At 42.0% G+C, this 144,179-nt stretch overlaps 2 protein-coding genes and 1 long non-coding RNA gene across 6 annotated transcripts; 2 read left to right on the top strand and 1 right to left on the bottom strand.

The window, feature by feature from the left end:
- The first annotated feature begins 24,705 nt into the window (after window positions 1–24,705).
- LOC132404622 (uncharacterized) lies at window positions 24,706–35,490 on the top strand. The gene is made up of 3 exons (XR_009515608.1): window positions 24,706–24,834; window positions 30,164–30,253; window positions 35,205–35,490. It is a non-coding gene; the product is annotated as an uncharacterized LOC132404622 (long non-coding RNA).
- Window positions 35,491–41,928: 6,438 nt separating this feature from the next.
- On the top strand, window positions 41,929–62,993 carry dnajc19 (DnaJ (Hsp40) homolog, subfamily C, member 19). Its single transcript, XM_059944826.1, has 6 exons — window positions 41,929–42,043; window positions 42,791–42,842; window positions 57,222–57,295; window positions 61,687–61,763; window positions 62,170–62,240; window positions 62,822–62,993. The coding sequence occupies exons 1-6, from the start codon at window positions 42,041–42,043 to the stop codon at window positions 62,890–62,892; spliced, it is 348 nt and encodes a 115-aa protein (XP_059800809.1). The 5' UTR covers window positions 41,929–42,040; the 3' UTR covers window positions 62,893–62,993.
- Window positions 62,994–63,137: 144 nt separating this feature from the next.
- On the bottom strand, window positions 63,138–134,877 carry fxr1 (FMR1 autosomal homolog 1). Of its 4 annotated transcripts, none has more exons than XM_059944785.1 (17): window positions 134,718–134,877; window positions 119,632–119,684; window positions 117,436–117,529; window positions 114,137–114,208; window positions 112,751–112,899; window positions 110,512–110,605; window positions 104,640–104,756; window positions 100,841–101,011; window positions 98,073–98,151; window positions 97,163–97,272; window positions 88,456–88,542; window positions 86,330–86,525; window positions 79,495–79,704; window positions 76,415–76,624; window positions 76,186–76,281; window positions 71,944–72,041; window positions 63,138–68,075 (listed from the first exon to the last, which is right to left on the bottom strand). In XM_059944785.1, exons 1-17 carry the CDS (start codon window positions 134,766–134,768, stop codon window positions 67,923–67,925), a joined length of 2,040 nt encoding a protein of 679 aa, XP_059800768.1. In that variant the 5' UTR covers window positions 134,769–134,877; the 3' UTR covers window positions 63,138–67,922. The 4 variants fall into 4 exon arrangements, with proteins under 4 accessions (XP_059800768.1, XP_059800777.1, XP_059800795.1 ...); XM_059944794.1 differs by having other exon boundaries at window positions 71,944–72,011; XM_059944812.1 differs by lacking the exon at window positions 76,186–76,281 and having other exon boundaries at window positions 71,944–72,011; window positions 134,718–134,875.
- Between the last annotated feature and the right edge of the window lie 9,302 nt (window positions 134,878–144,179).

Genomic DNA, 144,179 nt, shown 5'->3' with positions numbered 1-144,179 from the left:
TTAAATATACTTACGACACAGATAGATAAATTTTTGCCTAGTGGGAGAATTGAGGGTTATAAGGAAAAGGCAGGTAGGTAGAACTGAGACCACAGCCAAATCTGCCATGGTCTTATTTGATGATGGAGCAGACTCAATGGGCTCAGTATGGATCATATAAATATTCTAAACAATTATTATTTCAGCATTAATGATATAAATATAGATGAAGAGAATCTTCCATCATTCCAGTTTTCACATTTCAGTTTTTTTCTTCTGCTCAAATGTAAACTCTTATCTTCTATATCATCTCATAAATCTAATAAAGATTTTGTTGATATATATGTATGGCAATCCTATCCAGTAATTACTATTTGGAAATGGACTGTCAACTACTTCCAATAAGTATTACTTCACTCTTCGAAATGATAAAGCCTCATAGAATTGATCATTTATAAATGGTTAAACACAATGTAGTTATAATCCAAATCTTAGAATTATCAAAATAATTAAGAGATACTACTTGGAACCAGCTAGTTTATTTTATGAGATTTTCAAACAATCTTCAAGCTTTCCAATTCATTTTGCAATTTACACACTATAAAAAAAAACCTGGTAGTTCCAAACAAAACCACTGTTGTTTACCTGATTAAATGGAAATTTGAGATCAAGCAAACACTGCCAAATGCTGGTCCCAAATCTACTGATTAATTTGGAATGTTTCTGGATCTATGATTCAGGAATAATTACAGGGCTCTGCTTATAAAGAAAAGGGGAAAGCAAGTTCATTTTTTAATTATTTCAGTTTACTTTAATGAATTTAATTATTTGCTTTAGTTTTAAAAGTTTAAAAACATATCTGGCTCCCCTATAAACAGCAATACACAAGATGTTGGAGGAATTCAATGGGTCAGGCTGCATCTTTGGAGGGAAATGGACATTTGATGAATTATCAGATTTTAATTCCTCTCCAAAGATCTAGCCTGACCCACTGAGTTCCTCCATTGCTCTGGATTCCAGCATCAGCAGTCTCTTGTCTCACCATTGCTCTAATAAGTTCATTTTCTTGCTCCTTACACCATGCATTTTATTTCATTAATTTACTGAGCAAATAAAAACATTAGTCCTTCTTTCTTGTGTTGACCGCCAGTTCAGTTGAAAAAGTTTGGTTTGGATTTTGATTCTCATTTATTTTCTTTGGCTTTTGAATCTGATTCTGTAAGGAAAGATGACCATTCATTATTTTTCTGTCATGTCACTTCTAATTTTCTCTGTTTAGCATTTTCTCCATTTAACATGTTAAATACTGTCCTAAAAATAATAGCAAATGGGAGTCACAAAAATTAAAGACTTGCATTACTGTGGCCTTGTTACTTCAGTAGAACACCATAAATTATCTAAAGATATCTTCCACTATCTTGGTCTCACACTTTTGCAATAGAACAAAGGTTTAATTTGTTGTGTTGTTATCAATCCAACCAGCCAATGCTGAATTAAAAACTTACACCTGATTCTCTTCAAACAGCAGTGTAACATTGCATCTGAGTTATTTTGCATTGGGTTTTTGTTGATTATAGTAGTATCAGTCATGATTAATCAACATCGGACATCACTCTTAAATAGGTTCATAAACATTATTGTAGCGGCTATTCTAACAAACCAATGCCGCTGCTGGCAACCTAGCACAGGCTGTTACCCTTGTACAACATGCCCACCGATTAATCTAATAATAATATTCCAAAAGTCGAAGAAATGTATTTGATCTTTTAGTAGAAACTAGCAAAACATACAATCTTGAATCAATGCAATTAAGTGTAATTAAGTGGTCAACAAAAGATATGACACCCAACTTCCCCAGAACCAAATTGTCCAGAGCAAAGCACGAATATGTAACATATTCCATTCGCTTTTAGTCACTCATGTCACTCATGTGACTAACTCATGTTAGTCACTCATGTGACTAACTACCATAATAAACATAATATACGCACAACAGAGAATAAAATGCAGCTAGAAAACAGATGCATATTCCTATAGTTTTAACTGTGATTTGCAAATAATTAATTTAATTGCACCCATCTTTACGATTTTAAGATAGTTTGACGGAAATAAAACTCCTTCATAAATTCTGAAATTTAAGCTCAATATTTTGTACTATTTATAAATCTATTACTTAAAAATGCAAATAGGTCAAGATCAATGAATGTTCTAAAAAAATAAATATGCATTGAAATAGCCAAGGGACAATTTGTGAAATACAAGCTCAATTTTTCTATTGTGCTTTTATTGTCTATTCTATCATGTGATAGTATTTATTATGATGACATAGATAGTAAACTTCAATGTATAGAAAGAAAATCAGATCAAATTTACTGCAAGTTACTCTGTAATATAAATATCACTAAAAAAATACCCAGGCTGAAGTTACCATGTCCCTAAGGTGCAGATCTCTTGCAGTGTTCATTTCTCTCTATAGCTTCAATGCAAATAATTAAAACTTGCAAAGTGTAATGACAACTTGATGGAAGAATTTTTAAACAAAGTCTTCAAAGCATCCTTCAAAATATTATTGCCAATACATAATGTAGCAATAATGAAGCTCTAAATTTTATTGAAAATGGGAAGTAAAAAATCTTACATCTTTACAATAGTGAACAAATAAAGTAAGTTTGAAGTATAATCCATAGTCACACACAGAAGATAATTTCCTTGCAGTATTGTTCATTAATACCCAAGAGGATCAGTTGATCTAGTTTACTGGTGTTGGCTGAAAGATAAATGTTGGATAGAACAGGAGGAGGCACCGACATGATTTTCTCTGAACTTTATTCTGAATAGGAACTTTTATCATGATACGTGTGTCTGAGTTTCTCATACGAAAGATTTTACTGAGGATTTATAGGGCATCGATCAGACCACATTTGGAGTATTGTGAGTAGCTTTGGGCACTTTATCTAAGAAAGGATGTTCTGGCATTGGAGCGTGTCTAGAGGAGGTTTATGGGAATTATCCAGACTAATAGGGTTGGCGTATGAGGAGCATTTGATGGCTCGGTGCCGGTACTCACAGGAGTTTAGAAGAATGATGGGGAAGTGGGTGATCTCACTGAATTGTATTGAATATTGAAAGACCTAAATGAAGTGGACATGGAGAAGATGTTTCCAGTAGTGGGAAAAATCTAGGACCAGAGCACACTGCTTCGGAATGCAAGGACATTCTTTTAGAGCAAAGGATAAAATTCTTTAGCCAGAGGGTGGTAAATCTGTGGAATTCATTGCCACGCTCAGCTGTAGAGGCCAAGTCATTGGGTATATTTAAAGCGGGGATTGATAAGCTCTTGATGAGTAAGCTCATCAAAGGTTATGAGGAGTAGACAGAAGAATGGGGTTGAGAGGGAAAATAAATCAGCCATGATCAAATGGTGGAGCAGACTCAATGAGCCAAATGGCTTAATTCTGCTCTAATGTCATGGTTTTATGGCCTGAAACATTCACTCAATTGTTCACTGACCTGTCAGCAACTGAAATTTACCTCAAAATTCAAAGTTCAAAGTAAATTTATTACCAAAGTATGTATACGTACAACCCTAGACCATATGATATAGGAGCAGAAATAGGTCATTTGGCCCATCAGGTTTTCTCCACCATTTCATTATGGCTGATTGATCAAGGCAGGTTGGCAATTCCATTGTATCCTAAATAATGGACTACCTGACTGGCAGACCACAGTTTGTCTGTCTTCAGAACTATGCGTCAGATATGGGTATACACAGCACTGGAGCCCCACAGAGGACTGTTTACTCTGTATATTTCACGCTTTAGATACAACACAGAGTCATGTCATCTGCAGAAATTCTCTGATGACTCAGCAATATTTGGGTGTATAAAAGGAGGACAGTAGGATGAATACAGGGCCCTAGTTGAATGGTGCAAGCTGATTGATAGGTTCTTGATTGGCTACTGCATCAAAGATTACGGGGAGAGGGCCAGGGAGCGGGGCTGAGGAGGGGGAAAAGAAAGAATCAGCCATGATTGAATGGCAGAGCAGACTCGATAGGCCAAATGCCATAATTCTCCTTCTATGTCTCATGGTCTTATATGACAAGCCAATCAATCCTGGAATCATTTTTGTTAACCTCTCTTGAAACCTCTCCAGTTTCAGCACACATTTCTAAGATAAGGTGCCCAAACCTGCTCACAAGACTCCAAGTGAGGACCTCGCTGTGCTTTTTAAAGTTTCAACATTACATCCTTGCTCTTATATTCTAGTCCTCTTAAACAGAACGCTAACATTGCATTTGCCTTCCTCACCCCAGACTCAACCTGCAAATTAACTTTTAGGGAATCCTGCAACTGCTTTATCCATGCTAGAATATTTCCTCTAGTACCATGGGCTCGTAACTTGTTAAGCCGCCTCATGTGTGACACCTTATCAAAGAACTTCTGAAAATCCAAGTACACAACATCAAGCGATTCTCCTTTGTCTATTCTGCTTGTTAATTCTTCAAAGAATGCCAAAAGATTTGTCAGGCAAGATTTTTGCTTGCAGAAACCATGCTGACTACGGCCTATTTTATCATGTGCCTCCAAGTACCCTGAGACCCCATCCTTAATAATCACCTCCAACATCTTCCCAACCAATGGCAATTTCTGAAGCAAGTACATGTTCGGCACAGCCTTGTGGACTGAAGGGCCTGTATTGTGTGGTAGGTTTTCTATCTTTCTATGTTTCAATGAGGTCAGACTAACTGGCCTATAATTTCCTTTTTTCTGCCTCTCTCCCTTCTTGGAGTCACATTTGCAATTTTCCAGTCTTACAGAACCATTCCAGAACCTAGTTATTCTTGAAAGATCATTACTAATGCCACCATGATCTCTTCAGCCACCTCTTTCAGAACTCTGGGCTGTACACCATTTGGTCCAGTGCCTTATCTACCTACTGATCTTTCAATTTCCCAAAAACCTTCTCTTTATTTATGGTAACTGCACACACTTCGTGCCCCTGACACCTGGAACTTAGTCCTACCGGAGGGTCTCAGCCTAATATGTTGACTATACTTTTTTCTATAGATGCTGCCTGGCCTGCTGAGTTCTTTCAGCTTTTTGTGAGTGTTGCTTGGATTTCCAGCATCTGCAGATTTTATCTTTTTTACCATACTATTAGTGTCTTCCACAGTGAAGACCAATGACAAAATACTTAATCAGTTCATCTGCTATTTTGTTGTTCCCCCATTACTACCTCTCCAATATTTTCCAGCAGTCCAACATCCACTCTCACCTCTCTTGGTATGTTTTGGTATCTTCTTTAATATTATTGGCTAGCTTACTTTCGTATTTTATCTTTACCTTCTTAATGACTTTTTAGTTGCCTTCCCTTATTTTTTTAAAAGCTTCCCAATCCTCTAACATCCCACATATAATTTTTGCTCTATTATATGCCCTCTCTTTGGCTTTTTTGGTTACTTTGACTTCTCTGGTTAGCCACAGTTGTGTCATCTTTCCTTTAGAATACTTTTTGGGATGTATATATCCTGTGCCTTCCAAGTCACTTCCAGAAATTTGAGCCATTGCTGATCTGCCTCATCCCTGCCAGTGTACTTTTCCAATCAATTCCAACCAACTCCTCTCTCATGCCTCTGGAATTCACTTTACTCCACTGTAATACTGATCCATTTGTCTTTAGCTTCTTCTTTTCAAACTTCAGGGTGAATTTGATAATATTATGATCACTTGCCCCTAAGGGTTCTTTTACCTTAAGCTTTCTAAGCAATTCTGGTTCATTGCACAACACCCAATCTAGAATAATTGATCCTCTAGAGTCTAGTGAGTTCAACCATGAGCTGCTCTAAAAAGCTATCTTGTAGGCACTCTAGAAACTCCTCCTCTTGTAACCCAGCACCAACCTAATTTTCCCAATCTACCTATATGCTGAAGTCACCCATGACTGTGGTAACATTGCCCTTTTGCTATGCATTTTCAATCTCCCATTGTAATTTATAGGCCACATCCTTACCACCATTTGGAGGTCTGTATACAATTCCCATCAAGGTCTTTTTACCCTTTCTTACATTATCCACAATGATTCAACACCATCCGACCCTATGTCACCTCCAACAGAGCAACACCACCCCCCTCTGCCTTCCTGTCTATCCTTTTGATACAATGTATATTGATGGATATTAAGCTATAATCGTTTAGCCATGATTCTGTGATGCCTACAATATCAGATCTCCCAATCTGCAACTATGCAGCAAGTTCATCTACCTTATTCCATATATTGCATGCTTACAGATAACAGATACAATACCTTCAGTCCTGTATTCACCCTTTTCAATTTTGTCTGCATCTTACATTGCAACTCATCATGTTGACAGCAATTTTACCCTGTCAATAGCTTTTATTTATTACACATTGCCTCTATTTGTAAACCAGCTACCTCCTTTTCAACACTATTATCTGCCTTTCCAACAATACTGCTTGCATTTAAACATAGGCAGCTCAGGACACTAGTTGCACCATGCTCAACCTTTTGATTCCAATTTTGTCTGAAGTCTTACCACCATCTGCCTCCACTAACTGTTCTGTCACTCTGGTTTAAACCCCACCATGCAACATTAACAAACCTTCCTGCAAAAATGTTAGTCCCCCTCCTGTTAAGGTGCAAGCTGTCCCTTCTATACAGGTCCAAGCTTCCCTGGAAAATTCAAAAATCTTATGCCCTCCCTCCTACACCAACTCCTTAGCCACATATTAAAATGTAACTGTAAAGCATGGATTGGGACAGGTAGTTCTCTGGCAAGAATGTGATTGGTAAGTGGGAAGCCTTCAAAGGAGAAATTTTGAGAGTGTGGAATTTGTTTGTTCCTGTCAGGATTAAAGGCAAAGTGAATAAGAATAAGGAACCTTGATTCTCAAGGGATATGGGAACTCTGATAAAGAAGAAGAGAGAGATGTATGACATGTATAGGCAACAGGGAGCAAATAAGATGCTTGAGGAGTAAAAAAAGTGCAAAGAAGTACTTAAGAAAGAAAACAGGAGGGCTAAAAGAAGACATGAGGCTGCTTTGGCAGTCAAGGTGAAGGATAATCCTAAGAGCTTCTACAGGTATATTAAGAGCAAAAGGAAAGTAAGGGATAAAATTGGGCCTCTTGAAGATCAGAGTGGTCGGCTATGTATGGAAGCAAAAGAAATGGGGGAGATCTTGAATGGGTTTTTTGCATCTGTATTTACTAAGGAAACTGGCATGGAGTCTATGGAAATAAGGCAAACAAGTGGAGAGGTCATGGAACCTATACAGATTGAAGTGGAGGAGATGCTTGCTGTCTTGAGGCAAATCAGAGTAGATAAATCCCCAGGACCTGATAGGGTATTCCCTCAGACCTTGAAGGAGACTAGTGTTGAAAATGCAGGGGCCCTGGCAGATATATTTAAAATGTCGGTATCTACAGTTCCGTAGGATTGGAGGATAGCTGATGTTGTTCCATTGTTTATAAAAGGCTCTAAAAGTAATCTGGGAAATTGTAGGCCGGTAAGTTTGATGTCAGTAGCAGGTAAATTATTGGAAGGAGTACTAAGAGATAGGATCTACAAGGATTAGGGAGAGTCAACATGGCTTTGTGCATGGTAGGTCATGTTTAACCAATCTATTAGAGTTTTTTGAGGAGGTTACCAGGAAAGTGGATGAAGGGAAGGCAGTGGATGTTGTCTACATAGCCTTTGACAAGGTCCCACATGGGTGGTTAGTTAGGAAGATTCAGTCGCTAGGTATACATGGAGAGGTAGTAATTTGGATTAGACATTGGCTCAATGGGAGAAGCCAGAGAATGGTAGTGGAGGATTGCTTCTCTGAGTGGAGGCCTCTGTCTAGTGGTGTGCCACAGGGATCAGTGCTGGGTCCATTGTTATTTGTCATCTATATCAATGATCTGGATGATGATGTGGTAAATTGGATCCACAAATTTGCTGATGATGCAAAGATTGGAGGTGTAGTGGACAGTGAGGAAGGTTTTCAAAGCTTGCTGAGGGATTTGGACCAGCTGGAAAAATGGACTGAAAAATGGCAGATGGAGTTTAATGCAGACAAGTGTGAGGTATTGCACTTTGGAAGGACAAACCAAGGTAGAACATACAAGGTAAATGGTAGGACACTGAGGAGTGCAGTAGAACAGAGGGATCTGGGAATACAGATACATAATTCACTAAAAGTGATGTCACAGGTAGATAGGGTTATAAAGAGAGCTTTTGGTAAATTAGCCTTTATAAATCAAAGTATTGAGTATAGGAGTTGGATTGTTATGGTGAAGTTGTATAAGACATTGGTGAGGCCAAGTTTAGAGTATTGTGAGCAGTTTTGGTCACCTAATTACAGGAATGATATTAATAAGGTTGAAAGAGTGCAGCGAAGGTTTACAAGGATGTTGCTGGGACTTGAGAGACTGAGATACAGAGAAAGGTTGAACAGGTTAGGACTTCATTCCCTGGAGCGTAGAAGAATGAGGGGAGGTTTGATAGAGGTATATAAAATTATGATGGGTATAGATAGAGTGAATGAAAGCAGGCTTTTCCCACTGAGGCTAGGGGAGTAAAAAAACCAGAGGACATGGGTTAAGGGTAAAGAGAGAAAAGTTTAAAGGGAACATTAGAGGGGGCTTCTTCACACAGTGAGTGGTGGGAGTGTGGAATGAGCTGTCAGATGAAGCGGTAAATGCAAGCTCACTTTTAACATTTAAGAAAAACTTGGACAGATACATGGATGAGAGGGGTATGGAGGGATATGGTCCAGGTGCAGGTCTGTGGGACTAGGCAGAAAAATGGTTCAACACAGCCAAGAAGGGAACAAAGGGCCTGTTTCTGTGCGTGTAATGTTCTATGGTTCTATGGATAATCTTTATAGTTCTCTCCTTACTAGTACATGGCACAGGTAGCAATCCTGAGATCACAGTCCTGGAGGTCCTGACCTTTAACTTAGCACCTAACTCCCTGAACTCCCAATGCAGAACCTTGTCTCTCATCCTACCCATGTCATTGGTACCTCCATGGACCACAACTTCTAGCTGCTCACTTAAGAATGCTGAGATCTCAATCCGAGATATCCTGAACCCTGGCACCTGGGAAGCAACATACCATCTGGGAATCTCATTCTCGCCAACAGAACCTCCTATCTGTTCCCCTAACTAATGGATCCCCTATCACCATAGCGTGTCTCTTCTCCCCCCTTCCCTTCTGAGTCACAGAGGCAGACTCAGTACCAAACCACTGTGAGTTTCCTCTGTTAGGTAATCCACCTTGACAGTATCCAAAGTGATATTCCTGTTGTTGAGGGGGATGGTCGCAGGGGTATTCTGCATTTGCTCCTTATCCCCCTATCCGCTTCCTGACTGTCACCAAGTTTCCTGTGTCCTGTATCTTGGGTGTGACTACCTCTCTGTACATCCTAGCTATCATCCCTTCAGTCTCCCAAATGATCCTGAGTTCATCCAATTCCAGCTCCAACTCCTTAACACGGATTGCTAAAAGCTGAAACTAGATGCGCTTCTTGCAGTTGTAGTCATCAGAAACACTAGAGGTCTCCCTGCCTTCCTACTTCCCACAAGAGGAGCATTTCACTATCCTGCCTGTCATCCGCTACTGTCCTAGCTGAGCAGATAAAAAGAAGAGAAGGAAAAAAAAATTGCTTTTCTTTCCTTTGCTTTCTCTGAGTGAAACTGCTCTTTGCTGAAGCCTTAAAGAGCTAAACCCTTAAGATCAACACTCTGATATGTCCACTCAAACAACGGTCGCTGTGCTTTCCCCTGCCTTCCTTTAATTTGCTCTTACTAATCAATCCCAAACGCCATTTGGTTGCTGGTCAATGCTCATTACTCTGCCTCAATCTTGTGATTTATTTTCTGGCAGGCACCCAAAGGAAAACAAAGAAATACAATAGATTCTGCAAAAGAACACATACAACAAAAGCCAACAAACATCCAATGTGCAAAAAGTAAACAAATAATACATAAAACATTTGCAGCAGAGTCCACCAAATTGAGTCTACAGGCTGCAGAGTCAGTTCAGTGATGTAAATGAGTGAAGCCAGTTCAGGAGCCCAATATCTGCAGGGTAACAACTGCTCTCAAACCTGGCAGTGTGGGCCCTTCTATCTTGCAGAAGAGTCTTGGCCTGAAATGTTTACTATCTATTCATTTCCATAGATGCTGCCTGACCCGCTGAGCTCCTCCAGCACTTTGAGTGTGTTGCTTTCGATTTCCAGCATCTGTAGACTTTCCCATGTTTATAGCGAGGGACACAAGACTCCTACACCTCCCTCTTAATGGTAATAGCGAGACGAGAGGGAGATGGGTCAAATGCAGGCAGAGGGGACGGGCTCAGGTGGGCAATTTTAGCTGGCATGATGTAGTGGGGATGAACACCAGTCCATTGCAGTATTGCATGAACACTATGGGCGGCATGGTAGTGCAGTGGTTAGCACAATGCTTTACAATACAGCCAACCAGGGTTCAATTCCTGCTGTTGCCTGTAAGGAGTTTATATATTCTCTTCTGGGTGCTCTGGTTTCCTCCCAATGTCCAAAGATGTACCAATTGGTAGGTTAATTGGTCATTGAAAATTCATCTCTGCCAACCTTCAACTTGATGCACCATCAATAACTCACACTGAGATGTAAGGCGAGATATCGGCTTTTATTGACTGGAAGAAGGAACCAGGAGTGAGTGTCCATCATACTATGACCTGGAGACTGAGGCCGAGTGTCAGGCCTCAGATCGCCTTTATACAGGGGCCTGTGGGAGGAGCCACAGGAGCAGTCAGCAGGGGGCGTGTCCAGACAGGCACATAGTTCACCACACATCTCCAAGGTGCCGCACTTGCATTCCTGAGAGTCATCTATGCCAAAACTTGCAGGATTTCATAAAATTGCTTATTTGTTTAGACAAATGAACTAAACATTCGTTTTAGGTGAATGTGATTACAATTCAAGTTTCAGACATATCTCTGAAACTGGATTTGAATTTATAAGCAAGTAGATCCAAATGTGAGTAAATTCCTGTCCATGAGAATCTTTTCCAGTAATTTCCCTATCATTGATGTAAAACTCAATCACCAATAATAGTGATTGCCCTTCTTAAATAAAGCAACAATATTGGCTATTCTCTCATCTTCTGAAGCCTCACCCAGCACTAAAGAGAATACAAAGATCTCTGTCAATGCCCCAGCAATTTCATCCCTTGCTTCCTTCAGTAGGCTAGGATAGATCTAATTAGGCCCTATATTCTTATCAATCTCAACATTTTTTAAGATACCCAATACCTCCCCTTCCTTGATATCGATATGCTTCAGAATGTCAACATCCCTCTCGCTAATCACACCATCATCTATATGCTTTTCGTTGAAACATAGAAAAGCTACAGCACAATACAGGCCCTTCGGCCCACAAAGCTGTGCTGAACATGTCCTTACCTGATAAATTACCTAGGGTTACCCATAGCCCTCTATTTTTCAGAGCTCCATATACCTGTCCAGGAGTCTCTTAAAAGACCCTATTGTATCCACCTCCACCACCGTCGCTGGCAGCCAACTCCACGCGCTCACCACTCTGCATAAAAAACTTACCCCTGATATCTCCTCTGTACCTACTTCCAAGTACCCTAAAACTGTGCCCTCTCGTGTTAGTCATTTCCACTCTGGGAAAAAGCCTCTGACTATTCACAAGCCTCTCATCATCTTATACACCTCTATCAGGTCACCTCTCATCCTCCGTCACTCCAAGGAAAAAAGGCCAAGTTCATTCAACTTATTCTCATTAGGCATTCTCCCCAATCCAGGCAATGTCCTTGTAAATCTCCTCTGAAACATTTCTATGGTTTCCACATCCTTCCTATAGTGAGGCAACCAGAACTGAGCACAATACGCCAAGTGGGGTCTGACCAGCATCCTATATAGCTACACACACAAAATGCTGGTGGAACACAGCAGGCCAGGCAGCATCTATAGGAAGAAGTACAGGCAATGTTTCGGGCCGAGACCCTTTGTCAGGACTAAATGGAAGAAAGGATGGTAAGAGATTTGAAAGTAGGAGGGGGAGGGGGAAATCCAAAATGATAGAAGACAGGAGGGGGTGGGGTGAAGCTGAGAGCTGGAAAGGTGATTGGCAAAAGGGATACAGAGCTGGAGAATGGAAAGGATCATGGGATGGGAAGCCTAGGGAGAAAGAAAGGGGGAGGAGAGCACCAGAGGGAGATGCAGAACAGGCAAAGAGTGATGGGCAGAAAGAGAAAAAAAAAGGGGAAATAAATAAATCAAGGATGGGGTAAGAAGGGAAAGGGGGACATTAACGGAAGTTAGAGAGATCAATGTTCATGCCATCAGGTTGGAGGCTACCCAGACAGAATATGACGTGTTGTTCCTCCAACCTAAGTGTGGCTTCATCTTGACAGTAGAGGAGGCCATGAATAGACATATCAGAACGGGAATGGGACGTGGAATTAAAATATGTGGCCACAGGGAGATCCTACTTTCTCTGGCGGACAGAGCATAGGTGTTCAGCGAAACAGTCTCCCAGTCTGCGTCAGGTCTCACCAATATATAAAAGGCCACACCGGGAGCACCGGACGCAGTATACCAAACCAGCCCACTCACAGGTGAAGTGTCACCTCACCTGGAAGGACTGTCTGAGGCCCTGAATGGTGGTGAGGGAGGAAGTGTAAGGGCAGGTGTAGCACTTGTTCCGCTTACAAGGATAAGTGCCAGGAGGGAGATCGATGGGAAGGGATGGGAGGGATGAATGGACAGGGGAGTCATGTAGGGAGCAATCCCTACAGAAAGCAGAAAGGGGGGGGGAGAGGAAGATGTACTTGGTAGTGGGATCCTGTTGGAGGAGGTGGAAGTTACGGAGAATTATATGACGGCTGGTGAGGTGGTAGGTGAGGACAAGGGGAACCCTATCCCGAGTGGGGTGGTGGGTAGATGGAGTGAGAGCAGATGTGCGTGAAATGGGAGAGTTGCGTTTGAGAGCAGAGTTGATGGTGGAGGAAGGGAAGCCCCTTTGTTTAAAAAAGGTAGATATCTCCTTCGTCCTGGAATGAAAAGCTTCATCCTGAGGACAGATGCAGCAGAGATCGAGGAATTGCGAGAAGGGGATAGCATTTTTGCAAGAGACAGGGTGGGAAGAGGAATAGTCCAGTATTATAGTAGATATCAGTAGATAAGCCGTCTCCAGAGATGGAGACAGAAAGATCAAGAAAGGGGAGGGAGGTGTCGGAAATGGACCAGGTAAATTTGAGGGCAGGGTGGCAGTTGGAGGCAAAGTTAATGAGCTCAGCATGCGTGCAGGAGGCAGCACCAATGCAGTCGTCGATGTAGCGAAGGAAAAGAGGGGCATGGATACCCTTATAGACTTGGAACATAGACTGTTTCACAAAGCCAACAAAAATGCAGGCATAGCTGGGACCCATACGGGTACCCATGGCTACACCTTTGGTTTGGAGGAAGTGGGAGGAACCAAAGGAGAAATTATTGAGAGTTAGGACTAATTCTGCTAGATGGAGGAAAGTGGTGGTAGAGGGGAACTGGTTAGGTCTGGAATCCAAAAAGAAGCAAAGAGCTTTGAGACCTTCCTGGTGGGTGATGGAGGTACATAGGGACTGGATGTCCATGGTGAAAATAAGGCAGCGGGGGCCAGGGAACTTAAAATCATTGAAAAAATTCAAAGCCTGAGAAGTGTCACGAACATAGGTGGGAAGGGATTGAACAAGGGCGGATAAAACAGTGTCAAGGTATGCAGAAATGAGTTCAGTGGGGCAGGAGCAAGCTGAGACAATGGGTCTCTCTGGACAGGCAGGTTTGTGGATCTTGGGTAGGAGGTAAAAACGGGAAGTGCGGGGTGTGGGAACTATGAGGTTGGTGGCAGTGGATGGGAGATCCCCAGAGCTGATAAGGTTGGTGATGGTGTGGGAGACAGTGGCCTGGTGCTCCTTAGTGGGGTTATGATCAAGGGGTAAATAAGAGGAGATATCAGCGAGTTGTCACTGTGCCTCGGCCAGGTAGAGGTCAGTACGCCAGAGTACAACAGTGCCCCCTTATCAGTGGGTTTTATAGTAAGGTTGGGATTGGTGCAGAGGGAGTGGAGAGCAGAGCGTTCGGAAGGAGTGAGGTTGGAATTGGAACAAGGTATGGTGAAATCGAGATGATTGATGTTCCATTGGCAGTTAGCAATAAAGAGATCCAGAGCAGGCAGGAGACCACAGCGGGGTATCCATGAAGAGGAGGAGGGCTGAAGACGGGAGAAGGGGTCATCAGTGGGGGTGGGAGAGTCCTTGTCAAAGAAGTAGGCTCGAAGACAGAGCCAGCGGAAGAAGTGTTCAGCGTCGTGGCGTATGCGGAACTCGCTGAGGTGTGGGCAAAGGGGGACAAAGGTGAGACCCATACTGAGGACAGAGCGCTCTGCCTCAGAGAGTTGAAGGTCGGAGGGTATGGTAAAGACAGGGCACAGATGAGAGTTGGGATCAGAGGTGGGGAGGGGGGAGGCTGGTGGTGTTGGGATGAGAGGAAGATGGAGCCTCTGAGGGTCCAGGAGTTGATGGTGGGATCTGAGGGAGAGGGGATTGCAGAGTGGTGGCTGGGGAGGGGGAGCTGGGAGTCACAATCACAGCATGTGAAGAGCCAGCCTGGAGTTCAAGGCTAGAGTCGCAGTTGGAGGCTGAGCAATCGATTTGAAGGTGGCTGTGGTCATTGGAACCCACATTGATGGTGCTGGAGTCTGGGTTTTCAATATGCCCTGGGTTGCTGAGGCAGCCAAGATTGACGGCTGGGGCAGCGATCTGAAAGTCATGCCTGCTAGCGTCGGAGCCGGCATGCTCTGGGGTCCTATATAGCTGCAACATTACCTCTCAGTTCCTAAACTCAGTCCCACGATTGATGATGGCCAATGTACCGTATGTTTTCTTAACCACAGAGTCATCCTGCACAGCAGCCTTGAGTGTCCTATAGACTCTGAACCCAAGATCCCTCTGATCCCCCACACTGCCAAAAATCTTACCATTAATACTATGTTCTGTCATCATATTTGACTTACCAAAATTAACTACTTCACACTTATCTGGGTTGAACTCCATCTGTCACTTCTCAGCCCATTTCTGCATCCTATCAATGTCCCACTGTAACCTCTGCAGCCCTCCACACTATCCACAACACCTCCAACCTTTGTATCATCAGCAAATTTATGAACCCATCCCTCCACTTTGTCATGCAGGTCATATATAAAAATCATTAACAGTAGGAGTCACAGAACAGATCCCTGAGGCACACCACTGCTGACCTATCTCCATGCAGAATATGACCCGTTTACAACCACTCTTTGTCTCTGGGCAAGCCAGTTCTGGATCCACAAAGCAATGTCCCCTTGGATCCCAAGCTTCCTTACTTTCTCAATAAGCCTTGCATGGGGTACTTTGTCAAATGCCTTGCTGAAATTGATGTACACGACATCTACTGCTCTGGCATAATCAATGTGTTTAGTCACATCCTCAAAAAAATTCAATCAGGCTCGTAAGGCATGACCTGCCTTTCACAGAGCCATGCTGACTATTCCTAATCATATTATGCCTCTCCAAATGTTCATAAATCCTGCCTCTCAGGATCTTCTCCATCAACTTACCAACCACTGAAGTAAGACTCACTGGTCTATAATTTCCTGGTCTATCTCTATTCCCTTTCTTGAATACTGGAACAACATCCATAACCCTCCAATTCTCCGGACTCCCCCGTCCCCATTGATGACGCAAAGATCATCGCCAGAGGCTCAGCAATCTCTTCCCTCACCTCCCACAGTAACCTGGGCTACATCTCGTCTGGTCCCGGTGACTTATCCAACTTGATGAATTCCAAAAGCTCTTGCACATCCTCTTTCTTAATATCTTCATGCTCAAGCTTTTCAGTCCACTGTAAATCATCCCTACAATTACCAAGATCCTTTCCCATAGCGAATATTGAAGCAAAGTTCTCATTAGCAACCTCTGCTAACTCCTCCGGTTCCATACACACTTTTCCACTGTTACACTTGATTGGCCCTATTTTCTCACATCTTATCCTCTTGCTCTTCACATACTTGTAGAATGCCGTGGGGTTTTCCTTAATCCTGTCCGCCAAGGCCTTCTCATGGCCCCTACTGGCTCTCCTAATTTCTTTCTTGAGCTCCTTCCTGCTTGCCTTATAATCTACCTCTCTATCATTACCTAGCTTTTTGAACCTTTTGTAAGTTCTTCTTTTCTTCTTGACAAGATTTATAACAGCCTTTTACACCACAGTTTCTGTACCCTGCCATCCTTTCCATCTCATTGGAACGTACCTATTCAGAACTCCACGCAAATATCCCCTGAACATTTGCCACATTTCTTCCATACTTTTTCCTGAGAACATCTGTTTCCAATTTATGCTTCTAAGTTCTTGCCTGATAGCCTCATATTTCCTCTTACTCCAATTAAAGGTCTTCCTAACTTGCCTGTTCCTATCCCTCTCCAATGCTATGGTAAAGGAGATAGAGTTTTGATCATTATCTCCAGAATGCTCTCCCATTCAAATATCTGACACCTGACCAGGTCAATTTCCCAATACCAGATCAAGTACAGCCTCTCCCCTTGTAGGCTTATCTATATATTGTGTCAAGAAACCTTCTTGAACACACCTAACAAACTCCACCCCATCTGAACCTCTCGCTCTAGGGAGATGGCAATCAATATTTGGGAAAATAAAACCTCCTACCACGACAACCCTGTTATTATTACACCTTTCCAGAATCTGTCTCCCTATCTGCTCCTTGATGCCCCTGTTACTATTGGGCAATCTATAAATGTAACATCCATGTCCCCAATTTACCCTCGTTCGCCTAGGGTGAACTGCCGTCGCCCTGCCAATAGTGCAATACCTCAGTCTAAATATGGTGTAATGCCCTCCCAGTACACACTCGCAACACAAATTTCAGACAATACACCAAAGGCGAGTAAATAATTGCAACTTTATGGTTATTTCTTGGTGGTGGGTTAGTAGAAAGATAATCTAAAGGAGCCAAATCAGTAAGTTTATCAGTTTGTGCACATATTATTTTAATACGTTGGAGCTCATGCCTCCGGTTCTATCCACAACGACCTTCTGAGCCTTCAGCCACTGTCCGAACCGCCGCCGTCCAGTATCCGCCACTCTAGAAACACTGTCCACTCCTCACACGTCCATCCTCCTTGCTCATCTCCCGAAAAAGACCATGAACTCACGCTCAGCTCACAGATACAAGATAGCATAACAATTCTCCATTGGTTAGTTTCCCCCTTATCTGCAGTCATAACCCAAATATTCCATACACAGAAACCCATTATAGCATTGAATAACATTTCAGAGAAGCCATTTCATATAACAATACAGAGAAGCCATTTTGTTAGCCTGAACAGTTAACATCATAGTTACTGGCACTGAGAGTCCTACATTCTCCCCCCACCAAATTTAGTCATGCCCTCATGACGCTTAGATAATTTGCCAAACCTTCTTGCAAAACACAAAGCCCAACCCAAGTGCAGAAAGCAGTGGCATAACTCCCCAAAACAGTGGCGATCACACCCTGTTCCCTGGGTGCTACGTAGGCCAACCTATCTGAGGGGGCCCCTACTTCTCTGAGACCTGCACACTCCCTCCTCTAACTCCACCTCGGACACTGCTGGAGATTCATGGAAACTATGAGGCAAACCCTCCTGCAAGCAGTCACCCAAACCCCTCTGCCCCTGAGAACCCTCCATCTCTTGCTCGGGCCCCACATCCTCCCCGCCAACACCCTGTGGTACTCCCAACAGCCCATCACTAGCCCCCCTTACCCCACCTAATCCAGTGGGGGAAGGGCAAGGAGACTCCCCCTCCATCAAGGGGGCATCAGCGAACAGCAGCATGTACCAATCATCCGTCCTCATCCTCCCAGTCAGTATCCCTGACAGGGTCTGGGCCCGGGCCCACCTCTGCCAGTGTGGGCTCTTCTACCCTGTGTGGACGCAAAGTCCTGGTACTAGGTGCAGCCAGCACCTCGGGCTCCTGCTCTACACGTACATCTCATCCCAGAGGCAACAGATGATTCCGGTGGAGAATCTTGACGGGCCCCTTCCCATCCTCGGGCTGCACTCAGAAAACTGGTAGGTTGGGCAATTGACTCTCCACCACATAGGGCCTGCCCGACCAGCGATCAGCCAGCTTGTGCTTCCCAGGCAATCCCAAATTCCTTATGAGAACTCGGTCTCTTGGCAGGAGTTTTCACTTTCTGGTCATACCTCTTCTTATTTCCCCGATTCTGCTTGGTGGCTGTCTCCCCAGCCAACTCATAAGCCCTTTGCAGCTCTTTCTTCATATCAGTCACATACTTCAAGTAAGGCTTCGGTGATACTTCACCCACGGCAGTCCCAAAACAGAGGTCAATGGGCAATCCTGCCTCATGCCCGAACATCAGATAATAGAACGAGTACCCAGTAGCGTCATTGCATGTACAGTTATAACAGTGAACCAGATGTCCAATATGTTGACTCCATTTACTCTTTTTGCTGATCTCCAGAGTCCCGAGCATGTCTAGCATGGTCCGATTAAATCTCTCTGGCTGGGGGTCACCCTGCGGATGATAGGACGTGGTCCTCGATTTCTCAATTCCCAGCATATCCAGTAACTCATAGAAAGCTTACTCTCAAAGTCCTGTCCCTGGTCACTGGGGAAGGCCATAATGCACAAAATACTTCTTCCATAGCACTCTTGGCACTGTAATCGCCCTCTGATCCTTGGTGGGGAATGCTTACCTGGTGTAATCGTCCGTGATGACTAAGACATTCACCATGTTGCTAGTATCGGGTTCTATGGCCAGGAAATCCATACACACCAGATCCAAAGGCCCCGCACTCTGCAAGTGCGACAACAGAGCAGCCTTCACAGGCAGCGTCTTCCAGCGTATGCAACGTATGCAGGACTTGCAATACTCGTCGACCTCCGACCTCATTCGGGGCTAATAAAACCGGTCCTTGAGCAACCCATATGTCTTCTCCACCCCCAGATGTCCAGAGTCATCATGCAGTGATTTCAACACACCCTCTGATACTTCTCAGGCAGGACCAGCTGCCAATGCTGAGGTCAGTCCAGGGGTGATGTTACCCAGTGTAACAGTGGTTCTTTAACCTCAACCAAGGCCATTCTCTCAGTAACAAAGACACTAAGCCGTGTTGTGTCTTCTCCACCCGGGCCACGTCCCCCTTCTCAACTGTATACCAAATAGTACTAATGCCAGGGTCATCTCACTGAGCAGATGCAATTTCTCCAGGACTCAACTCTAGCAGCTGCAGGGCTTTCAGAGCAGTCATGCCACAGTAAACTAGGGGTAGGGCATCATCAGGTGCCCCCAAGGGGTCTACCACATGATCAGGCCTATCCTTTTCCCCGGCCTGCGTGGTGATAGCAAACTGACATATGGCCTTCACCCCAGATGCAGAAACGCTCTCCCGCTCCTTGTCACCCTTCAGGTCTTCATGCTTCCATCGAGACAGAGCATCCGCATCGACATTCCAGCTCCCCAGCCAGTACTTCAGGCTAAAATCATATGCAGACAGGGCAGCCAAGCACTGATGACCGGTGGTGTCCAGTTTTGCTGAGGTCAGGATGTAGGTAAGCGGGTTGTTGTCCGTCCGCACCTCAAACTTGGTCCCATAGAGATAGTCACTCAGCTTATCCACCACCGCCCATTACAACGGCAGAAACTCCAACTTGTGGGTGGGATAGTTCCTCTCGGAGGGTGACAAACTCCGGCTGACAAGCGTTACTGGCCTCAACCCAGTGCCCTGATCCTGATACAAGACCCCTAACCCCTCCCGACTGGCATCAGTATATAGCATATAGGGCAATCAGGGGTCCACAAAAGCCAGCACCGGCACCTGAGTCAGCATCTCCTTCAGTGACTGAAAAGCCGCTTCTTAAGCCAACTCTGTCCGAAGGGCTCTACCAGGTTCAAATATTCTCCAGCCTCCCTTCCTCTTCTCCCTTTCCCTTTCTGTCCTAGAGGAGGGTAGCTACGCAGAAGCTGGTTCAAGGCATGGCTCACCTTGGCGTAGCCCTTCATGAACCTCCAGTAGTATCCACAGAACCCAAGGAACGAGTGCAGAGCACTCACAGTCTGGGGCCTCGGCTGGGTGTTCACCGCTTCGATCTTAGTCGAGTCTGTAGCTACTCCAACACAGCTAACAGATGTCTGACAAAACTGGCACTTGTCCAGGGAAAGTTTTAACCCTTCAACCTTTAGCCGATTGAGCACCTTCATTAGGCTCGCTTCCAAGGTGGATCCAAATACTATCAGGTTGTCCAAATATACCAGCATTTCAAGCAAGTTCATATCCCCCACAGTCTTCTCCATGACCCTCTGGAAGGTGGCAGGGGTGCCCGATATGCCCTGGGACATCCTTCTGAACTGGTAAAATCCCACAGGGCATATAAATGCCGTCTTCTATCTAACTCACTCATCGGGATCTGGTAATATCCACTCCTCAAATCCAACACGCTGAACTATTTTGCCCCACTCAGACAGGCCAGCGTGTCTTCTACCCTGGGGACTGTATACTGGTCAGGGATGGTGCACCTATTCAGGGTCCTATAGTCCACACACATACTAATCTTCCCATTTTTCTTCCTGGCCACAACTATCAGGGACGTATGAGGGCTGTGGGACTCAGTAATGATCCCAGCTTCCTTCAACTTACACAAATGCTGCCGCACATCCTCCAAGTCTGCAGGGGCCAGTCGCCGCGACCTTTCTTGAAACAGGGTGTCTTCAGTCACTCGGATGGTGTGGCGAGTGCTCCTGGAACAGCCCACGTCAAACTCGTCTAGGGAAAAAAAATCTTTCAGCATCAACATCTTCTCCACCATCCTCTACTTCCAAATCTCCGGCACAGGTGAAACCCCAAAGTTAAACTTATGCCTGTTTTCCAATGGCTCTCCCTCAGCGAGCCTCATGGGGGCGCTATGCATCACCATCGCCCGGAACAAATGTGTCAGAGGCATCCCTCGTTTAAAAGTGACTTCCCATTGCATGGTGTTCCTGATGTTCACCACCACCCAGTGTGCTTGTATCACCGAGAGCTTCTTCAGCTTAGGTCTCACCAGCACCCTAGCTGGGAATCTTGATTCCCCCTCGATTTCTTCGAGGGTGTCCACTAAAAAGGCTTCACCCTCAGGCACTCCGGAGTACCTGGGGATCCCCATCACTCTCGCTACTTCACCGGGTCGTACCACCCTGAGCTTCGACTGGGCACACCACACAGTTCCTCTTTGCAATGCCGAGTTCCGCCCGCTGTGACCACACACCTCCTTAAAGGCAGCTTGAAACACTGGGTGCACCGACAGGGTCCCCAGGAAGTCCTCACCCGCCTTCTCCTTGCAGGGCCCCAGGGGTCTCTGCACAGAAGGGGTGTTGGTTCCTACCAGAATTGACACACCTCCAGTTGCAACTGGGTCCAGGCAAACCAACACCAAGGCCTCATGAGCCTCCGACACTCCCACCTCGGCCTCTAGGAACTCCAACCTCACGGACAAATAACCATCGTATGGGTAATCACCAGCATTGATACCCCATGTTTCCAGGGCACCGTAGGACGTCAAGGGTAAATATGACAAATACTGATCGCAGAACGACCCGTACAATAGCGCTACCTGCGACCCAGTGTCGAGTATGGCTTTTGCATCTATTCCCTCTATCCGGATCGACACACTGGATTGGGGTCCCACCAGTCCTTCTGGGTTAGGGTCTTTTCCTATTGGGGGACCCGTGGCACATTGCTGGGAACATGTTTTCCCAGAGACACCAGGCCATTCCCTCACTGGGTCCCCTCTAAGTTTCCCGACCCCCCTTCCTGCTGGGACACCCATGGAGTTTCCCTCCAAAGGATTCCCAGCCGGTCACATTCCTGCCTGAAGTGACCCTCTTCCCCACAGTTATAACACACACCTTGTCTCGTGGGACCTTGGCCTTCCCCCGACCTCTGGGCAGTTCGTCCCTCTCTGCCTGTCCCTCACACGGAGGGACCCCACCTGTCGCAACCCCCCTCACTATCTCCCGATTGGAGCTGGCCTCAGTTACCTCACTACAAGGGGCCACCACGGAGGACTACACTGTACTGACAGAGCCCTCTTCTGACTCCAATGTGTCCTCCTCCTCCCTCACCTCTCTGAGCAACTGAACAAAAGATGGGGGCCCCGCGATCTACAGGACTGCCAGAGACTCGTAGTAATCACATCATGCCTCTGGGCGCCCTGGGCTACCTGGTCTATCCTTATCTGATTCATCTCTGTTTCCGAAATGACCCCCCGTCGCCTCAAACAATTTAGGCTTCACTATACCCAGAAAAGATACTCAGAAAGCTTTTCCCCTTTCTCCTGACGCAGACTCCAAAGCCCCCCTAAAAGCTCCACTGTGCCCCCCATCAGACCAAAAGCCTCCTCCAATACTTCTAGATACTCCTCTCATGTAGCCAAGGGTTTGCTGCCTTTCACACCTTTTACTACCTCAGCTGCCACCCCTCGCAAACTGTCAACCAACCCCTGCCACTTCTCTTCCTCAGAACACTGTCACTCACACAGCAGCCGAGAGACATGTTCTACCCAGGTCTCAAAATCATCCTCCCCTTCAGGGGTGGGAGTCCTCCCTGAGAAAATTCTTAATGTCTGATGAGGACCTGCCGTCTTGTTCACCAAGGAGTTAATGGCTGATGCCAAATCCGAACTCTCCCCCTTCCATGGGAGAGGGGTACTGATTAGATTTTCAAAATCTGACCACTCCCTTCCTTCATCCTTCAAAAACGATAGGATCCACTCTTGAAAATCTCGGCCCCCCCCCCCCCCACCGCCGCGGCTGGCAACTTCTCTGGTGTCCCATCGGACACGTCAAACCTTTCTTCTGTGACAATGTGCACGCGCGATGGCCCCGCTGATGCACCATCAATAACTCACACTGAGACGTAAGGCGAGATATCGGCTTTTATTGACTGGAAGAAGGAACCAGGAGTGAGTGTCCATCATACTATGTCCTGGAGACTGAGGCCGAGCGTCAGGCCTCAGATCGCCTTTATACAGGGGCCTGTGGGAGGAGCCACAGGAGCAGTCAGCAGGGGGCGTGTCCAGACAGGCACATAGTTCACCACACCCGCCTCACCGAGAGACAGTGGCAGTCCTACCGCCGAGACGTCAGCACCAACCTGCACTAACACAAAGCCTAAATCCCCCATTTTACCAATCTTTCTGCCTACAATTTTGACCTTACCGATAGCTCTAACCGTACTCAAACATTGAATTAACACTTCATCTGAGGTACACATGTCCACCCCACTTAATACACAGGCATGGTTAATCGGTATTCACTCAATCTCACACCAGAGTTCAATCTTATCCAACTCCATCTCCCTTTATTTAAACCGGGCTGAATTACATCATATCTGACAAAGTTAAATAATTCAAATCTCGGATGAGAAACCCCACAAATGTAGCATTTGTGCCCCCAATTTACCCCTGTTCGCCTAAGGTGAACCGCTGTCACCCCACCAACAGTGCAATACTTTGGCATAAATACGGTGTAATGCCCCCCCCCCCCCCAGTACACACTTGCAACACAAATTTCAGACAATACACCAAAGGCGAGTAAATAATTGCAACTTTATTGTTATTTCTTGGTGGTGGGTTGGTAGAAACAGATAACCTAAAGGCACCAAATCAGTAAGTTTATCAGTTTGTGCACATAATATTTTAATATGTTGGAGCTCATGCCTCGGGTTCCATCCACAATGACACACCGAGCCTTCGGCCACCATTAGAACCGCTGATGTCCAGTATCTGCCGCCCTGGAACCGCTGTCTGCTCCTCACACGTCCGTCCTCCTCACTCGCCTCCCCAATAAAGACAGCAAACTTCCGCTCAGCTTACACATGCAAGATAGCATAACAATTCTCCAATGGTTAGATTCCCCCCTTATTTGCAGTCATAACCGAAATATTCCAGACACAGAAACCCATTACAGCATTGGATAACATTACAGAGAAGCCATTTCATTATAACAACACAGAGAATCCATTTTGTTAGTCTGAAAAGTTAACACCACAGTTACTGGCACTGAGATCCCTACATAAAAAACACCCAGTAGAGTTATTGACCCCTTCCTATTCCTAACTTCCACCCACAGAGACTCCATAGACAATCCCTCCATGTTGTCCTCCTTTTCTGCAGCCGTGACACTATCTCTGATCAACAGTGCTACACCCCACCTCTTTTGCCTCCCTCCCTGTCCTTTCTGTAACATCTAAAGCCTGGCACTCGCAGTAACCATTCCTGCCCCTTAGCCATCCAAGTCTCTGTAATGGCCACAACATCATAGCTCCAAGTGAGTGGGCCAGTGAAGGAGTGAGATCTGAGGCGTTGACTCGAGAGATTCTGGCAGTTTTGGCAGTTGGACTGTGCAATCAAGATTTGAATAGCTCAACAGAAAGCCGTTGATTAGACAATCAAGATTTGAATAGCTCAGACTCAGCAGAAAGCAGCTGATTGGGCAATCGAGGTCAGGTGACAAAGCAGTTTGAAAAGCTCAAACAAATAAACAGAGGGTTACCTCAAGCAGAGCGGCCTGTGTAAAGTGGCCAGTGAGTGGGCGGGCGGGCTGGCTGGCTGGCTGGCTGGCTGGCTGGCTGGCTGGCTGGCTGGCTGGCTGGCTGGCTGGCTGGCTGGCTGGCTGGCTGGCTGGCTGGCTGGCTGGCTGGCTGGCTATGCTTTGACTCGAGAGGCTTTGACGAGAAGAGGCGGTGGACAAGCTTCACTTCAAGTGAGGTAAGGCCGGGTAAGTTCCTTTCAGAGGAGAAAGTTTCAAAAGTTGAGGCAAGTATTGGGTAGGTCATGGCAGCTGAGATCAGCCCTGTGGTTTGTTCATCCTGCAGCATGTGGGAAATCAGGGATACTTCCAGTGTCCCTGACGACTATGTGTGCAGGAAGTGTGTCCAACTGCAGCTTCTGGCAGACCGCATTGAGCATTTGGAGCTGCGATTGGATCCATACTGGAGCATCCGCGATGCTGAGAAAGTTGTGAATAGTATGTTCAGTGAGTTGGCCACACCGCAGGTAAAGGCTACATGGGCAGAAATGGAAGGGGTGGCCATTGGACAGCGTAGCAGTACGCAGGTAGTGCAGGAGTTCCCTGAGGTCATCTCCCTCCTAAACAGATATACTGTTTTGGATACTGTTGGGGGAGATGTCTCATCAGGGGAAGGCAGCAGCAGCCAAGTTCATTACACTATGGGTGGCTCTGTGGCACCGGAGGGAAGGAAAAGGAGTGGGAGAGCTATAGTGATAGAGGATTCGATTATAAGGGGAATAGATAGGTGTTTCTGCGGCCACAAACGAGACTCCAGGATGGTATGTTGCCTCCCTGGTACAAGGGTCAATGTGTCTCTGAGCGGCCGCAGGACATTCTGGAATGGGAGGTGAACAGCCAGTGGTCGTGGTGACATAGGTACCAATGATGTAGGTAAAAAATGGGATGAGTTCCTACAAGGTGAATTTAGGGAGTTAGGAGATAAACTAAAAAGTAGGACCACAAAGGTAATCTCTGGATTACTACCAGTGCCACGTGCTAGTCAGAGTAGAAATAGGAGGATATTTCAGATGAATATGTGGCTTGAAAAATGGTGCAAGGGGGAGGGATTCAAATTTCTGGGGCATTGGAACCAGTTCTGGGGGAGGTGGGACTGGTATAAACAGGATGGTCTGCACCTGGACTGGACTGGAACCAATGTCCTAGGGGGAGTGTTTGCTACTGCTATTCAGGAGGCTTTAAACTAATGTGGCAGGGGGATGGGAACAAGTGCAGAGAGACTGAGGGGTGTAAACTGAGGGTAGAAGTAAAAAGTAGTAAGGTGAAGAGTAAAAGTGGCAGCCAGTCAAATGCAGGGCAAAAAGCAAAAAGAGCCATTTTTCAACATAATTGTATAAGGGCTAAGAGTGCTGTAAAAACAAGCCTGAAGGCTTTGTGTGTCAATGCAAGGAGCATTCGTAACAAGGTGGATGAATTGAATGTGTAGATAGTTATTAATGAATATGATATAGTTGGGATCACAGAGACATGGCTCCAGGGTGACCAAGGATGGGAGCTCAACATCCAGGGATATTCAATATTCAGGAGGGATAGACAGGAAAGAAAAGGAGGTGGGGTAGCATTGCTAGTTAGAGAGGAGATTAACACAATAGAAAGGAAGGACATTAGCCTGGAGGATGTGGAATCAATATGGGTAGAGCTGCATAACACTAAGGGGCAGTAAACACTGGTGGGAGCTGTATACAGGCCACCTAACAGTAATAGTGAGGTTGGGGATGGCATTAAACAGGAAATTAGAAATGCATACAATAAAGGAACAGTAGATATAATGGGTGACTTCAATCTACGTATAGATTGGGTGAACCAAATTGGTAAGGGTGCTGAGGAAGAGGATTTCTTGGAATGTATGTGGGATGGTTTTCTGAACCAACATGTCGAGGAACCAACTAGAGAGCAGGCCATTCTAGATTGGGTATTGAGCAATGAGGAAGGGTTAGTTAGCAATCTTGTCGTGCAAGGGCCCCTTGGGTAAGAGTGACCATAATATGGTGGAATTCTTCATTAAGATGGAGAGTGACATAGTTAACTCAGAAACAAAGGTTCTGAACTTAAAGAAGGGTAACTTTGAAGGTGAGACGTGAATTAGCTAAGATAGACTGGCAAATGATACTTAAAGGGTTGACGGTGGATATGCAATGGCAAGCAGTTAAAGATCGCATGGAGGAACTACAACAATTGTTCATCCCAATTTGGCAAAAGAATAAACCAGGGAAGGTGGTGCACCCGTGGCTGACAAGGGAAATTGGGGATAGTATCAAGTCCAAAGAAGAAACATATAAATTAGCAAAAAGAAGCGGCACACCTGAGGACTGGGAGAAATTCGGAGACCAGCAGAGAAGGACAAAGGGCTTAATTAGGAAAAGGAAAAAAGATTATTAGAGAAAGGTGACAGGGAACATAAAAACTGACTGTAAAAGCTTTTATAGATACATAAAAAGAAAAAGATTGGTTAAGACAAATGTAGGTCCTTTACAGTCAGAAACAGGTGAATTGATTATAGGGAACAAAGACATGGCCGACCAATTGAATAAATACTTTGGTTCTGTCTTCACTAAGGAGGACATAAATAATCTTCCAGAAATAGAGACCGAGGGTCTAGTGAGATGGAGGAACTGAGGGAAATACATGTTAGTAGGGAAGTGGTGTTAGGTAAATTGAAGGGATTAAAGGCAGATAAATCCCCAGGGCCAGATGGTCTGCATCCCAGAGTGCTTAAGGAAGTAGCCCAAGAAATAGTGGATGCATTAGTGATAATTTTTCAAAACTCCTTAGATTCTGGATTAGTTCCTGAGGATTGGAGAGTGGCTAATGTAACCCCACTTTTTAAAAAAGGAGGGAGAGAGAAACAGGGGACTTATAGACCTGTTAGTCTGACATCGGTGGTGGGGAAAATGCTAGAGTTGGTTATCAAAGATGTGATAACAGGACATTTGGAAAGAGGTGAAATCATCGGACAAAGTCAGCATGGATTTGTGAAAGGAAAATCATGTCTGATGAATCTTCTAGAATTTTTTGAAGATGTAACTAGTAGAGTGGATAGGGGAGAGCCAGTGGATGTGGTATATTTAGATTTTCAAAAGGCTTTTGACAAGGTCCCACATAGGAGGTTAGTGTGGAAACTTGAAGCACTTGGTATTGGGGGTATGGTATTGATGTGGATGGAGAATTGGTTGGCAGACAGGAAGCAAAGTGGGAGTAAACAGGACCTTTTCAGAATGGCAGGCAGTGACTAGTGGGGTACTGCAAGGCTTACAATATATATTAATGATTTAGACGAGGGAATTAAATGCAGCATCTCCAAGTTTGCGGATGACACGAAGCTGGGCGACGGTGTTAGCTGTGAGGAGGATGCTAAGAGGATGCAGGGTGACTTGGATAGGTTAGGTGAGTGGGCAAATTCATGGCAGATGCAATTTAATGTGGATAAATGTGAGGTTATCCACTTTGGTTGCAAGAACAGGAAAACAGATTATTATCTGAACAGTGGCCGATTAGGAAAAGGGGAGATGCAACGAGACCTGGGTATCATTGTACACCAGTCATTGAAGGTGGGCATGCAGGTACAGCAGGCAGTGAAAAAGGCAAATGTTATGTTGGCATTCATAGCAAAAGGATTTGAGTACAGGAGCAGGAAGGTTCTACTGCAGTTGTACAAGGCCTTGGTGAGACCGCACCTAGAATATTGTGTGCAGTTTTGGTCCCTTAATCTGAGGAAAGACATTCTTGCCATAGAGGGAGTACAGAGAAGGTTCACCAGATTGATTCCTGGGATGGCAGGACTTTCATATGAAGAAAGACTGGATCGACTAGGCTTATACTCGCTGGAATTTAGAAGATTGAGGGGGGGATCTTATTGAAACATATAAAATTCTAAAGGGATTGGACAGGCTAGATGCAGGAAGATTGTTTCCGATGTTGGGGAAGCCAGAACTAGGGGTCACAGTTTAAGGATAAAGGAAGCCTTTTAGGACTGACATGAGGAAAAACCACACAGAGTGGTGAATCTGTGGAATTCTCTGCCACAGGAAACAGTTGAGGCCGGTTCATTGGCTATATTTAAGAGGGAGTTAGATATGGCCCTTGTGGCTAAAGGTATCAGGGGGTATGGAGAGAAAGCAAGTACAGGGTTTTGAGTTGGATGATCAGCCATGATCATACTGAATGGCAATGCAGGCTCGAAGGGCTGAATGGCCTACTCCTGCACCTATTTTCTATGTTTCTAAGTACTGATCCACGCTCTAAGCTCATCTACTTTGTTCATAATACTCCTTGCATTAAAATACACATCTCAAACCATCGATCTGAGTGCATCCCTTCTCGATCACCTGCCTATACTCCCTCTCGCACTGTCTCCAAGCTTTCTCTATTTGTGAGCCAACCACCTCTTCCTCTGTCTCTTCTGTTTGGTTCCCACCCCACAGCAATCCTAGTTTAAACTCTCCTCAATAGCCTTAGCAAAGCTCACTGCCAGGATATTGGTCCCCCTGGGATTCAAGTGCAACCCATCCTTTTTGTACAGGTTACTCCTACCCCAAAAGAGGTCCCAATGATCCAGAAATCTGAATCCCTGCCCCCTGCTCCAAACCCTCAGCCATGCATTTATCCTCCACCTCACTCTATCCTTGTACTCACTGTCACATAGCACAGGCAGTAATCCTGAGATAACTGCCTTTGTCATCCTCTTCTCAACTTCCTTCCTAACTCCCTGTAGTCTGCTTTCAGGACTTCCTCACTTTAAACTTTTCCCACTTTTAAACTCCTCTTGCTGTTCTCACTGGCTGATGTCCACGTGCTTGTGCAGTCGTGCCCCAATCAAACTGCTGAAGAAGTAACAGTTTTCCTTGGTGAATACTGATGCAAAGCTTTCTTTACGGTCCTCACCTACTTTCTTTAGCATAAATTCCCTCCTTTTTTATTTGTGTGGACCTATCAATATCCCTTGAGATGCTTCTTAATTCTATTTTCAATGAATACTACTTTAGCCTCTTCTAATTTAAGATCTATTCCTGCTTCCTTTACAGTATGTTCACCAAGGGTTTTGTCTGACTTCAACTTCTTAAATCTGATGCATTTCCTTTCTCTTTTTGAATAAACTCACAATATCTTTTGTCATTGAACATTCTTGAACTTTGCCATCCTTATTTACAAAGTATATACTGTGGACTCCAGTTAATTAGGCCATTGGTTAATTGGGGCGATCACTTATTTGGGACAATTCTTAAAGAACAAAAACTGATCGAGCAAATAGTCAGAACCCCTTCATTTATTTGGGACACTATGTTGTTTAATTAGAATAGGAGATTTGCTGAACTGTTTCTAACTGGTGTCAGTTACGTGCATTGTGTAGCCATTAGACACTATACTGTGCTTAGAGCGAATAGTTTTTAAATAGTGTTAATTGCATGTGCTGTGTTCAAAATCAGTCATTTTTGACACTAATAGTTGGAGAGATATAAGCAGTAAGACAATTTAGAACTGTTCTGCTCACTGCGGTTTCTTGGTTTCAAGTGTTCAGGCTTACATATGAGAGAAACGGCCAGGAATGAAAATGAAATGATTTCACTACTTCAGCAAGTTGACAACTAGAAGAATCTGAAGGTAATAGCAATCATTACAATAAAAATGAAGATTTGGAGGATGCAATGGTCAAAAGCATTGTATGAAGGCAGTTCATTATCTGCACTAAGCATCTGTGCTAATTTTGTTCATTTATAGTCAATCAAAAGAACACACCGGTATATATTGAATGAATTCCTCTGTCAATAACCGTATTGGGAACTAATACAGTTTTATAGTACTTTTGTAGTATTGGTAGTTGTCAAATCTGTTCTGTATTTCACTTAAATGCATAATTTTTACTCAGTTAAACAGTAGTTAGCTTTTTTATAACTTAACTATTTTCATGAAAATTCTGCTAATTAGGGCAGCCACTTAAATGGGCCAAAATGTACTGATCCTGATGTGTCCCAAATAACTGGAATCCACTGTATATCAATATATTATCCTTACAAATCAACTAGACTTGTAGTGATTCACAGGGCAGATATATAAATGTAGATTTCCCATCCACAATCAACTTTCTCAAGGTTTCTGCCTCAATAGTCAGATCTTTATTTACTTCAACAAATAACACATTCAAAGTGCCGGAGAAATGCACAAAATGCTAGAGAAATGCTCTAAATACTGCGTTGCTTCAGATTTCCAGTATCTGTCATCTCGTGTCTCCACTCTGAATTTGCTTGTCTGCTTTGTTTTAAAATTATCCATCCAATACAAATTTCCATATAAAAATTAACTTGCAACCTTTCAAGCATGTGCAAATATAGTGATTATTTTATATTTCGTATTCCAAACAAAATACCAACATTTACGCATATCAATACTCCATAAGAGATTTGAAAAGCCCAAGAGATTGCTTCTCATACCCACAACAAAAATTTTACACCCCTTTTAAGAAAGGATCATATCACAACAGTGCAATAGTAATATTAAAGTTTAGCAAGCAAACTTTTTTCTGCTAACCAGCACAGTAGGCAGTGCAGTCTAAATTAGATTCCTAGATATTTTTGGTTACTATATCAGATTTATCATCAGACTGCAGTACATCAGAACCCAAAAGCAGCAGTTTGTTAGCTAATTCGAGGGCAAAGTCAATATTTTAAATTGGAATCATTAAAGGAAGCAGCAGTCTGACTTTATCTACAATTTAAACTACTGAAAAAAGACTCCAAATCATGATAGTCCAATGCATCCATTTGTATCCTTGGAGCTTATCCTGCACTGCCTAGTAAGATCTTCAATATTATGCTGTCATGGTACAGAGCTGAAAGGCAGGAATTATGCCACGACAGATAACATCATGCTGTAAGATGATGACACACAGAAATTTGATAGACAATTGTGCTAATAGACAGTATTTGAGATGGCAGAAACAGGCTAGGGCCTTTTCAGTGAGTTATGTAAATGAAAATTAGTAGCAAGTATGGGCCTTTCCACTCTTCAAGAATGCTCTGCCACGTATTGCCATCATGGATGATCTTCTAACACAATATCAATTTCCTACTCCGTACTCACAGTAATCAATGATTTTTTTGTAGTTAGAAATCAATTTATCTCCTTAAACAAATTCAGCAAAGAAAAATCTCCCCAGTCCAATGATTGTGGTAAACTATGGGTATACCTGTCTGGACACGCCCCTCTGCTGACTGCTCCTGTGGCTCCTCCCGCAGACCCCTGTATAAAGGCGACTGGAGGCACTGTTCCTCCCTCAGTCTCCAAGATGTCGTGGTCATGTTTGCAGCTAATAAAAGCCTGTCGTTTGCCTCCCGTCTCTGAGAGTTATTGATGGTGCATCAATTTTATTAGCTGCAATTTTAAACCATGGAGAGCATTTTACAACCGGACCGGTTGGACATTGATCCTCAAGATCCCAAAGCAGCCATTGCCTTTGAACTCTGGTTTGCATGCTTCCAATCATACCTGGAAGAGATTCCCGTGACTGAGCCTGCTATCGTGCACAGAGTTCCCCTCTCCAGAGTCAGTCCCCGGATGTACTCCCTCATCAGAGACTGTCCAACCGACCAAGGGGCACTGGACGCCCTCAAAAGACAGTACCTGCGGCCAGTGTACACCGTCTATGCTTAGCAACACAGCGACAGCGGGCCAGAGAGTCGAGCGCTGAGTTTGTCCGGGCCCTACACACTCCTGCGGGCCTGCGACTTCAGGGGACTGACGGCGGAACAGCATGCGGAGCTCCTGCTATGAGACGCCTTCGTTACGGGGATCGGGTCAGTGTACATGCACCAGCGGCTGCTGGAAAACGCTGATCTTGCCTTACAGTCGGTGATCGAGCTGGCCGACACGCTGGAGGCTGACGCTGTCCAGCCGCGCAATCTCCTGCCAGCCCCGTGGACGTCACAGACCCCGCCACCCGCCAGCAAATCGACCTCCACTGCTGCCAGTCGCAAGTCCGCGCAGTGTTACCTCTGTAGACTCTAAAAACACCCCCGAAAACGCTGCCTGGCCCGAGAAGCTACCTGCTCCAGCCGGGGAAAGAAGGGCCACTTTGCCAAGGTCTGTAAGTCCAAACCATGAGCGGGGTCGAGCAGTGCCGCGTGCGAGGCATGGGGCGGCCATCTTTGTTGGCTCCACCTCGCCCCGCCTCCGACCCATGGGTACTTACCGGACACCAAGATGGCGGTTCAACTTTGGCCTCTGTAACCCTCGACTAAAGTGCTCCACACCAGCTTGCAAAGTCGATGTTGGACATCCCAGTGGAGGGGCACAGGACTAGCTGCCTGTTTGACATGGACAGCACTGAGAGTTTTATTCACCCGGACATGGTGCAACGCTGTGGACTCGTGACACAGCCGGTAAGCCAGAGGGTCACCGTGGCTTCTGGATCGCATTCCACAGACATCCGGGGGGGTTGTGTAGTGACATTGGTGGTGCAGGGCACAGAATATCAGGACTTTGCATTACTGGTCATGCCTCAACTGTGTGCCCCTGTGCTATTGGGGCTCGACTTCCAGAGCCACCTGAAAAGTGTGACAATGGAGTATGACGGGCCCCTCCCACCAATCACTGTCAGCAATCCTCAGTTTTGTGGGGTTTCGTCATATACCCTGCTACTGACCACACACACACCGACCCGCACATCCAACCCAGCACCATGCCAACAGCCGCGCTACTGACACCACTTGCATCCTCTCCACCCTCAAAATCCCTCCCCCACTGCTGTTCGCCAACCTGACCCCTGACTGTAAACCTGTGGCAACTAAAACCAGGAGGTACAGTGTGGGGGACAGGGCCTTCATTAAGTCGGAGGTGCAGTGGCTGCTCAGGGAGGGGATCATTGAGCCAAGCACAAGTCCTTGGAGGGCCCAGGTGGTCATTGTTCGGACAGGGCAGAAAAATAGGATGGTGGTGGACTATAGCCAGACCATCAATAGGTTCACGCAGCTTGACGCGTACCCCCACCCCGCATTGCGGATATGGTCAACCAGATAGCTCAGTACAAGGTGTATTCGACCATAGACCTGAAATCCGCTTACCATCAGCTCCCCATCCGCCTGGAGGACTGCCCCCACACCGCCATTGAGGCGGGAGGTAGGCTCTATCACTTCCTGCACGTCCCCTTCGGTGTCACGAATGGTGTCTCCATCTTCCAGAGGGAAATGGACTGGATGGTGGACCAGTGCCAACTGAAGGCCACATTTCCCTATCTGGATAATATTACCATCTGTGGTCACGACTGGTCGGATCACGACACTAACCTCCAACGATTTTTCCAAGCAGCCAAAGCTCTTGTCCCTGTTATAGGTAAGGTTAAGTGTGTGTTTGGAACCACCCGACTTGCACTTCTTGGGTATGTCATGGAGAACGGGGTCATTGGCCCTGACCCCGACCGTATGAGCCCCCTGTTGGAACTCCCCCTTCTCACCACCCTCAGAGTCCTCAAAAGGTGCCTGGGCTTTTCCTATTATGCCCAATGAGTCCCTAACTATGCAGACAAGGCCTGCCCCCAAGTCCACCACATTTCCCCTCTCAGCTGAGGCTCGCGCGGCCTTCAGCCGCATTAAAGGGGACAATGCCAAAGCAACGATGCATGCAGTGGACGAGACCATTCCCTTCCAAGTACAGAGTGACGCCTCCGACTTTGGGCTGGCTGCTACCCTCAATCAGGCAGGAAGGCCAGTAGCATTCTTCTCTCATACCCTTCATGGCCCTGAAATTCAGCACTCCGCGGTAGAGAAAGCCCAGGCCATAGTGCAAGCTATTAGGCACTGCAGGCACTATCTCGCCAGCAATAGATTCACCTGCCTGGAAGGCTCAATGAGCCCCCTGATGCCCTATCCCAGGGAGCGTGTGCCAGCGTGCAGCTCGACCGGATATACGCCCTCCATGTAGATCTTTGCCACCCAGGGGTCACCAGATTTTACCATTTCATGAAAGCCCGGAACCTGCCTTACTCCCTTGAGGACATCAGGACAATGACCAGGGACTGCCAAGTCTGTGCTGAGTGCAAACCGCACTTCTACCGTCCTGAAAAGGCACAACTTGTCAAGGTCACCCGCCCCTTTGAGCGACTGAGTATTGACCTTAAGGGCCCCCTTCCCTCCACCGACCGCAATGTCTACTTTCTCAACATAATCGGCGAGTACTCGCAGTTCCCTTTTGCCATCCCCTGCCCCGATACCACTGCCACATCCGTCATAAAAGCCCTGCACCAGCTCTTCGCTCTGTTCTGTTATCCCTGCTACATCCACAGTGATAGAGGGTCCTCCTTTAAGAGTGACGAGCTACGCCAGTACCTGCTGGCTAGGGGTATTGCTACTAATAGGGCCACAAGCTATAATCCCCGGGGAAATGGACAGGTGGAGAGGGAGAATGCCACTGTGTGGAAGGTCACACTCTTAGCCCTTAGGTCAAAGGGATTGCTGGTCTCTCACTGGCAGGAGGTCCTCCCCAAGGCACACCACTCCATCCGCTCTCTGTTATGCACATCCACCAATGCCACCCCTCACGAGCGACTCTTTTCTTTTCCCAGGAAGTCTGCTTCTGGGACCACCCTACCGGTTTGGCTGATGTCCCCAGGGCCAGTGCTGCTCCAGAAACATGTGAGGAGCAATAAGTACTCCCCGATCGTCGAGAAGATTCACCTACTTCATGCAAACCCCCAGTATGCCTACGTGGTCTTACTTGATGGGCGGGAGGACACGGTCTCTGTCCGCGACCTGGCACCCGCAGGAGCACCAGACCCCTAACCCAAACACTCCGCGGTGACTATGAACCCCATACCCACAAGACACCGCGCACACCATGCCCTACACAGACTCCACACGACACTCCCATACTGGGCGTCAGGCACATGCATGAGGGATTACTGACGCCTAATGGGCTGGCACCTCAAGTCAGGCCGGAGCCAGCACAACCACCGGCACTAGTGCAATCAGCACCAGTGCTACATAGATCGCAGCAACAGACTCGACCACCTGATAGACTTAACCTGTAAATATACTTGTGAAAAACTTCACCCGTGGGGACTCTCTTTTTAAAAACAAAAGGGGGTTGAATGTGGTAAACTATGGGTATACCTGTCTGGACACTCCCCTCTGCTGACTGCTCCTGTGGCTCCTCCCACAGACCCCTGTATAAAGGCGATTGGAGGCACTGCTCCTCCCTCAGTCTCCAAGATGTCGTGGTCACATTTGCAGCTAATAAAAGCCTATCTTTTGCCTCCCATCTCCGAGAGTTATTGATGGTGCATCAATGATTTTGCTCGAAAATTTAACCTCTGGTTAAGGGAGAATAGCCTATCTGCATCCAGCCTAATAAGCCTGATCAGAATTTTGGATGATTCAATAAAAAAGTGGTGAAGGCGGAATATACCATGCTTGCCTTCATTGGACAGGACATTGAGTATAAGAGTTGAGATGTCAGGTTATAGCTGTCATTTGAGACTGCATATGGAATTTTGCATGCTGTTCTGGTCACTATCATTAAGCTAGAGAGGGTGCAAAAAAGGTTCACATGGATATTGCTGGGAGTGTAGGAGTTTGAGTTATAAGGAGGGACCAGATAGTATGTGTTTGCTTTCCCTGGAGAGAAGAAAGCAAAGAGTCAGCATTCTACTACAGTTGCATGTCCTTTCAGAATCCTGTGTAATATCACAGGCATATTGTGGAATTTGTTGTTTTGTGGCAGCAGTACATTGCAATACACAATAATAAAAACTAATACTTACAAAAGGTAGTATTTATAAACAAGAAAAGTTAAATTAGGTAAGTAGTACAAAAAGGGATGAAAAAAGTAGTGAGGTAATGTTCAAAGTTTCATTGTCCATTCAGAAGTTTTATGGCGGAGGGGAAGACACAGTTTCTGAAATGTTGAATGTCTGTCTTCAAGCTCTTGTAACTTCACCTTGTGGTAGCAGTGAGAAGAGGGCATGTCCTGGATGATGGTTGAGGAGTGGGGGGTGTCCTTAATGAGGATACTGCCTTTTGAGGCATCACATTTTGAAGGTGTGCCAGGGAGATTAGTGTCCATGACAGAACTGGCTGAGTTTACAACTTTCTGAAGCTTTTTGTGATCCTGTGCAGTGGCCTCACTGTATCAAATGGTTTTGCAACCAGTAGAATGCTGTTTTTGCAACCAGTTAGAATAAGTATGCATTCTTGAGGTGTGTCAGTGTTGATTGTCAGTTGAGGAGGAGATGTTATTTCCAATCCACATAAAGTGTGCTTTTCTGGTGAGGAATCAAGGATCCAGTTGCAGAGGGATGTACAGAGTCCAGATTTTGGAATTTGTTAATTAGAACTGAGGGTATGATTGTGTTGAACGCTAAGCTATAATCAATAAACAGTGGCCTGATGTAGGTATTACTATTGTCCAGGTGATCTGAAGCCAGTGAAATTGCATGTGCTATAGACCTATTGTGACAATAGGGAAATTGCAGCAGATCCAGGTCCTTGCTTAGGCATGAGTTGATTGTAGCCATGACTCAATAGACAATAGGTACAGGAGTAGGCCATTAGGCCCTTCGAGCCAGCACCGCCATTCAATGTGATCATAGCTGATCATCCACAATCAGTACCCCGTTCCTGCCTTCTCCCCATACCCCTTGACTCTGCTATCTTTAAGAGCTCTATCTAACTTCCTTGAAAGCATCCAGAGAATTGGCCTTCACTGCCTTTTGAGGCAGAGCATTCCATAGAACCACAACTGTCTGGGTGAAAAAGTTTTTCCTCAACTCTGTTCTAAATGGCCTACCCCTTATTCTTAAACTGTGGTCTCTGGTTCTGGATTCCCCCAACATCGGGAACATGTTTCCTGCCTCTAGCGTGTCCAATCCCTTAAAAATCTTGTATGTTTCAATCCGATCTCCTCTCATCCTTCTAAATTCCAGTGTATACAAGCCCAGTCGCTCCAACTTTTCAACATATGACAGTCCCACCATCCCGGGAATCGACCTCATGAACCTACACTGTACTCCCTCAATAGCAAGAATGTGTCCTTCCTCAAATTTGGAGATCAAAACTGAACACAATACTTCAGGTGTGGTCTCACCAGGGCCCTGTACAACTGCAGAAGGACTTCTTTGCTCCTATACTCAACTCCACTTGTTATGAAGGCCAAAATGCCATTAGCTTTCTTCACTGCCTGCTGTACCTGCATGCTTACTTTCAGTGACTGATGAACAAGGAGACCTAGATCTGGTTGTAATTCCCCTTTTCCTAACTTGACACCATTCAGATAATAATCTGCCTTCCTGTTCTTGCCACCAAAGTGGATAACCTCACACTTATCCACATTAAACTGTATCTGCCATGCATCTGCCCACTCACCCAATCTGTCCAAGTCACCCTGCATTCTCCTAACATCCTGCTCATATTTCACACTGCTACCCAGCTTTGTCATCTGCAAATTTGCTAATGTTACTTCTAATCCCTTCATCTAAATCATTAATGTATATTGTAAATAGCTGCGGTTGCAGCACCAAGCCTTGCGGTACCCCACTAGTCACTGCCTGCCATTCTGAAAATGACCTGTTAATCCTTACTCTTTGTTTCCTGTCTGTCAACCAATTTTCTATCCATGTTAGTACCCTACCCCCAATACCATGTGCTCTAATTTTGCCCACTAATCTCCTATGTGGGACCTTATAAAAGGCTTTCTGAATGTCCAGGTACACTACATCCCTTGCCTCTCCCTTGTCTATTTTCATAGCTACATCCTCAAAAAAAATCTAGAAGATTAGTCAAGCATGATTTCCCCTTAAATCCATGCTGACTCGGACTGATCTTGTTACTGCTATCCAAATGTGCCGTTATTTCATCCTTTATAATTGACTCCAGCATCTTCCCCACCACTGATGTCATGCTAACTGGTCTATAATTCCCTGTTTTCTCTCTCCCTCCTTTCTTAAAAAGTGGGATAACATTAGCTATCCTCCAATCTTCAGGAACTGATCCTGAATCTATAGGACATTGGAAAATGATTACCAATGCATCCACGATTTCTAGAGCCACCTCAAGTACCCTGGGATGCAGACCATCAGGCCCTGGGGATTTATCAGCCTTCAGTCTATCCAACACCATTTTCTGCCCAATGTGAATTTCCTTCAGTTCCTCCATTATCCTAGGTCCTCTGGCCACTATTACACCTGGGAGATTGTCTGTGTCTTCCCTAGTGAAGACAGATCCAAAGTACCTGTTCAACTCGTCTGCCATTTCCTTGTTCCCCATAATAGATTCGCCCGTTTCTGCCTTTAAGGGCCCAACTTTGGTCTTTACTGATTTTTTTCCTCTTCACATACCTAAAGAAGCTTTTACTATCTTCCTTTATATTCTTGGCTAGCTTACCTTCGTACCTCTTTTCTCCCTGTACTGCCTTTTTAGTAATCTTCTGTTGCTCTTTAAAAGTTTCCCAATCCTCTGACTTCCTGCTCACCTTTGCAATGTTATACTTCTTTTATTTTTATACTGTCCTTGACTTCCCTTGTCAGCCATGGTCATCCCCTACTCCCCTTAGAATCTTTCTTCCTCTTTGGAATGAACTGATCCTGCACCTTCTGTATTATTCCCAGAAATACCTGCCATTGTTGTTCCACTGTCATCCCTGCTAGGGTATCCTTCAGTCAACTTTGGCTAGTTCCTCCCTCATGGCTCCATAGTCCCCTTTGTTCAACTGTAATGCTGACACTTCCGATTTTCCTTTCTCCCTCTCAAATTGTAGATTAAAACTTATCATATTATGGTCACTACCTCCTAATGGTTCCAAAGGGTTCGAGTTGTTTGTGACGAAGTTAAACTTCTAACCAATATTCATTGCTCAGCTTCTAGTTGTAAATTGGAACCAGTCTTCGGTTCTTGATATAAATTGCAAGCGGTAATCTGTTTCAAGTTACAAGGATACCTGGACTGTCTGCTAAAGGACATGGTTTGCAAAGTGAAGTAACTATGAGGTTTCTTGTCTGCATCAGCCAAATACAAGACACTGGGGCTATGTTAAATAGCCTAAATTAAATGAGGCAATTACAGCTAAGTTACTTCTACCATTGTCCACAGAATCTTTCAGACTATCTGTATAAATTACATTGTCCCAGCAAAGGTATCTGGAAAACATCACATACAAATGACATTATCTATTAGCACAACAGTATGAATTTTAGAAAGCATTGGAGATTGTTAGGAATGACAGAGTGATGGGGTGACATAAACGAAGAACTAGAATTCATTCCTCAGCCTTTGGTTTCTGTGATGGAGAACTCATTTGCATCGTTGGTGTGTTCTTTTAGTTTGTAACAATTGTAACTGTTTAGAAATCCTTTGCAATTTATAAATCTTTTATAATTCAGAAATTTACTATAAATCAAAAATCCTGAGTTTTAAGTGTGTTAAGAACTATTTGTCTAAATTTAAATGTGTATCATTAACATAAAATAAACTGTTTAAGCTACTTCATTAGCAGGAAGTATCTCTTCCTGGTGGTGGGGGGGTTGGAATCCACCAGTCAAGCAGTGGGTACTAATCCTTGAAGAGTTGGATGATACAGTATAATCTCTCTGTCGTGAGGGTACCTGTAGATGCCTATATTGGATAGAGTTTAAAATCTTTTGAGTTTAGTGCTTTGCAAATAGGGAATCCAATATAATCACAACTTCCTCTATGGCAAATATATCTCTTCAGGTAAGGTGTACTTCTACTCTTCAGCAGAGTAGTAAAGATCAAATTGTAAAATCCATTCATCAAAAAGTCTCCGGCCATTTTCCAGCAGGAAATGTGCAGATTTTAGTAAAGACACCATTCACTCTGAACTAATTCCTGCAATAAAGTCAAAGCTTCCAAAATATTTCTGCAAACGTAGCTGAGTGTCAGATCTTTCAGATGTCATTCATAGTCAAAAGTTACCTTGTAATAGTAAGTATAACATTCATTTCATTTTTTCCAGAGGTAACAATCCTTAATTTCCTGCTATCCTGAGTATCTAAATAAGGACAGCCTTCACTTCCACCCACGCTGAGAAAGTGTCACATCCCCACCCCCATCTCGGTCTTTGGGTTCCTCAGGTTCTTATAGTAACAGGATATCCTCTGAGGCATACATAAATGTCAAGTATCATGGTGGAATTGACACAAATACATGGTCTCATCATCCTTTTAGAATTAATCATGCTTAAGATTATGTACAGACCAAATTCAAGATGCTAAGTTAGAGGTCCCATAAACATTGTGCATAGTGCAAATTATTTTCTAAATATTTCTAAGAAAATGAATATACTCTGCATAAAATGGCAAAGGTATGGTGTTGAATTTGTAATCTTGCCTCCTCTTGGGTTCTCTGGGTGAGACTGCTGGCAGAGAATCTAAGTGGCTCCCTGGCCAGGACATCCAGAAATGTCAATTTCAATTTCCACTAGAGGTGTTTATAAATATGAATCAATTGAGTGCCTGGAATATGACAAAAGACAATAACATTCATGTTACTGCATCTTTCTGGAAATCTGACTAATTAATTTTATTTTTTTGTCGGTTCATGGAATCTACCAAAAACCCAAAAAACGTGCTGGGCTCCTTATGTAAATTGTCTCTTTGAGTATGGCATCCAGAATCCCATTTCCTTTCATCAGGACCATACAAAAAGAAGCCTGGAATATGTATGTACCAGAAAAATCATCTCAACTTAGAAACTGGTCACTAAAAACACTTTTCATCTCTGCTGATGCTGATCTCTAGTCATCTTCGTGGAAAGTCTTTTTCCCACTAAAAACCGCAAAGATAATTGATATTATCATATACATTTGCCTGGAATATTTTGAAAATAAAAAGAACCATACAACAAAAATATTGCATACTTTAAATAATGCTTAAAAGGCACATTAGCAAATACCTATGAGTTTATTCGGGTTCATAAGTTTTCTCTTAACGGACAAAAACGATCTTATATTAAAATAATTTATTTTTACGCCTCACATTAAAACTAGTAAATTCATTACTAAGGAAGCAAACTCCAGTAAAGTAGAATGAGAAAAAAAAACTTTTATTTTGCGAACGTCGTTACCTTGAGATAGTACGTGTGATAAAATAGCCTGCATAAGCACCGTTTTTGAATGGGAGATAAGTCCTTACCCTGCTCCGTTCACCCCGGGTGCGAGCCCGACAGCTGATTGTCAAAGGTGAGAGGCGGGGCTGCCTCGGAGGAACGCACCAATCACGGGAGCGGAAGGCGAAGGAGGGCGGGAACTCCCACGGCCGTCACAAAATTTCACGACAGTAATCCACTGCACGGCAAAGTCTCGGGCGAACTTGAGGTGGGGGGGGGGCGTTGCTCGGAACAGTTGGGAGAGGATGTCACGGGCCTGTGTGTATTTTTACTAAAGTTAAAAATGGTAAGTGTAATACTTTAATGTTATCTTTCTTTTCTGTCATAGTGGAGTCGATTTCAAATGATTAGCTGTTGGGAAGTTTCCCGGGATAGTGTACCATTAGTTTGTCATGTTTGGAGGTGTTCACGCGTGTGCCAAGCTCACGCCGCCGACTCCAGTTGCAGATAGCGTGATCGGTGCCCCTGACATTACTTGAGATAATAAAGACTTTAGGATCCCGCTTTTACTCAAGTTTATGACATTATTACTTATTTCTTCCTTCAGTACCTCGCTGGTATAGTTAGGGTAATATCAAACTATTTCAGAAGCAATTTGGGAAGCCTGAATGCTTCTCAACATTACACTTGTATTAGTTAAATTTGAAGTTCAAGGTAAATCTGTAATCAAAGTCATAATTCGAATCAGGTTTATTATCACTGACGTCATGAAATTCGTAGTTTTGCGGCAGCAGCGCATAAAAACGATAAATTACAGTATGAATTTACTCAATACACGTGGACTGGAAGAGAGGATGAAGAGTCGATAATAGTTGATTTGGAGTTATAACTGGAAGAAGACCTGCTGTATTAGAGGAATTTGAAATGACGAAGGCAGACTGCTTTTGTGCAAAGCTTGTTTAAAGATAGCTCTTTAGGGCACATTTTAAAGAAATTACTGCTATGTAATGGCAGTGACTTGTTTCAAAAGTAAATAAATTCAAAGCCATGTGTTTTCTAAAGATGTGTAATATTACTGTAATTCTACTTCTAGGCTAGCACCATGGTAGCAGTTGGCCTGACAGTTGCAGCCGCAGCATTTGCAGGTTTGTGTGGAATACTGTTCTTTTCTGTTTTATTCCTGTGACTAATATGTTTACAGATGTGCTTATTATTTTATCCATACCAAAAAATGTGATTTACACTCAGTGGCGGCTCTGTTAGGTACACCTCCTTAATTCAAATGTCTAAATCAGCCAATCATTTGGCAGCAACTCAATGCATAAAAGCACGCAGAGATGATCAAGAGGTTCAGTTGTTGTTCAGGCCAAACATCAGAATGAGAAAGAATTGTGATCTAAATAACTTTGACTATGGAATGATTGTTGGTGTCAGATAGGGTGGTTTGAGTATCTCAGAAAATGCTGATCTCCTTGGATTTTATTGCACAACAGTTTCTAGAGTTTACAGAGAATAATGCAAAAAACAAAAATCTGGTGAGTAGCATTTCTGTGGGCAAAAGCAGCTTAGAGAGAGAGGTTAGAGGAGAATGGCCAGACTGAATCAAGCTGACAGGAGGGCAACAGTAACTCAAATAACCATGCTTTACAACAGTGGTTGGTATTGGATAGCCAACATGTCAAACCTCGAGGTGGATGGGCTATAGCAGCAGACGACCATGAACGCACACTTAGTGACCACCTTATTAGGTACAGGGGGTACCGATTAGTGGCCACTGTGCGTATTTCTCACATTTATACTTTATTTTTTTGAAAAGTACATGACATGCGTTAATATGTTAACGTTCGGCATGAAAAATCAGAGAATAAATTGTATTTCCTTATTTGGCTTAAAAAATTAAAAGTGCTCTCCAGTGTTTTACAGCTTACAGCTAGATCAAACAAGGAGAGGAGATCAAGGGATGATGATGGGGCAAAATGGCAGTCAACAGGATGAGTTGCAAAGGCAGACAAAATCGAAAAGGGTGAATACAGTACTGAAGATGTTATATTTGAATGCACGCAGTATACAGAATAAGGTAGATAAATGTACCACAGTTACAGATTGGCATGTATGTTATTGTAGGCATCACTGAATCATGGCTGAAAGATTATATGCTAGGAGCTAGGAGCTTAATGTCCAAGGATACACATGGTATGGCAAGGACAGGCAGGAAGGCAGAGGGGAGTTGCATTACTCTGTTGGTAAAAAATGAAATTAAATCATTAGAAAGAGGTGACATAGGGTCAGAAGGTGTTGAATCATTTAAGATAGAGTTCAGGAATTTTAAAGGTAAAATGACCCTATTGGTAGGTGTAAACAGACCTCCAAACAGTAGTAAGGATGTGGTCTGCAAATTACAATGAATTAGCAAATGCATGCCAAAAAGGCAAAGTTACAATAGTCATGGAAAACTTAAATATGCAAGTAGATTGGGAAAATCAGGTTGGTGCTGGATTCTAAGAAGGGGAATTTCTAGACTGCTTACAAGATAAATTCTTAGAACAGCTCATGGTTGAGCCCACTAAATTTGGTATTGTGCAGTGAACTTGAGTTGATTAAAGAGCTTTAAGGTAAAAGAACCCTTGGGGCATATGATAATAATATGATTGTATTCATCCTGAAATTTGAGAAGGAGAGCTAAAGTCATATGTATCAGTAGTGCAGTGGAGTAAAGGGAATTACAGAGGCATGAGAGAGGAGTTGGCCAGAGTTGCACACTGGCAGGGATGACAGCAGAGCAGCAATGGCTGGGATTTCTGGAAGCAATTCAGAAGGCACTGGATATATACATCCCAAAGAGGAAGAAGTATTCTAAAGGAAAGATGACACAACTGTGGCTAACAAGAGAAGTCAAAGCAATCATAAAAGCCTAAGAGAGGGCATATAATAGACCAAAAATTAGTGGGATGTTAGAGGGTTGGGAAGCTTTTTTTAAAAAAAACAGAAGGCAGCTAAGAAAGTCATTAAAAAAGGAAACACACATAAAATGCTGGAGGAACTCAGCAGGCCAGGCTGCATCTATGGAAAAGAGTACAGTTGATGTTTCGGGCGGAATCCCTTCAGCAGGACAGTACTCTTTTCCAAAAATGCCGCCCGGCCTGCAGAGTTCCTCCAGCATTTTGTGTGTGTTGCTCAGTTTTCTGGCATCTGTAAATTTTCTTTACCTTTTCAAATCACAAAAAAAAATATGAAAGCAACGTAGCCAATAATATTAAAGGGAATAGCAAAAGTTTCTTCGGATACATAAAGTGTAACGGAGAGGTGAAAGTAGAGATTGGACCACTGGAAAAAGACGCTGGAGAGGTGTAATGGGGGACAACAAAATGGTGGATGAACTGAACAAGTATTTTGTATCAGTTTTCACTGTGGAAAACAATAACAATATGGTGGAAATTCCAGCTGTCAAGGGTCATAAAGTGTGTGAAGTTATCATATTCGAGAGAAGGTTCTTGGAAAACTGAAAGGTCTGAAAGTAGATAAGTCACCTGGACCAGATTGTGTATACCACAGGGTTCTGAAAGAGGTAGCTGAAGAGATTGTGGAGGCATTAGTAATGATCTTTCAAGGATCACTAGATTCTGGAGTGGTTCAGGGAGACTGGAAAATTGCAAATGTCATTCCACTCTTCAAGAAGGGAGAGAGGCAGAAGAAAGGAAACTATAGGCCTGTATGTTTGACCTCAGTGGTTAGGAAGATGTTGGAGTCAATTATTAAGGATGAGGTCTCAGGGTACTTGGAGGCACATGATAAAATAGGCCATAGTCAGCATGGTTCCTTCAAGAGAAAATCTTGCCTGACAAATCTATAGGAATGCTTTGAAGAAATAACAAGCAGAATAGACAAAGGAAAATCAGCGGATGTTGTGCACTTGGATTTTCAAAAGGCCTTTGACAAGGTTACACACAAGGCTGCTTAACAATTTGTGAGCCCACGGTATTGCAGGAAAGATTCTATCAATGGATAAATCAGTAGTTGATTGGCAGGAGGTAAAGAGTGGGAATAAAGGGAGCTTTATTTTTCTGGCTGCCGGTGACTAGTGGTGATCCACTGGGGTTGGTGTTGGGATCAACTCTTTTTGTGTTATATGTCAACGATTTGGATGTTGGAATTGATGACTTTGTTGCAAGTTTGCAGGTGATAAGATGATGGGTGGAGGATAGTTAGTTTTGTGTAAGTAGAGGGGAATACAGTGTTAAGAAGTGTCTTGTCATGCACTTTGCTAGAAGAAATGAAAGGTAGACTGTTTTCTAAATGGAGAGAAAATTCTCTCCGAAGGAACTTGGGAGTCTCTGTGCAGGGTTCCCTAAAGGTTAATTTGCAGGTTGAGTCTGTGGTGAGGAAAGTAAATGCAAAGTTGGCACTCATTTCAAGAGGACTAGAATATAAGACAAGGATGTAATGTTGAGACTTTATAAAGCATTGGTTAGGTCTCACTTGGGGTATTGTGAGTAATTTTTGGCCCCTTAGATTGAGCAGCTTGTATGAAGAGCACTTGATGGCTCTGGGCCTGTATTCTCTAGAATTCAGAAGAATGAAGGATGACCTCCTTGAAACCTATCAAATTGTGAAAAGGCCTTGATAGAATGAATGTGGAGAGGATGTTTTCTGTGGTGGGAGAGTCTAAGACCAGAGGACACAGCTTCAGAATTCCTTTTAGAATGAAGGTGAGGAGGAATTTCTTTAGCCAGACAGTGATGAATCTGTGGAATTCATTGCCATGGACAGCAGTGGAGGTCAAGTCTTTATGTATATTTAAGGCAAAGGTTGATAGATTCTTGATTGGTCAGGGCATGAAGGGATTTGTGGGGAAGGCAGGAGATTGAGGCTGAGAGAAAAAGTGGATCAGCCATGATGAAATGGTGGAGCAGACTTGATGGACCAAATGCCTAATTCTGCTCCAATATCTTATGGTCTTGTGGTCAAACATAAGGTAATGAGGGCAATAAGAAAATTCCACAATAAAAACTACAGAGAGTAGTGGCACGAATCCCATGACAAGTTGAAAAGGACCAGCAGAAATGGAACACACCTGGAGTCTGGTTTACTATAAATTAAGATTATATTTATTACTACTACAAATTAATATCATTAAAACCAGATAATAGGATACAGGTTATAAACTATTATTTATATATATCTCTGTAAATGTGTGTGTGTGTGGATACAAAGATAATAGTCCTAGACGTAGATATCAGTCTTACAGTGACAGGTAAGTTTAAGCAGTTCAGTTCACTTTGTGTTGCATTGAGTTGAATTGATGGGGGGAGAGAGAGTTAATTGAGTTGTTGTTTAAGTTGGCAGCTTTAGTTGTTCTTGCTTCTGAAGTCTTTAGAGTCACTTTGTGTGAACCCCACACAGACACAGACGGACAGAGCCCCTTCTAGGGAACGGTCTACTAATGCACGGCATGGGTTCACCACCAGCAGACCCCCACAGGCAAGCTCTTACCCACACTGGTAATCATGGGTCAAAATTAATCGGTCTGTGGCTTCCACCCTCGTGGTGGTCATAAACTCCACCAGTGGTTTCTTGGGTAGCTTCCACACTTCTCCCATGTCATGTCTCCTCTGCCGTTATCAGACCAAAAGCCTCAACTTTTTATAGTCCTTTCAAAATTCCAGCCATCAGCTCAACAGTTCTGAGCTGTTACCATGGTGACTTCCCAGCTCGTGTCTCAGCTGGCGCCGTACTCTCTCTCTCTCTCTCTCTCTCAAGGTTACAATTAAAAGTGTTAATCAAACATTTGTCTTAGTGTATAGTATATATTTTACCTTTCTATGCATATAAAACACAAGAACGTATGTTTCAGCGCCAGGCTTGGGAAGTTCCCGAGTTTGATCCAGTGACAGACCACTTCCAAGCGCGCTCTCCTTCCATCCTGGTTGATATGAAGGATAAAAAACCCAAAACCCAATATTAAACCACTGTGTTGCTTAGTAATATTTGTAGCTTTCATCGGGGCAGGGCCTTTCTCACTTTATCCTTTAAAATTGTTCGATCGTTGACTGACTGTAGCCTAACACTTTTCCAATGACCGATGGCCTTTCACCTCTTTCCAATCGCTTTATTATTTCCACTTTATTTTCAATCGTGATCGTAATTATTTTCGCGAATAGAAACACTGCGGATTCAGAGCTCGGCCGCTGGGTCCTAATGTCCACCACACTGAGACAGGTTAAATCAGGTCTGGGGTTCCACTGGGTCCTAAGAGCCACTGTATTTAGACAGGTTGAATAAGGGACTTGAGCATCTGTGTTTTTTGGTATCCTCGAGGGGTCCCGGAACCAATCCGTCACGGATAAGGAAGGCCAACTGAAATCATAATGTGATAGAATATACACTTCAATTTGAGAGAAAGCAGATAAAGTCAGATGTCAACACACACAAAATGCTGGTGGAACACAGCAGGCCAGGCAGCATCTATAGGAGAAGCGCTGTCGACGTTTTGGGCCGAAACCCTTCGTCAGGACTAACCGAAAGGAAAGATAGTAAGAGATTTGAAAGTAGTGGGGGGAGGGGGAAATGCGAAATGATAGGAGAAGATAGGAGGTGGGATGAAGCTGAGAGCTGGAAAGGTGATTGGCGAAAGTGATACAGAGCTGGAGAAGGGAAAGGATCATGGGACGGGAGGCCTCAGGAAAAAGAAAGGAGGGGGCAGGTGTAGCACTTGTAGCACTTGCTTCCTCACCACCATTCAGGGCCCCAGACAGTCCTTCCAGGTGAGGCGACACTTCACCTGTGAGTCGGCTGGTGTGGTATACTGTGTCTGGTGCTCCCGGTGTGGCCTTTTATGAGACCGGACGCAGACTCGGAGACCGTTTCGCTCGGTCCGCCAGAAAAAGCAGGATCTCCCAGTGGCCACACATTTTAATTCCACATCCCACTCACATTCTGATATGTCTATCCATGGCCTCCTCTATTGTCAAAATGAATCCAAACTCCGGTTGGAGGAACAACACCTTGTATACCGGCTGGGTAGCTTCCAAACTGATGGCATGAACATTGACTTGTCTAACTTCCGTTAATGCCTCTCCTCCCCTTCTTACCCCATCCCTGACATATTTAGTTGTTTGTCTGTTCTCCATCTCCCTCTGGTGCTCCCCCCACCTTTCTCCTAAGGCCTCTCGTCCCATGATCATTTCCCTTCTCCAGCTCTGTATCACTTTCGCCAATCACCTTTCCAGCTCTTAGCTTCATCCCACCCCCTCTGGTCTTCTATCATTTTGCATTTCCCCTTCCCCCCCCCCCCCCCCCCACTACTTTCAAATCTCTTACTATCTTTCCTTTCGGTTAGTCCTGACGAAGGGTCTCAGCCCGAAACGTCGACAGCACTTCTCCTATAGATGCTGCCTGGCCTGCTGTGTTCCACCAGCATTTTGTGTGTGTTGTTGTTTGAATTTCCAGCATCTGCAGATTTCCTCGTGTTTGCTCTTTAAAGTCAGATGTATCACTTTTGCTGTGGAGTGAAGGGAATTATAGCAGAGTGGGAGAGAGGCTGGCCAAAGTGCAGTGGTGGTAGAAAGTTTGTGATTCCTGTAGAATTTTCTCTATTTCTGCATAAGTATGACCTAAAATGTGATCAGATCTTCACATGTCCTAAAACTAAAGAGAACCCAATTAAATAAATAACAGAAAAACATAATACTTTTTCATTTATTTATTGAGAATGATCCAATTTTACATATATTTGTTGGGAAAAGTATGTGAACTTCTGGGGTAATGCTTTCAGCAAAAGCTATTTGGAGTCAGGTGTTCCAATCACTGAGATGAGACTGGAGGAAATTCAGTACTGTTGCTACTTTCTCTACAAGTGGGCATCCTGCAAAGATCACACCAAGAGCATAATGGGCAATGCTGAAGGAGGTGGAAAGACCCAAAGGTAAAAGGGTAAAAGACCTGCTGAAATCTCTAGAACTTGCTGAAGTCTCTGTTCATGTACCTGCTATAAGAAAAACACTGAACAAGAATGGTGTTCATGGAAGGACGCCAAGGAGGAAACCACTGTTCTCCAAAAAAAAAACACATTGCTGCACATCTCAGGCTTACAAAAGAGTGCCTGGATGTTCTACAAAGCTTTTGGGACAATGTTGTGTGGACAGATGAGGCAAATTAAACTTTTGGACAAAAATGCATGTTGCTATGTTTGGAGGAAAAAGGGAACCAATACCAAATCCTCAACCCAATTGTGAAGCATGGTGGAAGTAGCATCATGGTTTGGGGCTAGTTTGCTACCTCAAGGCCTGGACAGCTTGCAATCTTTAAGGGAATTCAAATTGTATCAAGACATTTTTCAGGAGAATGTCAGGGTTGGAATATCTGTCACCCTAAGCTTAATAGAAGTGGGATAAAGCAACTAAACAATGATCTGAAAGAAGAGTAAATCAACAACAGAATAGTTTAAAAAGAAGAAAATTTGTGAATTTGAATGGCAGAGTCAAAGTCTTGACCTTAATCCTATAGAAATGTTGTGGAAGGACCTGAAGCAAGCAGTTCATGCAAAGAAGCCAACATCCCAGAGTTGAAGCAGTTTTGTAAGTAGGATTGGCCTAAAGTTCCTCCAAGCCGATGTGCAGGACTGATCAACAGTTACCGGAAATGTTTGGTTGAAGTTATTGCTTTCCAAGTGGTTGTCCAGTTACTGAAAGCAAAGGTTCACATACTTTCTCCAACTAATACATGTAATATTGGATCATTTTTCTCAAAAAAAATGAACAAGTATACAGTTTTTGTGTTATTTAATTGGGTTCTCTTTATCTAGTTTCAGAACTTGCGTGAATATCTGGTCACATTTTAGGTCATATTTATGCAGAACCAGAGAAAATTCTACAAGGTTCACATACTTCTTAGCACCACTGTAAATTGGAAGGGGATACTAGCAAAGATGACAGAACAGCAATGGCTGGAGTTTCTGAAGGCACAGGATAGATACGTTCTAATGATGAAGTATTCTAAAAGAGGATAATGCAACTGTAGCTGACAGGGAAGTCAAAGACAGTATAAAAGGAAAAGAGGGCATATAAAATAGCAAAAATTAGAGGATTAGAAGTTAAAGAATTGGGAAGCTTTTAAATACTAACAAGGCAACTAAAAAGCCATGAAGAGAGAAAAGATTAAATATGAAGATAAGCTAAGCAATAATATAAAAGAGGATTCCAAAAGTTTTTCAGATGAATAAGAGAGGCAAGAGTGGATATGGGACTGCTTGAAAATGATGCCAGAAACGTAGTAATGGGGTGGGGGAAGCAAAGAAATGGTGGATGAACTGAAGAAATGTTTTGTATCAGTCTTCCCTGTGGAAGACATAAGTAGTGTGTCAGGGGATAGAAATGAGTGTACTTGCTATTACCATGGAGAAGGTGCTTGGGAAGCTGAAAGGTCTGAAGTGGATAAGTCACCTAACCAGATGGATTACATCCCAGGATTCTGAAAGGGATAGCCGAATAGATTGTTGAGGCACTAATATTTCAAGAATCGCTAGATTTTGAAATGTTCCAGAGGTCTAAAACTGCAAATATCACTCCACTTTTTAAGAAAAGAGGAAGGCAGAAGAAAAAAAAATTATAAGCCAATTACCCTGACTGTAGTGGTTGGGAAGATGTTTGACTCCATTATTAAGGATGATGTTTCAGGGTACAGGGAGGCACATGATAAAATAGGCCAAAGTCAACATGGTTTCCTTAAGGGGAAATTTTGCCTGACATATCTTGAATTGCTTGTGGAAATATCAGGCAGGATAGACAAAGGAGAGTCAGTGGATGTTGTTTACTGGGATTTTTGAAGGCCTTTGACAAGGTGCAGTATATGAGGCTGCTTAACAAGTAGGAGCCCATGCTAACAATACCAGCGTGGATAGAAGATGGGCAGGAGGCTAAGAGTAGGAATAAGAGGGGCCTTTTATGTTTGGCTGCTAGTGGTGTTCTGCGGGGGTTGGTGTTGGGACTGCTTCATGTCATGTTATATATCAGTGATTTAGATGAGGGAATTGATGGCTTTGTGGCCAGGTTTACAGATGATATAAAGATAGGTGGAGGGGCAGATTCAGATTCAGTTTGTTGTCATTTATAAACCACAAATACAATACAGTTTAAAAAAATGAGACAATGTTCTCCGGAATGATATCACGAAAAAGCACAAAACAGACCACACAAGAAAAACTACAAACCCAACAGATAAAGCTAAAGCTACAAGACGTGCACAAAACCACATAGTTACATATAGTTATAGTTAACGTATAGTTTCAACAGTGCAGACAATACCATAATTGATAAAAGGCTAACTGACAAAGACCACATAATTATAACACTTAGTTTCAACAGGGCAAAGCAATGCCATAATCTTTATAAAGAGCAGTCCATGCACGGTTTAAAAGAAAGTCTCCTCCCGACAGCCCATCATCTCACACAGATGGTAGAAGGAAGAAAAACTCTTCTTGCCATGAACCTCCAGCGCCGCAGCTTGCCCATACAGCACTGTGGGAGCTCCGACCACAACCAACTTCGAGCCTCTGACCAGCCCTCGGACACCGAGCACCATTTCTGCCGAGCACTTCGACCCCGGCACCAGCCGCCAAGCAACAGGCAAAGCCGAGGATTTGGGGCCTTCCTCCCGGAGATTTCTCCGATCGCACAGTAGCAGCAGCAGCGAAACAGGCATTTCAAAAGTTCCACCAGATGTTCCTCCGTGCTTCACACGTCCATCTCCATCAAATCAGGATTGTACACGGCCTGTACTTACAGATAACAGATATTCATTCCTGGAGTGGCTGCTGCGCGCTGCGTCACACCGCCATCTTTGATAATGTTGAAGATGCAGGGAATCTGTGGTAGAACTTAGATTGGGAGAATGGGCAAAGAAGAGGTCGATGGAATATAGTGTGGGAAATTGTATGGGAATGCACTTTAGTAGAAAGAATAAAGGTGTAGATCATCTTAAGAACAGAGAAACTTCAAAAAGCAGAGGTGCATAGTGACTTGTGAAGGATTCCCTAAAGGTTAACTTGCAGGTCAAGTTGGTGTTCAGGAAGGCAAATGCAATGTTAATATTCATTTCGAGAGGATGAGAGTACAAGGGCAAGGAGTTAATGCTGAGGCTTTATAAAGCAATGGTCAGATTGCAGTTTTGGGCCCCTTACCCAAGAAAAGATATGCTAGCATTGTAGAGGGTCCAGATGAGGTTCATGAGAATGATTGCAGGAATGAAAGAGTTAACATACAGTGCCTTGAAAAGGCATTCAACCCCCACAACTATTTTTATATTTCACACTGCCTGATTTTCTAAATTTAAAATATATTGAAGTAGGATTTTTTTGAGCTAATCTACAAATCAAAAGAAAAATTCCAAAACCTGTGAACAATTTACTAAAAATTAAAAACAAACTTTGTGAGGCTGAGGAAAATTCATCTGCCCTGTAATTACTCTGCCAACTTTCCTCAAGAGCCATACTGTATATTACCTTACCAACTCACCCAATTTGCTGATGTAGAAAATTGGAGGATCACCTGAGCAAATATCCCCTCTCTTTGTAAGGTCCAAGAGTTTGGTAGGTTTTTAACAGACCAAACAGAATGAAGATAGAAGAGCATCAAAGGAAATCAGGGAAGTTATAATAGAGAAACATAAATCTTGGGGAGAGTACAAGACCATCTCAGCGGCGCTAAACATGTCTTGGAGCTCAGTGCAGTCCATTGAGGAAAACATGAAACAACAGCCACTGATTAGTATCCACTGCTGCTCCCAACTAACCTGGCACAGCTTGATCAACTTTGCAAGGAGGAATAGAAACATTTTGCTCCATCACATTGTGCAAAGCTAATAGAGACTTATCCAAAAAGGCTAACGGCTGTAATAACTATAAGAGGTGGTTCAGCTAAGTACTGAGCAAAGGGATTGAATAGTTTTGAACTGCTGACATTTCAGCTTCTGAATTTTTAGTTTTCCATGCTTTACAATTTTCTCTGTCTTGGGGCTCTGTGAAAATAAAAGCACAAAGATTTCCAAATAAAAATTCTCACTTAATTTGATTGAAATCCCTGGTGGTAATAATCATTTACGTGAACAGGGTTGAGGAACATTTAATGGCTCTGTGCCTGTACTCAGTGGGGTTTAGAAGAATGAGGTGGGATCTCATTGAAATCTATCAAATACTGAACAGATAGAGTGGATGTGGAGAGGATGTTTACTATTATGGGGAAGTCCTAAGACCAGAGGGCACAGCCTCAGAATAGAGGGATATCCATTTAGAAAGGAGATGCGGAGTTTCTTTAGCCAGAGAGTAGTGAATCTGTGGAATTCTTCACCACAGACAGCTGTGGAGGCCAAGTTATTGGGAATAATTATAAAACAGATAGATTCTTGATCAGTCAGGACATCAAAGGTTGTTGAAGAAAGCAGGGGAATAGGGTTGAGAGGGATAATAAATCAGCCATGATGGAATGGCAGTGCAGACTAGATGGGCCACGTGGCCTAATTCTGCTCTTGTGTCTTACAGTCTTACGGAAAGAAGAGGTATTTACTTGACCAAAAAGTCTAGGACAACTTTTAAAGCAGATTAACTATGCAGGACAGCATGAAAAGAAACTTGTTCACTCAATGGACAGTTAACATGGAAACATACAGCTAGAAGCATCAAATGATAAGGGAACAATGGTGGAAAATGGTACTGAGGTAATCAGCCATGACCATGATGAACGCTGGGGTGTGTTTGAAGAGCTGAATGGGTTTCACTTGGCTCCTGCTTTTTTATCAGTCCCATTTGCCCACATTTCTTCCTATTCTCTCCCATTCATTAACTCTCCCTGATTCTCCTGTCACCCACCTACTCTCAAGCAATCTTCAGGGCTAACTAACCCATCTTGATTGTCTGGTTTTGTCAGTGTGAGCTTTAATCCTTGCACCCCAGTAAAAACAATCTGTAGAGTACAGTGCAGCAACAAGGTTCATCGTGCAATCAATTCATCTTCTTCCTCTCTTTTAAATGGTATTGTAAGGTCAAGCCTGGAGGCAAAAAGCACAACTGCAGTGAGCACCCCTTACCATGACAACATTCTGACATAGAGTGACATGGCTTAGACTCTGATGCCTCCTCTTATCTTAGTCATTGATTTTCTACACTACCACTGAAATTTTTCTGGCCCCAGATTCCTCCTTATGATTATTCCTTCCCCTCCTGCATGCATTGAATTAAGTTTTAAAGCTACATTGCCAAAATCTGGAGCTTTTTGAAGTTGGGTTGGTATATCTGAAGCAAAACTTCTCGTGGCTATGCTCTGCTGGCTGGATGCAGCTCCACAAGTCGCAATCACTAGCAGTATCATATCCAATAAAAAATTACCACTGGTTTAGCAGTGAGCAGTGTATAATCAAGCTACTTGATAAAGGACTATGCAGACATTCACAATAAATTAAGGGAATTTGCAAAAAATGCTGGTATTTGAAGAGTGCTAAATTCTGAGGTTCATGGAGTGAGGTTTTAGGCATTGAGGGCAAACCCAGAGAAGAATTTGAATAGAAGATGAGTATTTTAAATGGCATTGTTTCGGTTATAAAAGTAAATGATTTTACATTGAACCATTCAATGGTATTGATATTCAAATATGGTTTTTCCAGAAGCCCTGTGTGGCTTCTTCTGGACATCCCCATCATTCTCATACAATTGAGACCAGATAACATCCTAGGATGTGGTACTGAATATCAGCTTGCCATGCCAAAACAAGCCACATTTTTAACCAGGCTACACTGGGGGTAATTTCAAAGATGTGAGGGGCAAGTTTTTTAGTGTTGGATGCCTGGAATGCACTGCCTGGGGTGGTGGTAAAGAAAGAAACATTAGAGACTCTTAAGAGCCGTTTAGATAGGTATATGGGGAAAATGTAAGGATGTGGACATTGTGTGTAGGCAGAAGAGATTAGTTTAATTAGCCTTTAATCGGTTCAGCACAAAATTGTGGGCCAAATGGCTAGGTCCTGTGCTGTACTGTTCTATGATCTATATACCACTGGCCTCAGCCAGCCAATGTGGAAAATTACCCAGGTACCCCCTTTTCACAGAAAGTAAGACAAATTTAATCAATCTGATCTCAATCTAGAATATTGATGGAACATGGACCAAAAGAGTTTAGTCGCAGATGTAAGAGCAAAATTGATTCCTTGTTATCAAGGTGGTATTTGGTCAAATGCTACAGGCAGAAGTTCGAGTAAAACTAAATTGGGGCATCCCGTAGTAAACAATTTAGTGTCTGTTGTTACACCAAGCAAAAAGATGTGATCACACACAAAATGCTGGTGGAACGCAGCAGGCCATTCAGCATCTATAGGGAGAAGCACTGTTGACGTATCGGCCCAAGACCCTTCGTCAGGAATAACTGAAAGGAAAGATAGTAAGAGATTTGAAAGTAGGAGGGGGAGGGGAAATGCGAAATGATAGAAGACCGGATGGGGTGGGGTGAAGCTGAGAGCCGGAAAGGTGATCGGCAAAAGGGATACAGAGCTGAAGAAGGGAAAGTTGTTCCTGATAGGTGTCAGTCATTCCAATCCAAAAGCATCATTGCTGTAACACTTTGGGTTAGAGAAAGTTGACTATTTTCAGCTACTACACTCACCTGTCAAGGTCAGAACTGAGGATGATTATTCAACTGTTCAATATTCAGTTCCAAAGGAGACTTACAAGGATATTGCCAGAATTACAAATTTATAAGTCAGTGTTGTTTCCCTTTAACAGGAGATTGGAAAGAGGTTTAGGGTGGACAATATTATAAGAGAACTAGACAGTGATTAAAGAAGCAACTATTTCCCTTTAGAGAGGGAACAATATATTTTTAAAATTAATAGAAAGATGAGAAGGGACAAGGAATTATCCTTTTCAGTCAAAGGGTAGAGGAGTGCAGAACTTCCAGTCAAAAAGATGGTAGAGGCAGATACCAGAAGCAGGAAGATGGGAATAGGTTAGTTACATCTTTTCTATGAGCTGAATGGCCATCTATATCATTAATTTATTTATTGAGATACAGCGTGTAATACATCCTTCTGGCTCTTCAAGTTGTGTTGCCCAGAGATCCCCCGATTTAATCCTAGCCTAATGACGGGACAGTTTGCAGTGATCAGTTAGCCTACCAACCAGTACGTTTTTGTACTGTGGGAGGAAACAGGAGCATCCAGAGGAAATCCACGCCATCGGTGGAGAGAATGTACTACCTAAAGGCAACAGCTGGAGTCGAACCCGGGTTGCTGGTACTGTAAAGTGTTTTGCTGGCCATACCATTTATCAAATAATTTAATAAAAGAAAATTCTTAGTGATTTACAGTGTCATTAAAATATCAATTCACAATTCAACTTTTTTCAGTCTTGCTGTTGATTTTTTTTTGTCATTCAACAGTTCTGGAAGGAATATCAATTTTCTTTCTCAAGAAAACAATCTAAGTTTGTATTCTTTTCCATTAAGTCATTCAATTTTTATGCAGGCTGGGATTTTTGTTTTTCCTTTTCAGGACGGTATGTTGTGCACGCTATGAAGCATGTAGAACCTGCTTTGAAAAAAACCATTCAGAATCTACCAAAATCGGTTAGTTTTTATACTGCTTGGTTTATTAAGGACTTTGTACATGGTATAAAATGTCTTCACACCAATAAATCTTAAACTCTGCCTGGATGTATATTCATCTGCCAACAACTAATGTAAATCTTTCCAATACTATTTACCTGCTCTAATCTATTCCCCTCTCCCCCCAAACACCTTGCTGTATTAGGTTTGTTAAACATTGAAACACCTACAGCACAATACAGGCTCTTCAGCTCGCAAAGTTGTGCCAAACATATTCCTACCTTAGAAATTACTATACTTACCCATAGCCCTCTATTATTCTAAGCATCATGTACCTATCTAAAAGTCTCTTAAAAGACCCTATCGTATCTGCCTTCACCACTGTTGCCGGCAGCCCATTCCACGCTCTCACCACTCTCTGCGTTTTTAAAAAAAAACACCTACCCCTGACATCTCCTCTGTACCTACTCCCCAGCATCTTAAACCTGTGTCCACTTGTGGCAACCATTTCAGCACTGGGCAAAAGCCTCTGACTATCCACACAATCAATGCCTCTCATCGTCTTGTACACCTCTATCAGGTCACTTCTCATCCTCCGTTCTCCAAGGAGAAAAGCCCAAGGTCGCTCAACCTGTTTTCATAAGGCATGCGCCCTAATCCAGGCAACATCCTTGTAAATCTCCTCTGCACGCTCTCCATGTTTTCCACATTCTTCCTGTTGTGGGGCAACCACAACTGAGCACAGTACTCCAAGTGGGGTCTGACCAGGGTCATTATTCTCATAAGTGTGCGGCTCTTAAACTCAATCCCACGATTGATGAAAAGGACGTATTAATTGTCTTCACCAAACTTGCAAACAAGGAAAATGCTGCTGTTCTGTAAACAATTACCGTGCAGAGTTAAAACACCTTGTTAAGAGTTTTCTTGGGACCATGATGTGCTGAAGGTAAATAAGCCATTATTTTCCCATCACTAACCCTCTTGAATTCGTTACAGTACTTGATCCAACCGTATTGTACCCTAATTATGTTTCTTTGTAGTTCCCAAGATCCACAAGCAAGATTTACTAAGACAGTCTAGTCATTACAATCAGAGCTCCTTATCCGTGGGTTCCACATGCACGGATTCAACCAACCGTGAATCAGAAAAACACGGAAGTTCTCTTTCCAGCACTTGTTGTTTGAGCATGTACAGACTTTTTTTCTTGTCATTATTTCCTAAACAATACAGTATATCTATTTACATTGTATTAGGTATTATAAGTAATCTAGAGATGATTTAAAGTATATGGGAGGATGTACATAGGTTACCGCGGATTGGAAATTGAAAAAACCCAGAAGTTCTCTAAGTGGGAACAGGTACATCTGGTATTATTTAGTGTTAGTTAGTCAAACATTTGTCTTAGTATATAGTATATATTTTACCATTCTATGCATATAAAACACTTAAACTTATGTATTTCAATAATTAAACCACTTAGTAATAATTGCTTAGTGCTTAGTCATAATTGTAGCTTTCATCGGGGCAGGGCCTTCACATGCTCCATTATTCTCACCTTATCCTTTAAAATTGTTCCGATCTTTGACCAACTGTAGCCTGATGCTTTTCCAATGACCAATGGTGTTTCATCTCTTTCCAGTTGCTTTATTATTTCCACTTTATTTTCAATTGTGATCACTTTCTGTCAACGGAACAGAAACAGCAGCAGCCACAGATGGCAGGTCCCGAGTTCTGCCGGGTCCTAAAGTCCACTGCACTGAGACAGGTTAAATAAGGGACTTGAGCATCTGTGTTTTTGGTATCCGCGGGGAGTCCTGGAACCAATCTCCCACAGATAAGGAAGGCCGTCTGTACTGCCTGTTTAAAACCCGCTAAGTGAGGGAAACAAATGGTTAAACTTGATATCCATTAACCTTTCTCCAATCAACATTGCTCCCCAAATGCTTACCATCTTAATAGAAAAATAGTTGACTAAACTATTCCATTGCATGATGCCTTTAAAGCACAGCAAGATATATGCTCCAGCAGATTTTAATCTTTTTGATACACTTGAGTTTGAATAATTGTTGTTTAAAAAGTTGGCTGAAGAAGAAGAAAAAAAAACTTGCATTGTTCTGGGGGGTAAAGCAGAACCGTGAGATTCAGTGTTCTGATCTCATTGAACACTGGCTTCGTAAAAATGTGGTATAAATTTGGTATGAATGGGCATATTTTCACCATTGGCACTCAATTTTTATTATACCTTTTATCATTCACTTCATGATCTGATGCCCCTCTCTTTCTACCAGCACCTTCCTTAACCTGGCTGAACACATCCTTGCATTAAACTCTTCATTTTCAATTTGGAGGGAAATATATATGACCAAGACTGTTGCTATGGATAGATGTGTAGATCCAAACTACCATTCACACCTTACCTTCTTATTCTGGCTTCTTCCTCGTTCCTTTCTGTCTAGGAAAGGGCCTCAGTCCAAAATGTAGACTTAATACTCTGAATAGATGCTGCTTTACCTTCTAAATTCCTCCAGCATTTTGTGTGTTACTTTGGATTTCTAGCATCTGCAGAGTCTTATGTATATGATTCCTTTCCCACTCCTACTGGTTAACCAAGGTTCTGTTTCCTTTTGATCATCTTTTTTATTTATTTCTGCCCATTCAGCTGGACTGCCCCCTTGGTCTATTCTTATCCTCTCACCTGGTTCTACTTATCTCCTTCCAACCTCTGTCCTGCACCTGCTCAGAATTTTCCTCAGCTGTTTCCATCTATCAGCCAACAGCACCAGCCTCCCTAAACTTTGCCCCCCCCCACTTTAATAATTCTGCCTATTGCATACTAGCCCTTGTCTCATCCTTTCCTCTCACTTCTATATTCTTGCTTTCTACTGTCCTTTTGCAGGGTCTTGTCCTAAAATGTTAATGACTATGCTTAGATGAACTTATGTAAATGACAGTAAACTCAACTCTGACTGTCCTGTTAACTCCACATATGCTGCTTGGTCCACTGAATTATTCCAGCAGCCCCTTTTCTGCTGTAGATTTCAGCATCTGTAGTCTTTACTCCATGGGGTAAATGTGTTTTCCACTTCCTGAATCTTCTTTCATAGATTGCAATGTATCCCTTTGGCATCCAACTATGTTTTGAACTATGTTTTTTTCCTATTTCTGAGCCCTATAACGCTTCCATTGCCTTTTCCCATTTTTACAGTCTTCGTTAGATCCTTTCTATGTTGCCCTTCAAACCCATGCCTTGCTCTTCCCAACTGCAGTTTATCTTCCACCATAGCTTAAATAATTGCAATCCCATTTGTTTAATTTCCTTCACGTCTGGTGTCACATCCTCTCATTCCATCCAGAAAAAGGTTAGGATTCACCTCATTTTCCCCTTCCACCTCATTGTTTTCCACATTCAAGTGGATCATCCTATGATTTGACACTCAGAAGTGATGCCACTACTAGATACTTTCCAATTGCATCTTTATTTTCAAAGAAATGGCTGCCTTTCAGATGTTTAAGATTACTTCATCTCCTCCAGTACCCTCTCCCTTTTCACACCTTCTGATGCAATTCCAATACTTTAATCATTCTTGCTGTCCAAGGACACAAATACTTTGTATATGAAACTGCAATTTGCTTGCACTGCTTTCAGTTTAATGAATTGCATTCTCCTCTGAAATAATTGGGTCATGGCTTTGCAAAACCTCTCTTCAAAAAGGTAACCTTAACTTACATTTGTCTGAAATTATTTATTCTGCTTCGACTCTCATATGGTTCTAACAAAGTTCAATGTAAGTTAAAGAACTAGCAACTTACCTTCCTGCTTGGCATATTCTACTCTTGTAGACTTAACTGAATGCAGTAATTTCAGAAAATCACTCATTCTAACCTTACATTTAGTATTCAGGTTTTTCCCCTTCCTCTTAAGGTAACCTCTGATTTCTTTTGTTTATTTGCAATACTTCCAAATATCTGGTTTGTTTTCACTGGTCCTTAACACTTCCTTTCACCATCACTTGTATCATTTAATTTCTCCTAGCTTCACCATGCAACAGGTATTTTTCTTTCTGTACCTCCTAGAGCACTATGAACACAGTACAGCAGCCATTCAAAGGAAATAATTATGTGCATCTTGTCAGGGAAAACAGGACGGCAAATGATCCAACCCTTTATAGTATTGGTCACACTTTTTTAAAATCAAGAATTATTGGGACTAGACATGTCAAGCAATGTTGACTTCCTTTAGTTTAAAGGCATTTTGCTGTTTACGATCATGACATCCAGAACCTACTGATAATTCTCCAGGTATACGCTTGAATTTCTACTCATTTTCAAATTTATAATAAAGTATTCACTTTACTAAATATGTACAACAATGTTAACTTTTCAGAGCAGTAATTTAAAAACTTTGATTTCAGGCTTTCAGTGGTTACTACAGGGGAGGATTCGAAGCCAAAATGACAAAGAGAGAGGCAACTCTTATTCTGGGAGTGAGGTGAGACAACATTTCAGCAATAAAATGCCCTTATAGGCATTGATGTTATGTTCAAATGTGTATTTATAAAATTATATTTTGAGATTTTTGTGGTCATGATTAATATGTTGCTGAACAGTCATTTCTCAGGATATTGTTCTCCAGGGCACAAACCTGCCTGCCAAATAATACTTACTTAGTATTTTTGAAGATCAGGTTGCAAATTTGGATCTCCATTCTTGGAATGTGTTCTCATATACACTTTTTTCCAATTGGAACACTTGCATAATAGAAACATATAGATATGTCTTATTGATACATTTTTTAAGCACAACTGACAAGATAGAAAAATTGCTATAGTTCTTATAAGTTGTTTAATTTCATTTTTAGGTTGTTTAAAAATTAAAAGTACCTTATCTATTAAAAGCCCCACAGCTAACAAGGTTAAAATCCGGGAGGCACATAGGAGGATCATGGTACTCAATCACCCAGATAAAGGTGAGATTATCTATTAAAAGCAAACCAAGCTCTTAAATTTTATTTGTATTTTAAACATTCTGCTTCAAGTATGGATTAATAAGCGGATGAACTTAGGGCATGGATCAGCATAGTTTTGGTCACCTGCCTACAGGAAAGATGTAAGGAAGGTTGAAAGAGTGAAGAGAAAATTTACAAGGATGTTGCTACGATTTGAGGATCCAAGTTATGGGGAAAGGTTGAATAGATTAGGACTTTATTCCCAAGAATGTAGAAGACTGAGAGATTTGATAGAGGTATAGGTAGCTTAAATGCAAACGGACTTTTTCCACTGAGATTGAATGAGACTAGAACTAGATTTTGTGGGTTAAAGGTGAAATGTTTAAGGGGTACATGAGTGTGGAATGAACTTTCAGCGCAAGTGGATGCAGGGTTGATTTCAACATTTTAAAGAAATTAAATAAACGGACGAGAGGACTATAGGGCTATGGTCCAGGTTCAGGTCAATAGGTCTAAGCAGATGAATGATACAGTAGACTAGAAAGGCCTGTTTCTGTACTGTAGTGTTCTGTGACTAATTCTTAAATGCATTTATTTGGCAGGTGGATCTCCTTATCTTGCATCCAAAATCAATGAAGCTAAAGATTTACTGGATTCTCAGAACAAAAAGTGATCTTGTCTGAAAGTAGTAAACTATGATACTTTTTCAAAAACAATTATTGCGGTTTATTAAACCTCATGTAATCATTCAATAAATCAGATTCTCAAAGTTAATTGTATTTAAGATCAAAACCTGACCTAATGCAAGGCTTTTGATTACATGCAACTTCTTGCATTTCATATTTAAAAATAGTGATATATGCCAGAATTGTAATGCAAAATAACAACTAACTTCATGCAAACAGAATTTCTTTCAATAGAGGGTGGTGAGTCTCTGAAATTCATTGCCACCGACAGCTGTAGAGGCCAAATCATTAAGTAAATTTAAAACAGAAGTTGGTTTGTTCTGGGACTCCTCCCCTTTGTGATTTTTATAAATGACCTGGATGAAGTCGTAGAAAGGTGGGTTTGTAACACAAATGCTAGGGATGTTGTGGATTGCCTGCAGGACATCAATTGGATGCATAACTGAGCTGAGAAGTGGCAGATGGACTTCAACCTAGATGTGTTAAGTGGTTTATTTTGGTAGGTCCAATTTGAAGACAGAATAATGGCAAGACTCTTGGCAGTGTGGAGGATTGGAGGGATCTTGCTGTCTGTGTTCATAGGACACTCAAAACTGCTGTGTAGGTTGGCGGTGTTGTTAAGAAGGCATGTGGTGTGTTGGCATTCATCAACCATGGGATTGAGTTCAAGAGCCCTGAGGTAATGTTACAGCTCTACAAGACCTTGCTCAGACCCCATTAGGAGTACTGTGTTCAGTTCTGGTACCCTTACATGAAGGATGTGGATGCTATAGAGAGAGTGCAGAGATTTCCAAAGATGTGGCCTGGACTGGAGGTCATACCTTATGAGAATAGGTTGAGTGAACTTGGTCTTTTCTCCTTGAAACTGTTTAAGATGATGAGGGGCATATTGATCATGTGGGTAGCCAGACACTTTTTCTCAGGACTGAAATAGCTAACACATAGGGCTTGGAAATAGGTACCAAGGGGATGTCAGGGTAAATTTTTCCACACGGAGTGGTGGGTGCATGGAATGCACAGCTGGCAGCGGAGGTGGAAGCAGATACAATAGTGTCTTTTAAGAGCCTCTTGGATAGGTACACATGAAGCTTAGTAATATAAAGGGCTGTGCACCAGGGAAATTCTAGGCAGTTTCTAGAGGTTACATGGTTGACACAACATTGTGGGCTGAAGGGCCTGTAATGTGCTGTAGATTTTGATGTTCTATGTTAGGTTATAGGAAGAAAGTAGAATGGGGTTGAGAGGGATTAAAAACAAATCAGACATGATTGAATGCTGGAGCAGACTTAATAAGCTGAATGTCCTAATTCTACTCCAATGTTTTATGGTCTAATATGACAAAATTAATTGACTTTTCTCATTTGTAATGGCCGGTTGGTGGCGTAGTGGCATCAGCGCCAGACTTCAGAGCGAAAGGTCCCAAGTTCGAATCCAGCCAGCTCCTTTGCATGTTTTCCATCCGTGCTGGGTTGAGTGTCAAACTAGCAACTCTGCCTTATAAAAATAAGAAAGCCTGCTTAAAAAACAATGCTGTCACGACGGCAGCCCGATGACTCCACTTGGAGTAAGGGCTTTCTTCTTCTTCATTTGTAATATAAAAGCTGCCTATAAATATGTAAGAGCATAAATTTTAAAAACTGATACAAGCATTAAATTAGGCTACATCCACACTAGACCGGATAATTTTGAAAACGCCAGTTGAGTAAAAACGATAGGCATCCACACTATGCGTTTTTGGAAATATCTCTATCCACACAAACAGATTTTGGCGAATCTCCTCCTCCTGCGCAGGACACATCTACCGAAAACAAGCGACGTGTTTGGTGTCGAATCTCACTGTAAAAGTACGCATTCGTGTAGTTACAGACTAGAAAAACTTAAAACGATGGACAGCTGTTGGCTCTCACGCAGGAGAACTTAAAACTAAAAAATAACATACTGGAGCATACAACGGCAACCAACGGAGTTCAATGACAGATTGACCCGACTGACAACGAATATTGAAAAACTGACCAACTCTGTTGCATTAATAAAGCACCTTGTTAAATGTATAAAACATGTCTGCATCAGTGTTATCTTGTATTTCCATACAATGTTACATTGGGCTGTTACACATCTAGATTTGTCAGAGAAGTACTTGCATAAATAGGTAAACCACCTTCATATGAGCAAGGACAGAAAACGGCAAAATGAGTACAGTACACTTATTCAGTAAGTTATGGGTCAAAGTATTTGGTGAGTAATTTCTAACTCTTCTAGCTTCAGTCTTTGCCATCTGTTCTGAAATTGTTAGGTTGCATTCAAGAAAACAATGAAATAACGCACTGCCATCTGATAGTGTTTTCAGAAGTCTCCGGTTACGCTGTCCACACTGATCTGCCCGAGCAGCATTTTCAAAAATAACCCACCCTGGAAAGCGTTTCTGAAAAGCTCCATTTTTGGGGGACTAAAACGCCATTTTAGTGTGTATGGAGGGTAATAACGAAGAGAAAAAGCTTCGGTTACAGATTTATGTGGCGTAATGTGGATGTAGCCTTAGTTTGTTCTTCAGACTAATTACTGCCATGGGCTACAGGAAGTACCAGGGCACAGCTTCTTAGAATGAGTTTGTTGATGCAAGGCATTTCTCCAAAAAGTTAAATTACACATAGTTCACCATAAGCAATTGTTATCAAAGTTAAGTACTCTATTTGTAAACACTCAAAATGTAAGATAGAACATACAATGAATTAGAAAAGAAACTTGAAGTACATGTTCTTCACTTCAATATTTAGAAAGAGGTGATGGTCAAGAAAATATAAAAAGCAGTTTATTGGAAAGTATAGTCATTGTAAAATAGAACACTAAAGCCCCAGAGAAAGGAAAGGAACTTGTTTAACCTGATGTATGATGTGGGAGCAGTTGCCCAAGCATCAGTAATAGTTATAGGGTTACATGGCTTTGTAAACTCCAAAGTGTTTTCCACCCAAGTTAAAATATATTACCCTTACTAATAGCAGAAACAATTACTAAACAGCACATTTCAAAATCTGAAAACAGCAATAAGATAATTGAGAGAGAATCTACTACTTAGTTTTTGGTTAGCACTTAAGCACAAGTTCCTTTGTATATTATACTGACATCATTTGCAGTAGAGTCTCACCCAGAGCAGAATCCTGGCATTAAATCAGATCTCATTGTTTGAGTATTAAAACATAACTGGGAAACACATTAATTTATCTCTTTTAAATGGTTACTGTTATTCAAATTGTATAAAAGAGCAGATTCCATGCACAAGGTAAACAAACTTCATCCTTCAGCTAAAACCAAATCTCAGCATGGTACATAGTTTTCTGAGAGGGGAGCTATGCTATTCAAATGAAACATCTTATGTTAACCAAAATGTTTAATTTGTGGATGGTTGTTTGAGGATTTAGAAATTTCTCACTGTTTCATTCCACCAAGCAAATGCAGATTGTGGAGTGCAAGTATATCCAATAAGCATTGCACTTCAATGCTATGGCAACAAATATATTGACATAATGCCAAGTAAATGGGTGTGGTACCTATACAATAAGAAATGAGTCATGGAAGAATTAGTGCACATTATAGCCAGAAACCATAATTAAACAGACTAATTTGAGCAAAATTCTTAATGAATTTTCTAAATAATGGGTCTGACTGAGTTTCAGATTTCAATAAAAAAAACTCATCTATATCAAGACACATTGTGCACCTCATTACCAGAATATGAAGGTATGTTACAAATAAGTAGAAAGATGCAAGGAAGTTTCTTTCTCAAACAGGCCAGGATAAGATGAGGGATTTGTACATTTTCCTTTGTCTTATTAGAGTGTATCAGTTACTAACTACTACTCTACAATGAACTAGGAAATTCCTAAACCGTGGCCAGAATACAATCTAACAAATCTACTATTCCCAAAAATTATAGCAACAAGATCAAAAATACACCAGGATTCCCCATTTTCTTGCATTCTCATCCTAGAATGTTCCGCTTCAAGTTCCCCTTTTGTATGGTTCAATGTGCATATATAGAAAGTGTCTTAAATTGTTCTGAGAGAAAAAAACTCAGTTTTGCACATAGAAAATCACTTGTTGCAATATTAATGTAATACAGAAATATTAAATTTGAAAACATTTGTTTGTATTTTGTCAGAAGATGGAAGATCAAACTTTATTTATCAACTATGTCCATACAAAACATATTGCACATCAACCAAAACGAAATAAAAATACTCTAAGCACTCTAACCAATGTAGTTTACATGGAAAATTGTCTCTCTGGAACTTAATCTTACAGTAGTTGGATTATTATGGCAATGACCTCTACAACCAGTTTAGTGTAATATTTAAAGCATTGCTTGATTTTTAAATACTGTACAGTTAATAAATAAACCAAACAAGCCCTTTGTAAAATAGTCACTGCCATCAACATCCCATTGTCCCTGCAGATGTATAGATGCAAACAAGTATTCTCCAGTGGTCTGCAATTTTCTCTACATACAGCATTAAAAAAACTTAGAGATTTAGTAAAATTGACCAGTTTCCAGACTAGTATCCCTAATGTTAAATTTACAATTCAGTGCAAAATTTTGAAACTGCATTTTTTCTATTGTTTTATTCCTTGAAAAAGTGGTTGCATATTGGAGAACTTGACAAAAAGCAGCCAATGCTTTACTCCATAACATACTACAGTAAATGTCAGTGATCTCCATCTCCAGAATAATCTGAAATTTCTTTGTATGTTTTAAAACATATTCCTACAACCAGCTATCTCTTAATTTTGCATCTACTGTCTGAAGGCACAACATCTGATAATGTATTGAGAACTCAACTAAGTGAAAAACAAATTCATACAAGTGTTTTATTCAAGAACCCTCCCATCTCCATTCCAGTATGGAGGAACTAGAAAAAAAGTGCGTCATAAAGTCTAGCAGTCCTTCCTCAATCTTTGGCAAGCTTTTACGAGCACTGTTAGAAAATGTAATTTATGTAGAACTCGATAATGTGGATAACTTTTAAGAAACACCATTTACCACAGCCCCTTGGTAATCACTTTTTTGGATCTCATTGGAATTAGAAGCCTTGTTTGCAGAGGCTTCAGAAATATTGCTTGTTCCATTCACGGTCTTGATGCCAGGACAGAATTCATCAAGTACATTGTCTTGCACCTGCAAAGGAGGATTATTAATATTGCTACAGAAAAACTGATGTGATGCATATTTTGCAAATAAATCTGAATCTTCCACAATCACTACGAATTATGCCCTCTACGTCACAGAAACATGAGCTGCAGAATAGGTCAGTGCTGAATTCCAGCCAGTCACTGAAGCTCTGAACTAAATTCCAGTATTACTAATTTTAAACAATACAACTGAGGGGCCAAACTAAGATTAAAACAATTTCAGAAATGACAACTTAAAACAGAAAGAAAAGCCACTGCTGCAATTATAGGAAGGTCAGAAAATATCAAGAGCTGTGAGGGCACAATTAACTAGAGGATGCAATTAACATAGTTCCTACATAGCTCTACCTGAAGGTAAAAAATGAAAATCATTGGTTCAAACATCACTGCCTAAGATTAAACATAGAATTGGAAAATAAATGATGCGTTTAAGAGTTCAGAAATAGAGCACAAGTCAGTAATTGGATACATGGACAAATAGTAAAGTTATTGAGAACCAGGAAAGTAAATATTAATGACAGTTTTAAAGTTGTGATGTCTACAATTTATGGAACCAAGGCAAAAAGGAAATGGCCACAAGTTTTTTTTTCCCCTATTGTGTTAGAACATAAGAAATAGGAGGAGGAGTAGGCCATCTGGCCCGTCAAACCTGATCTGTCATTCAATAGATCATGGCTAATCTGGCCACGGACTCATCTTCACCTACCAGCCTTTTCCCCATAACCTTTAATTCCCCTACAAAGCAAAAATCTATCCAACCTTCTCTCAAATATATTTAATGAGGTAGCCTTCACTGCTTCATTAGGCAGAGAATTCCACAGATTCACCACCTTCTGAGAAAAGCAGTTCCTCATCATCTCTGTCCCAGTTCTACTCCCCCAAATCTTGAGGCCATGTCCCCTAGCTCTAGTCTCAAACCAACCTTTTGTGATTCACGCACAAGCACTCCCAAGTCCCTCTGCATAACAGCAGGCTGCAAGTTTTTAACAATTTAAATTATAATCTGCTTTCATTTTCCTTCCAAAGTGGATGACATCATTTACCAACATTGCAGTCCATCTGCCAGACCTTGCCCACTCACTTAACCCACCTACATATCTCTGCAGACTCTCCATATCTTCTGCTCAATTTGCTTTTCCACTCAATTTAGTTTCGTAAGCAAACTTAGATATACTACACTCTGTCTCCTCTTCCAGATCTTTAATGTAGATTGTGAACAGATGCAGGCCTAGCACTGACACCTGTGGTACACCACTCAGCAGTGATTGCCAACCAGAATAACAACCAGTCCTCTATCCATATCTCAACTCTATTCATCCTTATCAGCAGCTGTGAAGCACAGAAGTTTACATTTACAATGGAAGCAAAACTTGTAAAAATAAACTTCAAAACTGAATTTAAAAACTGACACACAAGGCCATAAGACATAGGAACAGACTTTGGCCATTTGGCCCATCGAGTCTTCTCCATCATTCAATCATGGCTGATCCTTTCCCCTCCTCAGCCTCACTTCCCGGCCTTCTCCCCATAATCTTTGATGCAGTATCCACTCAAAAACCTATTAATCTTTGCCTTAAGTACACCCAAAGACCTGGCCTCCACAGCTGCCTGTGGTAACAAATGCCACAAATTCACCACCCTCACGCTAAAGAAATTTCTCTGCATCTGTTTTAAATGGATGCCTCTCTATCCCGAGTCTGTGTTCTCTTGTCCTATACTCCCACACCATGAGAACCATCCTTTCCACATCTACTGTCTATGCCTTTAATAATTCAAAAGGTTTCAATTAGATAACCCCACCCCATCCTTCTAAATTCCAGCAAATACAGACCTAGAGCCATCGAACGTTCCTCGTATGATAATTCTTTCATTCCCGGAATCATCATTGTGAACCACCTCTGAACCCTCTCCAATGTCAACACATCTTTTCTTAGATGAGGAGCCAAAAACTGTTCATAATACTCAAGATGAGACCTCACCAGTACCTTGTAAAGCCTCAGCATCACAATCCTGTTCTTTTATTCAAGACCTCTTGAAATGAATGCTAACATTGCATTTGCCTTCCTTACCACTGACTCAACCTGCAAGTTGACCTTGAAGGGTGTTCCGTACACAGACTCCCAAGTCCCTTTGCATCTCAGATTTTTGGGTTTTCTCCCCATTTAGAAAATAATCTACACATTTATTTCTACTATCAAAGTGCATGACCATGTATTTTCCAACACTGTATTTCATTTGCAATTTTCTTATCCATTCTCCAAATCTGTCTAAGCCCTTCTGCAGCCTATATTTTTCCTCATTACTACCCGCCCCTCCACCAATCTTTGTATCATCTGCAAACTTAGCAACAAAGATGATTCCATCATCTAAATCATTGATATACAGCATAAAAAGCTGTCCCAACACCGGCCCCTGTGGAACAATCAATCAGTCAATACTCTAACCATGCCAGTAACTTTGCTGTAGTATCATGGGCTCTTAACCTGGTAAGTAACCTCATGTGTGGCACCTCTGAAAGTTCAAATATACGACATACACTGCACTCCCTTTATCTAGCTACCTGTAATCTCAAAGAATTCCAACAGGTTCATCAGGCAAGATCTTCCCTCAAGGAAACTATGTTGACTTTGTTCCATCTTGTCCTGTGTCACTAAGTAGTCCATAACCTCATCCTTAACTGACTCCAACATCTTACCAACCACTGAGTTCAGACCGTCTTGTCTATAATTTCCTTTCTGCTGCCTTTCTCCTTTCTTAGGGTGGAGTGACACTTGCAAGTTTCCAGTCCTCTGGCACCATGCCAAAGTCCAATGATTTTTGGAGGATCATTACTAATGTCTCCACAATCTCTACTGCCATCTCCCTCAGAATCCTAAGGTGCAGTTCATCCAGTCTGGGTGACATGTACCCTTAAGTCTTTCAGCTTTTTGAGCACATTCTCCCTTCTAATAGTAACTACACTCACTTCTCTTTCCTCACCCCTTCAACATCTGGCATACTGCTAGTGTTTTCCACAGTGAAGACTGATGCAAAATACTCATTTAGTTCATCTATCATATCCTTGTCCCTCATTATTTCTTCCCCGGCCTCATTTTCTAGCAGTCCTATATCCACTTTCATCTCGTCTATTTATTTTTATTTTCTTAACATACTTGAAAAAAGCTGTTACTATCCACTTCGATATTGTTTGCTAGCTTGCTTTCATATTTCATCTTTTCCGTTCTGTTATTTCTTTTAGTTGCAGCCTGAAGGGTATTAAAAGCTCCCCAGTACTCTATCTTCCCCCTAACTTTTGCTTTGTTATATGCCCTCTCTTTTGTCTTTACATTAGCTTTGACTTTCCTTATCAACCATGTTTGTACTATTTTGCCATTTGAGTATTTTTTGGTTTTTGGAATACATCTATCCTGCAACACCTTCATTTTCCCCAGAAACTCATGCCATCTCTGCCAGCATTTGGCCAACTCCTCTCTCATACCACTGTAATTTCCTTTACTCCACTGAAAGAGAAGAACAATTCTGTAATAGGAAGAGTTGAGGAGGAAATGGTCAAATGTCCTTCACTCAATGAGATTTTCTGAAATCAGAACTAAGGGGTTAAGCAGCATTACGTGGACCACTGAAATATCCCCATGAACAAGGAATACCTTACTTTGGAATGTTTAATGTGGAGATCTAAGTGACTGAAATGGGCAATTTTCATTCCTGATAGGTCATCAAGAGGTAAACTGTCAACAGTATATGTTAAAGCTGTGCTTTTCTTATTAAGATTTCAGTGCATGTTGACAGAGTAACCACATTTATATGAGGACCAATTAGGTCATCAGACCTCTAAATTTCGTTCAAGTTCTTACCAAAGTAACTGCTTTTTTGTTGGGTGCAAGGTTCTCTTTCGGCTGGACCCTTTGTCGACTCTGAGATTCTGCTCGAGATATATAATCAGCTACAGTTACTGCCATTAAAACAAACAAAAAAAAAAGCTCTTTACAAATTATTCTTTATGACCCTAAATGGTTTTCATTGGTTAAATTTACAGGCATCTTCAGCCAACCGTTTTAAGTCTAAAGATATTTTAAAATTATATGCAATACTATCCTTGCAAATATATTCTAAATTAATCAAAGATTGAGAGACCACAGAAAAGGCAGTAAAGAAAGCAAGTTTGTTTAACTACAATGACCATAATCCGCACTTTTCCCAAATTCAGTACCAGTTCAAGTAGCTGCCAAATAAATGAATTATTATCAACCTTGAACATATCATTTTCCAGACTTAAACGTCCCAAGTTTACTGAGTTTTGGTGGCAATTTAAAAAAAAAAATCACACTGATACTAACTCATTTGTACATTAAATTATAACAAAAGATTACAATAATCTGTTATGATAGTTCAGATTTAATTTTATTCTAACTATCTGCTCCTTTGAACATAATGATAAGATAGGCTTTTAGGAGACCCCTGGAGAGGTACATGGAGCTTAGTAAAATAGAGGGCTGTGGGTAACCTTAGGTAATTTTTAAAGTACATACATGTTTGGCACAGCATTGTGGGCCAAAGGGCCTGTATTGTGCTGTAGGCTTTCTACATTTCTATAACATTTAAACCAGCTAAAATACATCTCCCAAAGGTGTTTATGTGTACTGGAAGTAATACTAAATCATTAGCACCTTAAGTAGGACCATTACAGTAAAGGAATCGGCCATTGGTCAATCAAAACATCACCAGTACATCTGTACATTTATCCATCACCTTCCTACCATAATCCCACCCTCCAGCTTAATCCCCAATCCCATTCTTCCCCCCAAACATGCGTAAACCTCTAATCCTTTCTCCACTGTCAAAATATGCTGGGTATTTCTATTTTCTATTCTCCCTCTATAGTGATTTCTCAAAACAAGACCAATTTGGCTTCAGTTAAGCTTTCTTGAAAATAATCTAGCTTTTAAAGACTGCTTCCAAAAACAAACAAAAATTGTTAAAGACACGGCCACTAAATTTTTGCTCAGGATGACATTTCTCAATTATAAAACTTGTCAATAGTTTACATTGCATTTCATAGAGCAACCATTGCTGTGGACAAAAAAGTAAATTTTAGAAAACATGTAAACACCAAACTGTTTTGAATCAAGTCTTCAGTTTTACTGTTCAAATGTTTCTCTCTCTGCTGATACTTTCTGAATCAGACCACTAGTTAAAGCAAGGTATAATTCAATCATTTTAACACTTAAAAAATAGTTTTGGTTGATTGTGCCACTTTGAATGAAGTGTATAAAATATTTAGGTTCATTGAAAACTTTAAATAATGTACATCTTGCATCACAGATGAGCTCTAGCTGCTACTCAGCAATATAAAATATTACCATGCAGTTAAAGCTTAAAAATAGTTTAGAGAATAGAATCTGAGTAATTTGACTACTTCAGTTATTGATTATATAAATTACTTAAATCTGTTGAACAAGCTATTGTAATACAATCATTTCAAGTTGCCTTTCCAAGACACCAAATAGAATCACTACAAATATAAATGCATTTGGCTGCATCTTTGAAATGGTCAATTCACAGCATAATTCAAACCACCAAAAGAAATATTCAAAAGTTTGCTACTCCGAAGGATCATCTTCTTCTTCTCAAGCCGATCAACCCTACTGGGGCATAGGCCGCCAACAGCAGCTCTCCAAAGTTATCTATCCATGGCCAATCTTCCAAGTTTTCCCACAGGTGTAGCCCACCTTTGAAGATCCTTTGTCTCCCAGGAATTAGATCTTTGGAGCTTCTGTTGGTGTGTCTTGTAGCACTGGGATTTTAAGGGACGGGGTTACTAGACCCATACCCAACCTTCCTTTTGCAGCTGGGCTTGGGACCATCCACGGCAGAGATCCATAGGGTCACGAAGCATTGAAATGCCCTTCAGCCCAACTCACCCATGCTGACCAAGGTGTCTACCCGAGCAACTGACATCTCCTTGTGTTTGGCCCACATATCTCTAAATCTGTCCAATGTCTTTTATATGCTGTAACTGTTCTTGCTTCTACCATTCCCTCTTGCACCTCATTACTTACACCACAGTAACTTTGTCAGAGAGAATTCTATACATTGCCAACTTAAGCAAAATTCTAAACCCTCCCCCACCCCCATTTAAATTTGCAAGCAGGATAAGATGATATTTCCTACACTCCATACAAGTTTTGTGCACTTTATGCGGTCCTGGGTAGGTCTGTAGTCTAGTGTAGTTTTTTTTTCTGTTTTTTTTTATGCAGTTCAGACTAGTTTTTGTACTCTGTCATGTAACATCATGGTCCTGAAAAAACGTCATCTCATTTTTACTATGTACTGTACCAGCAGTTATGGTCGAAATGACAATAAAAGTGACGCAAGGACATAGAATGAAATTATCAATGATGAAGCTGAAGGGGGTGTAAAAATTTTAGTACTTCAATTTCAATGTTAAACCTGCTCATCCAATGCTTAGCAGCAGCCAAAGGCAATGATGTAAACCACAAAGACAGAAAGTCAGCAACAAACAATAAATGTACTCTGGACAAACTGTATTTTCAATATACAGGTCCAATTCTGGTCAGCAAAACACAAAGTAGAAATATTCAATTGCTGGAGGCAATACAACGCCACAAAGTTAATTGTTACTGTCAAAGACTGAGATGAGGAAAGAATGGAAATATACATAACTTTAGCCTGAAGAGGAGACTCCTGTGGCAAGACTACATATTCAAGCATCCAAAGGGGGGAGAAAACCACTTACCAATACTGCGAATGGTTACAAGAGATTACAAGGCTTACTGCTGTCAGATATTTTATTGAGTAATTTATCTTGCTTTAAATGACAAAAAAAAATCACTAAGTATACTAAAATGAGAAAGCACATAGTAGTGCAGATTACATTCCAGCTAAATTATATAGGCTGGATTTTCACTGGTACAAAAAGTGCAGAAGCATATTCTGTCCAAGTTTCACCAAGAATTGTAACCACTTATTTATTATACATTCTCAATCTTGACTACCAGGATGGGATGGAAGAAAACAAAAAGTAATTTATATAGTTCAGACCTGCTGAGTTCCTCCAGCATTTTGTTTATGTTGCTTGGAATTCCAGCAGCTGCAGATTTTCTCGTTTTTAATTTATGTAGCGTTTTAAGATGCTATTATGGCAAAAGTGAGGAAACTGATTCCCTAACTAGAGTCAGTGACAAAAAAATATATTTTGTTGTAAAGGATGTCTCAAGATTTTTCCCAAGTCCTATCAACTATTCTTATTACCATTTCCTATGAGGTCTGAAAACACCCAAGAGAATATAGGCAAACAGACCTTACTAGTTCTTAATACATTTAAATGCAACAATGAACTGGTGACCATTCAGTCCCTCAACTTGTTCTTCTATTTACAATATGAACCTCAACACTTCAGACAATCTGTGAGCAATATTGCTTGATATCCTTAAAATTAACTTATCTACAGTATTTTAAATTTGAGGTAAGAACCCTTATCACATGAACAAAAATTCTTCCACTGCCTTCAAACTTAAATTATGTGCCCATTCAGTCTTGGCCCAAGATGGATGGCTTTCGATTTACCTTTTCCAAACTAGCACTGAAGTCAACTGTCATACAATGCATTTAAGCTGGCAGTTAGTAAATGAAGACCTGAGATTTTCATACAGTACAGATTCAAAAATCCAAGATTGATCTGCCTGGAAACTTTGACTTTTCAGAACACTGGCGACTCTCTTAAAAAACATAATTAAGCTCAAGTCCCAAAAACAAAATCAGTGATTCTTGCATCTTGCATCAATATGCAACATAGCAGGTGATCTCAAGTTCACAGCTGGGTTATTTATAAAGCAATTAGCAAATCTATGCTAGTTTTTCCTCTTTTTCTCCCCCATGAGTTTGTTGTTAAATTGCCTTTTCTCCCCCCAACGGTATAAAAAGGTTTAAATGTGTTAGAATTTCAAAACAATTTTATTATTTATAAGCAGCAGGCCTTTGAAACCATGCTGATTAAACTAAGTTTATTAGATGATCTGCAATATGGTAAAATGTTAATATTCCAAACACCCTAACATGCTAATTTTAGGCATTACCTGGCTGGTTGTCTCTACTCAGAGAGCTTTCAATCTGACCACGTAAACGACGCCTGCGGCTGCGATTACGCCGCTGTGGCTTCCTTTCATTATCATCTGTAAAGGGTGAGGGAGGCTTTCTCTTTAATGTTTTATTTACAATAGTAGTCTGATGCATGGAGTTAATTCATTAAATACTAATCTGACAAATATTCTTTTGAAATAGTATACAAGTTGGATATTTACATACCCAAACCATTTTCATTAACTGAAGCACTGTCTGATTCTGTCATTCCATCAATCATGGTAGCATCATCATCAGTTCTTCGTCTACGTGACCTCCTGCGGCGGGTTGAGCTGCTATGAGATTCACTACCATCAGTGTCTGCTGTTTGGTCCGTTTCTGTGTTATCTGCATTATCTAGCAAACTATAAGGATTGCTATCTGGATCCTTGAACACTAAGAAAAAAAAATATTGTTAACAATCTGTTTTTAAATATTTAAATTACCTGTCCATTTGGTGCCTTAGGTGATCATGAGAAGTTGATTTATAATTGTACCATAGTTCATGCAAGTTATTAGTTACAAAATGTGCCCTTGACACAAACCACAAACTTCTAATTAATTCAATCCATTTACAACATTAAATGCACTTTAGTAAAAGAGAGCATCAAGTGATCCAAGTGAATAACAGAGATCTCTTTCCCCAGCACATACAGTGGCGAAGAAACAGCTTATCACTGGCACAGAATGTTCAGACAATTATCCCAAGGAGTGGAGAATTTTTTTTCCCAAATCTGGGTAGAAGATCTCTTTTATATAATAGACAAGAATTCTAAACCTTCGGTAATTTCAAACATTAATAGCAGGGACATTTAATTCCTCTCTACCTCTACCACAAGTCCCAACATATCGATGGAGTTATGAAGGAGGCAAGACAGCAATTATACTTAATTAGGAATTTGAAGAGATTTGGTATGTCAACAAAAACACTCAAAAGCTTCTACAGATGTACCATGGAGAGCTTTCTGACAGGCTGGTATGGAGGGTAGGTGGGGGGTTGCTACTGCACAGGACCAAATGAAGCTGTAGAGGGTCATAAATTTAGTAAGCTTTGTCTTGTGTACTAGCCTACAAAAAGTACCCAGGACATCTTCAAGGAATGCTGCTTCAGAAAGGCAGCGTCCATTATTAAGGACCTCCAGCCCATGCCCTTTTCTCACTGTTACCATCAGGTCGGAGGTACAGAAGCCTGAAGGCACACACTCAGCGATTCAGTAACAGCTTTATTGAATACTGGATACCGTGTCCAAATATGGGTGCAACATTTGGCAAGGATAATAAGACCTTCAAGAGAAAGCAGCAGTCATTTACTGGAATTATATGAGAGATGGGAGACCATGAGGAGAAACTAGAAAAAAAACACATTTGTTTTTCCTTCAGCAGAGAAGGTTGAAGTAAAATTTGAAGGCAGCAAGATGGGGCTCCAAAACAGAAAAAAGCATTATAATTGGTATATGGCTAAGTAATCATTAGATGTAGTTACCAAGTGTGTGATGAGATGGAAGAGTTTATACATTAATGGAACCTAGACATTAAATGAGTGGTAGAAGCAGAGACAATTCTAACTTTCAGAAGAATATCCAATAGCTACGTCATGGGTAACACTGCAGGGTTATAGAGGAAAAACTGGGGAATTGAAAGCACTGGACAACCTTTACAAAAACCAATGAGGCAAATAGCCCATTTCATACTATAAAACTTAATGTTTTATAATGCAAACAAGTAGTCTTAAGGATAACATATGGACAAAAATGTGTAAAAATGCTTGATTCAAGCTGCACAGATTTACCCAAAATATCCTTCACGCCATAACTGTCTAGATTTACCGTGCTACCAAATTTTACGCAAATGATTGGCATTTTACATTAAACTGTGTAATAATCACCCTTTGATCACTATGCAAGCCATAGTTGTATCCCCATGATAAAAGAAACATACAAATGTCAACAGTAGGTCGACTCCTGGATCATTTTACTGCCAACCAGAAATTTAATAGAACTACTACACCAACTCTTAAACTGCAAAGCTGAATTTCCAGGCTGATATGCTATGCTATGCTGTATATATATGCAAATACACTCAAACCCCGTATAACACTACTCTGAATAGTGTCGATTTGTTACAATGCAGTTATTCAAATCTTTACCGAAATATTTAAAAATTACAAAAATTCATTCTAAACACTTAAAACTTCTCAACAGCAGTCACCATTGCAATAAACATTCAATCAGACAATGGGAACACTTTACATATGTCTGAGCCACTCACAGTCAATCACATATTAGTTCATGCTCTTACACACATGGGGTAGGCAATGTCCTTGCTCCCTGGCCAATTTATTCTATTTTTTTATATAGTGTCTGGAAAACAGCTTGCAACTTCCAGTGAGGGTAGTACATCTAAGATGTCCAGGAAAAGCACAGCATGGATGTGAAACTGCAAATGATACAGAGTGAGGATATTAATGATAGTGATGTTGCAGAATTACTGCATTCTCATGGTGAGAGCCATACTAATGAAGAGCTCGAGAATTGGTGGCACATTACATCATGGGTGAATCTGAGGACACAGATGGAGAAGAGGAAACACCAGCAAGAAACCGCACCACAAAATTCCTCAGCAGTAGCGTCACCACAATCACACAAATCATGGACCAGTTCATCGATAATGATCCTGACTGGGAGTGAAGCAATAAGGTGAAGAGAGGTGTTCTCAATGCAATTTCCTGCTACCGAGAACTGCTTCATGAGAGGACACTTCAGAAAATGAAGTCAAATCTCAGCACCTACTCGAAGAAGAAGCCAAAGTTTGAGGAGGACCCACAGACTGGTCCCTCCTCTAAGATGTAACCACCACCCACTTCCCTCTGCTGCTGCTGCGAATTGTGGCCACTCCACTGATGTACAGATTAGGCCTATTTGTGTGTTTGTTATTCAACAAATTACTATGTATACAATTAAATGATATCATATCTCAGGCTTGATTTTTTTTAAAAAATCTGGCATACATCTCTATTTACATAATGTTATAATGACTCGACATAGTGCTCACCCTCTGAGGAACGCATCCTTTGCGTTAAGCAGGGTCTCAGTGTAAATAAGCAAAACCCTACTACTGCTCTCATCCAAAACTGACCAAATTATGCTCTATAACAAAAAGCAGACTTTGTGCGCTTTCAAAACACAGCCACAGCTGAAATAAAACTGAAGAATCCAAAACATTATTCTCTGACTCTACTTAATTGAAGACCCATTCAAAAACCTTACCTGAACTAACTGATGAGCTGCTACCTCGTGCTCCTCCACGACCTCTGCTGGATTGTCCACCACCTCGACCTCTCCCTGTTGTAGGCCGCCTTCGACTATCACGATGTGGTCTTGAGTCACGATCGTCATCAGCAGCCTGTGACCAGTCACTTAATTCATCTCTTCTTTCAGATTCAGTCTCCGAAGCATTTGATAATTCAGAGTTCGTACCTGAGCAATGAAAAAATAAATGGTTGATGTGACCAACACCCAGGTCCAAATGCAAATGCCCCCTTGTCCAATAAGGCAAAGTTCATTACTTTGAAATCTAAAAATCACAGGCCAGGATGAAAATTTCTAAACATTAAAATGTTCTCGAATTATTTATCACCAGGTTGAACAGTGGAACCCAAACATAAGTACGACAAGTTGCATGATCTTTAGGAACAGTTAGCTCTCATTTTATCAGTTTCTCAAGCCTTTTTGCAGAGCAGCCAAAACACATTTCAGCAAATCTCTATACATTTCCAAAGTACTGGGAAGTTAAAATTTATTATCTTGCAGATGTCTGGAAATTGGAGGAGATGCGGGTGAGAGCAGCATCAATGGTGGAGGAAGGGAAACCCCGTTATTTGGGGGAAGGACATTTCTGATGTTCTGGGGAAAAAAAGTTTCATCCTGGGAACAGACGCAGTGGAGACAAAGGAAAAAGCATTTTTAAAGGAGATAAGTGGGAAGAGGTATAGCCGAGAGCCATGGGAATCTGAAGATTTCTAAAAGATGTCAGATAGACAATTTGTCTCCAAAGATGTCCAAGAGGAGGAGGAGGAGGGTTGGAGAAGGGATTATCAGTGCGGCCACTGAAGTGGGCTCTTAACAGTGATGGAAGAAGAACTCTGCGTCATGGCTGGCACAAAACTCACTGAGGTGAGGGTGAAGGGATCAATTCCAGGTGCTGCTGATAATATGGTGCCTATAAATTATTTAACCAATGTTTCCTGTTCTTTCTCATCTCCGCTAATTTCCTTCAAATGATTTTTTCCACTTTCCATTTTAGGTGAACACCATGCAACCGCAGCTCTGTTAATAGAACAATACAGCACAGTATAGGCCCCACAGCCAATCCAAGGTCAACCCAATCTAAGGTCAATATAACACCTCCCTTTTCTCACTTCCAGGGGAATCCAGCCCTGGGAACCTATCTATCCTACTGTTCCCATATCAGCCTGTTCTTTGGTGACATCACATTCATCAAGCTTTCTCTCACAGATAAATATTGGAGCAAAGTATTCCACCTTCCTCCAAGCATGTTTGCTCTTTCATCCCCGATTAGTCATACCCTCATTCTAGTCATCCTCCCTTTCTTAAAATACATATAGAACATCTTAAGAGTTTTCCTTAAACCTAGGCACCAAAGCCTTTTTGTGTTCTAGTTCTCCTGAGTTCCTTCTTAAGTTCTTTTTTGGCTTCCTTATAATTCCAGGAGCCTTTTCTGAACCTCTTACATGTGCTTCCTAAACAACCTTCTCCTCAACAACAGACACATCACTTTGGATACAGGTGGGAGGCGGGGGGTTGACCTAATAGAGGGAACCCTCAGTAGTCTCTGGCACTGAGTCTGCCTGTGACTCAAACAGGATGGGGGAGGGGGGAGAAGGAGAAGAGGCATTTTGTAGTGCTAAGGAATTCATTAGTTAGGGGAACAGACAGGAGGTTCTGTGGGCAAGAACGAGATACCCAGATAGCATGTTGCCTCCTGGGTTCCAGAATCCGGAATATCTCGGATTGAGTCCTCAGCATTCTTAAGTGGGAGGGTGAACAGGCAGAAGTCATAGTCCACGTAGGTACCGATGACACAGGTAGGACAAGTGACAAGGTTCTGCATAGGGAGGTCAGGGAGTTAAAGAGTAGGACCTCCAACGTTGAGATCACAGGTTTCCTACCCATGCCACGTGCTAGTGAGGCTAGAAGTAGGAAGATGATACAGTTTAACATGTGGTTAAGGACGGTGAGATGATTTTTAGATTATTGGGATCTCTTCCAGGAAAGGTGGGACCTGCAGAAGGGGCAGTTTGCATCTGAACCAAGGGGGAGTAATATCCTAGTTGGAAGGTTTGTTAATGCTGCATTGAGGAGCTTAAACTAGGTTGCAGAAGGATGGGAACCAGAGTGCCGGAACAGCTAGTGGAGTGATTGTGGAGGTAGATGTTGGAAGACCTCAAAGTTAGGGATTAAAAGGCTGAACATGTTGCAACAAAATCGAAAAGGGTGAATAAATGTCACTCCACTCCAAGAAGGGAGAGGGACAGCACAAAGGAAACTCTAGGCTAGTTAGTCTGACCTCTTTGGTTGGGAAGATGCTGGTTGATTATTAAGGATGAGATCTCGGGATACTTGGAAACACATGATAAAATAGGCCGTAGTCAGCATGGTTTCCTCAAGAGAAAATCTTGCCTGACAAATCTGTTGGCATTCTTTGAAGTTAACAAGCAGGATTAACAAAGGAGAATTGCTTGAAGTTGTGTCCTTGGGATTTTCAGAAGACCTTTGACAAGGTGTCACACATGAGGCTGCTTAACAAGCTACGAGCCCTTGGCATTAAAGAAAAACTTCTAGCATGGATAAAGCAGTGGCCGACTGGCAGGAGGCAAAGAGTGGGAATAAAGTGAGCCTTTTCTGACTGGCTGCCGTTGACTAGTGATGGTCCACAGTGGTCTGTGTTGGTACAGGTTCTTTTTAAATTATATGCCAATGATTTGAATTGATGGCTTTGTTGCAAAGTTTGCAGACGATATGAAGATACCTGGAGAGGCAGATAGTTTTGAGGAAACAAAGAAGCTACAGAAGGACTTTGCCCATTCTCTTAATCAGTCTAAGAAATAGCAGATGGCATAGCATGAGAAGTGTATTGGTCATGTACTTTGATAGAATGAAAAGGGTGACTATTTTCTAAATGGAGAGAAAACACAAAAAGCTGAGATGCAAAGGGACTTGAAAGTCCTTGTGCAGGATTCCCTAAAGGTTAATTTGCAGGTTGTCTGATGAGGAAGGCAAATGCAATGTTAGTATTCATTTCAAAAGGACTAGAATATAATAGAAAGGATGTAATTTTGAAACTTTATAAAGGTACCGGTGAGGCCTTGTGAGCAGGTTTGGGAACCTTATCTTAAAAAGGATGTGCTGAAACTGAAGAGGGTTCAAAGGACGTTCACGAAAATGATTCCAGAATTGAATGGCCTGTCATAAGAAGAGCGTTTGATGGCTCTGGACTTGTATTAAATAGAAATCAAAAGAATGAGGGGTGACCTCCTTGAAACCTATTGATTGGTGAAAGGCCTTGATAAGAGTGGATGTAGAGAGGATGTTTCCTGTTGTGGGAGAGTCTAAGACCAGAGGGAACAGCCTCAGAATAGAGGGGTGTCCTTTTAGAACTGAAATTAGAAGGAATTCCTTTAGCCAGAGGGTGACAAATCTGTGGAAAGGTTTCCCACAGGCAACTGTGGAGGCCAAGTCTTCATGTACAGTGCCTATAAAAAGTATTCACTCTGTTTGGAAGTTTTCATGTTTTATTTCTTCAGTACAGTGAATCAGAGGATTTAATTTCGCTTTTTCGACACTGATCAAAAGAAAAAGACTCGTGTCAAAGTGAAAACAGATCTCTACAAAGTAATCAAAAATAATTACAAATATAAACCACCAAATAACTGATTGCATAATTATTCACTCCCTTTAATACGACACACCAAATCATTACTAGTGCAGCCAATTAGTTTTACATGTCACAAAATTAGTTAAATAGAGATCACCATGTGCAATCAAGGTGCTTCAATTGATTTAGTAAAAATACACCTGTATCTGGAAGGTCCAACCACTGTTGAGTCAGTATCTGGCAGAAACTACACCAAGACGACAAAGGAACACTCCAAGCAACAGTCAAAAGGTTATTGAAAAGCACATCTCAGGAGATAGATACAAGAAAATTTCCAAGTCACTGAATAGCCTTTGGAGTACAGTTAAAGTCAATCATCGAGAAATGGAAAAAACATGGCACAGCTGTAAATCTACCTAGTGCAGGCTGTCCTCAAAAATGAAGTGACCGTGCAAGAAGGGGACTAGTGACGAGGCCACCAGGAGACCTTTGACAACTCTGGAGGAGTTACAAGATTCAGTTGATGAGATGGGAGAGACTCCAAACACAACCACTGTCGCCCAGGTGCTTCACCAGTCGTAGCTTTATGGGAGACTGGCAAAGAGAAAGCCACTGTAGAAAAACTCACAGGAAATCTCTGCTAGAGTTTGCCAAAAATCATGTGGGAGACTTTGAAGTCAGCTGGAAGAAAGTTCTATAGTCTGATGAAACCAAAATTTACCTTTTTGGCCATCACACTAAACACTATGTTGAGCATAAATCAAGCACCACACATCAAAAACATACTGTGAAGCATGGTGGTGGCTACATTATGCTGTGGGATGCTTCACTGCAGCAGGCCCTTGAAGGCTTGTGAAAACTTGATGCAGTCTGCAAGAGAACTACGATGTGGGAGAAGGTTTATTTTCCAGCAAGACAATGACCAAACCAAAGCTACACAGGAATGGCTTAAAAATAAAGTAGTTAATATCCTCGAGTGGCCGTCAGAGTGCAGACTTCAGTCCATTTGAGAATCTCTGGTTGGACTTGAAGAGGGCTGGTCACTCATGATCCCAATGCAATCTGACAGAGCTTGAGAGAGCTTGTAAAGAAGAATGGGGAAAAATTGCAGAGTTCAGATGTGCCAAACCGACAGAGACCTATCCACACAGGCTCCAGGCTGCAAACGCAGCAAAGGTGCATCTACTAAATACTGACTTGAAGGGAGTGAGTAATTATGCAATTATTTTGAGTTTTATATTCATAATTAATTTAGATCATTTTGTAAAGATCAGTTTTTACCACAACAGTTTTCTTTTGCTAAGTGTCAAAGCCAAATTAAAACCACTGTGACAAAATGTTGTAAAACAATAAAATTCATGTTCCTGGGGTGGGGGAGGGGGGGTGAATACTTTTCATAGGCGCTGTATATTTAAGACAGAGGTTGATAAGAGTCTTGATTGGTCAGGGCACGAAGAAGTACAGGGAGAAGGCAGGAGTTTGGGCCTGAAAGGAAAATTGGATCAGGCATGAAGTGGCAGAACAGACTCGATGAGCCAAATGGTTCCAATTCTGTTCCTGTATCTTATGATCTTATTTCCATTGTAAATTTCCCTTAGTACATCTGTTCCCAATTTATGCTCCCAAGTTTCTGACTAATAGCATAATTTTCCCTCCCCCAATTTACTTTCCCATACCATCTGCTCCTATCCCTATCCAAGGCTATGATGTCCTAAGATCTAATCAACCCCATTTCTACTTCTGCTATTGTTTGTCACATTGTAACATGCACTCAGTTAAAATGCATGAAATTTTAACGTCCATGCTATTTTTTTTCCTGATTTAATCTTGTTCACTAATCCACTGCTAAAACATGTCCATGAATCTGCTCAAGTTGGGAATTTTCTATCTTGCTGCAATGCTTTGACTTTTCTTTTTAAAAGTAAAGTCTTTCATCTAAACTCTCCACTCCCTCACTTCGAATATCTAATGACCAGATTCACCAAGAGCTTGCAGTCCAGATTAACTGAGATCCAATCAAAAGTTACCTTTCACACCAATAACATTGCAGTACCCCAAGAATCAAAATGCATCTCCTATACCACTGTGTGTAATTTGCACATGGCCAAAGGTTAACCCTCTTTGAAATTCCTCATTTTACAATCTTCTCAAAGACAATGCTGAATCCAATTTTAAGATAATCCCACATATACCAGAAAAAAAAATGGCATCCTACCAACTCTCCACCAAATTTTCTTCCACAATTTAACCAAACTATTTGACTTTAAGTTGATCTTTACTGGCCATATTAAACATATGGATTTATTGTCATCTGAAATTCTAATATCATGCTAGACAAGCAATTAGTTCGTAAGAAAGGTATTGATAGGGAGGCTAAACATTTCTTTTTTAAAAAAGTTCTCTTCAACTTCATACTTGTTCTGCCTTTAGTGGCATTTCCCTACATCAAATCTGATTTAGATACGATCCTTCAAATCTAAAGGTTTATTGGTATTGGTCTTAAATGCTCAATGATTAAGCATCTATTGGCTTCTTTGTGTAGAATTTCAAAGGATTAATTACCCTCCGGGTGAAGAAGTTTTGTATGTTCAATGTTCTGAAAAGTCAAATCCTACTTCTAGAATGTGGCCCAGTGATATAAATCCAAGGCAAGGGAGAAAGCAACACTGTTTCTTATGTGAAGAACTCTCCTCACTAGTTCCTATCTTCCAATGGTGATCACCTTTTCCTGCCCAAGTCCCAACTCCATCCCTCCCTAGACACTGGAAACAGAAACACTGGTGTAGTTAGTAGCGAATGATATGTTGTTTACAGATGCAAAAGGCTTCAAAAACATGTCTTGCTGCAATTTTCCAGGATGTGGAGAGACTATACCTTAAATATATTACTGATTTTGGCCTCCTCATCAGAGAAAGGTGGAGCTTGCTATGGAGGGAGTGTAGCAAAGGCTTACCATATTCCTGGGATGTAGGACTGATTATATTGAACAGCAGAACAAGTTCAAAGGGGTATATGGCCTACTCCTGCTCAGTCTGCCATTATATAGTTGATTTACTTTAATTCTGGACAATATTATGAAAAGTATAATTTCTTCAGGATATGAACTGATTTTATACTTTATTCCATTTTGATAAATATTCTGTATGAATAGAGAACAGTTTAATGACTTAACTTAACATTAATATACATTTAAAAAAGGTTAATTACCATAACCTGAAGTGTAATTTGGACCTCGACGACCACGGCCTCGATAGGGTCTGTTACCACGCAGTGAAGCAGTACTCTCATCAGTGATATAACCCTTATCTTTCTCTGGCCGACTTGGCACTGGCCTATACCCCATACCAATCTGACGTAGTTGCTCATCAATTAGCAACCGGTCCAGTCTCAGCTGTTCTACTTCCTAAAACATACAAGACAAATTAATATTATTCCACAAAGGAACAAAAAGAACAATTCCGGATTAATACCTAGTGATAATTAAAAGCTTGCAGTAATAGAAGAGGTGGCAGGGTGTAGAATGCCCACTGGGAAAATAAATATTTGCTTGCAGAAAAATTTCAAGTTATAGCTTTGATCATTTTTTAAAATGGCATTTTCTCATGCAGATGATAATTAATATTTTCCTTGTGCTATGCAAATTTTAAATGACCAGAACTACCTCAATTTCAAATATACGAAAATGTTTCAAAGATCACTTTGTGCCAAAAACAAATGAAACAGAACTTAAGATCATCACCTCCCTCTGGTTCCTCTTCTCCATGGCCACTGCCCTCTCCTACTGGATTCCTTCTTCAGCCCTTTACTACTTCCACCCATCACATTTTACTTGCTTACTTCATTCCTCCACCTACCCACTTTCCCCCTCACCCAGTATCACCCGTCACCTGCCAGCTTGTACTCCTTCCCCTTGCCCAATGTCATATTTTTACTTCTGTCCCCTTCCTTTCCAGATCTGATGAACGATTTTGGCCCAAAACAGTGACTGTTTATTCCCTCCCAAAGATGCTGCCTGATTTCAGTTCCTTCAGCATTTTGTTTGTATTGCTCAAGATTTCCTGCATCCTCAGAAACTCTTTTTAAGCATTTCTGTACTTTCGTTTTCTATGAAGTACAGAAATCTGTAATCTTTGTCAGCAATTTTCATCTGATGTACTCACTTGCTTTTCTGTCAAGTTCCATAACAAAAGCAATGGTCAAAACATGTTGCCTTTGGGACTTCTAGAGCTGATATATTTTTCAAGCGGAAGTAGGAAAAGGCCATCAGGCCTTTCAAGCCTACCCACCATTTAACATGATTATGGCCTCAACTCCTCTTCTGTGCCATCCCTCCATATCTTTCAATTCCTCAATCAATAGCAGCAGAGTAGTGCTGAGTCACCATTCTTTGTAAGAAGAAATTTCCATCCACCTTAGTTTTAAATGACATCCCTTATCTTGTAGTTACTTCTCCGTGCTCAAAACTCTCCAACTAATATAAGTATCCCCACACTACCCTGTCAAGCTTCCTTAATACTTGTATAGACAAGGTCATCCCCTATTTTTTTAAAATCCAAGTTAGTCTGTCTTGATTGGTAGTACAATCTCCTCACCACTTTGTACAATCTTCAATGTTACTATATCCTTAAGGGAATCAAAACTGTACTCAGTATTTCAGGTTAGGGAAAGAGTTAGCAGTGGGTGATGTGAGAAAAGTAAGTAGTTTATTATTCATATACAGGTGGGTCCTGTTTTTCGAACATTCGCTTTACGACAGCTCGCTGTTTCAAGAGACCTATATTAGTACCCGTTTTCGCTAACCAAAGAGGATTTTCGCTTTTACAATAAAAGACGCCCACTTTATACGAGTTTACCCTGTGAAAGACTACCATGACTGTGAAGCCTTGTGCGGACAGTTGTGTGCGCATGTGCGTACGTGTGCATTTTTTCTCCAAACCGACTTTGGCTTGCTGTCTTCCAGATTTTGAGAGTGAAACTACACCGTACATACAATATTTCTACTTTATATAGGCTGTATATTTATATCATTCCTGCTTTTACTGTATGTTTGTGTTATTTTAGGTTTTATGTGTTATTTGGTATGATTTGGTAGGTTATTTTTTGGGTCTGGGAACGCTCAAAAATCTTCCCATATAAATTAATGATAACTGCTTCTTCGCTTTACAACATTTCGGCTTACAAACGGTTTCATAGGAACGCTCTACCTTCGGATTGCAGGGGGAAACCTGTATTTCAATGATAAACCACTGCTACATCTCTCCAATTAACCCCAGATAAGGAATGACTTAATAAGGTTCAAAAATGTCACTATGAACAGAAGATACAATGCATACCTTGAGGTAAGAAATATGATACTCCAAAAGAACTTGCACATTTCCAATGCTCTCCTTTGTTCCAACAAAAGTAAATGGAACCATGCCCTAATGAAATTTAAGAATAAATCCACCATTAGTAATATTCTTCAAAACTAAGTAGAAGCTTTACTTTTAATTAAGTATCAATATTTTTAAAAGTGAACTTACTCCTGTAGTAATCAATATAATTATAGAAACATAGAAAACCTACAGCACAGTACAGGCCCATCAGCCCACAAAGTTATGCTGAATATGTCTATAGCCCTCTATTTTTCTAAGCTCCATGTACCTATCCAAAAGTCTCTTAAAAGACGTCATCATTTTGGCCTCCACCAACGTTGTCGCCAGCCCATTCCGTGCACTCACCACTCTCTGAGTAAAAAACTTACCCCTGACATCTCCTCTCTATCTACTCCCCAGCACCTGTGTCCTTTTGTGGCAACCATTTCAGCCCTGGGAAGAAGCCTGACTATCCACACTATCAATGCCTCTCATCAACTTATACAACTCTATCAGGTCACTTCTCATCCTCCATCACTCCAAGGAGAAAAGGCTGAGTTCACTCAACCTATCCTCATAAGGCATGCTCTCCAATCCAAGCAACATCCTTGTAAATCTCTTCTGCACCCTTTCTATGGCTTTCACATCCTTCCTGTAGTGAGGCAACCAGAACTGAGCACAGTATTCCAAGTGGGGTCTGACCAGGGTCCTATATAGCTGCAACATTACCTCTCGGCTCCCAAATTCCACGACTGATGAAGGCCAATACACTGTACGCCTTCTTAACCACAGCATCACCTGTGCAGCTGCTTTGAGCGTCCTATGCACTCGGACCAAGATCCCTCTGATCCGCCACACTGCCAACAGTCTTACCATTAATACTATATTCTTCCATTATATTTGACCTACCAAAATGAACCACTTCACACTTATCTGGGTTGAACTCCAAATGCCACTTCTCAGCCTAGTTTTGCATTGCATCAATGTCCTGCTGTAACCTCTGACCGCCCTCCACACTATCCACAACACCTCCAACCTTTGTGACATCAGCAAACTTACTAACCCATCCCTCAACTTCATCATCCAGGTTATTTATAAAAATCACAAATAGGGGTCCCAGAACTCCCTGAGGCACTCCACTGGTGACCAACCTCCATGCAGAATATGACCAGTCTATAACCACTCTTTGTCTTCTGTGGGAAAGCCAGTTCTCGATCCACAAAGCCATGTCCCCTTGGATCCCATGCCTCCTTACTTTCTCAATAAGCCTTGCATGGGGTACCTTATCAAATGCCTTACTGAAATCCATATACACTACATCTACTGCTCTTCCTTCATCAATGTGTTTATAGTCACATCCTCAAAAAATTCAATCAGGCTCATAAGGCATGATCTGCCCTTGACAAAGCCATGCTGACTATTCCTAATCATATTATACCTCTCCAAATGTTCATAAATCCTGCCTCTCAGGATCTTCATCAACTTACCAACCACTGAGGTAAGACTCACTCGTCTATAATTTCCTGGGCTATCTCTACTCCCCTTCTTGAATAAAGTTAGAACATACACAGCCCTCCAATCCTCCGGAATCTCTCCCATCCCCCTTGATGATGCAAAGATCATCGCCAGAGGCTCAGCAATCTCTACCCTCGCCTCTCACAATAGCCTAAGGTACATCTCATCCAGTCCCAGCGACTTATCCAACTTGATGCTTTCTAAAAGCTCCAGCACATCCTCTTTCTTAATACTTACATGCCCAAGCTTTTCAGTCTGCTGCACGTCGTCACTATTATCACCAAGATCCTTTTTCATAGTGAATACTGAAGTATCCATTAAGTTCCTCTGCTATTTCCTTCAGTTCCATACACATTTTCCCACTGTCACACTTGTTAGGTCCTTTTCTTTCATGCCTTATCCTCTTGCTCTTCACATACTTGTAGAATGCCTTGGGTTTTCCTTAATCCTGCCCGCCAAGGCCTTCTCATGGCCCCTTCTGGCTCTCCTAATTTCCTTCTTAAGCTCCTTCTGGCTAGCCTTATAATCTTCTAGATCTCAAACATTACCTAGCTCTCTGAACCTTTTATAAGCTTTTCTTTTCTTCTTGACTAGATTTATTACAGCCTTTGTACACCACGGTTCCCATACCCTACCATAACTTTCCTGTCTCATTGGAACATAGCTGTGCAGAACTCCACACAAATATTCCCTGAACATTTGCCACATTCCTTCCGTACTTTTCCGAGAACATCCGTTTCCAATTTAAGCTTTCCTGCCTGATAGCCTCACAATTCCCCTTACTCCAATGAAACGCTTTTCAAAGTTGTCTGTTCCTATCTCTTTCCAATGCTATTGTAAAGGAGAATTATGATCACTATCTCCAAATGCTCTGCCATTCAGAGACCTGACACCTGACCAGGTTCATTTCCCAATACCAGATCAAGTACAGCCTCTCCTAGGCTTATCTACATACTGCGTCAAGAAACCTTCCTGAACATATCTAACAAACTCCACCCCATCTAAACCCCTTGCTCTAGGGCGGGGGTCGGCAACCCGCGGCTTCGGAGCCGCATGTGACTCTTTCATCTCTGTGCTGCGGCTCCCTGTGGCTTTGGAAAATTTGTGGCTTTACTGCATAAGTCGCTGGACAGAAAGCTACTGACTTTTCACTGCATCTTGCACCAAGAGGCACTGTGCGCTCAAACATTTCCTCCGGAATGCACTGAAGTAATAGATGTTGTCATTCAGATTGTCAATAAAATAATGGCAAAAAGTTTAAATCACCGTCAATTCCGTTTGTTACTGGACGAGCTGGAAAGTGCATATTCTGATCTCCTGCTGCACAACAAAGTCCGGTGGCTGTCCAGAGGGGAGGTACTGAAACGCTCTGTCGCGTGTCTGGAAGAAGTGAAAACTTTCCTGGGCAGCAAAGGGCTCACCTTTCCTGAGCTGGAAATAGCCAGAGTGGCTAGAAAAGCTACATTTCATGGTAGACATGACAGCGCACCTGAACACGCTGAACACAGCTCTTCAGGGGAAAGGACGTACAGCCCTACACATGTTGGAGGATGTTTTGGCATTCGAGCGCAAGTTGACAGTGCTTGCCAGAGATTTACAGAAAGGCACATTGTCTCACTTCCCCAATTTGAGAGAGTTCAAACAAGGTCACGACATGATAAATTCGGAGTATTTACATTCTGCAATCATCGCAATGCAAACATCATTTGGGAAACGATTCTGTGAGCTCAGAGAGGAAAAACACACATTATCATTCCCGATCACTCCCCTAAGCATCGATCCATCCCTACTGAATACGACTGCATTGGCAGGTGTGAGTCAACCTGATCTTGAGATGGAACTGGTCGACATAGCCGACAAAGACATATGGGTGTCCAAGTTTAGACGCTTGACAGCAGACCTTGAAGATGTTGCCTGTCAGAAGGCCGTTCTTGCTCAGAATCACAAATGGAGTGATATTGAAAACCTCCCAAAACCGGACAAACGTGTTCGAAACATGGAATGCTATCCCCGACATTTATGTAAACATTAAAAAGTATGCACTTGGAGTCCTGTCGATCTTTGGATCCACATATGTATGTGAGCAGGTGTTCTCCAACATGAACTTTATTAAAAACAAACATCGCGCACGCCTCACAGATGACGGCTTGCGATCCTGTGTAAAGATGAAGGTGATGTCATACAGCCCTGATGTGCAGACGCTGTGCGCTGAGGTCCAGGAGCAGAAATCCCATTAACCAAGTATGATAAATATTTTAATTGCCTATTATTTTACATATATTCATATTTTTTCATTGTTCAGTGAAATAGTCCTTTTATTTTTCAGGTTGACAGCTGGCTGACGTTATTTTTGGTTTGCTGTTGGCGGAAAATTTAAATTCAGCGTTTTTCATAAATACAGGAAGGACTCAAATAGACATTGAGTATTTTACTTAAAAGTAACCTTCAACCCAACATCTTTTTTTCGGAGTTCAAAATGTTTTTGTTGCATGCAGAAATGTAATTTCGTTTTCTCTGCAGGAGTTCATCGATTTCATAAATGCAACACATTATAGTTTGTTTATACATAGCATAAAGGCAAAAAAAAACGTTGTATGCAGTGTTATTTCATTTTAAATGTCAAACGGGTTTTGTGGCTCCCAGTGTTTTCTTTTCTGTGGGAAACGGGTCCAAATGCCTCTTTCAGTGGTAAAGGTTGCTGACCCCTGCTCTAGGGAGATGCCAATCGATATTTGGGAAATTAAAATGTCCCATCATGACAACTCTGTTATTATTACACCTTTCTAGGATCTGTTTCCCTATCTACTCCTTGATATCCCTGTTACTATTGTGTGGCCTATAAAAAAAAACACCCAGTAAAGTTATTGACCCCTTCCTGTTCCTAACCTCCACCCACAGAGACTCTGTAGACAATCCCTCCATTGCATCCACTTTTTCTACAGCCATGATACTATCTCTTTTCAACTTAACGTATGCATATTACCTTGAGATATGACATCTTCTTTGATCCTATTTCTTCAAACACAAATATCCAACTTCCCTTCCTGATCATTATCTAAATTGTATTATAACTAACTGCCACCTCTTGGGCAGTAACTCTGCAGTGCTGCCAACCCAACACCTCAAGTGTCAAACATTCCTTACTCCATCAAAATTCCAGCTGCATCATAAGATCAGTATTCAGTTTTTTTTTAAAGTTACCGAGGAAGAAAAATGCACAAATAACTACAAAAAGATAAATATCGCAAAACACTATAATACCAAAATGTAAGTACCACACTCTTAATTATGGGGGTACATAGTGCAATGAAATCATTTAATCTTTTCTGGTCAATGTGTCACACACTAAAATGACAGTCAATAAACCTTGCTCTTCTGTGAATACAGTCAAGGATATTCTATATTGCAATCCAAAGTCACTCTTCAGTGGAACAAGCCATAGTCTTGGCTGACAGTTCCACAGAGAAGCATCTGTAATGCCGCACTCTTTGCAGATCCATTTTAGGTTAGATACCAAAACATCTGACCTCCTGCTCAATTATTGCACACAGCACCAAGTCTAGGATCTTGGGGTTACTCAATACTATTTGTAGTTATTAAAACCCACCAAAGGTAACATTTTAAAGTTCCTAGCAAGCTTTCCAAGAAGCCCACAAATGCTATCTGCATATTAAAAGGTATAAATGATTGCATGACCATGAGGAAAGCTTCAAGCATAAATGGGACTCTATCTTCAGTTACCAACCACCTAATTTTTGGTATGAGCAACAAGCAGTTGAAATTAATATCACATCTCAAACAACTTCACATGGAAAATATTTTTTTGCACTTGCTGCAAGACCATAGTACTTCTGCAATCAATACAGCAAAATTCCCATAAATTTTCAATGGAACATGCAGTTTTAACCAATTAAAGAAAAATAAAGCAAGATTGAAGACCTACTTAGCAATTTCTTTTCCATCAATGCTACCAATAAACATTAACCATCAGCATTTATATTTCAATTCATTTAGCTCATGTGCTACACATAGCTTTCAAAATATACGTATTGACTACTGAGTCAATTTGTTTAAGGCAAGACACAAGTCAAATTTTAACCAGGTAACAAATCAGAATACATACAATTTTGTTTGTGGATCATAATTTTTCAGTTTCCATAAAACAAAATTACATTGATGTTGTGTTTTGGAGGATCTGTCAAGACCTTCATTCCTTTGATTGTTCCTAATTGCCCCTGAGGAGATGGTGAGCCACTTTCTTCCACCAAAACATTCTTCCTAACCTGCTGGTAGGGTTTCATAGCCACCAATGAAACACCAATAATAAGTCTCTTGACCAAAATTTCTTCCAGCACCAAAAATGTTCAACGTTGTTCAACACTTAATTTTCTTAAAAAAGCTGAACTACAAGGCGGCAAGAAGTTCAAGTTCTAAGCAGCAGAACCATGATGCTTCCAAAAAAAACAACAAAAAAAAGAAAAATTGTATTTAGATTGGAATCATTCAGTTAAAAGATGGTGCCTAGAAATTCATCTGTTCCACCTGTCGGCTACATTCTGTCTCCAAAAAAAATCTATTCCCTGGACTACAATGGAATGATTTGGAACCAGAATATAATACATCAATTCAAAATCAAAATGAAACTGTAGATGGTAGAAATCCATAACAAAACAAAAAATGCTGGAAAAACTCCAGTCAGTAAGCCAGCTTCTGTGGAAAGGTGAAAGATCTTTGACCTGAAACATGAACAGATTCTCTTCGCACTGATACTGCCTGATTTGCTGAGTTAAAAATGTTTAGTACTATTGACCATATGTATATTTTGGCAATGGGCCTTAAATTTAAATACTAATACAAAAGGTCAACAAATAATGTGCTACCAAAGTTTTCTTTCATCTTACTTAAAAAAAAACAATTAGTTACCTTACAATGTCACATAATTATAAAAGCAGAATATAGCGTAGAGATTTTACTATAATTCATATTACTAAAGTTTCATGAGATAAAATATAAAAGCACTTGCAAATATTTCAGAATTGCGGCATCTTAATATAACCATATAACAATCACAGCATGGAAACAGGCCATCTCGGCCCTCCTAGTTCGTGCTGAACTCTTAATCTCACCTAGTCCCACCTACCCGCACTCACCCCATAACCCTCCACTCCTTTCCTGTCCATATACCTATCCAATTTTACCTTAAATGACACAACTGAACTGGCCTCTACTACTTCTACAGGAAGCTCATTCCACACAGCTATCACTCTCTGAGTAAAGAAATACCCCCTCGTGTTTCCCTTAAACTTCTGCCCCCTAACTCTCAAATCATGTCCTCTCGTTTGAATCTCCCCTACTCTCAATGGAAACAGCCTATTCACATCAACTCTATCTATCCCTCTCAAAATTTTAAATACCTCGATCAAATCCCCCCCTCAACCTTCTACGCTCCAATGAATAGAGACCTAACTTGTTCAACCTTTCTCTGTAACTTAAGTGCTGAAACCCAGGTAACATCCTAGTAAATCGTCTCTGCACTCTCTCTAATTTATTGATATCTTTCCTATAATTCGGTGACCAGAACTGTACACAATATTCCAAATTTGGCCTTACTAATGCCTTGTACAATTTTAACATTACATCCCAACTTCTGTACTCAATGCTTTGATTTATAAAGGCCAGCGTTCCAAAAGCCTTCTTCACCACCCTATCTACATGAGATTCCACCTTCAGGGAACTATGCACTGTTATTCCTAGATCTCTCTGTTCCACTGCATTCCTCAATGCCCTACCATTTACCCTGTATGTTCTATTTGGATTATTCCTGCCAAAATGTAGAACCTCACACTTCTCAGCATTAAACGCCATCTGCCAACGTTCAGCCCATTCTTCTAACCAGCATAAATCTTCCTGCAAGCTTTGAAAACCCACCTCATTTTCCACAACACCTCCTACCTTAGTATCATTGGCATACTTACTAATCCAATTTACCACCCCATCATCCAGATCATTTATGTATATTACAAACAACATTGGGCCCAAAACAGATCCCTGAGGCACCCCGCTAGTCACCGGCCTCCATCCCGATAAACAATTATCCACCACTACTCTCTGGCATCTCCCATCTAGCCACTGTTGAATCCATTTTATTACTCCAGCATTAATACCTAATGACTGAACCTTCTTAACTAACCTTCCATGTGGAATTTTGTTAAAGGCCTTGCTGAAGTCCATATAGACTACATCCACTGCCTTACCCTCATCAACATTCCTCGTAACTTCTTCAAAAAATTCAATAAGGTTTGTCAAACATGACCTTCCACGCACAAATCCATGCTGGTACTCCTAATCAGATCCTGTCTATCCAGATAATTATTAATACTATCTCTAAGAATACTTTCCATTAATTTACCCACCACTGATGTCAAACTGACAGGTCTATAATTGCTAGGCTTACTTCTAGAACCCTTTTTAAACAATGGAACCACATGAGCAATACGCCAATCCTCCGGCACAATCCCCGTTTCTAATGACATCTTAAAGATCTCCGTCAGAGCTCCTGCTATTTCTACACAAACTTCCCTCAAGGTCCTGGGGAATATCCTATCAGGACCCGGAGATTTATCCACTTATAAATTTCTTAAAAGCGCCAGTACTTCCACCTCTTTAATTGTCATTGGTTCCATCACTTCCTTACTTGTTTCCCACACCTTACACAATTTAATATCCTTCTCCTTAGTGAATACCGAAGAGAAGAAATCGTTCAAAATCTCTCCCATCTCCCTCGGCTCCACACATAGCTGACCACTCTGATTCTCTAAGGGGCCAATTTTATCCCTCACTATCCTCTTGCTTTTAATATAACTGTAGAAACCTTTCGGATTTACTTTCACCTTATTTGCCAAACCAACCTCGTATCTTCTTTTAGCTTTTCTAATCTCTTTGTTAAGATTCCTTTTACATTCTTTATATTCCTCGAGCAATTCCTTTACTCCATGCTGCCTATATCTATTGTAGACATCCCTCTTTTTCCGAACCAAATTTCTAATATCCCTTGAAAATTTTAAGTGTGGCTGGATTCCCAAAAATAATCAAATATTAGTACAATTGAACTGATTAAGAGCATTACAACAATCTGTACAAAACACATATAAGCAACATTTAAATAGATTACCTCTTCTCTTGGTTGCCTGCTGTCATTATCACCTTCAATTCGCACCCTAACTACTCCCGATTTGTCTACTATCTCCTGAATAACTTTACCATTTTTGCCAATTACTTTTCCTGCAATAAAAAAAATGGAGATTGGCAAAGTTAGGGAGAAGTCCAATTTGAAAAACATTTTCAAAGTCATATGTTTTACAAATCAGTTGATGGGGGCAAATTGAACAATTCTCTCCAATTCCTAGAAAAGCAATTCTAAAAATAAAATCAGTTTAATCCATGCTTTGTAAAATAATTTAAAAATCACTTCTGAAACAATGGGCATAATGAACACATTTGACTGCTTTTCAGCGTTAAACCTCACGTTACGAGTAGGAAAGCCATTTGACCCAAAGTTTAGGAAGCAAGTTGTATATATAAAGTTATGTGCCTGTACTGTGCTTCCAGAGAATGAGGGATACAGGCAATATGCAGGTAGATAGGATGAATTTTGATTTGCATTACGAACGGCAAAGATAATGCAGGTCGTAGAGCCTGTTCCTGTGCTATACAGTTCTATGTTCCTACAATCCACCTTTTCAAATTTATGTGTCTATTTTATCAATAAGATATCTTTAATGATTGACATACAATGTTTCTGCATGGATGAGCATAATGTAAGCATAGATTGATCAGAGATTGAAACAAACAAACGTCATTTGGGTTAAAATATTTGTGCATTAGCTTTACTTCCTTAAATATCATTGTTTGGTTTCACAAACTATTTCCACAGATCTCAAAACAACAATCTGCTGATTTGAAATGAGCATTTCCAGGGGTGAAACTGTATATGCCCTGCTTTCAGACCAGCATTTGTAATCTCTCGTGTCTCCAGACATTACAAACTTCATTTATCACTACTTTCTACATGCAATACTTACCTACTAATTCTCTGGGAACTTGAACAGAATCCTCTACAAACTCAAGAAAACTTCTAGCTTTCTGGACTGCCTCTTCAGTCTGGAAACAAAAGATTATTAAACTTTTCGTTTGTTACACAGAATATTAAACATTGCATGTAGTAATCACTTTTGCCAGCATCTCTTCCCCATGATATTTCTCTTCCAATATTTAAACAAAGTTCCAATTACATTATAGTCAAAACAAAATAATACTGTTAGTACATTCTTACTGAAGTACTTTTATTTCTATTTCTTTTCTAATAACATATTTATCAAGTGGACAAGTCTGATGCAAGGCACACACTCAAGGTTTTAAGAGCAGCTTCTTCCCCTCCGCTGTTGGATTGCTGAATGGACAATGAACCCATGAACTCTACTACACTATATTTTCCCCTCTTTTTGCACTACTTATTATTTTTATATATTTACACACACACACCCATCCACCCCCCCCCCTTTGGTAATTTATAGTATTTTTACTATGTATCGCACTGTACTATGGCTGCAAAACATCAATTTTCATGACATATGCCATTGATATTAAACCCGATTCTGAACTGCGCAAATTCTATTAATAGCAGTGAACTGTGACTGTGCCCGTTTATGGGACATCAGCACTAATTAATTTTGGGTTGGCATTATAATGCAGAAAATCTCTTCAACAATCAACTTGGTGACATTACTAGATCAACACCAATTTTCTCCTGGATTAGACAGCTTCAGAGAGCTTTGCAAATAGTCAAGACCAGTAATACCTATGAGTCGCAAATTAAACTTCTATTCACAAATTACAAACGTCTCAAATGCAAATGAAATTTAACAGATGACAGAGGACCAACTCATCTCACATTACTGTTCATTGCCCAGCAAGTTTAAACCAAACTAGAAAAAAAAGTCTTTTTTAAAAACCAGCAACTATTATTTGAGTTTAAGTCCTCAACACAGGAAACAAAACTACAGTTTATAATTAAAAATCTCCAAGCTGGCAGTTTCAATGTTTGAAATGGAAGTTGAGTTTTTAAAGCACAAGTTTACCCAATTTTGCTGCACTCTATCTCAATAAATTTACTGCACTTTTTCTTTAATTGAAAACCTTGGTTTTCTTACACTGAGAACAGCTAATATTAAAAAACAAGCAACACAGTACAATAGCTCATGACTCATCATAGAGCCCCATATATTTCAATACACCATTTCATTAAGTGTGATTCAAGATCGGATAATAACTATTGTTAGAATTTATAAATGGATTTTACTTGAATTATAGCGCGGAAATCAATAGCAGCACACAGTAAGTGCAATGAAAATCAGCAGTTAAGATGTAATTGAATATTTCTTCTTCCAGTAGGAAATAGAACATCTTCCAACTTGGGAGTAGTTTGTATCATAATCTCTGCAGTAACTTAGTTGTCACAGTACCATTTGTTACATCTATAAGGATGTGGAGAATGGATTCGTTCCCTACCTACAATGCATTCATTATCTCTTTTATTTAAAAAATAATCCATTTGTTATTGTGATACAGATGGCACTGCACAAATGTTCTTGTGCTGATGATATTAGATGGTATATTTATGATTTTAAGCTTAGCAATGAATGGACAGAACTCAAACTGATCCTGTTGAAAACTGAAGTGGTCAAATACTGAGTGAACATATATTGCTGCAAATATGAATATCCTTTCCGTAACTGAAATTTACAACTATGCCAAGCAAGAATTCTACTTTGGGGACTATCTCCTTTCACAAAATTGTTTCACTGAACAAAGCAGCTTACATTCATTATGCAATGCTAAGGGTGTTGCTCAACAGATTAATAGTAGAAATTTTAGCAGATAGATCAGAACGATGTATTTTTACTTTTTATTAAGAATATATACATAGTGTATTTATATGTAAATATAAGAAAACAGACATTGCTCAAAATTATTTGAAGAATTTTAGATCTCTTTCTATGATAAACAAAGGATATCACAGGTTATGAAAAGACAGGAAGATCTAAAGTTAAAATGCCAAGTATAACAATTTTTGACAGGCTATCTTTAAAGATATTAACTGGCACGAATACTTTCCTGGTACCAACAATAAATTTCTTTGCTGTGACTACTTATCAGAATAAAGTTAGTTACCTTATGTTTTCCAAGGGATTAAATGTAAACATACCACTGATTTTCAAATGAGATATTAACATTACTGGCAAAATGCTGAGCTGTATTACAAATTTCCTGGAAGTACTTTATTTGTAGCCTTTTTATAGATATGCCAACACAAACTTAATATCATATAACCTTACTACTATGGTTTTTGCACAATCAATTTGAACACATGACTAATTGTCACTAGAATTCTCATTTTCTCAGGGAGGTGACAAAAGCAAGCCAGTACAATTCAAGCATAGAATGTAGGCCATCTTTTCTTTAAAGTAAACATTTTTCTTCATGGTCCTACAAAGGTTAGCAGGCCCAAATAAAGTACTACAAACAACCCATAGGAGAGGGAATTGATAGTGTTTCTGGGATTGTCTAAAAGAAGCCAAAATATTAAAAGTGTCTTGTTTGGATGAGGGAAAAATGATTAAAGCTTCATTTCAAGTTTCCATAAAACTACACCAATTTTGTATCAATGTTGGTGGATATTTTATTTAAGTTCTTTATAATAAAGTGCATTGTTAAATATTGCTTCTACTTGGGTTGTCAAAGAATGTCAAAAAATGAAACCTAAAGATTTATTAATTGTCTGCAAACTTGCCTCTCCATAAATTCTGAATGTCCCAGTTTCTTCATCAAGTTCAATTGCTGTAACACCAGAAACCTTTCTTGCTTGCTGGATATTGGAACCATGCGTTCCGATTGCGAGTCCCATTAGATCCTCTCTGACAGTGAATTCTTCTTGGAATGCAGCTGCTAGCTGTTTGGTACTCTGGCAGTTTGGTTTAAAAAAAACAAGAGCTGTAATTATTTCAGCTGATTACAGATCAGACATTTTTAACAGATCATGGAATAAACAGTTTAAACTGATTTTTTTTTAAATGGTCCTTAAAAAGAACTAATTTTGCATGTAGAAGATAGCTTATGGCATTCATTTAAAAAGGTAAACTTGAATACTAATGATTCTGTTGGTAGCAATTACATATGCCATTAGCAATTAAAATCCCCCCAAAAAGAAAGACATTAACATGATGTAATGGTGCAAATCTAGGGTCTCCAATCATAGCAACATTACACACATTGTATCAATCTCATGACAGATGAAAGCACTGCAATCTTCCTTGGTTGTTTCCATTTGAAGCCATACTGTATTTTCAAGAAAGGTCATTAACCTGAAAGGTTAAACTGTTTCTCTATCCACAGATGCTGCCCCACCTGCAGGATGGTCTCAGATTATAACCCATCCTCTTGAGGATATCAACAGACAAATTATACTTATGAATGTCAAAAAAATCCATGGTATACTAATTTTACAGCAATTTTGTACATACTGAAACTCTGTTCAAACACTCTTAAAAGATGATCTAACTAGCAAATTGGTTTGCAAAAGTGATTATTTCACAATAGAATGAATGGGAAAATATTTTAAATTAAATCAATGGCATGACAAAGGTTTTTATAATAGACAAGGGCTAACATATACAAATTATTGTCAAGACAAGTATTCATTCAGAATGGAATCCTGTCTCCATTAATGAATATATTTATTATATTTGGCTTTATACTACCTATATAGCCCCCCCACCCCCCAATTCTCTTCACCAGTTTCTAATTTTCAAAGACAAAACTGAAGCTGCAATCTTCTCTCCTGGAACTTGTTTTTGTTTTCTTTACCTCTCCATCAACTTTCCTCCAAATCCTATTCCTTTGAGGAAGAGAATATTATCATCATCTGCATTTCTTCCACCCAAATCGAGCAGTTATGTTGATGCTCTCCAGATTTGAGATCACTTGTAGTTACACATTTACTCCTCAAAATTAACTCTTAATTTAGAAAGTCTTCTTAATTAAAGCTAATCTTATGCAGATTTTGAGAAGTTGTCAGGCTGTGGCTTTATAGCGTATTTTTGTTACTCAGTGAACCTATAAATAAATTACTTCTGAGCAAAAAATTAAAATGTCAAATCAAAGAGGAACGCAAGTTAACAATGCACACCGTGGTATATGTAGACATACTCATCAAGAACTGAAGAAACAACTGGAAAAGCAATACCATGTACATTTCTTTATCCATTCCGCAATTTAAATATTCATAACAGCAACAAACAAAATAAACCTAATAGTTTAGAGCAGTTACCTCCTCAAAAAGACAAGCCAGGAATAAAAAATATTTGTCTTTTTTGTACGAGTTACTTGGTGGTAAGTAGTCACTTGGAAGAAGCTCATACTTTCACAATTGTAAACTATATCCCAACTCAAATACGACTCAATTTTTAAAAATCATTTACATTATAAACAATACTATCCTTTACTTCATTAAGATACTTTGCATACCACAATGCTACAATTTTTTTCCTCAATGCTAATTTTAATATTTCTGGCTAAATATAATTATCCTAGATGAGCACTGCAGCAAGGCATTAAAGCGGCATACAACAAAAATGAAGTAGTAATATGCTTTAAAGGATCAAGACAAAGTTCAAGGGGTTTGGGTGTAGGGAAATGGCAGCTGTATATAAAATGGCCAACAGCCAAACAACAGTGTCTGGAGGTGACTTTCCAAGATTATTGGCTGGGAATTTGAGAGGATTAGAGCTAGGGGAAAACATCAGAACAAGGAGGAGGGAATTGTTGGGAGAAGGGGAAAAATAACTAAAGGACAAAATAGAGCTTACTGGAGTCCCAAACCAGATTTAGGATCTGCTTTCGCAAAATGTGATTGCAACAATGGATAGCTCCAAGTACAACAGTCTTGTACTACCCCCATTACAGTTAACCACCTACTATAACAGGACTACAGAAGATGCCATCTCCCTCAACTTACACTCATCTCTACAGCATCAGCATCTCTAGACACTCATCTTAAACTATTGTATATATTCTACAGCTCCACCTTCTATACTCTAATTCCAAGCAAAATCATTTCCAAAGTCCTTGACATCTCCACCTAGATCCTTGACTTCCTGACCAAAAGATTGCAATTAGTTAGGGGAGGCAGCCACCTGCACTACAATTAACTTCAATACTAGAGCCCCACAAGGCTGCATCTTCACCCTCCTAATCTACTCCCCCTATACCTACAGCTGTATGGCTAGATTCTGCTCTAGCTCCACTCCAAGTTTGCAAATGATTCCACAATCATTGGTATCTCAAATAATGATGAGTCAAAGTACCAGAAAGAGAAAGAAGAGCCCAGTGACAGAGTCACAACAGCAACAACCTCAGAAAAACAAAATAACTAGTTACTGACTTCACAATGGGGAAATGCACACACCCCTGTTTACATCAATAAGACTGAAGTCAAGAGGATTGAGAGCTTCAAGTTCCAAAGAATGAGCATCACCAATACCCTGTCCTGGTTCAACCACATAGACACCATGGCCAAAGAAAGCTCATTAACGCTCATACTTTTGCCTATACACAAGGCTAAAGAAATTTGGCAGGTCACCTTTGAGCTTCACCAATTTTTAAATTGATGCACCATAGAAAGCATCCGACACAGTCATCATGGCTTGGTAGAGCAACTGCTCTGGCTTGACCATACAAAACTGCATTGAGTAATGAACACAGCTCAGCACATCATGCAAACTGACCTCCCCTAAATAGACTCTACACTTTTCACTGCTCCAGTAAAGCAGCCAAGATAATTAAAGAGGTCATCCTCCCCAGATATTCTCTCTTCTCCCCCACTGCTTCCATCGGGCAGAAGATACCAAAGCCTGAAAGCATGTACCACCAGGCTGAAGGACAGTTACAATGTTTGAACTTGCAGCTTATTGCTCATCTGGACTATGCTTTCTCCACAACTAACCTTCTACTACCTCAATATTATAAAGATTGATCTGTGAACTGTAGGCAATTCAGGTTTTTCCACTTAATACATGTGACAGCAATAAACCAATCTTTTATCCCCACGATGGAATCTCATCCTGTGTACAACTGATATGTGAGAGTCACGATGTATATTTTCCAGTGAAATTTTGGTAATATTATGTCAAAAGAGTTATTACTGCGATTCACTCCATGTAAATTTTCAACTGCAAAAAAATGCAGAAAAAGTAAAAATTTGAATTTCTAAATATTATCACTAACATTTTTTCTAAAATTAACTATTAATGCAAGTAATTTGTCTTATAGAATTAATGATTCTATAAATGATCAGGAAAACTGCAGAATTTAGGAAATATGTATTTTAATCCATGCATGATGCCACAAAAATAACAAATTTTTTAAATGTTTACAATTTTCTTTCTGATATCATATTTTATGAAATTTAATTCCTTCACTAAAATTATTTTATATTCTATATCCTATATCTTTAAAAATAAAATCAATGATTAAAGTCATCTTCAAACCTTATAAGAACAAGTAGTTTAAGATGAAAAATAGGTTTTACTCACCTCCAGGTGTTTAGTTGCCTCTTCATTTCTGGACACAAGCATGAGTTTTGTACGAATGCTACGCAAGTGCATATCACTAAGGATGCTAACTCTCTTCACTGTAGCCTCTTTCGTGGACTGGATTTAAGATGAAAAAAAAACATCTTTTGCATTGATTTTAAAGATTCAACAATAAATCTCCCACTCCTTCCTTACAAACTTTTTATATCAGAGAACTTTAAATTGGACATTGCCTCTCATTAATGTATACAAATATTTCTTGATTTACAAAAACCAGTTATTTATAGGAAGTCAAGTTTGCAAAAATTGAAAATGTCAGTCTTTAATAATCTGTTAACAAAAACTAGTTGCTTAAAAATTCATCAAGAGAAGTACCCATACCACTTAAAAAAGTATTAAATTTTTAAAAATCATTAAAAAAACGTTACCCTGTTATCAAGAGAAACGTGCAACAAAAATATTGATAGGCCGGACATCCTTCTTATGGAACAACATAGAAACAAAATCTTTAAGCTAGCAGTGATAGTGACTTTGTATGTCAAGGTGGCAGCAAGAGAATTAAGAGGCAGAGAAGGCACAAACATTTAAATGGTGACACCAGCAAGAAGTTTGATAGAGTCTGCAATGTTGATTCCAAAGGTTCTGCCTGTATTTCTCGTTGGCTGATGAAAGCAGCTTAAGGATGTCAAAACTGTCTCCTTTTGCATTTGTTAAAGTCCGTAATGCATCATCCATTATGTAGTCACATCTGATACTACACTCTATAGGTAGAATGATCGTCTTTCAGAATGGTTACTGTTATCTTGACAAAGTGGAATACCTCAAAGCTTTGTCCAAGCAAGCTATTTTAGTAATGATGGGTTTATGTCAGTAACTTCTTGTTCTACTTGACCAGTTTAGATCCCCATTTGAGTTTGTTGCCATGCAATTCTACTAACTCTTCCACATCATCCTAGCTTACTTCATCAAATCCAACTTCATTTCCCAATGTCTCTGTATCTTTTGAGATAGGTACATACAAGTTGCACCATAATTTCTTTGTTGCACCATTCATCAATGCATTGGTTGCACTACCTTTGCCATTTTGTGCCACTTTCAAATTTTCTAAGTAAGTTGCCTTTGTCATTCAACTACATGCTGCAAGTAGTAAGCATTGAACAAGGAAATCTAGGTGCATAGGTTGAAACAACGGTGTTCTGTGGCTAAAAGACTACATTAGCACCTTACTCAATGTTCAGGATATATTCCCAAGAATGAGAATATTGTCAAAATCTGCACTGAAAATAAGACATTAATTGACTGAGGTACTGCAGCAAGAACCAGAAGCACGAAGTCTCACCCTCTTTTAATGATCTTGTAGCCATGAATTGCCCAGGGCTCAGTATGAAAATGATGCTTGTGAAGTTTGGTGTTGGGTAGTATAGAACATGTGGTGGAGCTGCTCAGCAGAGACTCGGGGATCAAACTACATCTCACTGAACACTGACAGCGCAGGTCATTAATAGAACGGTCAGTAATTACTCTCTATGTTGACAGACCATCTGAATACAACATAATCACTGAGAGCACAGGAACAGGCCCTTTGGCCTGCAATACTGCCCCAAACTAATGACATCAGCAATCAAATGCCAAAATAAACTAATCCCTTCTGCCTACACATCGACCATCTTTCCACTTCTCGCACACACATGCCACTCTAAGAGCCTCTTGAACACTCCCATCAGATTTCCCTTCACCTTTGCCCCAGGCAGTGCACTTCTGACACCTACAACTATGTAAAACCTTGCTCTACACATCCAATTTGAACTCCCCCCACACCCACCTTAATTATATGCTCCCTGGTAAGAGATTTCAAGCCTGGGAAAAAGATACCAGCTGCTTATGCCTCTCCAATCTTATAAGCCTCCATAGCTCCCGCCAGGCTCTGCCACTCCAGAGAAAACAACCCAACTCTGTCTAGCCTTTCATTACAGCAATGCACTCTAATCCAAGCAACATCCTAGTAAATCTCTCCTGTACCATTTTCAAAGCCCCTACATCCTTCCTACAAAGGGACAACCAGAAATGAATTCAATTCTCCAGCCTAAAGTTGTTTGTTTTTTTTTAAAATAAAGCCATAACATGACTTACTGACTCCTGAATTTAGTTCCTCGGCGAGTAAGGGCAAGCATTCTATATGCCTTCTTTATCACCCTATCAACGAGTAAAATTTCACCACTGTCTAAAAGGAATTGGTACATTCTCCCAATGACCATGTGGACTTCTTCCAGTGCTCCAGTTTTCTCCCACATTCCAAAGGCGTATGGGTTAGTAGGTTAATTGGTCACATGGGTGTAATTGGGCAGCACAGACAAATTGGGCTGAAATAGCCTGTAACCGTGCTGCATCTCGAAATTCAGTCGGTCCTCCTTATCCGCGGGTTCCGCATGCGAGGATTCAACTGACCACAGATCAGGAAAACCCGGAAGTTCTCTCTCCAGCACTCGTTGTTTGAGCATGTACAGACTTTTTTTTTCTTGTCATTATTCCCTAAACAATGCAGTATTATAACTATTTACATTGTGTTAGGTATTATAAGTAATCTAGAAATGCTTTAAAGTACAGGCAGACTTTAAGTCGGAACAGGTACATCCAGCATTATTTAGCGTCAGTTAGTCAAACATTTGTCTTAGTATATATTTCACCTTTCTATGCATATAAAACACTTAAGAAACTTATACATTTCAATAATTAAACCACTGCGTTGCTTAGTAATATTTGCCGCTTTCATCGGGATAGGACCTTTCACATGCTCCATTATTCTCACTTTATCCTTTAAAATTGTTCCGATCATTGACTGAATGTAGCCTAACGCTTCACCTCTTTCCGATCACTTTATTATTTCCACTTTATTTTCAATCGTGATTGTTTTCCGTCAACAGAAAGGAAACACTGCGGATTCAGCTGCAGTCAGGGGTGGCGGGTCTGAGCTCCCCTGGGTCCTAAAGTCCACCTGCACTGAGACAAGGTTAAATAAGGGACTTGAGCATCTGCAGTTTTTGGTATCCACAGGGGGTCCCAGAACCAATGCCCCACGGATAAGGAGGGCCAACAGTAAATGAAGCCAGTGAGGCCTCTATCAGGAAGCTATAGAATTGGACCCCAATAGCCTCTACACATCAACACTGTTAAGGGTTTTGTCCCTTTACATTTATTTAGAAATATGGCATAGAATAAACCCTTCAAGCTGCACTGCCAGGCAACCCACTGATTTAATCCCAACCTGATTTACAATGTCTAGTTAACCTACTTACTGATGTGTCTTTGGACTGTGGGAGGAAACTCATGCAAACTTGTGATCCTCAAAAGTACCAACACTTCACATTTGGCTGGGTTAAACCTCACCTGCCATTTCTTCATTCCTACCTCCAACTAATCTACATCACCTTTGCCAGTATTCTATACTATATACAGCAATCTTCATATCTGCAAACTTACTAAACCACCTACCCTTCTACTGCTGCCACAAAACAAATTTCATGACAGATCAGTGACATAAAAGTATTTGGGAAACCCTGCTCTACAGTTTATCTGACTGTCTGGATATAATGTAATGGAAGTGCTGCATCCCTTCTCTGTTTAACTCCATGCCCCCCTTCCTTGGCCCAGATATTTCTTATGGCAACAAGCTCCACTGCCGAGCCTATTACCACTGAAATACTACAGGGTGGGGAGTGCCACCCACCCAGAGGGCGAGATAGTCGCTCAATCATGTTAAAGAGGAAGTGATGTAGGAGAACACAAGATCCGGATGGTCTGGCTTCATTATCTGAACCTTTGCTGAAGGAACACGAATAGCAAACAGACAGGGGCAATGTCCCCAAATTTATTCATTTAATTAACATCTGCTCGGACTGAAAATTGACATTATAAAAACAAAATTCCATCTGCATGGCAACAACAGTTATACACATGGGAATTACTGCTTGGCTGTGCACCTGTACATATTAGAAGGAACAGTGAACAAAGGCTAACGCCAGGTTCCTGGTGCAACACATCAGGCCAAGAGGGTCACTTGATTCTAACAGCCACATTCTCAATATTAATCAGATATTTAAAGCACTATGAATGATGAGCAAGTCGCAGGGTATACTTTGCACAATATTGTTCAATGGGGGCCGGGGAAGAAAGAGATCTAAGCTGATATAATCTTGGAATAGTACAGTCATCCAGACTTTTGTTACATCACCACACCACTGAAGATTGAATTGTTGGGTTTTGAATGGTAGATCAAGAGAAGTTCCAGCCACAAGAAAATTGCAAGGCAATTTTTAGTTACAGTATCTTCAAGCCTGGAGCATTGTTAGGTTTTGAGTGGTAGATCAAGAGAAGTTTTGGCCACAAGAAAATTGCAATTTTTAGTTACAGTATCTTCAAGCCTGGAGCAGCTTCTTCTCTCTAAATCAGGGCTTCTCAATTTTTTTCTATGCCATGGACCTCTACCACTAACCGAGGAGTCCACAGACCACAGGTTAGAAACCTGCTCTAAATGAATTCACAAAGAATTCTTTCAAAACATCCTGCCTTGTGTTGAGGAGAGAAGCTAACTTTCTTGATTTACAATTCACTTTGGAAAAGCTTTCAATTCCGTGGTATCTACACCTGCTGCCTTCCCCACAAGATGCATATTAATACAATTTCTACACACATCAGACATTCAGAAAAATCAGTAAAGACTGGTTTGAACATGTCAGCATTTTGAGAAACAGCAACAACCTTCACATTCAAGTCTTGCATTATTCTCTTGTAGCAAAAATAAGATACGTATTCTAAAGAATAGTTAACATTGAAAATTTGTAAATCAAGTTTCATTAATTTATAGTTTCAAGTTGCTTTTCTGTTAATAAGAATCCTCAACCATCAAATTAAATGCTACTGTTACAAAGCATATGAATCTCTAGTGCACTTAGAATGTCAAACTGTCCCCATGTCACAGTACTCAAACTGCACAACTGTCAATGAACACATGTAGAATTCCATTAATTAATCTCCACAAAATAAATTGAGCAATTTGCACATGGGTTATCAGAGTTAAATTATATTCCAACCACAATGATGTTTTAAAGGACTGCTATAACTAGTGACAAAACTGAGACAACTGTGAAAATGCATAATTTGCACATTCAAGTCCAAATTTTATTTTTGTAAAAAATAACAAATATTCTTCCAACCTAACTTTCATTAATGAATGTACTTGCCTATTTATTAATCTTTACTTCAAATCAAAACTACTAGAACTGAAATACATTTAAAATTTATTAACATCAAAAGACACAAGTGGAAGTGAGAGATGGCCTCGAGACAAATCAACCTTTCAATGAAATGAATACCAAGAGCCTGTGTCCCTGCTGCATTGCTCCATGACTCTAATCCTTTATCTGAATTCAAGCTCTGTAATTCTCCAAATCCCTTGATAGCTAATGTTCAAGGTGTCAGGCCTTAAACATATTTAGTAGCAAGGATCCTCATCTCAATGGAGATGAGAACTTCAAAGATTCACAGCCCTGAATAAAGAAACTTCTCATCCCACTCAGAGCCAATTCCTCTTCCAAAGATTATGACAAATTCCAAGCCTCCTAAAACACAGTAGTCTTTCAACATCCATCCTGCTATTTATATGAATTTCCAAGATAATTTTTCTCAATGAAGTTGAAATTTTCTCTTCATATTTGTCGTCTTTTAGAGAGAAGAGAGAAGATGTGCTCCATCCCCATAAAACTAAGAGAATACTTCCTAAGATAATAGAAACCAAATCTAGTATTAAAAGTGTAATCTCAAAGCCCCATTATGATTGCAAAACACTTTTGAGATTGATTATGTGCTTGGTTCTTACCAAAACCAACAACTGACCAGTGTCAGCATTATAGAAAACGCAGTCTGCCTCAGTTGCCTTCTTAAAATCTTTATGTGCATTTTCATATGCGCAGCTGCATAAAATAAAAGAAGAGTGTCAAATCAAATCTAGATGAAATACTTCACTGACAGACTAAAATATTCCAGTAGTTCTGCATTAAAAATATAAAATTACAATAATAAAGCCCTGAAAATGCTAACCTTGATGGAGGACAGAATCAAACAGCACTGGTGCAATACAGTCTACCACATCTGTGGCACACAAAAACTTTCTCAATTGCTTTGTAAATCTTCTTCCACCACCTCTCCTAGCCATGTATTCCAGATCATAATTCATGTATAAATATGGCACTCACCTTGCCCCGATTCTTCTTTTTCCATTCTGGCTCCCCTCTTACCCCTTCTCTATTCACCTGCCTGTCACTTCCCTCCACCGTCCCTTTCTCCCATGGTCCACTCTCCACTCCTATCAGATTCCTTCTTCAGCCCTTTACCTTTTCCACCCAACACCTCCAGGCTTCTCACTTCACCCCCCTTCCCCACCCACCTACCCTCCCCATCTCCTTCCCCTCCACCTAACTTCTCATTCTAGCTTCTTCCCCTTCCTTTCTAGTGCATGGTACTCCAGCCTGTCAATTATCTTGTCTTTCATTGCCAATTTCAATGTCAAAGGGAAAGTTTGCTTACGCATCTTCACAATTTCATAATCTTGAATTCCTGCTACCTCCCCCCAAACCTCTCACCCATTAAACATCCTTTGGGCTCTCTGCCTCAGGTACTCCAATTTCACTATTCTTTCCATATCACTAAAGATCATTGGCCTGTACATCCTCCTGATATCTCCAATGTACTTAATAAAATCTGGATATATTTTAGCCAAAGGCAAATAGTAATAACTGAACTACAATTTAAATACATGCATTTTCTACTTTCATTTATAAAGTACTACCAACTTTTCCAAGAGCCTAAAACTTGTATACAAGATTACTCCAGGTCTCCATAATGGATTTGCTTTAAAAATATGCCATTTAGTTTATATAACAAACAGAAAATGCTGGAGGAACTCAGCAGGCCAGGCAACATTTATGGAGAAGGGTGCAGCCGACGTTTCAAGCCAAGACCCTTCAGTAGGACTGGAGTGGAAAAAAAAAGACGAGCAGTATTTAAAAGGTGGGGGCAGGGGAGGGAGAAACACAAGGTGATAGGTGATAGGATCATAGGTGCCCAGTGAAGTGGCCTCCCAACCTGTGTCAGACCTCACCGATATACAAGATATACACCAGGAGCATTGCACACAGACGCTCCGTCCGCCAGAGGAAGCAGGATCTCCCAGTGGCCACCCATTGGAATGGGAAGTGGAATTAAAATATGTCTATCCATGACCTCCTCTACCGTCACGATGAAGCCACACTCAAGTTGAAGGAACAACATCTTATATTCCATCTGGGTAGCTTCCAACCTGATGGCGTGAACAATTTCTCAAATTTCCAATAATGCCCCCTCCTTCCATTCCTCACCCGCTTTCCCACCTTATCTCTTTGCCTGGCCATCACCACCTTCTGGTGCTCCTCCCCCTTTTTCTTTCTTCTATGGCCTTCTGTCCTCTCCTATTATATTCCCCTTTCTCCAGCCCCGTATCTCTTTTACCAATCAACTTCCCAGCTCCTTACTTCACCCCTCCTCCTCTCGGTTTCACCCATCACCTTGTGTTTCTCCCTCCCTGCCCCCACCTTTTAAATCCACTACTCACCTTTTTTTCCTCCAGTCCTGTTGAAAGGTTTCAGCCCAAAATGTCAAACGTACTCTTTTCCCCAGATGTTGCCAGGCCTGCTGAGCTCCTCCAGCATTTTGTTTGTGCTTGGATTTCTAATATCTACAGATTTTCTCTTGTTTGCCATTTATTTGTATTTTCCCAAAGATGTGTAACTTGCAATAATTTTCAAGTGCCTTACACCTGCCCACTTTAATGTGTTTGTCTTCCTGAACTCTGGCTATTTTTGTCATGTCTATTAGTGCAAATTACAACACAAGGACATCCTTACTCAGTGGTTCTCTAATGTTCTTAATCTGGTCAAATGTTGTTTATCCAGTTTGAAATACCGTGGTTTAAAAAATGACAAATAGCAGAGCCACCTCCACCATGATACTGAAGAAAAAGCAATCTATATATTTTAAACAAAGGTGGTTAAGGTATACAAGTGTACAAATCTTCTACTTACGCTTCCCTTAAGTCATCTGGAACATCAACAGTGCACTTAAAGAATGTGTTCTTTGTAATTGCCTTACTCGGATTCACTAGACGCAATCGTTCAAAAGTAACAATTTCATTGTAGGTTGCATCGCAGGCAGCATATTCAATGACATAAAACTACACAAACACAAAATAATCAAACTTTACTACAAAATCCAATTTTACATACTAAGTGCTTTCAAAATATTTTTTTTAAATTGCAAAAGCCAACATATTTACCAGCTTTAAAAAATGGTCAGTATGAAGGCTAGAACATATTTTAAAAAACACACCAAAATACTTAAAACAAATGCAACTTTCCATCAGTAGATGTACAAGTTTCAATGACCAAAAAAAATGAAGGGCTATGTGGGAAGGAAGAGCTAGCTTAATCTCAGTATTAGTTAAAAAGTCAGCACAACACTATGGACCAAAGGGATTGTACTGTAACGTTCTATAAAAATGACTGCTTCAAAGTAATGAGCCAAATCAGATTTATCTTGACTTTTAAAAATATACGAGAAGGACATAGCTAAACAATTCTCCTTATTGTCAGGAAGGTGCTGTACTGTAAATATAGTATACCAGAACAACTTGGCTAGAAAAACAGCTAATTTTAGAACAAAATTCCTTGGTATAATAAAGATATTGTCTCATATTAAAACCTTTGCTTTATCCAGTGCTCTTGGCTAGTTTATGAATAGCAAACCAGACTGGCTTCTATGAGGGGAAGCCATGATGGATCATCCACTCTACACTTCCTGCTAAATATGGTTAAGAATACTTCAGCCTTAGGTACCAGTGTTGCATCCTGCCATGATTAAGGACAGGGATGTTTGTGGAGCCACCTTGTGGTTAAGTATTTAATGCTCCAACACTAATCATAACTAAATGCAGCAAGACTACATAACTTTAATCTAACTAATTGGTGGCTAGATCACGTGGCATGCTGTTTAGCACAATGTCCTGTATTGTAATTTCATTTCATTAAGTATGCCTGCTGCTGCTCCAACAAAAGAGAGATCAGAATGCCACAAAGGAAAATGTTCGTACAAAGTCACACAATCGAACCATTTCACAATTTGGAAAAAAAATTTAAATTCAAATGTGATGGATATCAACTAATTATCTCAAATTTCTCATTACAATGGTATACTTCTGTATATTATTATGCTGTTATTTATTTCACTTATGGTTTAAATTACTCCTCTTCAAAAGGTGTTCATAACTGTATGCCATATTGTATCATGGCTTAATTAAAGCTTTATTACTGCCTCTAGGCTTAAATATTGAAAAACCACACCAACAGTATAACTTGCAATGTATTGCTGTAAAAAAAAACAAACCAATTATCCAGTTTTCTTTTCCCACTTACATCTCCTTTCATCATCCGAACCTTAGCAAGCCACCAACCACAAGGCTCATGTTCATTTGCTCTCGAGTAAACCTTAGAGGAATAAAGGCAAAATAAAAGCAGTTGATGTTTCTTATAAACTTCTAAAATTCTGATACTATATTTGGTGTTCACTCAAAAGCTATTGCTAATATTGTATTGTTCAAATCTGCAAAACTGAAACTCACTTTAAATATAAAGCATGCTAGATACAATGATGCAAAGCTAGGCATAATTTTCACAATCTTGAGATCTGATACCATCTTAAACACCCCATATAGAACTAACAATAGACCTTCACCTTGAAAAGCCAAGTCCTTTAAAAAGACCTGTTACAAATGAACATTTACCCCTTTTCCAACCACACCCATTCACCACCTTCAACTCTTTCCTGATTCCACCCACACAATTCATCTTCAGGCTGCCTTCTCCAACCACCCTCCCACCACCACTCCAATCAGTCCTGATGAAGGGTCTCGGCCTGAAACGTTGACTGCTCATTTCAACGGATGCTGCCCGACCTGCTGAGTTCATCCAGCTTGTTTGTACATGTTGATTTGACCACAGCATCTGCAGTGTACTGTGTTTACCACTCCAAAATCTTTCCCCTTCCATCTTACATTCCCCACTATCACCACCTTTATTTATCAGATTCTAGCAGTGGTAGCCCTGTATCACTGCTTACTTTTCTCCAGTAACCATCTCCAACTTTCAGACTTCCCTCCTTCCACCCCACTCAATCTGCATTTTTACTGCCATCTCATCTTCCTCCATTCATCGTTCACTTCCCACAGCCTCTCAACTACATGCCCTCTCCTTCAACACCTAGCATAACCTGCCTGTCATCTTTCACCATTTTCCTTCTAACAATCAGCTCAGGCTCCTGTCATGTCACTCCCTTTCTGTTCTCTACACTGCCCATCTCCCCTCTCCACTTTCAGTCCTGATGTCAGGTTTTGACCCAAGATACCAACAATTCCTCCCCAATAAGGAATTGATCATACAGTTGACTATGCATCTACAACAGTGGGCAATGAAACTAAAGAGAAAAAAGCCTGAACAATCATGGTAATCAGCCACATGCACAACTGTGGTCAGAGAAATCAATCTGGTTGACTGTCTCAAAGTATTTTAAGCTCTGACAGTCTGAGGAATACTCATCCACATCAACTGTCAGTTAGTATCAAAAATACTGATTGTACTTGCAGAAGACACAATGACTGGCATAGTAGCATAGTGGTTAGCAGAATTTTTTGCAGTGCCAACAAACCAGATTCAATTCTCACTGCTGCCTGTAAGGAGTTTGTTTTCTCCAAGTAACTCTGGTGTCCTCCCACAGTCCACAGATGTACTGGTTGGTAGGTTAATTGTTCATTGTAAATTATCATGAGATTTGGCTGGAGTTGAATTGGGGGTTGCCAGGTGGTGTGGCTTGAAAGGCCAGAAATTGGATCTCAATAAAAACAATTATAATAGCCTCAATGTACTGAAAGACCTTAGTTAATCATGTTGCAAATCAAAGTCAAATTCAGAGGGTGAGACAAATGGAAATCTCTGGTTTCTGATTGCAATCTAAAATGCGCTCATAAAGGCACTTAGTTACATCAAACTATTATGTCAACACAATTAAAATGGACAGCCACATGGCCATCAGCCTCTCAATAATAAAAAAAATCACATTAGCTGAGCAGATTTACATTACCCTTCATAAAAATGTTTTAACATTCAGTGCTATACAAAATGTTTTCAGAAATAACATTTTTATATGTCAAAAATGCTTATTTTACCAATATAGACATTCAAGGTTGGTCACAGACATTTACAGTACTGAGACAAGTCTTGGGTACAAATATAAATCTAAGGTGCCTAAGACTTTTGCACAGTACTGCATTTGCCAACATGGAACAGAGGACAAGTTTGTAAATCAGGCTTGAGCAAAGGATGTTGGGAATGGTGAGGGCAAAGCACTGCAGGAGTGGTATGGAACAGGTGACAGAGGAGTACCACGGGCAGATGGTGGGGTGCAGATATACCCAACCCTGAAACACCAGACAAGGAAATTTGATTCCAAACAACTGGTTTATTGGTTATTACAAAATGTCTCTCTAGTGCTTCCCACTCTTAACCACGATTCACATTTCCCTGCCCCCTTCCAGTCCACAATTGAGATCCATATCAGAATCAGATTTATCATCACACACATAAATCTTCCTCCAAGAGGACAACAAATTTGTGTGGTTTGGAGATTTGCATACCTCAATAACCCATAGAACTATGTTGGCTGTAGTCAGAGCTTTATGCGTTGGCTCTTGGTAGCGTCACCCATGCCAAACAAGTCAAAGAGTATGACCAGACTAAGAACAGCCCACTGGTCCTGCAGGTTCAGGATTTCAGCTCAGGGCTACCAACCCTGACTGGCAAAACAAAATTCCAAGTGTGAGGTGCTTCATTCTAATAGGTCAAATATGATGGCAAAAAATAGTATTAATGGCAAGACTCTTGGCAGTGTGGAGGATCAGAGACATCTTGTGGTCCGAGTCCATCAAAGTTACCGCTCAGATTGACTCTGTGGTTAAGAAGGCATATAGTGCATTGGCCTTCAACTGTGGGATTAAGTTTAAGAGTCGAGAGGTAATGCTACAGTTATATAGGACCCTGGCCAGATCCCACTTGGAGTACTGTGCTCAGTTCCAGTCACCTCAGTACAGGAAGGATGTGGAAACTATAGAAAGGGTGCAGAGGAGACTTACGAGGATATTGCCTGGATTGGATGTTTCCCAGGGCTGAAATGGCTAACACAAGAGGGCACAGTTTCAAAGGTGCTTGGAAGTAGGTACAGAGGAGATGTCAGGGGCAAGTTTTCTTTACACGCAGAGAGTGGTGAGAGCGTGGAATAGGCTGCTGACGAGGGTGGTGGAGGCGGATACAATAGGGTCTGTCAAGAGACTTCTTGATGGGTATGTGGAGCTTAGAAAAATAGAGGATTATGGGTAACCTTAGGTAATTTCTAAATTAAGTATGTTTGGCACAGCATTGTGGACCAGAGCTTGTACTGTGCTGTAGGTTTTCTATGTTTCTAAAATTGCTACAGAAACAGCAATGAAGAATCCTTCTACATCTGAGTGCAACGATATTCCTGATCTCCACCTGGAACTTGCATGACTAACAGTAGAGAAAACTGACAATGAATAGTAAACTCAAAAAAATTCTTGCATCACTAGCACAAAACAAAAATCACTGTTCATTTTTAAATGGCAAAGCAATCATTTAAAAAAACTTACCTCAACCTCATCTCCTTCACTTATCTCCTTTTTGAGATCAGATGGGGGTGGTAACCTCACATCACAGAAAGGTATCCGACGTGCTGGTTGCCAACTTTTGAAGAAAAATCAGTTTTAATTAGGAAAACTAAAACATTTAAAAGCTCAGATTGTACTAATATAACACCCTGGGAAAGGTTTCACTGTCAATGTAAAAGCCGTGTTTGGGTTATGGTTAGAGATAACCCAAGCCGTCCAATAAAGGGAGTGTGTTTTAGTGTTGTGTGCCTGACATCAGTGTGAGCTGGGTCTTTTGTTCAGCGGGAAATGAAGGGAGAAGAGGCCGGAGAGAAGAGGTCATTGGACTCGACCAAGAGCGGGGCCATGATTCGACAAAGCCGGGGAGATCCAAGATCGGCGAAATGGAAACTGTGAGCTCCAACTTGTGCACATTAGACTGCTTCATTAAAATGGGCTCTTTTTTTGCTTTTTCTTTACTAACCCTCAAGTCAAATTAAGAATTCTAAAGCTAAATCATTTTTTTGTATACTGTGTACTGTCTGTTATGTCATGGTCCTTATTTGTAACAGGGTAACAAATCACACAGCATCCTCACAAACAGGGGGTTTTGGGACACTGGCACTTCAGTCTCAAATGTTTGGTGGGGCTGGAGATTGTCTTCCCTAGACTTATGCAGCCAATGGAACCAGAGTATTTCACAAACAAGTACCTTGTCCAATTTCTACATGTATTTGTTTCAATAATTTATTTGCCACCAGCAAGTAAGTGCTGACTTTCACCAGCACCATCTTAGACCAGACTTGCATTTGGACCAGAACACTTTTATGCACTTTAGGAAAGGCCAGTCTGTGTTGGCAGAAACCCCTCCATTACCATCACATTGAGCACCAGTGCACCCCAGAGCTACATGCTCAGCCTGTACCTGTTCATGCTGTTGACATATGACTGCACTGCTAAATCCAGTTCAAACAGAATGAAATTCGTTGATGACACAAATGGCCGACATAATCAACAATGACTATGAGACAGTGTACAGAGATGAAGTAAAATGGTTGGTAGAATGATGTGAGCACAACAACTTGAGTCTCAATGTGGAGAAAACCAGAAGAGAAGATTGTGGAATTTAGGAAGGTGCAGGCTGAAGACGCCTCACTACACATTCACGGCTCTTCCATGGAGAGAGTTAGGAGTACCAAGTTTCTGGAAGTATAGTTAACAGACGATCTCACCTGGTGCCTCAATACCACCTCTAAGGTCAAGAGAGCACAGAAGGGACTCCACTTCTTGAGAAGATTGCAGTGAGTGAACCAACACTCATACCCCATTTTATCTAGTTTTTAACAGGAGCACCATCAAGAGCGTTCTGACCAGCTGCATAATCATCTGGTACGGGAATTGCAAGGCATCTGACCACAAGTCCCTACAAAGGATTGCAAGGACTGTTTCAATGATCAATGGGGTCTCTTATCCACTCGTTAGATATTTATCAGGAGAGAAGTGTACGCAGGGCCCTCAGCATTGTCAATGATCCCTCCCATCTGTCCAACAATCTCCTTAACTCTCAACCATCACATGGGAAGTACTGTAGCATTAGAACAAGAACTGTTAGGATGGGAAACAGCTTCTTCCCCCCAGTAAGACTACTGAACTCCCTGCCACCACCCAGGTCTCATCACATATGAAGCGCCAGGAGCCTTACATTGTTTACTTTTTAATTTGTATTGTGTATATACACTTCTATTATTTGTGGTAATATTACTTTATATGTTATGTACAAGTTATATGTAATGTGCTGTGCATCCTGATCCGAAGGAACGATGTTTCATTTGGCAGCACGCTGCATACAGTTGAATGACAAAAAAATCTGAACTTGAAGTCCACAGTATCTTGTGATATGGATACATTAAGACATCACTATTCCCTTATCTCTCCCCCCCCCCTCCACCACAAGTTCCCCAACTTTCATGACTTTCTCCTTGGTGAATACAAATGAGAATGAGTCACTTAAGACCTCGCCAATTTGTGACTTCACACAGAAACCACAATGGATCCTTAATGGGATCTATTAGATACTTTGAAACATTCTTTAAACATGTAGAAGCCAACTAAAGTTATTAAACAAGTCCAAGCTTAATTTTCCACATTCATCCAAGAGATATATAACCAAATTTTACAATTTGAATAGAAAATACTTACTTATTCTCAAAAGTAATGAAAACCGAATCTTCAAACACATCTTTGACAAATCCCTAAAACAAAAATATACAATGACAAGGGTGAAACTTGCTAAAAAATATTTAAGCCAAATACAAAGTTACACACTCAACACCATGTTAACAGCAACAACTTAAATGGCGGATGGCGTTGTGATCCGACTTTAAATGGTGGACGGCGTTCTTCTCCCTCCGTTCGTAAGTATGAGTTGTTCGTACTCAAGGACTGGCTGTACAATAATCTATTTTCCAATCTATCCAAAATCCCCAAGTTTTGCCACATGGGTTCTTTACCAAAAGACACCCACTCCTCCAACAATTTTGTTTTTCCTCCAGATTTCCATACTTAATCTCATGTCTCCTCAATTCAATAAATTCACAGGGAAACTTTTCTATACTATTGTCCATCATCATTCAGGACATTGAATATAGAAATCGGGATGTTTTGTTTCAGTTGTACATGATGTTGGTTAGGCAGCATTTGAAATATTGTTTTCAGTTCTGGTCACTCTGCTAGAGGAAAGTTGCCATCAAGGTAGAAAGGATCCACCCCTCTGCTGTACAACTCTGACCAGGCAAGGTATTTTTAAAAAGCAGTGAATTCAAAGTCCCTACCAGTCCAACAAAGTCTTGATTTGAACGTGTCAAGTATCACTGTACAGAATTGGCAATGGGAACACATGATAGTACAAACCCCATTTCCAGAAAAGTTGGGATATTTTCCAAAATGCAATAAAAACAAAAATCTGTGATATGTTAATTCACATGAACCTTTATTCAACTGACAAAAGTACAAAGAAAAGATTTTCAATAGTTTTACTGACCAACTTAATTGTATTTTGTAAATATACACAAATTTAGAATTTGATGGCTGCAACACACTCAACAAAAGTTGGGACAGAGGCATGTTTACCATTGTGTTACATCACCTTTCCTTTTAATAACACTTTTTAATTGTTTTGGAACGGAGGATACTAATTGTAGTAGATTTGCAATTGGAAATTTTGTCCATTCTTGCTTGATATAAGACTTCAGCTGCTCAACAGTCCGTGGTCTCCATTGTCTGATTCTCCTCTTCAGGATGTGCCATACATTTTCAATAGGAGATGGATCTGGACTGGCAGCAGGCCAGTCAAGCACACGCACTCTGTGTCTACAAAGCCACGCTGTTGTAGCCCGTGCAGAATGTGGTCTGGCATTGTCCTGCTGAAATAAGCATGGACGTCCCGGGAAGAGACATCACCTTGATGGCAACATACGTCTCTCTAAAATCCTAATATACGCCTGAGTCAATCCTAATATACGCCTTCAATTACATGCAACTCACCCATGCCGTGGGCACTGATGTACCCCCATACCATCACAGATGCTGGCTTTTGCACCTTTCACTGATAACAATCAGGACAATCACTTTTCATCTTTGGCACGGAAAACTCGACACCCGTTTTTTCCAAAAACTAGCTGAAATGTGGACTCATCTGACCACAGCACATGGTTCCACAGTCTTTCGGTCCATCTGAGATGAGCTCGGGCCCAGAGAACTAGCCAGCATTTCTGCATAGAGTCGATGTATGGCTTCCTTCTTGCATAATACAGTTTCAAGTTGCATTTCTGGATGCAGCAACGGACTGTGTTAAGTGACAATGGTTTTCCGAAGTACTCCCGAGCCCAGGTGGCTATAATTGTCACAGTAGCATGACGGTTTCTTAGGCAGTGCCGCCTGAGGGCTCGAAGATCACGTGCATTCAACAGTGGCTTCCGACCTTGCCCTTTATGCACTGAGATGTCTCTGAAATCTCTGAATCTTTTCACAATATTATGTACTGTAGATATTGAAAGACCTAAATTCTCTGCAATCTGTGCGTTGTGAAATGTTCCTTTTGAACTAACAATTCTCTCACGCATTTTGGAACAAAGGAGGTGAGCCACGACCCACCCTTGCTTGCAAAGACTGAACCTTTGATGGAAGCTACTTTTATACCCAGTCATGATACCTCACCTGCTACCAATTAGCCTGCTTAATGTGGAGTCTTCCAAACCGGTGTTACTTGAATATTCTGTGCACTTTTCAATCTTATTTTAACTCTGTCCCAACTTTTGTTGAGTGTGTTGCAGCCATCAAATTCTAAATTTGTATATATTTACAAAATACAATTAAGTTGGTCAGTAAAACTATTGAAAATCTTTTCTTTGTACTTTCGTCAGTTAAATAAAGGTTCCCGTGAATTGACATATCACAAATCTTTGTTTTTATTGCATTTTGGAAAATATCCCAACTTTTCTGGAAATGGGGTTTGTAGATAAGCCCCCCATTAGGATGAGCTAGTCCAATCACAAAGGAAGTAAAGAAAATTGGAAAAAATGGTTCACATTCTAAGTTCATGGAGCTGGAAGCAGCCATGTTTTCAAAAGTTCTGAAAAGAAAACAATTTTTTTTTAAATCAGATATTTTTCCTTCCACTTATACGGGGCTTTATTTGGGTAAGAGGGTCAAAGACAGAAGTCAGTAAGATAGTGGGACAGAAAATTCAAATCACAAGCAACTGGAAGCTCAGGGTCACGTTTGTAGGGGCAGGTGCAGGAGTCCAGGCCAAAGTTACAAAGTGTATTTATTATCAAAGTATGTATCTAGTATACAACTGTGAAATTTGTTCAAAGACATCAAACATCAAAGACACAAAGAAACAAATTATGCAAATGGCAAAAAAAGCTAATATCACACAATATTAAGTATCAAACTGCTGCGTCCTTCAAATGGTCTAGGAACATTCAGTATAGTTCAGTTCAATTTAGCACCGTGTTGTTAGTTGACTGCAGGCTGTAGAGATAGTCCATATCGAAGCACCCCAATCAAAACCATGTAAAGTAGCAATAAAAAGAGTAAACAGAAACATATATAACAAGAATCAGAGGCCTCTAAAAACAAAATCCAATTGACAAGCTGAGCTGATCAAACCTTACTCAAGGCATAAGACTCCTGCACCATCTTCCAGCAGCAGCAAGAGGGAGAGAGACACTAATCAAACACAGACAGCATTGAACACCTGCCCGCCCTTTGCTCTTGTACTGGGTTTCAATCTTGCTCAACGCTTTAATCGGCAAGTAATAGAGCTGATCAAAGGTTTGCACTCCATTTAGCCACACACTCCGTTCTCGACCACACCAAACTCCCTCAGAGGATGCAAAGCGCCAGATCACTCAGTTGCCCCAAAAACACATCAAAATGCAAGTTACAAACTCCAATATATTTTAAATATATTGAGCAATTAAGTGAACTGCCTGCAAGACATCGTCATTGATCGCTGGTACCACATTAACTGTTTAGAGAGCACGCCGCAGTCCGTGATCTTGAAGGTGTGGTCAGCAGGCAATGAAGAGACAGGAGATCCTCGGGTTGGTGAGTCTCAGGTCACTACAGGCAGAAGTCATCGAAGCCAGTGATCCCCAGGTCACTGGGATTGGAGGTCCATGCAAGTCTGGAACTCAAGGCCCAAAGGTCAAACCCATTATCAACTGGAAGTTGAAAGGTGAAAACTCCTGGTTTGGCTTGTCCAGAGATCAGAGGCATTATGTCTATGAGTCTACAGGCCCAGAGGCAAATGCTCTGGAGTTGGAGTGCTCTGTGAGAGTGAGTGGGAGAGAGGGAAAGGATGTTGTGTTGTTTCATGTCGTCATTGCTTGTATTGTTCTCATGAACATTGAAAGCATGCTATGTTGGCACTGGAATGTGTGGTGACACTTGCAGACTGCCCTCTGCATATTATTTGGTGTGCTGGTTGTTGACATAAATGATGCATTTCATTGTATGGTTTAATGTATATGTGAAAAATAAATCTGCATCTAAATCAAGCTGAATGGAATGCTCTGCAAAGCTCTGTGTTTTTTTTCTTTAATGGTGAGATTGCCATTAGCATTCAGAAGAACAAGTTAGTTGCCACTGAGGCTGCAGAATTTGTAGATCCCTGTACTATTTGCATATATTAATAAGGAAGCCATCAAGTGCATGCCAACCCCTAACAGAACTATCATTCGCTTACTCGCCACTTTCTGTGGAGCCCTGCAAATTATTCTCCCACATGCCTCCACGATTTTTTAGCCAACACAAAAGAATAATTTACAACAGCCAATTAACCACCTGGCTGTTGAAATGAAAGTTTGTGCAAATTATACATAAATGGGATCCAACTCAGATTTCTGGAGTTGAGCAGCAACAAACCTTGTCACAAAGTAAATTAAGCACTTTGCCACAGTGTTATATGGATGGGAGAATGGAATGCAATATAGTTCAGGACATAGTCAAGATACTGCTGAGATTGTGGGCTTGTAATGAATATTGGTTATTTATCAATCTATGCTAGTTTATTGATTCATTTCCACTTTTTCTCCATTGCAAATTATATTTTCTCTTTTGAAGGCAGTGAATAACTCAAAAATATCAGAAAGATTTTAAAATCTGGAGTGCAAACATCATACTCTAAAACTTACAGCTATTTGCACATCAAATACATCATTTCTCTTTATGTAGTATTTTTAATGTGAACAGTACACACATTTCTGAACAATTTCAATATGAAAGATCGATGGAGATCAGGTCTTCTCCAGCAAATCTTACTTCATGAATCAATCGCATGATATTAACCCAATACTAGGTTACATTAAGCTACTCTTTAAATAATGAAAGGAGGACAGGATGCTCAGAACAGCATTTGGACAAAGTTGGCTCAGGAGATAAAGTACTGTAGCGATGTGCTACACACAGAGCTAGAAATAACAATACGCAGTCTGTAAGTTGCACTCGAGACTAGTTTATTCAAACTTTGCGGCACTGGCTTTTATACAGTTCCGTCACGGAAATGACATCAGAGATGCACTACAAAAGTCCCTTCCCTCGTACGGCCGCTTTAGCGGGTTCTACAAGTCTTTGGGTACGCAGGTCGGGATCTGTCCATGCTGTGAAGTCGGTACGGGGGCCAGGTTGCCGAGCCTTTCGCGTAGTCTGTCCAGGACTGCTGTGGGTTCTTCCTCTTGCCCCCTTGGGGCTGGTATGAACTCTTCTGGGATGACCAGGGGCTCGGCCAAAGAGGTGTGCAGATCTTCTTTGGGCGCTGTGCGGATTCCTAGCAGGACCCAGGGAAGCTCATCCATCCAGTTAGGCCCTTTCAGGCAGGCCATGAGAGCTGACTTCAAGTGATGGTGAAAGCATTCCACTAGTCCCTTCAACAGTGGGTGGTAGGCAGTAGTGTGGTGCAGCTGTGTTCCCCAACAGGCTGGCCACAGCTAACCACAGGCCGGAGGTGAACTGGGCACCTCTGTCGGAGGTAATGTGGGCCGGTATCCCTAAGCATGCTACCCAGGTTGCAATCAGCGCTCGGGCACAGTAATCAGCGGTGGTGTTGGTGAGCAGGACTGCCTCTGGCCATCTCACGAACCGGTCTACCATAGTTAGGAGGTACCATGCTCCTCGGGACACTGGTAGGGGCCCACAATATCCACATGAATGTGGTCGAACCTCCGGCAGGTGGGTTCAAACTGCTGCAGCTGGGCTTTGGTGTGCCGCTGCACCTTGGCTGTTTGGCACTGCATGCACGTTTTGGCCTAGTCGCTGAGTTTGCGAAGTCCATACTACACGAACTTGCTGGAGACCAGCCGGAAGGTTGTCCTGATAGATGAGTGCGCCAAGCTGTGTACAGAGATGAAAACTTGCCGCCGCCGCCAGGACGATGGGGCAAGGTTGGCCGGTAGTCACGTCGCACAGGAGGGTCCTCTCACCTGGACCTACGAGGAAGTCTTGCAGCTGCAAACCCGAGACTGCGGTCCTGTACCTGGGCTTCTCGTCGTCTGCCTGCTGCGCCTCCACCAGTGCTGCATAGTCCACTCCCAGGGACAGGGCCTGGACAGCTGGTCTGGAGAGTGTGTCCGCCATGACATTGTCCTTTCCCAAGACATGCTGGATGTCCGTCATGCACTGAGATGTAGGGCAGATGTCACTGCTGGCCAGGGACCGGACACCTTCGTGAATGCAAAGGTCAACTGTTCGTGGTCCGTGAATGCGGTAAACAGCCTGCCTTCTAAGTACCTGAAATGACAAATTGCCAGATACAGTGCCAACATAGATACAGCTGCCAGATACAGCTCCCAGTCGAAGGCACTGTACTTGAGTTCAGGTGGTCGTAGGTGCATGCTGAAGAACGCCAGGGGTTGCCAGCGCCCTTCGATGAGTTGCTCCAGCACCCCACCGACTGCGGTGTTGGATGTGTCCATTGTGACGGCAGTTGGAACGTCCGTTCTGGGGTCTGCAAAGGCTTCCTTGGCTTTAACGAAAGTGGCCGCAGCCTCTTCATCCCAAGTAATGTCCTTGCCTTTACCTGACATCAGGGTGTACAAAGGGCACATGATACGGGCTGCTGAGGGGAGGTAGCGATGGGTAGAAGTTCACCATACCAATTAACTCCTGCAGGCCTTTTACTGTGGTGGGCTGGGCAAAGTGGCAGATCGTATCTACCTTGGTGGGCAGAGGTGTTGCCCCGTCTTTGGTAATCCTGTGGCCCAGGAAGTCAACGGTGTCGAGTCCGAACTGGCATTTGGCCAGGTTGATCGTGAGGCCGGTATCACTCAAGCCGGAGTAGAGCTGTCGGCAGTGGGACAGATGCTCCTGACGACCACTGCTGGCTATGAGGATGTCATCCAAATAGATGAGCGCAAAGTCCAGGTCGCGTCCCACCGCATCCATTAGCTGCTGGAACGTCTGTGCGGCATTCGGAGGAATTCGAACAGTCCGAACGGGGTGATGAGTGCTGCTTTGGGGATGTCTTCAGGGTGTACCGGGATTTGATGGTATCCCCGGACTTGGTCTACTTTGGAAAAGATGCTTGCCCCATGCAGGTTTGCTGCAAAGTCCTGTATGTGGGGCACAGGGTAGCAGTCTGAAGTCATAGCCTCGTTCAGTCTGCAGTAGTCGCCGGATGGTCTCCAGCCCCCAGCTTGGTGCTTTGGGCACCATGTGCAGGGGGGAGGCCCATGGGCTGTCGGACCACCGTACGATCCCCAATTCCTACATCCTCTTGAACTACTCCTTCGCCAGCCGGAGCTTGTCCAGAGGAAGCCTTCATGCACAGGTATGGAGGGGTGGTCTCTGGGTCGGAATGTGGTGCTGTACTCCATGTCTGGGCAGGGCTGCCGTGAACTGCGGTGCCAGAATTGATGGAAAATCCACCAGGATTCTGGTGAATTCATTGCCACACAGCGTAATGGAGTCCAGGCGTGCGGCCAGCAACCTGGGTTCACCCAGGGAGAACATCTGGGAAGTCTTGGCATGGACCAGTCTTTTCCCTTGCAAGTCGACCAGCAGGCTGTGAGCTCACAAGAACTCCGCCCCCAGGACTGGTTGGGCCACGGTGGCCAGTGTGAAGTCCCACGTGAACCAGCTGGTGCTGAACTGCAGCTGCACTGTGCGGGTGCCGTAGGTCCGTATCGTGCTGCCATTTGCTGCCCTCAGGGTGGGTCCTGGCTCCCTGCTGTGTGTGTCGTACTCCATCGGGGGTAAGACGCTGATTTCCGCTCTGGTGTCAACCAAGAAGCAGCATCCCGACTGTTTGTCCCAGAGGCAAACAGTCTTACTTTGTAGAAAGGACAGCCACTTTGTAGAAATTGGGTCGCCACAGTATAAAGATTCCAACAATGCCAACAAACTGTCAAAGGATGCAAGGGATAAAAGGATTAGTTTGATCATTAGAATCCAAATGGTTAACACAAGCAGGGAGAAACAGCAATTGGAAAATAGTTGATGTAGTCAATATATTGAAAAGTCATGTGCTACTTTTTCATGACTATCTAACCCAAAGAATAAAAACATTTATGATGGACTTAGTATTCAAGGTCAAAAGTAAACAAAACAATATTCATTGGAATAATTAAATGTTTAAAAGCAACATTTAAATTATCTACATCATGTACATGCAAGTCTGAAGAAAGAGAAATAAGAACAGTAATTCTTACAATCACATTTTTATCTAATGCAACCCCAGATGATTTTCTTTAACCGCAGAATAATACCAATCTTGCAAAATCTGGAAGAAAAATTTATTTTTTCAGTACAGCTAAAGTTTGGGATATTAAAAAAGCTAGTTCTACATGTTGAAGGATTAAGCACAAGCGAAGATACGTAAACACCAAAATCAGGGCAGTGAAAAGAAATTGATGACAATTATTAAGCTTAAGTACAAGATCCATAGATATTTGTTTTGAAACTTTCCCATCGATTGAGGAAAAGGCTTGAGGGAATAAAATGGGCTACCCCCATTCTTTTGTTTCCTGGAAGACAATATTGTGCAATTATTTTCACAATAAATACAAAAATACAGAAATGATAGAGTAGAAGAATTCCCACGGACTCAAATAATACAGCAGCCATTAGCTACTTAAATAATGTGCTCTTGAATGTTACTCTATATTGAAAAGGCAATATTGTAAATCAAAGACATGTCATGGACTTTGGGATATTACTGTGGGCAGTTTGTTAAAAAAGTAATGAATTGAACAAAAGTTAAACTTTGTGGGATCCAGATATATTGAAACGCAGTAGATGTATGTTATGATGGTACATCGTCCTTCAATACAAAGAGCTTGGAGTACAGAAGAATGAATGGAAAATATGTTGCAATTATACAAAGCTGTTGTGATTGAAGTACAGTCGACCTTCCGTATCTGTGGGGGTTTGGTTCTGGGACCACCCCCTCCCCACAGATGCTCAAGTCCCGTACATAAAATGGCGTAGTATTTGCATATAACCTACGCACATCATCCCATATACTTTATATCATCTCCAGATTACTTATAATACCTAATACAATATAAATGCCTTGTAAATAGTTGTTAAACTGTATTGCTTAGGGAATAATGAGAAGAAAAATCTGTACTTGTTCAGTACAGACTCAACTATCATAGCTCTTCTAGGAACGCTGATGCTGCCTCAGCATCAACTGATGCCGATTCTCCCGTGATCTTTAAGTTCTGAGGCTGTAGCGCTTTACATAGCCAGCCAGCCATCCCTTACTGGCCTTAAACTCCTTCCTCTCGCTCACAACACAAGTAGCGAATGAACGAGACACAAGGCGAACAATTCTCAAACAACAAGATTACAGTACCTAACACTCCCTCTCTGACTTTGAGGAATTGCTTTGAACAGTTAATTGCTTTTTAGGAGCATTCTTTCACAGAAACAAAGGATGCACACAACACAAGTAGCAACCAAACGAGACGCGAAGCAAAAACTGCTCAAACAATGAGTACTGGAGAGAGAACTTCCAGATTTTTTTCTCGATCCCCATCCGCAGTTGGTTGAATCCGCGGATGTGGAACCCACAGATATGGAGGGCCGACTGTATTGTACAAAGCTTCAGTCTTGGTACTCAAAAGAAACTTGCTCTGGCACATACAGCTTGCTAAGATTTCTTACAGTTGTCTTGGGAGAAATTGAGGATTGGCATATACTTATCTAATGATATGAAACCTGATCAGTCCTCCATTGTTTATTGTTAAAAAGAGGAATTGACAAGTTTGACTCTACTCGCTCCAAGATATGGAACCTCAACAGGCTTGCTATTTCACAATGAAAATGGAAAAAAAACTTGACACCGTGCGCCGTATATCCATGCCAGTTTCCCTCTACGTCAGGAAAGGTGGGAATGTACTACAGTTCATATCAAGATTGGTAGATATTTGACCAAAGGATTGCAAGGATATGAGAATTCTGAAGTACTAGGACCATCACAATTTTACCAAATGGTGGAATAGTCAAGACATTGAGTGGCCTGGAAACAAAAGTAGAAAATACCGGACACGCACAGCAAATCTAGCAGCATCAATAACAACAGGATATAAACACAATATATTCTGCAGATGCTGGAAATCCAAAACAACATGCAAAATGCTGGAGGAACTCAGCGAGTCAGGCAGCATCAATGAAGGGGATTAAACAGTCAATATTTTAGGCCAAGACCCTTCATCATGACCGGAAAGGAAGGGGGGGGAGGGGGGGAATAAGAGCAGCCAGATTAAGAAAGTGGAGAGTTGGGATGGAATACAAAATGTTGCTCCTCCAAATTTGCGAGTAGCCTCATCATGACATGAGAGGCAAAAATGTTTACATTTCAACTACTATTCTCTAGTAAAATTGATTCTCTTTATATAACATACACAATATATTGGAGGAACTCAGGTCAGACAGCATCTATGGAGGGGAATAACAGTTGATACATAAGAACATATGAAATAGCAGGAATAGGCCATCAAGCCTGCCCCGCCATTCAATAAGATCATGGCTGATCTGTCTGTAAACTCAGCTCCATCTACCCCATAACCCTTAATTGCCTTACTATGTAAAAACCTATCTAACTGTTCTTTAAATATATTTAGTGAAGAAGCATCAGCTACTTCCCTAGGCAGAGAATACCACAGATTCACCACCCTCTGGAAAAAAGTTTCTTCGCAACTCCATCCTAAATCTTCTCCCATGAATCTTGAGGCAAAGTCCCCTAGTTCTAATCTCACGTAACAATGGAAAAAACTTTGCTACTTCTATCTTATCTATCGCTTTCAAAATTTTGTATGTTTCTATAAGATCCCCTCTCATTCTTCTGAATTCCAGACAGTACAGTCCCAGGCGACTCAATCTCCCCTCAAAGGTTAACCACCTCATCCCTGAAATCAACCTGGTGAACCTCCTCTGCCAGTATATTCTTCCTCAAGTATGAAGACCAGAACTGCATATAGTACTCCAGGTGCAGCCTCACCAGTACCCTGTATAGTTGCAGCATGACCTCCCTGCTCTTGAATTCAATCCCTCTAACAATGAAAGCCAACATTTCGTTTGCCTGTTGTACCTGCAAGCCAACTTTTTGCGAATCATGAACAAGCACTCCCAAGTCCCTCTGAACAACAGCATGCTGCAATCTTTGGCCATTTAAATAATAATCTGCTCTTCTATTACTCCTTCCGAAGTGGATGATCTCGCATTTACCAACATTATATTCCATCTACCAGACCTTGGCCCACTCACTTAACCTACATATATCCCTCTGCAGACTCTCCACATCCTCTGTACAATTTGCTTTTCCACTCAGTTTAGTGTCATCAGCAAATTTTGCTACGCGACACTCAGTCCCCTCTTCCAAATCATCAATGTAAATGGTAAACAGCTGCGGGCCCAGCACCGACCCCTGCGGCACCCCACTCACCACTGACTGCCAACTGGAGAAACACCCATATATACCAACTCTCTGCCTTCTATCAGTTAACCAATTCACTATCCGTATCTTATTTATAAGTCTCTTGTGCGTCACCTTACCGAACACACTCTGGAAATCCAAGTATACAACATCCACCTGTTCCCCTCTATCCACTGCACTCATTATGTCCTCAAAGAACTCAAGTTTGTCAAACATGGCCTGCCCTTTCTGAATCCATACTGCGTCTGTCTAATGGAACCACTCCTTTCTAAATATTTGGCTATTTCTTGATGACAGCTTCATGCATTTTCCAGACTACAGAAGTTAAGCTAACTGGCCTATGGTTGCCTTTTGCCTAATCCTTTTTTAAAAAGTGGTGTGACATTTGCAGTCTTCCAATCCACCAGGACCTGCCCAGAGTCTAAAGCGTTTTGATATATGATTACCAACGCGTCTACTATAACCTCTGCCAATTCCTTCAGGCTCTCTAGTTTTCTCATCACTATCTCTTTAGTGACAGTGATTTTATCGAGGTCTTCACCTCCCATTTTGTCCATAACATCCTTCTTTGGTATATTAGACACACCCTCCACCATGAAGACAGACCCGAAATAGTCATTCAATGCCTCAGCCTTTTCCTTATCACCCAATATCAATTTCCCCAATCATCTTCCAAGGGACCTACGTTGATTTTACCCACCCACTTTATATATTTTTAAAACTTTTGCTGTTTTTATATTTTGTGCTAATTTACTTTCATACTCTACATTCCATTTCCTTATTTCTTGTTTAGTTGTTCTCTGTTGCTTTTTAAAGTTTTCCCAATCCTCCAGTTTCCCACTACTCTTTGCGACTTTGTACACATGAGCTTTTAATTTGATACCATCTTTTATTTCCTTAGTTACCGAGGCTGGCTCTCCCCACATTTACTGTCCTTACTTTTGATGGGAATATACTTTTGTTAAGCACTGTGAGAAACCTCTTTAGTGTTTGGGCCAAAACACTATCAGAATTCATTTTTATTTTCTGCATATTTACCTTCCGATTACTAAGCCATCTCTCCTGCTTTGCCAAAGTGGCATTTAAAATATCAAAATTTGAAAACTGCACAAGAGTAATGGAAACAGAGAAGGAATTTCAACATAATATACCAGTTGGTCTTCTATTTCTAAAATATGATCAAGCTATGCAGTCAAATCTGTTATCTTCAGCATTAACCTATTTCAAATTGCAACTTATTCATTATACCTTTAAAGTTGTTGTGGAATTCAAAGAATGTATTTGTCAGTTTGTCTTCTGTACTGATTTGAGAATATAAATATGCAATATATAAAGCTCATCTTATGTCTGACTTGGTATACTACATGTATATTCTAGGATATTGATCATTATAGAAATTTGAGAATGGATGAGAGCTTTCAAAGGCATTCAAAGAATTATAGTTAAAGATACCCAAAGTCAACATATCCAATGCTCGCATTCATCTCCCCCCCCCACCATTTATTCCATATTATACAAATAAGAACTATATTATTAAAGCCTTTAATAAATATTTAAAGCTTCGGTGGGCTCATTTTACATATTAGCATCACTAGGACATTAAAACTAATTTAATTCACCCTTTAACAAACTGGTTACAAAAATGCCTTCCAAGAGCCTGATAAGTATGTGAGAATACTACAAGTATTGCTAACTTATCTTAAGTTTTGAAAATCTCCGGACCTTCAACATACTATTCAATCTTGAATTAAAGTGCAAGACAGACAGTGCAACTATCTTGCACTGTTTAAAATTAAGGATTTTTCAGAAACAGGTTTTTTTAAAAAATCACTGGCATGTGTCATGAAATTTGTTAACTTAGCAGCAGCAGTTCAATGCAATACATAATATAGAAGAGGGAAAAATAAAATAATAATAGTAACAATAAATAAATCAATTACAGTATACTTGTATAGAATGGATTAAAATTGTGCAAAGAAACAGAAATAATACATAATAAAAAAGTGAGGTAATGTCCAAGGGTTCAATGTCCATTTAGGAATCAGATGGCAGAGGGGAAGAAGCTGTTCCTGAATCGTTGAATGTGTGCCTTCAGGTTTCTGTACCTCCTACCTGATGGTAACAGTGAGAAAAGGGCATGCCCTGGGTGCTGGAGGTCCATAAAAATGGACGCTACCTTTCGGAGACACCGCTCCTTGAAGATGTCCTGGGAACTTTGTGGTTATAAAAACCAACTTCCAAGCCCTGCATTAACTTTTTTGATGGCCAGTTTTGTAATTTTTTTTTTAAATAGATCTGTACATTGCAAGGATTTAGCAGAACTATGAAAACACCCTGAAAACGAACGGCTGTGATTTTTCGTGAAACATTTATACAAGTTAATATTCCAGGCATCCAAACGCAGATGTAGCATTATATAAAATATATTGTTTCTTGGATATACTGTGTAAGCCCACAAGAAAACAAATCCCAGGGTTGTATATGGTGACATTTATGTACTTTGATAATAAATTTACATTGAACATTACCAAGAATAAGTTAACTAGTCATTCAGCACTTCTATGGCTATGGATCTCTACTGATGTGCGCAAAGACTCAAATTTACCCCATACATGACTGCATTTCAAAATGTATGCTGTTTCAAAAAGCTGAGACATGAAATCAAGAACTTCAGAGTTTAATGTTTTGTGCTTCGTTGTAATAAACAAGGGGGAGTTAAACTCTTCAACCGGGACAAACAGAACCTAGTGCTTGAGCTGCAACGTCATAAATATCCTAACAGGATTAAAAAGCGATGTCAGATACAATCTAGAAAAATATTGCAAGTGTCAAAGAAAAGGGCGAGTAATTGATATAAACTGAAAACTTCATTCACGAAACATTTAGAAACGGGCCGTCATCTACATAAACATAAACAGCCGAAAGTATATTTTATGTTTTTTAAAGTAACGGACAAGATTCACAAATCACCCAGCTACGATTAAATTATCTCTAATAAAAAAAATTTGCCTCGTTAAGTTAGTTCCATCCCTCCTCTACTCTCATTCTCAATCCCTTTCCACTGTTCATTTTCAGCAAACATAAAACACCATTGTTTAGGCAGTTGATGTTTGAAACGGGAAAACGAATAAAAGAAATCGTACACAGCGCGGGGGGGGGGGTGTGAAGGAGAAAAATAATAAAATTTATTCTCCATCACGTTATTTCTACAGCAGATACCCTTTCGTCAAAGCACCACCCCTGAAGCCCGCGTTATTTTAACTTCCCTATGCACTTTTATAGCCAAAAACATTACGCCTCAGCCTCCCAACATATGACCTCGGGTTAAAAATAGCCTGAAACAAGACTCCAAAAGCCTCAGTAAACTTGATAAAACATGACAGACAAGTAACAGCCGGTGAGGTAAGTACGAGAATGACGTACGTGAAATAGTTGCTGGATGAGAAAATAGTATAAAAATCAACTTTTAATAAATAAAAGAGCATAAAAACAGAACCGTCAACAAACGGATGTTCAAACATCAGTTTCCAAAAAAAAAGGTTCATTATTGCTATCATTACCCAAAAATGAATTTCCATTAGGAGTTGATCACGCAAGTATATTACGGTTACAGTTAACTGTGAAAGCAAGGCCTAGTAACTATCTTCAAAGCAAGGCCTGCAGCTTCAACAACTGATTACACGAGTTCTCGGGAAGCCCCGACCAATCCACCCACTCCTACGCCATTTAAACACTTGAGAATTAATAAGCTTTTTAAATAAGTTTGTTTTTAACGAGATCCATACGCCACATTTTAGATTAAATGAAGGAAAATACAATAAAGTTGTGACTGCAGGAAGTTTACCTTATAAAAAGCTCCGTTGGATCCGCGCACTTCTACAGTCAGTTCCTCCATATTGGAAGCGCAGGGGAGACTGGGATGTGTTTCTAGAATTTGTACCAAGCCGCTGCGACACCTCGGGGACTGAGAACGCAGAGGGCGGAAGGAGGTGGGTAGGTAGGTAGGAAGGAAGTCGGGGGGGGGGGGGACGGGTGGGCGGAACAAAGGGGTTGCATGGTGGAGGGGAGGAGGTAGGGGGGAGGGGTGGGATGTGGGATGGAGGAGGGCAGGGGAGGAGGGGGGATGGAGGAGGGCAGGGGAGGAGGGGGGGTGGAGGAGGGCAGGGGAGGAGGGGGGGTGGAGGAGGGCAGGGGAGGAGGGGGGGTGGAGGAGGGCAGGGGAGGAGGGGGGGTGGAGGAGGGGGGGTGGAGGAGGGCAGGGGAGGAGGGGGGGTGGAGGAGGGCAGGGGAGGAGGGGGGGTGGAGCAGGGGAGGAGGGGGGGTGGAGGAGGGGAGGAGGTAGGGGGGAGGGGTGGGATGTGGGATGGAGGAGGGCAGGGGAGGAGGGGGGATGGAGGAGGGCAGGGGAGGAGGGGGGGGTGGAGGAGGGCAGGGGAGGAGGGGGGGTGGAGGAGGGCAGGGGAGGAGGGGGGGTGGAGGAGGGTGGGATGTGGGATGGAGGAGGGCAGGGGAGGAGGGGGGATGGAGGAGGGCAGGGGAGGAGGGGGGGTGGAGGAGGGCAGGGGAGGAGGGGGGGTGGAGGAGGGCGGGGGGTGGAGGAGGGCAGGGGAGGAGGGGGGGTGGAGGAGGGGAGGAGGTAGGGGGGAGGGGTGGGATGTGGGATGGAGGAGGGCAGGGGAGGAGGGGGGATGGAGGAGGGCAGGGGAGGAGGAGGGCAGGGGAGGAGGGGGGGTGGAGGAGGGCAGGGGAGGAGGGGGGGTGGAGGAGGGCAGGGGAGGAGGGGGGGTGGAGGAGGGGAGGGGAGGAGGGGAGGGGGGGGTGGAGGAGGGGAGGGGGGGGTGGAGGAGGGGAGGGGGGGTGGAGGAGGGGAGGGGGGTAGGGGAGAGGGGTGGGGTGGAGGAGGGGAGGGGGTGGGGTAGGGGAGGAGGGGAGGGGGTGGGGTAGGGGAGGAGGGGGGTGGAGGAGGGGAGGGGGTGGGGTAGGGGAGGAGGGGGGGTGGAGGAGGGGAGGGGGGGTGGAGGGGAGGGGGGGTGGAGGAGGGGAGGGGGGGGTGGAGGAGGGGAGGGGGGTGGAGGAGGGGAGGGGGGGTAGGGGAGAGGGGTGGGGTGGAGGAGGGGGTGGGGTGGAGGAGGGGGTGGGGTGGAGGAGGGGGTGGGGTGGAGGAGGGGAGGGGGTGGGGTGGAGGAGGGGAGGGGGTGGGGTAGGGGAGAGGGGTGGGGTGGGGTAGGGGAGAGGGTGGGGTAGGGGAGAGGGGTGGGGTGGGGTAGGGGAGAGGGGTGGGGTGGGGTAGGGGAGAGGGGTGGGGTGGAGGAGGGGAGGGGGTGGGGTAGGGGAGAGGGGTGGGGTGGAGGAGGGGAGGGGTGGGGTAGGGGAGAGGGGTGGGGTGGAGGGGAGGGGTGGGGTAGGGGAGAGGGGTGGGGTGGAGGAGGGGAGGGGGTGGGGTAGGGGAGAGGGGAGGGGGTGGGGTAGGGGAGAGGGGTGGGGTGGAGGAGGGTGGAGGGTGGGGTAGGGGAGAGGGGTGGAGGGGAGGGGTGGAGGGGAGGGGTGGTGGAGGGTGGGGTAGGGGAGAGGGGGTGGAGGAGGGAAGAGGGGAGGGGGTGGAGGAGGGGAGGGGGTGGAGGGGGTGGAGGAGGGGAGGGGGTGGAGGAGGGGAGAGGGGTGGGGTGGAGGAGGAAGGAGAGGGGAGAGGAGGAGAGGGGAGGGGCGGTGGGGGAGAGGGGAGGGGAGAGAGGGGAGGAGGAGGGGGTGGAGAGTAGGAGGGGAGAGGGGAGGGGGGTGAAGCAGGGGAGGGGGTGGAGGAGGGGAGAGGGAGGGGCAGTGCAGGGGGTGGAGGAGGGGAGGGGGTGGAGGAGGGGAGGGGGTGGAGGAGGGGAGGTGCAGAGGAGGGGAGGGGAGTGGGGTAGGGGAGAGGGGTGGGGTGGAGGAGGAAGGAGAGGGGAGGAGGGGAGGAGAGGGGGTGGAGAGGAGGGGAGGAGAGGGGGTGGAGAGGAGGGGAGGAGAGGGGGTGGAGAGTAGGAGGGGAGAGGGGGTGGAGGGGAGAGGGGAGGGGGGTGGAGGGGAGAGGGGAGGGGGGTGGAGGGGAGAGGGGAGGGGGGTGGAGCAGGGGAGGGGGTGGAGGAGGGGAGGGGGTGGGGTAGGGGAGAGGGGTGGGGTGGAGGAGGAAGGAGAGGGGAGAGGGGGTGGAGGGGAGGGGAGAGGGGGTGGAGGGGAGGGGAGGGGTGGAAGAGGGGGAGGGGGGAGGGGGTGGAGCAGGGGAGGGGGTGGAGGAGGGGAGAGGGAGGGGCGGTGGAGGGGATGGAGGAGGGGGTGGAGGAGGGGTGGAGGGGAGAGGGGGTGGAGGAGGGGGGGTGGAAGAGGGGGAGGAGGGGAGGGGGTGGAGGAGGGGAGGGGGTGGAGGAGGGGAGGGGGTGGAAGAGGGGGAGGAGGGGAGGGGGTGGAGGAGGGGAGGGGGTGGAGGGGGAGGGGGTGGAGGAGGGGAGAGGGAGGGGCGGTGGAGGGGATGGAGGAGGGGGTGGAGGAGAGAGGGGGTGGAGGAGGGGGAGGAGAAGGGGTGGTGGTGGGGAGAGGGGGTGGGGGTGGAGGGGGAGGAGGGAGGGGAGAGGGTGGGGAAGGGGGTGGAGGAGAGGGGAGAGAGGGGGAAGGGGGAGAGGGGAGGGGGAGGAGAGGAGGGTAGGGGAGAGGGAAGGGGAGGAGAGGAGGGTAGGGGAGGGAGGAGAGGAGGGTAGGGGAGAGGAGGGGGAAGGGAAAAGGGGGTGGGGAGAGGAAGGAAAGAGGGGGGAAGGGGAGAGGGAGGTGGAGGGGGGACAGAGATGAGTGGGGGTAAGGGGAAAGCGGGAGAGGATTGGAGGGGAAGGGGAGAGGAGGGAGGAGAGGGGAAGGGGAGAGGAGGGAGCAGCAGGGGAAATGGTGGAGGGGAAAAAGGGAGGTAGGAGAAAAGTTGGGAAGGGAGAGAAAGGGGAAAAGGAGAGGTAGGGTAAAGAGGGGGTAGGGAGGGGAGGAAGAAGGTGGTGGGGAGTGGGGAAGGGATGGGGTGAAGGTAAGGGAATGGAAGAGAAGAAGGGTGATAAGTATGAGAGGGGAAGGGCAGGAGGGAGGAGATGGAGAGGGGATGAATGGACAGAAAAGAGGGGAAGGGAGGGGATGAAGAGAAAAACATGCAGGGATGTTGGAGGGACAGGGATGTCGTGTGGATGTGGGAGCAGAATGGTTTGAGAAGGGGAGGGATGGGATATGGATTCAGAATGGTGAAGGGTTGAGGAAGGGAGGGATAGAGTGTTGATGGGGAAAGATTGAAGAAGGGGGTATGGTTTGTGGATGGAAGAGGGGAGAGATGAGTGGACGGAGGAAGGTTAGAGGGAATGGAAGGAGGTGGTTTGGAGGGAAGGGAGTGAAGGAGAAGTGGGGTGAGAAGGTGAAGTGGAAGACAACAGGAGGGGGTGATGATGGAGGGGAAGGGGAACAGAGAAGGATGAGGAGGAAGGGGGACTGGGGTAGGGGAGGGAGGGGGAAGGAGAAATAGGATGGAGGGGAAGTGGAGAGAGATGGAGGAGGAGCAGGGCTGATAAAAGATGGAAACAGGAGGGTTGGAGGGGCAAGAGAGGGATGGAGGAGTGGTAAGGGGAAAGGAGTAAGATGGGGAGGTGAAGTGGGAAAGGATGAAGACGAAGGGGAAAGGAGGAGGATGGGGAGTGGAAAAGAAAAGGAGGAAAGGGGTAAGGAGAGGGGAATGACAAGGGGTTGGAGGGAGAAGAGTAGTGATGGAGGAGGTTAGAGGTGTGGGGAGGGATGGGATGTGGGTGAGGGAAGGATGGAGGAGAGGAATGGAGCAGTGGAGTGGGGATGAACATGGAGGGGGAATCGGCAAAGTGGGAGGGATCAAGAAAGGGAGGAGGAATGGGAAAGGTTTGAATTGTGGTGGAGGAGAAATGGAAATGAGGAAGGGGAAGGTGAGGAGGGTGGGGAGGGAAAGGGGAAAAGAAGGAGGATGTGGCAGGGATGGAGGAGGGGAAGGAGAAATGAGGATGGCGCGTGGGGGAGGAGGAAAGGGAAGTGTTGGGGAAAGAATCGAGGGAGGAACAAAGAGAGTGAAGGGATAGGGATGGTGGGACATGGAGGAGGGTGGGGAGAAGGATGGGGTGGACAAACGTGAATGGCGGAAAGGGCAAAGGGGAAGTGAGGAAGGAGCTGGCGAAGAGGAAAGGAAGGAGAATGCATTTGCGGAATGGGGAGCGGAAGGGTCAAGGTGGGAGCTTTAAAAATCAGTGCTTCGTAGCTGTTTTTTCCTGATCTTGAACAGCGGCCCATCGGAATTTGGGATTCATTAGCAAGGTCAAATGAAAATAGGGCAGGCAGAGTGGCCAGTGTTAGAGTGAGGAGACTTTTGACTTTGGCTCGGCAGGTTTGGGCAATAACAAGTGTGGACAATGAAAGTATCTGGTAAGCTTTCTCTTGGTGATTCTTTATCTGTTACTGTGTAGTTAGGGCAGTAAGAATGGATCCAGGGGCTGTGTTTTTTGTGTTCTGTGTGTAGGATGTTGGAATCCTGGGAGACCACTAGCTTTCCAGATAACCAAATCAGCACCAGGTTCACTGAGCTACAACTCCTCAAAGAACATGTTAAAGAATTGGACCTGCAACTCTGATGATCTTCAACTCAAAAGGAAAACTGAGGAGATGGAGAGGTTGTCACTCCGAGGTTGCAGAAGGCAGATGAATGAGCCACTTTCAGGAGAGGGAAGGGAAATGGGTAGCTGGTACAGAGTACCCTTGTAGCCGTTCCCCTCAATAACATGTATACATGTCTACCACTTTGGGTACTGTTAGGGAGGAGCCCCAGGGGGACCAACATCCTTGCAGGCAGGTTTGCTGGAGCTGTTGAGGAGGGAATAAACCAATTTAACTGGGGGCTGGGATCCAAAGTGATAGGGTTGTGGATAGGGATTTTGGTTTACAAGTAGAGACAATGTATAGTGAGACAGTTAGGAAGGACAGGCAGAGGATAGGGCAAAATTGCAGTCAGTGGGATGAGTTGTGCTAAAGAAAGACAAAATTGAAAAGGATATCATATACAGGACTGAAGGAGTTATATTTGAATGCACTAAGCATATAAAATAAAATAGATGTAGTGCAGTCAGAGATTAGCTTGTATGACATTGTGGGTATCATGGAGTCATGGATGAGAAACAATTGCAGTTGGAAGCTTAATATTCAAGGATAGACAATCTGTCGAAAGTATAGGCAGGTATGCAGAGGAGGAGGAATGGCTCTGCAGGTGAAAATCTGAAGTGAAATCAAATTTTTAGAAAGAAGTAACATAGGATCGGAAGATGTAGAATCCTTGTGGGTAGAGTTAAGAAACTGCAGGGGTGAATAGACACTGACAGAAGTTATTTACTGGCCTTCAAACAGTAGTAAGGATGTAGTCTACAAATTACTGCAAGAGATAGAAAAAAAAGATGTCAAAAAGGCAATGTTGTTTTAGTCATGGGGGATTTCAATTTGTAGATAGATTGGGAAAATCACATTGATGCTGGATCCCAAGAGAGAGACTTCATGGAATGCCTCTGAGACAGCTTTTCAGAGCAGCTTGTAGATGAGCCCCCGAGGGGATTGGGTGTTGTGTAATGAACCTGATATAATTAGGAACTTAGGGTAATGGAATTCTTAGGAAACAGTGATCATAATATGATAGAATTCACCCTGCAATTTGAGAGGGAGCTGGTCAGATTTGTCCATACTACACTGAAGTAAAGGGAATTACAGAGGCATGAGAGAGGAGCCCGCCAAAGTTGATTTGAAGGGGGCACTCAGCAGGGATGATGGCAGAGCAGCAATGACTGAAGTTTCTGTGAGCAGTGCAGGATAGATATATCCCAAAGAAGAAGAAGAAGTATTCTAAAGGCAGGATGACACAACCATGTTGACAAGCGTAGTCAAAACCAACATAAAAAGAAAAATAGAGCAAAAATTAGCCTCCTGCCTATCTCCTCCCTGCTTCCCCTCCCCCAACCCTTGATCTTTCCTCTGATTGGTTTTCCACCACCCCCCCACCTTCTTTATGGGGCCCCTGCCCCCTCTTTCTTCAGTCCTGACGAAGAGTCTCTGCTTGAAACGTTGACTGCTCATTTCAAAGGATGCTACCCAACCTGCTGAGTTCATCCAGCTTATTTGTATGATTTAACTAAAAAATGCGTAAGGGAGTAAAACATGCAATATGAAGGTAGGCTAGCCAATAATATCAATGATACCAGAAGTTTTTTCAGAGATAAAAGATTAAAAGAGAGGAAAGAGTACATATTGGACGACTGGAAATTGACACTGGAGAGACAGTAATGGGGGAACAAGGAAATGGCAAACAAACTGAATAAGTATTTTGCATTGTCTTCACTTTGGAAAACACTAGCTGTATGCCAGAATTTTAAGAGTATCAAGGGGCAAAAAGTGAGTGAAGTTTCTGTTACTAGGGAGATCGTACTTGGGAAGCTGAAAGATCTGAAAGTAGATGAGGACCTGATAAAATAGGCCATAGTCAGCATGATTTCCTCAAGGGAAAATATTGCCTGACAAATCTGTTGGTATGCTTTGAGGAAATAATAGGCAGAATAGTCAAAGGAGAATTGGTGGATATCCTGTATTTGGATTTTCAGAAGGCCTTTGCCAATGTACCACACATGAGGCTGCTTAACTAGTTAAGAGATACTGGTATGGGTAGAACATTGACTGATTGGTAGGAGGCAAAGAGTGGAAATAAAGGGATCCTTTTTGGATTGGCTGCTGGTGACTGGTGGTATTTCACACGGATCTGTGTTAGGTCTGCTTCATTTTACGTTTATGTGAATGACTTGGATGATAAAATTGATGGTTTTGTGACCAAGTTTGTGAATGATAAGAAGATTGGTGGAGAGGCAGGTACTGTTAAGGAAGTAGAGAGGCTGCAGAAGGACTTAGATTGGAAGAATGCGCAAAGAGGTGGCAGATGGAATACAGTGTCGGCAAGTGTAAGGTCATGCATTTTGATGGAAGGAATAAAAGCATAGACTTAATGAGGAGAAAATTCAAAAATCTGAGGTGCAAATGGATTTGGGAGTCCTTGTGCAGGTTTCCCTAAAGTTTAATTTGGAGGGCGAATTGGTGGCGTGGAAGGTGGATGTCTCCCATTGAAATATCATATGTTGAAAAGCCAAGGTAGAGTGGATGTGAAGAGGATGTTTCTTTTGATGGGGGGGCTCTCAGACCAGAGGGTACAGCCTCAAAATAGAAGGACATCCAGTTAGAACAGAGATGAGAAGAAATTTCTTTAGCTGTGGAGTTGTGGAATTTGTTGCCGTAGGTAACTGTGGAGACCAGGTCACTGGATGCATTGAAGGCAGAGGTGTACAGGTTCTTAGGGAAAGGTGAGGAATAATAAAGTTGGTTCGGGAGGAAGTAAAGGAGGGACAAGGGGTGGGGGAGGAGGGACAAGGGGTGGGAGAGGAGGAACGGGAGAAATGCATGGGGGGAGGTGATAGATGGGGAAGGAGGGGAAGGAAGAGCGTACTGCAAGGGGGAAGATAGGGGAATGACAAAAGGAGGAGGATGAGGAAGAATGTGGAGGGGATGGGGAAGGGGTTTCGAGGAAGGGAAAGGGAGGACAATGGAACAGAGCGAGGGGAAAGGGAGGAGAACAGGAGGGGAGGGATGGAGGATGGGAAAAGGTATGGAGGGGAGGGAGAGTGATGAGAGAGGACGGATGGAGTGGGAGGGAAGAGACGAGGGAGAGGACTGGGGTAAGAAGGGTGTGGCATGGGGAAGGGCCAAAGAGAGGAAGGAGGTGGGAAATGTGATGGGGTGGGGCAAAGAGAGATAAAGGAGAGTGGAGGGGGAGGGTGATGTGGAAAGGGAGGATTATGGGGAAGGGTGGGGAAAGAAGGGAAGGGCAAGTGGGGAGGGACAGAAGGAAGAAGGTGGAGGAAAGGAATGGGAGGGACAAAGGGGAGGGATAGGGAAGGGAGGAGAGTGTTCAGGGAGGGAGGAGGAAATGTGTGTGGGGAATGGGGAGTATGGAGAAGTTAGGAGAGTGGGGGAGGGGAGAGCCAGAGGCCATGGGAGGGTGGAGGGAGGAAGGGAAGGGGCAGTGGTGAGAGGCGGTAGGTGGAGTGAGGATAGGGTTAAGAGATGTGTGTGAGCAATGATAAAAAGGGACTGTGCTAATAGAGTGATTTATAGAGCCAAGGAGCACAAGGGGAAATGAGGCACGCTTCTCAGGCACAGATCATCAGAGTTGCACAAATACAGAGATGGCCAAAGTGAAGGTATGTGCTCTATTCAGGCAAACATGCCGTAAGTCAATGGGTGGTTGTAAGCCACCCAGTCAAAGAAATGGGTTACTGGGAGGGAGAGAAGAAGGCACACAGTCAAAGAGAAAGAGGGGAAGCAAAACCATGATAAGAAACAGAGCGACTACCCTCATTTAACTATATTGACAGCTTTTCTCACTTTTTTGTGTTCTCACACACTGAATGTTGTTGTGTGGGCAAAAATGTTATGATTATACTTGTAACGTTCTCCTTCGCGTGTAACTGATAACGTTGAATTCAACGTCGAGATAAACCACAGTCAATGAGAACCAGATCGCAGTAAGATTAACCATTTACTGTTCACTCTTCACATTAACATATGGTGAAAACTGTTGATAAAACAATACAAGATTGATACAGTATTTGTTCCTTCCTTAATATCACATTTCAATTGTAAATACTTGCAAAGGTGACTATAACTACATTACACTAAGGTGTAGTATACAGGGAGAGTTTACCTGCTCCATCGACTACTTTAAATACACTTCCATGCGAACTATCTGCAACTCTTTAACTAACGAAAGCATAAACATTATCGACCGTCGTTACCTCTAACAGGATCGGCATTAACATCTTAGTTCAATATATCGATTATCTATTAACTTACAGCGTTGCTCTCACTGTGATTTCTCATGCCTGCAAAACAACTTCTGCTCAGGTGTGCCTCGTGGTGAGCCCCCACCCTTGCGCTAATTTCAAACCAGTACTTTCCCACAAGACGCGGCGAAACCGGATGTGACGTCATCGCATGCCGATATATTTTACATGCAATGAATATACTTTAAACACTTCTAATTCTAACTAGAAAATACTATCGAATGAATTACTAAGCAAAAATATTATAAACTAAATAACTGTTGTAAAGACAGCACAATACTCTATATACAGCTCTGTAAACCAAAGGTCTCTTAAATAAGGCCCTCATTCTACTCTTGGTAGGATTCTCTCTTGTTATTCAAGGATTGGAATTA

Source organism: Hypanus sabinus, chromosome 2, assembly GCF_030144855.1.
Source record: "Hypanus sabinus isolate sHypSab1 chromosome 2, sHypSab1.hap1, whole genome shotgun sequence".
NCBI classification, from domain to species: domain Eukaryota; kingdom Metazoa; phylum Chordata; class Chondrichthyes; order Myliobatiformes; family Dasyatidae; genus Hypanus; species Hypanus sabinus.
The sequence above is the reverse complement of the archived record's forward strand: the minus strand, read 5'-3'. Positions and strand labels throughout refer to the sequence as shown.

What these genes read in the sequence shown, in the direction of transcription:
- dnajc19 (XM_059944826.1), top strand. An exon ending in TGCAGCCGCAGCATTTGCAG is followed by an intron (nt 42,843 to 57,221) that starts GTTTGTGTGGAA and finishes TTTCCTTTTCAG; the next exon opens with GACGGTATGTTGTGCACGCT. An exon ending in ACTCAATCACCCAGATAAAG is followed by an intron (nt 62,241 to 62,821) that starts GTGAGATTATCT and finishes TTTATTTGGCAG; the next exon opens with GTGGATCTCCTTATCTTGCA.
- fxr1 (XM_059944785.1), bottom strand. Translation starts at nt 134,768, where the DNA reads ATGGAGGAACTGACTGTAGAAGTGCGCGGATCCAACGGAGCTTTTTAT. An exon ending in TTCATTACTTTTGAGAATAA is followed by an intron (nt 117,530 to 119,631) that starts GTAAGTATTTTC and finishes TTTCTTCAAAAG; the next exon opens with TTGGCAACCAGCACGTCGGA. An exon ending in GCAGGCAACCAAGAGAAGAG is followed by an intron (nt 88,543 to 97,162) that starts GTAATCTATTTA and finishes AAATTTCATTAG; the next exon opens with GGCATGGTTCCATTTACTTT.